Here is a 121896-nt window from a genome sequence, read left to right on the forward strand (position 1 = left end):
ACATACAAGATAGATACATAGATGATAGATAATTGATGATAGATACATAAATATATGTGATAGGTACATAGATACATACATGATAGGTATGATACATAGATGCTAGAAAGTTATAAACATGATAGATACATAGGCGATAGATATATAGATACATAGATGATAGAAAGATATATACATGATATATACACAGATACATGCATGATAGATAAATGATACATAGAGGATAGATAATTGATAGATGATAGATACATAGATGATAGAAAGGTGATAGATCACACAAATGATACATAGATACATACAAAATAGATAGCTACATAGATACATAGGTGAATAGATGATAGATAAATAATATATTTTATAATTGGTTTTGAGAGAATTGACAACTTCTGGTTGCTGTCCAGAGACCGCATTCTTTTATAGTTTTTAAAGCTGTTTGCTTCCTTGAGTGGCTATTTGTTGCATGCCTGTTCTTCTTGTATTTTCTCTGTATTTGTTGTTTCTTGTGGTTCATTCTTTCCACTGGCAAGGTCAGTGGTAGGGACAAGGGGTAAGGAAATATAACACTTCCTTCCATATACTCCCAAGCCCTCTGATATAGTCACAATGGTCTGCCTTTTCAAGATGTTCCTGAACTTGGAGGTTCCCCAGACTTGGCTGACTCTCTACTACCTGCACCTCAACTGGCTAACTTCATTAAATGAAGGCCCAGAAGTGAATCCAATTTTTTCAGCCAATCACAAAATATTCTCTGTATGGCATTATTTGCTTTCAACAAAAAAACAAAACAAAACAAGACAAAAACCTTGTATTCCACCACTTCTAAATGGATGAGCACTTGCCTGCTCCTACTTTATACCTTTGGGAAGTCTGGATTTTCTGTGCTTAATTGGTATGGGAAATATAAACCTAAGTATACATCATTTCCCCAGTAGAATGTAAGCTCCTTAAAAGAAGAATATTTCATTTTGTAACTCCATCTCATTGGATAACTTCTGGCAAATAGTAGGTGCTTAATTAATACTTATTGGTTGTGTGATTGATTTTGAATGTCTAATTAGCCTGATTTGGAGTTTGGGTGTTTTTTTTTAAATGTTAAGCCTTGAGAATACTGATGCTGTATCCATGGAATTCTCTTTGCCTGTTGTCCAGCATAGTATGTAATAACTCTTCATTCTTATCTGCCTGACAAAAACTTGTGGATGACTTAATAGCAAATATTTAAGTTCCAAAAATATGCAACAGTTCAAATAACTACAACACAAAATACACATGGCGATACAAAGCCTCTACATACAAAGTACCAGGCACAGAAAGATTCGAAAAATGAGAGTTTCTGCCCTCTAATAATCTACATTCCATTAGAGGAAATAAGATGTGTATATATACCAAACTCCTCCCCCCAAGAAAAAAAAAATCCAAAGTAGAATGTGATAGAGATAAAGAGAAATGCAGAATATTTGAGAAACTCAGGGAGAAAGATCACTTTCAGGTGGGAAGATGAGGGAGAATCAGAAAAGGCCTCATAGAGGAAGCATCTGAGCTGGGTCTGAAGGAGAAGTATTTTAAGAGTATAAATAAATGGGCCATGTGACTACACTTAAGGCCAAACAAACAACATACACCGAGAACTTGAAGCTGAAGAATCAGGAAGGAGGAAGCATCTGATCAACTATATGGTTATTTTCAGTTCCAGACCCTCCTCCACTCATTGAGAAGGCAAGAAATGCAATATCCATTATCCATATGAAGGCACACGAAGCATATTTCTGCATTAGCCGCGGAGAGGTAGCTTTTAAGCAAGACCCAGTGGGATGGTCAGTGTTCCAACAGTCATGGATGAGAGCAGGGCACCTGGGGGTGGGAGAAGTGCCAGACGTCTTCTTGGAGCTGCAAATAGGCCAGTTTGGCCGGAACATAATATAGAGAGGTTGGAGATTAGCTGACCGAGTCTGAGGGCCCTGAATGCCCTCTCATAACACTCGTAAGCAATGGGGAGCCACCAAACTGATCATTAGGAACAGGAGAGGGAATGAACCTGGAGCTTAATTGGTATGGGGAACTCCTGCTGAGGAAATTCCCTCTCTCCATGCAGGTGAGCACCTTTTCTGCAGGTTATAGCTTTAAACACCTCCAGTCCTGAAAGACAAGGGATTGTCTGAGGTTCCACAGCCACTAAGAAGCAGGGGCAGGGCCTGCATCCAGGTCTTACTGGCTTTGAGCTCAGCCCTCTCTCCACTGTGCATCATCATGAGGAATATTAATTTCGGAGAGTCATAAAGCAAGGATTGAGAGGAAAAGAGCAGAGATGGGAAGACCTGCTGGGAGACCCTGCTCATGGCTTATGTTGCCTCTTACACTGTGCTGCTTGATGAAATCATTACTGCTATAGAGACATCAACAAGCATCTCCATTCCAGCGAACAAAGGCTTGCTGGTTTCGAGAATAGACAGAGCAGAGAGTGTGATTTGACAAGCACAAGAAGGAGTATCTCCTTGCTCTCTGAAAGTTCCCGCCCTACAGTCTGTTTGAGTGTTTGGAACTCTACCAGAGGAGATCAATCCCTTTGAATCCTAAAAGCCCATGTCTCCCACTTAATAGACCAATGGGTCTGCAAGTGTGTTAAATGTGCCATTCAGGCAAAAACAAAAATAAAACAGCCTACAATGAAAAACTCAGACAAGAAGGGAAATTTAAAAAACCCACAAAAAAGCCCCCAGCAACTCTTGGATGTGGGTAACTGGTACAGGGGATTGTGTATTCAATCTGGAGTCAGGGAGACCTGAGGAACTCAGGAAGATTTCTATAAAATAAGAGTAGTAATATACGTCCTCCTAAAACTATTTTGAGGGAAGTACTGTGTCAGCCTTCGGATCATCAATTTCCAGTGGGAGAGAACTCGCAGGGCACCTTGTTTTACAGAGTAAATAACTGAGGGTTTAGAAGAGAAGAGGTTTGCTCAGACTTTACAGAGGTAGTCACTGACATAGCCAGGATATGAATCCAAGTCTTTGATTTCAGACTTGGTATCACACTGCTATGGAAAAATGAATTAGCATCTTGTTCGACCATTACTACCATCCTAGATGAGGAACCTGAAGCTCAAGAATATGGGAAAGTTACCCTTCCAAGGATATACCCATCCCTGCCAAAGATTACTTATAGCGCGATATAAGAGGCCTTTTCCCAAGACCATCTAGTTAGGAGGTAATCAAGCTAGAGGCAAGCTCTGTTGTGATCCTAAGTATTTGAACATCTGTGGAGGACACCTGTATTAAAGCTTGATAGTATTTATTTCTAATCTTACTCTTTTACTCCCAGACTCCTTCCCTACCCTCCGCCTCTTCCAAAAAGATGGGGTATAAAAGATACCATGGGAGGGGCAGCTAGGTGGCGCAGTGGATAGAGTACCAGCCCCAGTCAGGAGGACCAGAGTTCAAATTTGACCTCAGACACTTAACACTTCCCAGCTGTGTGAGCCTGGGCACTTAACCCTAATTGCCTCAGGAAAAAAAAAAAAAAAAAAAAGGGATGGGATGCACAGTGGAGCCTTTGAAGTCAGAGGGGATGGGAGGAAGAATTATACACCATTCTAAACAAGGCCTTGAGTTCACCTGCCCCTGAAAAGAGGCCATGACTCAGTTTGGAATGAATGAATGATTTTGTCAAGGGCTTATTAGGTGTCAAGCATTGTGCTAAGTGCCAGAGATACAAAGAGAAAAACTCTGCTCTCAACTTCACCCTCTAGCCAGGGAGATCCCAACTGTAAAAGGTGAAAGTTTGGCAATATTAGCAGCCTGTGAATCCACACCTTCCATCCTCATCCTTCAAGACTCCTGGGGCTTGGCCCCACATAAGCATCTGGGTCACACACCCAGACTCAGACACACACTCTGTTTGATGAATGGAAAAAGACACTTCGGCCATCCCTGCAGTCAGGCCCTTGTTCAGACTGTTTCTCAGGCTCGAACAAGCTGCTGAGTTCCTTCTGGGCCAGCCAGACTCACCTCCTCCAGCTTCCTGGTCCCCTCTTCTCGGGCCCTCTCCCAGCCTTGATTACCCCCTTCCCAATCAGCTTCAGCTAGCACCTTGTCTGTAACTCTCTCCTGGGCTCATTATGGGATGTTACACTGTAACTTCAGCATCTGATCCCTCTCTTAGACAATCAGGTGGGAACTGTGCCTTGTGCAAACTAGGGTTCCAACCCGGGGGAAGCTATGATGACCAAGCCCCAAAGAATCTGGGCTCTCACTGATGTCACTGTGCCCTCCAGAAGTGCAGCATACAGCCCCTCTGTTGTGATGCCAGGGAAACTGAGGCAAGACAGAGATTAGTTCTTGTAATCTTTTCAATGTGGAGAAGCTCCACGGTCAAATGGCTAGCGGTCAAATGGACTCAAGTTCAAAAATCCTTAGACCCTGAGTGACTGAAGCAGCAAAGAGCTTATAGGGGAAACAAAGGCACATAAGGGCAGCCAGGACTGGGCGAGCGGACAAGCCATAATTCCAGGAAAGGATCCTTACTTGGTCCTGGCTGGACAAGGGTCAAGATAAGAAGGGCAGGAGACAGCAAGGGGAGGGGCAATACACCGAAATGGAGGGGGAATTATCTTAGCAAGGATCTAGATAATGCACCAGAATTTTATAATACAATAGAATGTAAAGTGGCCAGAGCTCCAAGGATTTTCCTGATTCATTTCTCCCAGTCCTAATGATGAAGGAAAAAGGCGAGGGAGGCCATAATAATTTTATTCAGGGCATAGCAATTCAGGGCTTAACACTGTGACTGTTTACTAACCAATCAATCAATCAGTCATCAAGAAACATTTATCAAGAACCTCCCATGTGCCAGGAACTGAGGGATACAAAGGCATTGAGGGGAAAAAGAAGGCTCTAATGGTGGAAGATGACATATAAATAGAAGTTAAAAAGGGGGGGAAAGAGGGCCCTAGGTGGGCCCTGGGGAAGGTGTCAGAATGAATCTAGGAGTATAGCCAAGTAGGAAAACGATAAAAAGCTGCCTTAGGCCCCCTCTTTAAGGGGATGCTCTGGGAGGAGTTCTCCACTGTCCACTTGTACTCCATGGAAACAGAGAGAGGAAGGGGCTCTAGGAACAGGAAGTTCTGAGGGGATAGGAGTTTCAATTCGATTTTACAGGATAATGAGATTCTGATGAAGCCCAAGAGTACAGGTGGGTGGGAAATGCTGAGAAGTATTAATTAAAGCACACACTTGTCATTGTCCTAGGTACTGAAGATAGAAGTACAAAGAATGAAATGTTGCCTACTATAGGACACTGGACTGTAACCCAGAAAGACCCAGATCCTCAGACCTTTACTAGCTGTGTGACACGTGACTTAACTTCTCTGTTCCTCATCGTCCTCATTTGTAAAATGAGGGACTTGGACCAATTAAGATCTTTGACCCCAGGAAATCTGTCCAAAGTACCAGGGGCTGTCCTCCAGCTTGACATGGCCTGGGTGCCAGGGGAACAACCTGACTTCCTCAGTCTCTTTATGTGAGCAGCTCATTTTGTTTTCTGGCAAAGCATCTCTGTGCCATTTCTTTCATGCCCTTTTGCTTTGCCCTTCAACTTCAGTTTATTAGAGACAGGGATCTTCTACAACTCAGAAAAGAGCCCACATTCCTTCTCCTGTTCTAGTCCAGATCTAACTCCAACCAGTCCTTTAAATCATATCTAAGGATGATTGCTAGAGGTTTTCCACCCAACTGCATAGCAGAATCTGGACAGAGACAGTGTTCACTCTTAAGTTTTTCCATATGGATAGGTAGGTCAAATTCTTCTGAATGACTGTGAACTTCAATTAGGAGGCTCTGAAATGTTCTGGATCTTACCAAATGTTGTATTTGCCTTTGAGCATTGTAGTGAGTGTGTAATAACTTATTCTATATCAGGGTTTCTTAAACTTTCTGGGCTTGCAATCCCAGGTACATAAGTATGTAAATGGGTATACAAACCAATTGTGAGGAATGGATGGGCATTTATTTGGTTTCCACAGTTAGGAAAACTAAGTTGGAGAAATGAAACTTAAAGTAGAAAATTGGAACTCAGGAGGCTATCAAAGAATAATCAAGTTAGTAATCTTCCCCCAAAAGAATGTAAGCTTCTCGGAGGGCAGGGACTGACTTTGGTAATCAGGGGTGGTGACCTTGAGAGTTGAAAGGAATCTTTCGTTCTTTGCCCTTAGGCCTCCTCAGTTACCTTCCCCCTTCTAGAATGTGTGTTCCTTTGGGGCAGGGACTGGCTATGTAATGAGGGGTGGAGATTCATATCTTGTGATTTTTGTAACATCCAATTAATGGGGAATGGAGAGAGGGACTTGTGCTTCAGGATAGGACATAAAATGCTTCCTTTGAAGTTTCAAAGGTGTGTCTACTCACCTAGGCACCCATTCTTGCAAGAATGTAAAATAAATCTTTCCTGTATTCATCAGTGAGTTAGTAGAGTTCTCAGCAATATTTTGTTTCTTACAAAATATTTATTGATAATCATAAAGAAATTTATTTTAAAACAATTCTTCAGTGTGCATATGTATAATTTTTACCATTTATTAAAGATGAAAGAAAATTTGCATACTAATGAGATGAATATAGTTGTTCATTTTTATATAAAGAATTAATCTTGGTGGAATATCTTTCACCGTTGCCAAATTTTCCTCAACCCCCATATTTAATTGTGGGACCCTATATGGGGTCATGGTCCATAGTTTAAGAAGCTTTACTCTATATGACATGTGTATGTGTGTATATGTTTGTATGTACGTATGTATGAACAAAATGAATGCATCCCATTTCTGAAATGTTCTTAGGCAGCAAGATGCAGTGAAAAAACTGCTGGTTTAGAAATCAGAGCCTGGCTCTGTCCATTACTACCTTTGTAACCGTGGGCAAAGCTTCTCTGGACCTCAGTTTCCTCTGTAAAATGAGAATTCTGGAGCAGATGGCCTGTAAGGTCCCTGCCACCTTGAAATTTTCAGTCTTAAGGTGGACAAGGTACTTCCCTCATCACAGCCTTGGTTCAAAATTCCTGATTATGATTAATCACGAGACTTTCTCGGTTTTTTCAGAGTTTAGGTTTGCGTGGTACAAAGGAAGCTGGACTTGGAGTCAGGAGAATCAAAGTTCAAACCTGATCTTGGATAAATGACTTAATTTACTTCATCTGTAAAGTGGGGATGATACTCCATTTAGTACCTACCACACAAGGTAGTTGTGCTGGTCGGATGATGTAATTAGTGTAAAATGCTCTGGAAAACTGGAAGCTCTCTGTAAATGTCAACTCTGATTATTAATGTCATTATCATTCAAATGGCTGTGTTTCTTGTTCATGAATCATTCTGTTTCATAAATTGTTCCAACTTGGGAAAACGCTGAGTAGCCTTTGACTTGCAACATCGCCTTCCCATCTTTTGGCAGATGGGATTTTCCCTTTGTTAGTACTTAACTAGATGTTTCAAAGTCTCCGGGATTGAAACTTTTTTTCATGGCGAGTGGAGGAGGGACTGGATCTGTAATTTTGTTGTTGAGGGAAAGTCGATAAGGGGAATCTTTCTGCCCGTGCAGATACAGACCTTTGCCGCTGGGAGCTTGAGACATCTGGCCCCAGCGCTCAGAGGATAGATCACTTGGCCTGGGTCTGTTAGCCAGATCCATCAGAGAAAAGCCCGAGTCTAGGTTTCCCTAACTCCTAGCCTAGCTGTCTGGTCACCCTGTCGTGCTCCCTGTGACTAGGAAATGGGGGCCTCCTTCCTGGCAGGGTAGCCTTGGTTTCAGTATCATCCTGGGCCCAGAACATGTCTGTTAGGAATGGTTAATGTTTTCTCCCCCCCCCCCCGGGGTAACCTTGAAGCCAGTGAATATTAGCCTTTTTGTGTATGTTTACTTTTTATTAGCTGTAAAACCTTGCCAATTTTCTCTTGCTAATCTCTCAGTCCTATAATTATTACCAAAAAGTACTCTAGCAAATGAACCCCACTTCTCAATGAAGATTTAATAGGAAAGAGAGCGATTTGGAAGGCTCGAGGGATTGTTAGAACAGCTTTGCAAAACACACTGCAGAACACTGACAAATATGCTCTGTCAGAGTCAAAACAACTGCTATTGAAGTCATTAAGGATGGAAATCCCCTTCTCTCCACCATCCCTCCCTCCCCGAGCATCACCCATTCACTTCATAATTCCACACATCCTTTGCAGGAGTGGCTGGCTGTGGGATCTGACTGTCCCAATGCTGGGGAGTAAGAGATGCAGAGGGGCGAGCCCACCAGGACTCTGGATTTAACCAGAGGCCCCCAGCTTGACTTCTGGCTCTGCTTCTCTCTCCAGCACCCCAGGGTGGCTCCCTGAGCTGTGAAGAGGAGGAGGAGGGCCTTAGGGGTGTGAATGCCCTTTGCAGACCTACACCTCGGAGCCTCCCTGTCTCAGAAGGGCCCTCCTTACTCTGAGAAAGCCCGGCTCCTCTCCTGTCCAGCAGGGAGCAGAGACCGTCTCATCCACCCCTCCTTTTGTCGGATTGCCCAGTCAGGTGCAGTGAGTTACCCAGCATCCCCTGGGCAGAAGCGGAGAAGCCAGAATCTGAACTTTGTTCTGACTTGCAATCCAGGGCTTTCCCCGCCGTCCCGCCCTCTCTCCTCAACTTGGCTGTCTCAGGGCTCCCACTAACAGAGAGTCCCTGTATCAGAAGCAATTGATAATTGGGTAGTAGGATCTGAGAGGCCCGCCGCTCTACTTCTAACAAGGTAGAATCAAAAGGCACTTTTCAAATATTTTGATCACAGAATCTGGAATAATGGAGGAAACTGTGAAAGCTTATTTCTAAAAATAAGTGCTGCAATATCAATGAAAAGAGAGAATCAGGAAAGAAAAAAAAATTTAAGGTCCAACTTCCCCAAGATAGGTTCTCCAAGATGTGTTATCTCACAAGCAAAATATTAATCTGTGACTTGACATGAGATGGCCATCATAACACTAAGGCCCCACACCTTTCACCTGGATCTGTGGTTACCTCTTTGATCTCTGGGCTGGCTTACTTATCCCATTCTGCCTTAGGTCTCAAGAGAAAGACCGTAGCTACTCAAATACACTGAAATTCTATTAAAGGGGGCAGCTAGGTGGGGCAGTGGATAGAGCACCAGGCCTGAAGTCAGGAAGACCAGAGTTCAAATCTGGTCTCAGACACTTTAACACTTCCTGGCTGTGTGACTCTGGGCAAGTCACTGAACCCCAATTACCTCAGCCAAAAAACCCACAAACAAACAAAAACATTCTATTAGTGTCTTAAGCACTGTCTTATTTACCATGTTAGCTCTTGAACCCCCAACCGATTTATTTCTATTTACATAAACCCAGTCACTCAGAATAAGGATGCAAGTATCTCTTAAATATAACCATTTACCTAGCATAAAGCAAAATAAATTATAAATAAATAAGTACTCACATATAAAAGTAAATGCAGGAATACATTACAATCCACTCATAAACAGGGGTCACATTCCCATATTCAGAAACTGATGTATTCAGATGTATTCAGAAACTGTGGAGGAAAGGGGGCACATACACACACCCTCAGAGACACCTGGCAGAGAAAATATAAGTGAGGAAAACCCATGTGCTCAGGGTAATTCATAACTCTAAAACTACCAACTGGCATAGTGAATAGAGCAGTAGATTTAAAGTAAGGAGACCTGCCTTAGACACTGGCCAGCTGTGTGACCCTGTGAAAATTATTTAATCTCTCTTTACCTTGATTTCCTCATCTGTAAAATGAGAGAGTTGTACTAGGTGAACTCTAAAGTCCTTTCTGGCTCCAACACTAAGTTAGTATAATTCAGAGTCCTCTTTTTATCTAAGAAACTGTCCATAAAAAGATCGTTGATGAATATAGATTCTCTGTTCAATAGATGCTTCTGCTGCTAAGCTTAGTTGATTCATGCTGGGCTTTATCAACATTTCACTAGAAACATCATCTTAACCACACTAGTGGATTTACTGAGTGACCTTTTCAATTCTCTCCTTCAAAACTTTTATTCAGCTCTGCTGTGTCACTATGAACATACATTCTCAACAGCAACTGGAAAATCCATCCTTTCTAGCTTTAAGCTTACTTGATACAGTTTTGAATGGTTGTTTTTTGTGTTTTTTTACTTCTCTCTTCTCTTGTTTTGCTGGGTTTATATTCTGTATCCTCTTTGCAGAATGATCTCATCTTTGTTTATGGTTGCTGAACAAATTCTCATCTTCTATCTGTAATCATATAAATCACGTTTGTTCAACAATCATTAAGCAGTCTTGATTTTCCTGTCACTTCAGCATATGACAACTTGTCACATTCAAAATGAGCAAAGAACTATATCAGAACTCTGATTCAGAGACATTATTTCTCTCAGTTTTCTGAGCAGACTTATGCCCTCTCAAAAGTGAACTGTGAGGTCCTTAAAGGCTGGTTTCTTACACTGAAAAAGCCAGCCATTCCAACATCCTAGATTGAGAATTGCAAAAGATATTAGAGATCCCCTGTTCCAAGTTGAAGAATCTAAGATCCAAACCTAAGATACACAAAAAAGAAATAGATTTGAATTCACCATAAAATAATAGGATCATAGACTGAGAGCTATAAGAGACTTGAGAGGCCACCTTGTCCACCCAACCTCTCCTTTATGGATGAGAAAATTTGCCCAAGATCATTAAGAGGGTAAATATCAGAGGCAGGATTTGAACCCAGCTCTTTCCACCTTGTATTCTGCTCACTCTAAATCTGGGACACTTTACGCTGTGCCAGGCTGGCTCTCAATTTCAGGTCCTGAGCTATGGGATCAAGGGAGGAGAAAGAGTAACAAACACATTATCATTTGTCAGCGCTTTCTAAGTGATTTCTTCGTTCCATTCTCAATGCGACTTGCGGCTGTACTTTTGCTACAGAGCTCCAGATCAGTCTCTTGTAGATGAATTATGGACCAGAACCTTTAAAATAGAAACTCCCTCTCAAGCACATTAGCAGAAACTGGAAGGACTCTTTGTGTAGCCTGAATGTTTCCTGAGATCAACCCTAAAAAGAGACCGAGATAAGGAGAGTTGAGCATTAGGAGCCTCTTTTAACTCGCTCTCAGAAGTTGGCTGGCTTTGCCCTGTGTCTGGTGATTAATACTAAAGAGATAGTTCACCTCTTGTCGGATGGATGAAACTGAAAGCTTCCCTGCAGGGTCTGCTTCCTCTTTGAGAGCTTCAAATACAACTCTCCAGCACCAGGAGCCTTACCTTGGATACCGATGCTGAAGAAATAAGAAAGTGCCAGCTGAGGGTTCACTTCTTTCTGACCGACTCAGGCCTTGCAAGTCATCTCAAAGAGTAATTAAAGAACAAGAGATGCATCCCCTCAGTCATAGCTTGGATGGCTTTAAAAGCTTTCTGGTTCTCGTTGCTGTCAGATAGGACATCTTGGACTTTCTGGGAAAGGGACAACTTTGGTTTGCCTCTTTTAGGGGACTTGAGAACGGGAGAGACAATGTTAATGGAGGGCTGACCTCGGAATTCAAAAGAACTGGGTTCAAGTTCTGCCTACTTGGATAATCTTGCAGTTGACAGTTAACTTTTCAGTGTCCCCAGGCAGCCAAGATCATTCAGTTACAAGGAGTGAGACAGAAGAGATGGGAGCTCTATAAAGCACTGAAATTACAAATCTAAACCCCGAATTTGGGCCTTGAGCTAGAGTGCTACAAGAACTCTTCAGATGATCTCCCTTAGAAAAATAATGTATCTGTAAGTTGAGAAAGATGGAATAGGAATAGACCAAAAGGCTCATTTAAAGCCTTTCACAGTCTGGCTCCAACTTAACCTTTCCAGACATTTCACCTCAATCTCCTTCATGCACTGTACTTTCTAGTCAAACTGACTTACTTGTTGTTCCCCAAATACAACATTCAGTTTCCTGTCTCTATGCTTTTACCCATCTGAGAGACTCACCTCTGCCTCTTAGAGTATTTTGCTTGCTTTGGATTCACTTCGGATTCAGCCTCCTTCTGGAAGGCTTCCCTGATCCCCTTCTCAACAATTAGCTTGAATTTATGACCCTGTTTATATATCATAATTCCTTAGGAGATCATAAACTCCTTGAGGTAGGGACCGTTTATTATCCTTGTCTTCATATCTCTAGCATCTAGCTCAATGCCTTGTACATGGTGAGCATTTCGTAAATACTTGCTGGGTTAAATTGAGATGAATTCAAAAGGATTCCTAGACGTGAGGTCATCACTGATTGACTCCCCAATAAAAGATGCCATGGATAATAAGACACATGTGGGCTCATATCCCCTTCCGCCATTTACTGAGCGTGTTACCTTGATCACTTCTCTTGACCTTAGTTTCTTTATTTGTAAAATGTAGCAGTTGGACAAAATGATCATCACAGCTCCTTCCAGCTATAAATTATATGTGAATCACATAGGATAAGGAAACAAGCTATCTGCGAATGTACTTGCTGTTAATATATTTTATATTTTTATATCATTTTATACTTTTCCAAGAACTGTCACAAACATGAAAGGATTAGGTATCACTGTTCTGAGTGTACCAAATTACTATCAAACCTTTCAATCAATCCACAAGGATTTATTATCTGCCTGCTCTGTGTAAGGCTGTTAGTCATTCAAAAAACTTTATTACATGTTTGTTATATGCACAACACCTCGGATACAAAGAAAATCTAAAGCAGCCCCTGCCCTCAGGGAGCTTACATTCTAAGAAGCTGTGGATACAAAAAATTAAAGTTTAGTCTCTTTCTTCAAGGATCTCATAACCACGCTGCAGAATCAAACATGGATGCACTACGTAATAATGGTAACTGATATTTCTGTAGCACTGTTCATCTCTAATCTCATTTTAGCTTCAGGACAACCTTTTGTGGTAAATACTACAAGTGTTACTTATTAGTCCCATTTTATAATGAGGAAATGGAGCTCACTCAGTTTTTCATCAGTAAAATGAGGATAATACTTGCAGCATCTGCCTCACAGGGTTGTTAAAAAGAAATTATTTTGTAAACCTTATATCACTATAGAAATAGGTATTAGTATTAAAATGGAAGAAATACTCAAAAAACTTGTTTTCAATAAATTAATAAAACATATCTTCAAAAATGTAATAGTTCAAATGCACTAAATCTCTTTTAAGGTTTGCAGAATCACTTTACATCTTATTTAATTACCATCCTTTCTCTCCAGCTACTGGTGCCTTCTCCTCTAAGGTTACTTTGTATCTGTTATGTGTGTATTTTGTGTGTGTGCATCCGTGAATCCATGTGTGTATGTACTGTGTTGTCTCCCCCACCAGAATGTAAGCTCTTTAAAGGGTAATGCATTCCTCTATCCCTCTACAATAACACAGACTCACCACTTAGCAATACTCCCTGCTTGCTGATTAAGGTAGGCATTATTATTATCCCCATTTTAGAAATAGAACTGAGACTTTGAGCGGTAAAATGACTTCCTAAAAGTCGTACAGACGATAAATAACTAAAGGCAGTATTTCAGACTTCTTGATGTCAAGTCCAACCTTGTAGCCAGTACGTTACATGGCCTCTAAGGGCCAAATGAACAGGTTTTGATGAGCATATTACTACTGATTTATCATGAAATTAAAAGAGAATGAATAGACACTTATTATTTGGGGGAGAGGAGGAACACAATTCTGAATTCTAAGAAAAAATGATTTCAGAAGAGTTTATTATATATGTATATCTTTATACCCACATGTATGACATTTTGGGGAAATGTTTTTAGGACAACTTCCTTGATACTTAGACATGAATCAAATCTATCCCAGAGTACCAGAGAATAAAGCCATCTCCATGCTGTCTGTTTCTGATCCAGGTAATGACTATCCTCAGGGTGTCGAAAAAAGTGTTTGGTCTTAACAGCAAAAAATGAGATAAAGGTCCCTAGTGTGTCCAAAGTACCCCCTGGGGTATTTCATCCATAGGAGCATCATTTTACAAATTGCTTTAAAAACTCGCAGGCTGATATTGTCTCTACTCTGACAAAACACTCTCTTAGAATAGCAATCTCTAGAGATCTGTGAGAGTGCAGGGAGGGATTAAACCTTTTCTGGAATAAGATATGTAGAAATATAATCTCTTAAAGATGCTTCCTGAAAGATTGGCTCAACCTCCATAGCAGAGATAAGCTCTAAAATTGCAACGAGTCTGACAGGTTTGGGTATTTTGTTTTTAGTAAGGTTTTATTGAAGCATTTTTAGAAAAAAAAAATCACAGACATGACTTGAAAGAAAATAAGCTTGTGAGTGCATTCTGAAAGCCAAAGGCTTTATCTAAACAATCCAAAATACTGTATGAATGGGCCCCATAGCTGAATTTTTCTGGGCTTTATTTTATATACACAAACTGTAAAATAGAATAAGAGAGCCACAAAATGGTTTGTGTTGGTGTATCAGTTTATTCGTCTGTATGATGGGGGTAATGATAGCAGCTCTATGGGCTCTGACACAATTGTTGTAGGTGGGATGTACATAAAGCTTGTTGGAAGTCATGGAGGACGGTACAGGTATCATCCTGTGCTTTGTTGTTGTCAGTCTTTGTGTTAGTGTGGCTAGAAGTTTTGTGATGTTTGGCAGTGTCTTCTGGAACATACCTATTCAGTCCTCCAGGAGTTAACTCCAGGGTTTTTCCCTCAAGAATCTTTTGAAAACCGGGCTTAAATGATCCTTTTGAAAAATCCCATTGTCCCCAAACCATGTCTGTTTGAAATACAGGGTGTCCCGAAAATCTTGGGCAGTTTTAAGCAACTAAAGTCCTTTTGGGGAGGAGAGGGGAGAGCAGGACCAATGAGGAACAACTTCAGGGAGGCAGACGTTATCTCTTCAGAGCCATGGAAGTGACTGTTTTACCTTTGTAGAGTCCGAGGAGAGGTGTCCATCAGAAGTGCCTGAGAAGAGAATCAGATGATTAGACTGGGGAGAATATGGAGAGGGGTGGGGAAAACTGTAGCACAGTGAAGTGGATTTTAACCTGCTAGGATAACTAGATGAGGAATCATTAGTGGGCTGATGCCAGTGTAAGAGACAGCAAGGTGTGCAGTGGTTAGAGGTCTGGAGTGAGGAAGACCTGAACTAAATCAGGCCTCAGACACTTACTAGCTGGGTGATTTTGGACAAGTCATTTAATATCTGTCTGCCCATCATAATGTTATTATTATAATAATAACATTTCTGCCCAGGGTTGCTGCGAGGATCAAATCAAATAGTATCTGTAAAGCACTTAGTGTAATGCATATAGTAGGCACTGAATACATGCCTGTTTCCTTTCTTTAGGAGAGCATTCCAGGGATCTGTATCTGTGTTTGATCTAGTGTTACTTAACATTTTAATCTGTGACTTAAACAAAGGCATCGTGGGGGGGGGGGGGGGGGGGGGGGCAGAGAGAGGAGGGGGGAGCTTAAAACATCTGAAGACACAAAATTTGAGTTTTGTTATTGGATGACAGATTCCAGAACCAAAAAGGTTTTGATCTTCTTCCTTTTTTTTTTTCTTCCTCCCCCCTGCAAGGCAATGGGGGTTAAGTGACTTGCCCAAGGTTATACAGCTAGGGAGGGTTAAATATCTGTGGCTGGATTTGAATTCAGATCCTCCTGACTCCAGTCTGACCTATCTAGCTGTCCCCTAAAAAGGTTTTGACTGAACTTAACAATGGGCCAACTATCACAAAATGAAATTTTATGAGTAAAATACTACATTTGGGTTCAAAAATATTTATTCCACATTTATGACAGAAGTGCAGCTAGATAGCCAGAGGTGTGAGAGTCTGAGTTTAGTGGTCTTTGAGCACAATATGTGCTAGGACTTTGATGTAACTAAGAAGTTACATGTGATCCAAGATTAATAGCCAGCGTTCAGAGAGCACCTACTATGCTGATTGACCCCGCTAAGTACTTTATAAGTTGTCATTTGATCTTTGCAGCCATTCTGGGAGATAGCCACTGTTATTGCCCCATTTTACAGATGAGGAAACTGTCCAAGGACACAGATTTAACCTCATTTCCCTGACTTCAGGGTTCTCTCCCCTCTTCCACCTAGCTAACCACCAGTGACATCAGGGGCAGGTTTTTGTGGTTGAATGAAAAAGCCCCAGAACTTAGGGAGCCAATAGGGATGCCATTCTTGGTGCTTATGTCTAGTTGCAGGGGCTACATTTTAGTCAGAACAGTGGTCGTCTAGCCGGAGCGTTTTCAGAGGAACGTGTGCCGGGACAGCACCTCCACCCAAGGCTGTGCCATAGGAACATCTGTGGAAGCAACTGAGAGACCTGTTGTCAGAAAAGTCCTCTTTATGGATGAAATACAAATCCACCTCCCTGCAACTCCTTCCCACTGATCTTATTCCTGACCTTTTGCAGTAACTTGGACAAAGGAAATTCTCTAACTTTTCAGCACAGCAGCTCTTCAAGGACTGGGAAACCCTGACCAATAACCGTGTGCTGGCAAGAGCTCTGAGTTTGAGTATAAGAGGCTTATGTTCAAACCCTGGCTCTTCCATGAATCTCTCCTGCGATGTTGCACGAGGGACAATCTCTGTGGGCCTCAGTTTCCCTATTTGTCAGAAATGAGGGGATTTGCTATATGGCCTCTAAGAACTCTTCTCTCTTTCATTCTATAATCAGATAAATGATCTCATCTCCAGGATAAACATTCCTATTATTCCCCAGGCCTGCCTCCCCATACCCTATGTACATCACTCTGCCCATTCCCAGACTCACCAACCCCCCAGCGCCCCAAATTGAGCCCAGTGCCCCAGGGAGGACCTGAGAAGCCCAGAATGAACCTGGAACACTGCTTCCCAAGATCTGGGTGGCCCGCAGACCCGCTGCTGCAACTCCACATTGTTTTGGCTCTTCCATTGCTGTGCTCCTGCTGGCTCATGGGTCCTGGGGCCAGCAGCCATGCATCCCTCTCCTAGGGAGGGCAGAAGCTAACCAGTGCGGTTGGATGGGGCTCAAGTGGGAGCCAGGGCATCACTGTTGCATTCTCCCAAGGGCACGATCAGGCCAGGAACATGACTGGGAACCCCCGGAGACCCCCATGTATGGGCCCCTCCTCCTGGTCCACGTGGCCAGAACCCCAAGGGTTCCCACGGCTCTCCTTGTCTGACCTTCCCACCGGCCCCACATGCCGGGGGGCCAGGGAACGTGCCCACGCCATCTCTGGCACTTCTTCCGCTTGTCACAGTCTGGTGGGAGCACCAGCACCCAGGAGCGCTGGGCTGCTCAGACTCACTTGCCCTACTGCATTTCATGCTCTCTGCTGAGATTCCAGTAGATTCCCGCGAACTTCCGCCAGGGAGGGCTCTGCCATCCTGTCTGCGTAACTGGTTTTCTGAGTCTCAGTGTCAGACTTCCTTCCTTCCCGTTCAATCTCGTCTCGTTGGTTTGGGCCCAGCGTTCCAGTCAAGTGGGATGATTTTGAAATTTGATTCTGCCCTATATTCTATTAACTGTCTCTTGCAGCTATGCATCATACATGGAAATTTAACAAGCATGCCCTCTTGTCCCATCCAATAGATTACAATACATAGTTTAGCAGTTAAATCAGGACAGTCTATCCCACATAGAAGTGGGAAAGAAATCCGTGTTCCCCATAAACAGTAAGATTCTTCAGATACTCCTGTTTGCAGCAACACTGTGCTGATCATACCATGCCTGAGACAGCGAGGCGCGCTCCTTGGTGAGAGCCACAGCCACTGAGAGAGGTCGGCCTGGCTGTCCTCAGAGGGAGTCCCACGGCACGTAGAGTAGCAGCGGGGCGGGCCCCCTCCAAGGTCAGCCCCTGGCCCACAGATCCGGAGAAGCTCCTGCCAAGGGGGGATGCCCTGGGCCCAGAACTGAGCAGGAGAGCAGGTCGGCTTACAGGAAGAACGGCACCCATCATCTTTCAGCGATCCAAAGTGCTGACTTCAAAATACGTCTTAAAAAAGGATAAACAACAATAATGATGCGACACAGCTGTGAGTCTTGGTACATCAGACTGCATCAGGATTACTGATGGCCAAAGGGCAATGGGGTGCTATTTGGTAAGTGTATGGTATGCTACCAGTGATGAATTGTGAAGGAGGAGGAGAAGGAAAAGAAGAAGAAGAGAAGGAAGAGGAGAAAGAGGAGGAGGAAGAGGAGGAGAGAGGAGGAGGAGAAGAGAAGAAGGAGGAGGAAGAGGAAGGAAAAAGAGGAGGAGGAGGAAGGAGGAAGAAAAGGAGGAGGAGAAGGAAGAAGAAAAGAACAATAATAATAACAACAACAACAAAAGAAGAAAAGAAGAACAGTGCTAGGCCTAGAATCAGGATAGACCTGAGTTCAAATGTGACCTCAGACACTTACTACCTGTGTGATCTTGGGAAAAAAAAAAACACTTAAATTCTCTCTGCCTCAGTTTCTTCAACTGTAAAATGGGAGTAAAAGTATCACCTACCTTCCAGGGTCATTGTGAGGATCAAATGAGTTCTTTGTAAAATTCCTGTAGCATAAATGTTTGTTTGCTCCTTCCTGATGCGGACTATACTACTTCTCACCTGTGTTATTTGGGGGAAGCTGATTAAGCTCTGTGACCCTTAATTTCCTCACCTGTGAAATGAGGGAACTGTTACAAGTCTCTCACCACCGCTTTTTGTGTAATTATAAATATGACGCCTTATGTTCTGAGAAGATAGTCCTCGGTTCTCAGGGAGCAGCCGGTGGAGTCCAAGCTCTGGCAGGTATTGCCAAGCTGCAGAGACTTTGAGTCTGGAGCCCCGGGCAAGATGCTGGGCCCTTTTCCAAGGTCCAGCCTGGTCACGGTCAGAGAGAGGTTCATCAAGTTGGCTGGAGACTGATGAATTATTGTGACTGCCACAGCTCTTAAAGACCATCAGCTAAATAGTGGCAGAGTGGCAATCTGCAGAGCCATGACTAGGGCATAAGGTAAAGAATGCTTTTTTCCTAGGATGCTAACATTTGGGGGAGGAAGGTTATGCTCCTCTCTGTGGCGTTGCCTTTCCTTCCTCTATCACCCACTGCCCCCATATTTCTCACTTCTCTGCTGGTCCATAATCTGCTGAACTATTTTTGCCTCTGGCAAAAAAAAATTAAAGTCTTTATACTTGTGATGCTGTGTAACAGTAGACAGGGACCCATACCTAGGAATCACAGGTCTTTGAAGCATTAAAACAAAAATCTTGCTTAGAAGAAAATAGAAGCTAATCAATACTTGCAATATTTTCATGATAAAGAATCTTTTCTTTTCTTTCTTTCTTTCTTTTTTTTTTTTTTTTTTTGGTAGAAAAAACCCGGGTTAATGGATCATATCATTTGCCTGTTTTTTTCTCAATTCAATACTACAAATATCGTTTCAACTCCCACTCTGAGAACAGCGTGGGGGCAGAGAGAGAAGGAAAGAAGGAAAGACAGCAAGACAAATAAGACACAGTCCTTGCTCTCCAGAAGCTTACAATTTAACTTATTAGGGAGGATAAAACAAGTGCGCCAGTAGCTTAGATCTGACCAGAGTAGAGTGTGGCAAGGGAAGTGTCAGAGAGAGAAATGAAATGTGATGGGCACTCAGGGAAAGGAGAGGAAGCTGAAGAAGGAGCCATCTGTACTGGTTCTTGAAGATAATTAGCCCATTCTGGGCAAGAGGAGCCCGCTTACTCAGAGGTGGACAAATGCAGCTGTGTTGGGAGAGCCCTGAGTCACCGAGTTTGGCTGTGGTGTAAGGTATGTCTGGGGAGTGGAGGAAGATAAAGTTGTTAGGAAAGATTAGGGTTAAGGACATGGAGGCCTCCAAAGATTAGGCTGAAGAATACAGGTGATGAGGAGTCACTGGAAGAGATGACCATTTGGAGCAGAGACGTGATTTAGGAAGATTAATCTGGCGGGAGTATGTAGGTGGGTTGAAGGGTGAAGAGACTGGGGGTGGAGGGATCGGTTGGGGTTTTGTAATTATCCAAGGGAAAGGTGATAAGGAACTGAAGCCCGGTGGTGTGGTAGGAATGAAGTACCTAAACAAAGTCTACTTCCTGGCTATAGGAGTCAGCTCCCAGAAAAGTGGACTTAGTCTGGAAGAATCGCCCCCATGTAAAATCAGCAATCCTCCATCCAGCTATTGAAGCTCTTTTGTTCAGGAAATTGTTATTGAATACTTCCGTGGCCCGGTACTAACAAATGGAGAGTGGATCTGCCTGCTAAGAGCTTTTTAGCTTATTTACCTGCATCTCATTCTAAACGAGTCAGAATCTTTGTTCCTTCCAAGGTGACAGCAAGCTAACTGGAGAAATGAATCCTTGGTATTACATTTCTGGTAGGACTATGAGATTATCAGAGCTTTAGCTCTTCCCCTTCCTGGTCATATTTTTTAATGAGACAATGTCCCTCCCTTTGTTGTTTAATTATAAAGACTGACTTATGGGAGCTTTCATGGCACCATAGAAACGCGGCAAGATTTGGAGCTAGAAGATGTGGATTTGACTTCCAGCTCTTCCCCATTAGGATCTCTGTGAACTTTGTCAAGTTATTTAACTACTGGAAGCCTCAGTTCCCTCTGTAAAAACAGACCAGATGACCTCTAGGATCTTTTCCAGCCCTATTTTTTGGAGGGGAAAAGCATATTAACATGCTGGATAGGTGGGGAAGAATGAGGGGAGACAACCTGGTCCCTGAAACTCCAGTTAAATCCCATAGATGGGAGCCAGAGCACCTTGGAACAGCCCCCAGACTCATGCCTTTCTTGGCTACAAGAGGCTTTGCACAGGTCTAAAGGGAAGGGAGAGCGTTGGGAAGCCATGGGTTAGGCAGCATGGCTCCCTCCCACTCACCCGGTGGAGTGCCCTCTGGGTGCTATAACCCTATCAGTGCTACACCTGGTCTTAATCCCATTTCACAGCAGGAGCTTTAAGCTTTCCTAAGAAGCTTAACATGACCAGGACCAGGTTTTCCTGATTAACTTGCTCTTTAATTTTTTTCTAGAGACTTTTTGACTTAGCTTTTGGACTGATTGTGACTCTATTTCGGTAATACAAGAAAGTAAAACAGAAGTTCCCAGGCATAATATTTACCCACTGTGACACTTGAAAAAGTTTTAAAGTGTTGAATAGCATTGCTTTTCCTGTTTTGCCAGACTAGGGGAATTGAGAGGCAATAGGGTACGGGAAAGGAGTCACCACTTGGAAGTTATAGGATGATCAGGCAGAGCCCCGAGAGACCATCTAGTCCAACGCCTCTCATTTGACTTCAGAGCCAGTTATCCGATGAGGGCATTGGATCGGTTGATCAACTATGAGAGAATTTCGAGAGTTAACTTATAATAACCTTTAAAAATTCCCCCTTCACTTGAGGATGTTTCTGTAGCACAAACGGTCCTGAATGTGGCTTGATGAGGTTCTGTAGGGTTACCCCTCCAGGTCTCCACCTGTGAATGATTGATGTGATTCTGTGGGAGCTTGGTTGGGAAGGGCAGCACTGGGCTAAGTCAAGGCTTTTTGGGTCTGTTTTTTTTTTTGTTTTTTTTTTTTTAATCACTTTTTATTTAGATTACCAGTCAGACTCAGCAGTGCTATGCAGAATGAGACAGTGGTTAAGTACTAGAACACTGAACTGAGCATCATTTACATTCAAAGAGGGAAAGGAGCATCCTAGACATAACCTTTCTTAGATGAGAAGCTTGGGGCAAGTCTGTGAGTCTGTAACCTTTGTGTACAAGTCTGTGGCCTTTTGGGCCTACCTCTTACAGCTGTTGGGAGACTTGAAAAGGATAAAGCACATAGACATTTTGCAGACATTAGTGGAATAAAAGCTCTTTGAGGGTAGCAAGACATTTTCATTTTTGTCTTTGTGGATCTACAAAGTGAATGGGATACAGTAGGTACTTGATAAATGCTTGTTAAATTGAACTAGAGTTAATAGCTAAAGACATATTGGATTCAGGTTTTAATGCTTTCTGGCTGTATGACTCTGGGAAAGCCTCAGTTTCCCATCCATAAAAGGGGTGTGTTCCTCTTTCTGAATTAGCTACTTTAAGGTGGTTTGTTAACACAGTTTTCCATCCGTGGCCATGCTATTATCCTCTCCTACTTGTGGTGACAGGGAAAGAAGCAACTAGAAACGTCAGGGCTCAGGGGGCACCGGGTCTCTTTCCTACTTTAAAAGCCCCCACTTGAAGGTCTCCTGTTGTGCCGGGTCCTTCCCCAGGGCAGACTGCCACACTTCCACCGCCAGCAGTCTCTGCGAGCTTTCCACCTGGGCTGACCAGTCCCCCCTCAGCCAGCTGGGCCCTGAGCCTGTGGGGCACACCCACCCACACCCACGGACATGAGGCAAGGGTGGGCCTAGATCCAAAGGTCCTTCCCCAACAGGCACTCCAAGCCCTACCCGTTCACCAAAAGAGCCTTTAAGAACCCAGACTCACCTCCCTGCTGGGGAGACAGTGAAAGTCTTAAAAAGGGAGAACTTCAAACTCAGAATGGAGAGTTAGGAGGGGCTGAAATCCTGCCTGATACTTACTAATTATGTGAACTTGGGCAAGTCATTTGTAAATTGGAGGATTTAAAGGCCCTTCTAGTTTTTTTAAGCTTATGACCCTTTGAGCCCCATTCAACTTGGTTCAAACTTTAATTAAAATTGGTGATTGTTTCCTTTTTTAAAAAAGTTATTCTTACAGCATACTGTTAGAAATGAATTTTAAAGATCAACAAATATAGTAGAAGAAGGAAATTAAGGTTCAGGAAGGAGAGATCACTCGCCTAAAATCAGAACTCATTACGGCAGACTAGAGACTAGACTCAGGAGCTCCAAACGTCCTGTGCAGTGATTTTTCCACTACGTCATATTGCTGGCCTTTTTATTGTTTATATGTATACAGATGGCATTCAACAATGCCTGTGAAATGTTGACTATCTCCTAAAGAATCATTTATGCCTTCAGGAAGGTGGGACACTTTCTTTTTCCTTTGACTCTGACCATCTTGTACACAAGGTTCTGCCAAGATTGCATACTGGATTAATGATGTTGATTTTTGACCTAAAGAGAGATATTACCCACCCAGGGATCTAATGTGTAAGAAAGACGGCTTACAGACAAAGCACTGGCAATAGCTATTCCCATACCCCCCACATGCAACATACATCACTATTACCAGACTAGCTGTGTGACCTGCCTCTTCACCTGCAAAATGGGGATCAAATAGCCCCCACCTCACAGGTTGTTATGACAATCAAATGTAAAGCACTTGTAAACTTTAAGGCATTATATGAATTCTAGCTATTATTGTTATTGACCTGAACTGACCTGAAGCCCAAATGTGATAAGGTACCTAAAGCAATCTGTAAACTATAGCAAAATACACATAAATCAGTTATTGTTGTTGTTGTTGTTATCAGCATTAATTTGTCAGTTGGGAAAATAGGAAGACCTTAGCCCGTTCTCCCAAAGAGTGATAATAAAAGATAGAATTCTTGTTTGGGCAGTTTAGGCAATCAGGACACAAGTGATTTCATTAGTTTGGGAGGCTTCCTTCCCCTCTCCAGCTGTCAACCCATTTGAGCCTGGTTGATAAATCCTAGGGAGGTGCCTGAGTCACACAGCCTTCAAGGTTCCTCGGTGGCATTTGGAACCCAGCCTTCTGACTCTAATCTCAAAACTGTGTCCATTTGGCCATGATACAAAATAAATGGTCAGTAAAGAAAAAATGCTCTGAAACCGCATATAATACCTAGCAGACCACTTTGATTGCAGAATTCTCCCTCGTGCAAAGCTTTTTCTATAACGTCATTCATATTCTTGGCTTTGACTGCCAATTAAAGCTCTCAAGTCCCAAATTGCTTTGTTTGCTTTTAAAGAAATCTGCCCACCTTACAGACCAAGAAGTTAACTAACCTGTGTTTTTGTTCCCTAAAGGGCTTCTTTTTGTCGAGTTCCTGCCAGCTCTTACCTTTAAATTGAAATAGTTTGAATGTGTGTTTTCGGTTTCTGTGCTTCTAAAACTGAGAATTCATTACTTCTGCCTTTGTGCCAACAGTGTCCCTCTTGTGTTTTTAAAACGAAGACAAATGCTCAGAGCTATAACTAGCAATTTTGGCACCCAGGGCAAACAGTGTGCAACAGTATCCCCAGATCAATTTTTGTAGTCAAACTCAGGTAAAGGGAAGATGGAGATCAGAACATAGGCCCCATGGGAAGAGCCTGGGGGATCTCAAGGTCATTGGTGGAAGGGTCACCTTGGAGAGGGGGTCTGGGAGTGAGGTGGGATAGGGTCAGAGGCAAGTTCAATGGTGCTGAAAGAGCTGTGTAGAGAAGAGGAAAGTGTGCCAGCTGGGATCTTCCTATTTTATCTGATTATTCTTGCTAACTAGGTGCTAAACTCAGTTGCTTCTATGCTAATGAGGGAGTATAAGTGCCATAAACACTCTTTAAACTTTGGTGCCTTAAGGAAAAGTCCTGGTTATTTTATCCTCATTATGACTGTTTGTTTGGATGCTGTAGGGTGAACTAGAAGATCTGACTCATAATTAAAATCAATAAATCAATCAGCACTTATTAAGTGCTACTGTACCCCAGCACTGGACTACATGCCCAAACAGAAACCATAAAGTTTCCCTTCTACCAGATAGGAGTCGGGGAATGTCTGCAGCCGCGCCATATGCTGGACAGAAGGCCATCCCCAAGCCTCCTGATCTCTCTCTGGCCCCTGCTCCCCGGCTCTGGAGGGAAAATGAGGCTGGGGGCCTGGCACAGCCCCCTCCCTTCCGGCCTTAAAGTCAGAGGCGTCTTCAAAAAAAACCCAAAATCATATGGTAGCCATCCAGGAATCCCAGGACGTGCTGTCCCCAGCAGTCCCCATGGTAGGTCTCTTGGGTGAGTCACATTAAGCTGACGGAAGGCCTTGGTCAGCCTGCCTGATGGCTGGAGATGGGGCCCAATGGCTGGTAGCTTCTGGCGATTGTGCTGTCCTTCAAGGCCCCTCCGGGTGTCAGGCTCCTGCGTGACTTCCCAGCCTGGTCAGACCTGCCCTTTGGCCTTCCCCATAATCTGTCACTGCCCCGTTGGGAGGGCCTTCCCTCTCCAGCTCTCACTTCCTGGGATCCCTTGCCTTCTGAAGATATGAATGCTGCTTAAATGCTGCCTTCTGTGGAAGGCCCTTCCTTCCCCGCCATGACCTTGGATTTATTTTGGATATATTTGTGTTTTCCTTGGCTCCTCCAATAGAAAATAAGTTTCTGGAGGGCAGAAGCGGTTTCATTTTTCTTTCTGTATCCTAAGGGTCTTTTATAGAATATATAAAATATATATGTGTGTGTATATTACATATATATTTCTTTATATATAAAAGAAAAGTATTTGGATTTTTAACCTGTTGGGAGAGATTTCAAAAACTTCTGGCATCCTTCTGGCAATGTGATTAAAATGCTGTTATCATTACGGTATTTAACTCGGTGAAGCCCTTGTCCCAACAGAACCAATGATGCTGGCCGTTTAAAACAAAAACAGAACTGCCCTCCTCGGAAGGACAGAGCCGATGCCGGGCAGCTTTTGACCCAAGAGGCAAAGCTTTTGTTCTGTTGACGAGTCACTTTCTAATCTCATATCCAGGGTTGATAGAAACACTATTCAAAGCTGGGTTAGAAAATGGAAAAACTTTTGACCAGGACAAGGGCTGAATTTAATAGCAAAAGGGAGACAAAGAATCAAAGGTTATTTCCTTATAACTTGTGTCAGAGTTAAGATGAAAGAGTATAAGGCTCTTTTTAAAAATAGAAAAAAAATAATATGTTCTATTGAATTAGGATATAGACAAAACTGGAGTGACTAGGATTAGAAGTACCCAGGAAGAGGAAGCTTCCCAAAGAGAAGTATTTATTGTTCCTTCTGCCTACTGGTTACCAACATTAACAAAAAATTACTGTTGTAGGCACCCCCATAGGCCAATGTAAGAAAAAACACCAGACAGGTAGTCAAAGGACCTCAGTTTGAATTCCAGCTCAGTTATTTACTACCTGAGTGATCTTGGATACATTACTTCCTTTCTGCAGATCTTGGCTTTTTCATCTGTGAAATGGGTTGCAATTTAACAAACATATATTGACCACCGAGTTATGTGCCCAGCACTGTGCAAAGAATAGAGGCCAAATAAACAAAATGGTTTCTCAAAGGTCATACATTCAACAAGGACATATTACGTGGACACAGATATATAAAGAAAATGGTTAATTTGAAGGAAAAAGCTGCTAGCTACTAGGGGAATTAGAAAAGGCTACACAAAGGAAGGGGTATTTCAACTCAATTTTAAAGAAAGATAAGAATTGCAGACACTAGGGACAGCATGTGTGAAGGCAGGGAAGGAGACAGAATTTTGAATTTGGGGGATGGCTAGTAGTTCAAGTTAGACAGAAGAGTGAATGAATGGGAATATTACAAAACAATGCTGGAAAGGTAGGCCAGAGCCAGATTGTAGAAAGCTTAAAATTGCCAGACTGAGGAATTATTATTTAATCACAGAAGTAATAGGGAGTCACTAAAGATTTTTGAGCAGGAGAGTGACATGCGCAGACCTTAGCTAATGAAGATTATTTTGACAGCTGTGTAGACAATGGATTTGAGAGGAAGAAGGCTAGGAGCCAGGAGACCAATTAGGAAAAAATTAAAATAGTCCAAATGTATGATGAAAATTTGAACTGGGGTATTAGCGTAGGAATGGAGAGAAGGGGATAGATACAATGAAACATTGTACGTGTTGGATCAATGAGATTTGGCAAGTAATTGGATAGGGTGGGATTGAGAGCAAGGAGAGAATCATGGATAACTGTAAGGCTGGGAAACTGGGTAACTCAGAGCATGGTTTGGTGAGATTAAAAGAAATAGCAAAATATGGAAGAACAGGGTTGTTTTTTTTGTTTTTTTTTTTTTTTTTAGGGGGGGGGGTAGGAATAATTAGATCCATTTTGGACTTGTAGAATTTGAGCTGCCTATAGGACAAATGGGTTGAGATGTCCAGCTGTTGATGTTGTACTGATATTCAAGAGAGAGATTAAGGTGGACATAAAATTTTTTAAAAATCATCTGCATAAAGATAATTGAACCCCTGAGAACTGAAGAAATTAGCAGGAAAAGAAGCATAGAGAGAGGAGGGGCCAAGAAAGAGTCTTGGGGGACACCATGCTAAGGGGGTTAAAAACAAATCATTATACAAGAAAGCAAATCCAGATGGAGCAATCTTAATCTAAGACTGAAGGAGAAAGAATAGTAGAGAACTAGGAGGAAGTAGAATGGAGGAGAAAGAGAACCAAGAGAGAGGCAGTGTCATGGAAACCAAAGAAAGATTAATCAAGAGAAAAGGGTGGGTTTGCATCAAAAACTGGAGAGAAAATGTAAGGAGAATGAGGATAAAGAAAGAAAAACAAGACTTTTTTCATATCTATGGTAATCAATCAAAATAACTTCCTTTATCGTATATATGTGTGTGTGTGTGTGTATAGTTTAAAACCTCATTCTGCCACTTAAGTCAGGAGGTGGGTGGTATGCTTCATCACTGTAATCATGGCTAGTTATTGTGTTCATTAGAACTTTTTTTAATGCAGATAAAGCCCTTAGCAAATTTTATTTTTATATATTTTATTTTCCCCTCAATTCCATATTAAAACACATTTTAACTTTAATAAAAAGTTTTGCTTTAAATTCTATCCTTCCTTTCTTTCTCCTTTCTCCTTGAAATGTTAAGAAATCGTATATAATTTATACATGTGCAGTCATGTAAAACATTTCCTTATTAGTCATTTATACAAGACAAATAAAAAAAGGATGAAAGAAAGAAAGAAAGAAAATGACAAAATAACAACAAGCTTCAGAATGCATTCAGACAGTGTCAGTTCTTTCTCTGGAAGCAGATAGCACATTTCATCACGAGTCCTTTGGATTGTCTTAGATCACTGTATTGCTGAGAATAGCTGTCATTCACAAATCTTCATTGTACAAGATTGCTATTAGTGTGCACAATAGTCTCCTGGTTCTGCTCGCATCATTTGCATCAGTTCATGTCTTTCTAGGTTTTTCTGAAATCATTCCGCTTATCAATGCTTATACTACAATAATATTCCATCAGGACCATATGTTACAGCTTGTTTAGCCATTTCCCAATTAATGGACATCCTCTTAATTTCCAATTCTTCACCATCACAAAAATAGCTGCTATAAATATTTTTGTGCAAATAATGTTGTTTTCCCTTATTTTGATGGTTTTGGGATATAGACCTAGCAATGTATTGCTGGATCAAAGGGCATGCACAATTTTATAGCCCTTTGGATGCGGTTCCGAAAACTCTCCAAAATGATTGAATGAACTCACAACTCCACCAATAATGCATTAGTTGGTCAGAGTTCTTCAAGATTTCAAATTGTTTTTACATTGTTATTGTTCTCTGGCTTTTCAATTCATTCTGCATCAGTTTGTCAGTCTTTCTAAGTTTCTCTGAAACTGTCACCTTCTTGCCATTGCTTATGGTACAATAGTATTCTACCACATTTATATACCATAATTTGTAAAACTATTCCCCAAGTGATTAATCACCCCTTTAGTTTTCACTTCTTTACTCCTGTGAAAAGAGCTACTATAAATAAATAAATGTGTTTGTGTGTGTGTGTGTGTGTGTGTGTGTGTGTGTGTGTGTGTGTTTTACAAATGGGTTCTTTTTTTCTTTCTTTGTATTCTTTGTTGTATAAAGCTAATAGTGGTTTTGCTAAGTCAAAAGCCATGTGCAATGTAATACCTGTTGGAGCATAGTTCAAAATTGCTTTTGAGATGGCTAGACTAATTCACCTCCACTCTTTGTATATTATTGAGCCTATTTTCCATAGGCCCTCCAGCATGTGTCAACTTTACCAATAATATTTAAGTGAAATAGAGCCTCAGAGTTGCTTTGATGTGTCTATCTCTATTCATAATATTTTTTCACATTGCTTTGGAAAGCTGAGATTTCTTCTTTAGAAAATAGTCTGTTCATATTTTGTCTAATTATCAATTGTAGGAATAGATTTTATTTTTATAGATTAGAATCAGTTCCTTATATTCCTTTGATAGGGGCTCTTCATTAACAAAATTTGATACAAAGTTGGGTTTTCTCCCTCTGTCACTAGTTTCCTTTATAATTTTAGCTGCCTTGATATTTGAACAAAAACTTTTTAATGTGATATAATCAAAATTGTCCATTTTACTTTCTGTGATCCTCTTTATCCTTTGCTTGATAACGAACTATTCCCTGTAGAAAGTTAATTTCTTCCACGTTCCTTTGTTTATAATGCTATCCCTAACATCTCAATTATATATCCATCTGGAGTTTATCTTGGTAAATGATGTGAGATGTTGGTTTGTACATACCTAGTTTCTGCCAGACTATTTTTCAATTTACTCAGTAATTTTTGTTGAAACTAAGTTCTCGCCTTCAGGTAGCTTAAGTCTTTGTATTTATCAGACAGTAGGCTACTATGAATTCATTTGCTTCTGTATGTTGTAAAGCTACTCTGTCCCACGAATAGACCTCCATAATTCTTAGCTAAAATCAAATAATTTGAGTGATGTTTTGTAGAATAATTTAAAATCTGGTATTGCTAAGCCTCCGTTTCCCCAATTTTTTTTTCACATTTTCTCTTGAGATTCTTGACCTTTTATTTCTCCAGATGAATTTCCTTGTTTTTTCTAGCTCTATAAAGTAATCCTTTGGCAGTTTGATTGGTATGGAATTGAATAAGTAAATTAAAGGCCATCAGATTTAGCAGTAACCTTTAAAAGAGCAATTTCAGTGGTGGAGTTAGAATTCAGACTACAAAGGAATGTGTCCTTAAGAACTAGAAGCAATGAGTAAAGAAAAGTCTTTCTAGGAGGTTAGCAGTGAAAAGGGAAAGATATCAAATAATTGAAGAAATATCAGGGCAAAAGAAAGATGTTTTAAGGGTGGATGGAAATTATATATATTTGTAGACATTCCTAAAGAAAAATTGAAGACTACACTGAAAGTAGTAATGAGAAAGAAGGGATGGATCAAGGGCACAATGAAGCAATTTGACCATGGCAAGGAATTTTATGAGAGAATTGGTTGAAATTATGATCTCTACAGTTTCTTCTGTTTTGAAATGCTATATGAATATACCATTCATATATGGAAGTTTGCTCATAATGCAAGTGGGGGCCTCTTTGAAAAGTGATCAGGACTCTTTGAACAAAAAGTAATTATGTTTTTCTGACTTGATGGCAAGCTGTTGGTGGAAAAGTGAATGTATCAATATCTTTTTCCCCCTGTTAACTCCATTCTTCTTCCCAAAAGAAAAAAAAATCCATATATATATATATATATATATATATATATATATATATATAAATATATATATATATAATATTATATTATTCCCCATTTTCCTTATCTTTTACAGATTCCAGCTCAGCTCATTCAGCCCTTCAGTCTCTTTCTCACATTCACAAATACCTTCTTCAATTGTGCCTTTTTAGTAAAGGGAACTGCTGATAAAAAAGACAGATCATAACCGGATGTCAAAATTTGTATTTCCTTGCAAGGATATTCAGACTCATCCCTAAAATGTCATTGAAGATTATCATTTCTTCTTACAGACGAGGAAAACTAAATCTAAAGTGATTTGCCAAGATTATATCATAGCAGAGTCAGGACTAGAGTTCTGGTGTCCCAGAGACAAGGTTCATGACTTTCATGATGCACTAATTTTTTTTTTCTCCAAGAAAATCCCAGAGCTTCTGTTTGCTATTTCAGGAGCCCATGGTGGTCCCTGTTACCTTTGTGGTCTGCTAATGGGCAATGTCTTCTCTTATCTGGCTGTGAGTTGGCAGTCAAAAGAATTAATGTGATCTAAGGCTGCATAATAAGAGACAAAGTGTCCAGGACCAAATAGGTGACATACCCTCTGCACTCTGCCCTTTGCTCAGGCTACACTTAGAGAATAATGTTCATTTGGGGCATCACGTTTTAGAAAGGACATTGATAAGCTGGAGAATAACCAGAATAGTGAGCTATCCCTAGCTCCTGCCATCAAAAGATTGGTTCAAGGAACTGGGGATATTTAGCCAGGAAAAGAGAGGACTTGGGGAGAAAGGGAGATGGAGATGGGGCAGATTAGTTTAGAAGTTTGAAAAGCTGTCATGTTCAAAAGGGATTTTCATTTTTCTGCTTGGATCCAGAGGGTGGAACAAGGATCAGTAAGAACACACAAAGAGGTGAATTTGTGTTAGAAGTAAGGAAATATTTTTCAATCATAATAACTCTCCCACAGCTAAACAGAGAAGCCTTAGTAGGTTCCCCATCCCTAGAGGCCATTTAGCAAAAATTGGATCACTATTTATTGGGTGTGATTTAAAGGAGATTCTTATATAGATTTAGTTGGACTAAATATCCTCTAGGGTCCATTCTGATGCTGAGGTTCTGTGACTTAAATGAAGGCAACAGCATTATTAGTAAACAAAGCAGGTTAAGTTGCCAGGGCTAGGGGAGAAGTATAACTTTTAGTTCCCTCTTGTCTTTAGAGAGGGAACTTCCCTTCATGTCCAGCTCACCAAGAATGACTGGCTGAGGTTCAAAAATGAAAACAGCATTACATTTTCCCACACTTTGCTCCTTAAGGCCTGCCATTCTCACTTTCTTGGAGATTTATTTCTAGAAATAAATGATTTCCAAATTCTCATGCCAGGATTTTGAAGTCTAGTTCTAGCTTTTGTTTGTTAATCAAACTTTTCATCTCTCAAATAAGCAGTGTTCTCCTCTAAATCATTTCTTTATAAGGCTTAAATGATATACATAGAATTTAGCATTTTTTTCTGACCAGTGGGGTTTTGTTGTATTTAAATGGATATCTGAATGGAAAGCAACAAAGAAAAAAATAGCTGCCCACCCAAATAACAGCTAATAAACATTTATTAACTTCTAGTTAGTCAATAAACATTTATTAAGTGTTTGCTCTGTGCTAGATACTGTACTAAATACTAGGGTTACAAACAAAGACAAAAGATAACTTCTGCTCTTAGAGTTAACAGTCTAATGGGGACTAAATGTAGATCATAACATAGTATTTTCATCTTTTGTTGTTATTGTTTGCTTGCTTATGTTTTTTGTCTCTCATTCTTTCCCCTTTTTGATCTGATTTTTCTTGTGCAGCATGATAAATGTGGAAATACGTTTAGAAGAATTGCACATGTTTAACCTAAATTGGATTACATGCAGTCTATGGGAGAGAGGGAGAAAAATATGGAATACAAGTTTTGCAAGAGTAAATGTTGAAAATTATATTTACCTGTATTTTGAAAAATAAAAAGTTATTATTATTAAGAAAAACCCAAATATGAGGTACAAGGCAGAAAGCACATGTGAAGAATTCACAAGGGCTTTTCTCTTTGCCAAAAGGGATATTTATTTAAGAAAAGAGGTTACAGACAAAATGAAGAGGTAAAATTAGATTGTAGCTGAAACTTGAAGAGAGCCTGGAAATGGAAGAGAAAAGAGAGAATCTTTCAGACTTGGAGGATGGTCAGGGAACATGCTCCCAGCCATGGAGTTTCTTGTTTGAGGAACAGAGAGGAGGCTGGGGTCTGTGGGTCACAAAGTACATGAGGGGTAGGCTAAGCTTGTACGAATGCAAGTTGACAAGATTGTATGAATGCAATTAGAGGAGTTTATATCTGATCCAGGAGGAATGGGGAGGAAAGAGAGTGTACAGTGGGATCCAACCTGCATTGAGGAAGATCCCTTTGGCAGACTTGGGGCTGGGAGCCCAGTAGCAGGATGCTGCGGTGGCCAGTGGGAAGGGAAGGGACGATGGGTGCTTGTTCTGGGCAGTGTTGGAGAAGGGAACGGACACTAGAGAAAGTCCCAAATAATATCTATGGGCCTTGACAATAGGTTGGATAAAGGGGGTGAGAGAAAGTGAGAAGTTGGGCCAGATTTTAGGCTTGGGAGGATAGGGTACTGGGACAGCAATGTGGGGTGGCGGTCCGGCCCAGTTTCAGGGTAGGTTATTATTCCTAATCTCACAACATATTACTTGCTTCCATGGTTGGCTCTCCAGACCCCTCTTAATTTTTTTTCTACTCCCCAAATAAGGTGGGGCAAGCTGGAGTCGAGGTTGATCCCTCTGTCCCTCAACATTTTCATAGACCATATACCTCCCCAGAGCCATAAAAGTGCATTTGGCTGCCAAATCACCGCATTGTACTTGATCTTGGCAAAAACATAACCCAAGGGGCCAAGTGGCCCCTCAAAGCCTAAGGAAACTCCCCTGTACCAATGGAGAGTAATCATCTTGGACTGGTGCTCCCAGTCCGCATGTGGCAGCAGCTAAGCACACAGCAGAGTGCAAGCATCCCGGAGAATTGCCCTAACCGACAGGCCGAACATGCTGCCGGCGGGTACCGCAGTGGGCACACACATCTAGAGCCCAACCATCCAGTCATATATAGCACTGGAACAATTTAAACTGGCCCTGCACCATCAGTGAGCCCCTAAAAAGAGGCTGTGGTCAGCCATTTGCCTGGTCCCCACTGCAGTCACATGGGAATGGGTCATCGACAGGCAATGTGGGAACAGCAGGCAAGACTGCAGCCTCGTGGGGCATGGATGGCACAGGGTGATTGCCCCCTTGTCGTGGCCATCACCCTGCAGCGTTTCCATGATTTCACCTGTAACATTAGTTTATCTGGACCCAATTGGGGTAGGTGTAACCCTCTGCCAGTCTCTGGCCGTGACCCAGTGGGTGGTATGGACTTAGCGTAATTCACTTGATATATTCCCGAGATGACTTGTGAAAAGTCCAGGGGTCTGGGACCCTTCTGAGACTCCCGGAGTGTCTCTCTGCCCTCAGGTCCCAATGCTCAGATTCTGGGCAGACAAGCCGCCGCCTTTGTCATTCCCCTAGCTGGAACTGGGCCTTGGCGAGGCTGTTATGTTAGAAGGTACACGGTCTTCTCCCCTGGAAATGTCACTCTCTGAGTCAGCGGCTAGTTAGACAGTCTTTGTACAGCCAGTGGGCTGTCTCTCAGACTTAGATGTCAGTTGCAGATCTCCACCTACTCACAGGAGGCCTGCCCACAGCCTCTCTTATGGTCAGTAAGTGGTGATGGTGAATTGCTAAGTCGCTGAGGGTGCCCTATAAACAGGCAAGTTGCCCAGGCCTTTTAGTTAGGTGTGAAGTAGTTTCCCCCAGATCTGCTTACTTGTGTTTCCCTTGAATAGAACATTTCATAGCAGAATAGTGGCATTTTGTTGAAGGTCTTGAAAATGAACTTAGACATCATACTCCATTCTAGTAGAGCCCTTCTGAGCTTCAAACTCAACCCCTCCCAAAAACAAAAACAAACAAACAAACAAACAAAAAAACCAAAAAACATTTTTCAGCCTTTCTTGGGCAAGACACATACAGGTTTGGAAGAATTTGTCTCTTTCCCATTCTCTGAGACTCCAAAATCATTAGGTAGGTATAGTTCTATACTTTCTGTAACATCCAGAAATTTGATGTAAAGTTCATAGCATCATTCCTGATGGACGGTTATGCTTACAATAGAAAAGTCATGTATTGACTCCATTGAGATTTTTTATTTCAGTCTCACAATCAACAGGCTGTGGATTTCCTTGGGTCAGTCGGTCAAGTAGCATTTATTAAACATAGTGCCAAATATTGGGCTAAGCTCTGGGAATACAGATATTAGTAGAGAGACAAAGTCAGCTCTCAAGGAACTTCTTGAAATATAGCTCTGAAAAACCGGGCTTTGTTAAGCCCATTGTGATTCAAATAGAGCTATTTGACCATGCCTTTAAATCCAAATCGCTCTGGCTTCCACTGATTGGCCAGTAACAGGTTCCAGCCCAAGTCTCCCTTGTTCTTTGTTTGGGTTTTGAGGGCTCTGAGTGAGTGTAAATAGCAATTGTTTCTGTTCTGGCTGGAAACTGGGGGTCTTCCTATCCCAGACTGATTTTTTTTAATGAAAGGAACAGGCCATCTTTTGCCTCAATTCTTACCTAGCCTTTCTTTACTTAACGGGCATTGCCTTTTGCCTCAGACGGATCGAGAACTGGAAAAGACTGAGCTTTACAAAGTTAAGGTCTTCCACTGTATCTGGGGCCTTCTTTAATCTCCTAGACCTGTATCCTGCTTTGAGGCTGATAACTTTGCAATGCTCTGCCTTACTCAAATCCAATTCACTTGTAGCTCAAGATTCACACTCCTGAGGTCACTGGTCTTCTGTTAACGTGTTAATGGGGGATAAAAAGTATAGTTCTAAACCTCCAAAGTGCCGCTCAAAGCTTTCAGGCCCTTGAGTAGCTTGTTCTCAAGTCTCTCCCTTGTTAGCAGGTAATCCATGTACTTCGGGATACTCCTACCATACCAGTTTAGCAACCATGGATGTTTTCTTGCTTCTTGCTCTGGCAAGCATGTCCTACATTGGGAAACGGCCAGTTACCACCAATAAATGACTGGAGATCCTGAAATCTCCTTCCAGAGAGAAAAAGCCAAACAAACCTGTCGGAGGTTTGCTAGGTCTTCTCTTCTCCAATATGCTGAGTGTTAAACATACTGAAATCAAGGCATATTTAGTGAGTCTCTGCTGATGTGATCTGGGGGGTTTGTCACCAGAAGCTGGGCTTCGGCCATGTGGAGGTCACAATGGCCATTCTCGTTGGCAACAGGTGTTTATTTAGGAGAAGAGGTTACAGGCAAAATGAAGGGATATGATAGACACTGGGAGTGGTAAATATGAAGTAGAGTGGGAGAGCACAGGAAAGACAATTACCCAGTAGAAGAGGAGCCCCCCATGAGGTTGGGGCGTGTCCTTAGCTGGTGGGATAAATCCTGAAAGGGACTGAGGACCCCAAAAGAGTTAGTCAGCTGTAGGGAGGAGAAGTGGGGTGGGAAGCAGCATAGGGGGTTAGGGGAGAGATCACATGGCAAGGTAAGGGGAAGGACACCAGGAGGCAGAGTACCATGGAAGCTAGCAGCCATGGGATGGCCCACTAGTAGATTTAATAAGGAAAATTTAACCTCGGGACATGACTGGGAATTCTTCCAGAGGGAGGGTCTCAGGAGTTTGACATAGCTTGGGTTTCAGACTGGACCACCTCCCCAAAGAGAGGGACCATGGGGCTAAACGGCTCTCTGTCAGAGCCTTTTGCCTGCTTGCCTGCTTGCGTCAGGATCAGTTCTTCAGTTTCTCTCAGTCCAAAACACCATTCAGGACCTGGTCTTCTCCTGTGTACCAAGCACTGGGACAGGCCCTCAGCATACAGAAAAAATGGAATAGTTCCTGCCCTCACGGAGCTTCATTCTACCCGGCAGACCCTATATACACGTATTCCTGTACACGTCTGCTTTGTAACATCTGTTGCTGTCTTCAGTCAGGAAACTTGGTTCCTCATTAGCTGCAGGCTGTTCTGGCACAGACAGTGCTGAAGTATTTGAGGTTCAGCACCAGATAATGAGACTGAGGAGAGCAGTTGGCCCCAAATGCAGGGGTTCACTCTGCAAGAATTCACAGTGGCTTCTCTCTCTGGCAAAAGTAGAAATGTGTTGACTGACCTATTGATTGGTTAATAAATGCTTGTTGATTTGAATTGGCCCATCTCCAGAATTGCTAGAAGACTTCATGTTTCTCTATGGGACACAAAATCCCAGAGGGCTTTGTTTAATTTTATTCTTCATCTGCCATTTATGAGAAGAGGTTAGAGAACAAAATGAAGAGGTGCAGGAGACACCAGGAGGGGTAAATATAAAATAGATTTGGGAGAGCATAGAGTTAGCAAAGAAAGGGGTTTTAACAATTAATAATCAAGTTCCCTGGTGGAACTCACAGTTAAGCAGAAGAAAGGTAGTACACTTTTGACTGCAAGGCTAAATACTCAAAAGGATTCAGCACCCTAAAAGGGTTAGTTAGTTGGAATAAGGAAAAAGATACCTTGAGGCAGGGTGGGGGGGATGAGAGGAAAGAGCCTTGAGTTATGGGGGAGTGAGGAGGAGAAAGACACCGCAAGCAGGACGGCTTGGCCAGCTGGCCCCAAAGGACCTCCTCAGTACAACAGGGTTAATTAAGACCTGTGCCAAAATCACTGAAAAAGTCATTTAATTATTCTGAGCCTGTTATCCTATCTGTAAAATGGGGATGCTATTAGGCAGATTTCTCTGAATCTCTTCATTTTGTCATCTCTAATAGCATATTGACAATAGCTAAATGGTTTAGAGGATAAAATGCCAAGATTAGAGTCAGACTGAACTTACTGGTTTCAAATCAGGTCTCCCTGGATAAGTCACCTAATCCAGTTTCCTTCTCTGTAAAAATTAAGCTAGAAAATTAGGCCTTTGTCAAGAAAACCCCAAATGGGGTTATAAAGAGTCAGCCAGAACTGAATAATAAGAACCTTTTGGAATTGACAAATTTGCTTTCATATGTCCCATTTCTGGACAGTCTTGGTTACTTCATTGACCAAATCTTTCTTTTCCAAAGGAAAGCTTTGAAAGAAAAAATAAAACAACTAAAGAACTGTTATAGCTAGTCATTCAGTGACTGTCTATCTCTTTTTAGGGTACTATCTATCTATTCTCAGTTTCAAGGCACTCCTCTATCACTTTTTTTTTTTTTTTTTTTGTCACCCTCCATTTCTTTGAATTATAGCCATTACTAAGGTTTCCTTGGGCATTGAAATCCTGCCTCATCTCAATCCTCATTGCCTACCACAGGATTTAGTACTTAGTAGGTGTTTAAGAGAAAGCATGAGATTGATGTCTAATTAATGAGAGTTATTACTTGTCCCACAAATGACTTCCATCATTTATCCAGTTTGTAAAATACTTAGCACACTGGCTCAAATCTACCTTTCTAGCTTCATTATATTGTTCTCCACACACACTACAATCAAATCAAATTGGCTTTCTTGCTGATCCACATATATCATACTACTATTTATTTCTTTGCTGTCTTCCATGGCTGAAATGTTCCCTTTCCTCACTTCACTCTCTTACAAATCTCTCATTTCATTCAAAACTCAACTCTTTTATATGAGGCCCTTGATGAATTCTCCTAAATAATTGCATCCCCCTTACACTGAAATTACTTGGTAAATATTCTATATTCACTACAGGTATACATACTGTCTCTCCTAATAGAATGCAAGTTCTTTGAGGGCAGGGAATATTTCATTTTTATTTTTCTATCTCCTGTGCCCATCATACTTCCCAGTATGAAGTAAACAGCATATATTTGTTGACTGACCTATTGACTGATTAATAAATGTTCATTGAATTGAATTGGCCCATCCCCAGAAGGCTAGAAAACGTTCATGTTTATCCATAGGACACAGAATCCAGATGAATGTGAGGGCTTTGTTTGATTTTTATTCTTCATCTGCCATCTGTCAAACAGGAATAATGCTGTTTACTTTTCCAGGCTGATTGTAGAATTAATGGTCATTTGTTCTTTGCTTTTTTTCTTTCTTTGGAGTGTTTGTGTGGGTATGGGAACAGGGTGGGGTAAGGTAGAGGGAGGAGGTGTAAAAGTAGAACGGAAAGTTGCTCAGTGATAAAAGAGGAAGGAATCTTAGGAAAAAATGAGCCCAAAGGAGTTTTCTACTGGAATCAGATAAGGGATGGCCCCAGATATCCTACACTTGTACTTGGTTCTGCCAAAGTAGGAGACTTCCAGATTTCAGACTTATCTCTGGGACAAGAAGGGAACTAGAGATAATTAACTTGACCACCCAGGGAGGCAGTGGAAAGAGACTCAAAAGTCTCTGGTTTGAATTTAGCCGCTGCTGTTTTAGGATGGTAGATCTCTGACTGAAAAAGACCTGAGAGATCATTCAATCTGATCTCCTCATTTTAAAGCTCAAGCTGAAAGAGAAGAAGCAAGTGATAGAGTTAGGCAGTGAATTTAGGTCCTCCGACTTTAAATCCAGCATCTTTCTATTGCATTCCACTAACTTTGGGCAGATCACTTCTATGCTTTAGGCCTCATTTTCTCATCTGTAAAATGGACCAGATATCTTCTGAGATCCCTTGCAGGTGTAGATTTTAAGGAGTGTTTATGTAGGATTAAAAATGAAAAGAACAGATGTTGGAATAAGTGAATGGGTAAACTCAAGGAAGACTAGGAGTGACTTATCTATTTATTTATCATCACATTTATTTACATATTATTTATATTAATGTAAATAGCAGAGCCCTTTTCTGACTATAACTGAGAATTTCAGGGAGAAAACTTTTTATTTTTTATTTTTATTGAAAATTAGATTAAATTTGAGATTTTGCATCACTATTTTTAGCTTGTCACAAATAAGAAAACAGTTTTTGAACGTGAACAGGTGAGTCAATTTGCTTTCAAGCTATAGTTTGTGTCTTTAAATTTGATACATTCAGAACAATCCCTTCATCTCACAAAAGTCTGCTTTGGTGCACAACAGTACAATAATTCTTCACTGCAATGACTTTTATAAGTTCTTATTCTGCTGGCTTGGCTTTTCATTCCACCAATGTACTCACAGAAAGTCCCCTAGGGGACACAAGACTGTCATGAACTCTAATAACCCTTCCAGTTTAAATCCTATGTCCCTGTGTAGACAGAATCCTGGTTAAGAAGTTTTGAGGGACAGTCTTTTTTGTTTCCATGACCATGAGGGAACTTCTGAAAGCCTCAGTGGCCTCATCTATAAAATAGGAATAATAATACTTATTAGGCTTTTACTCATAGGATTGTTGGGAAGCAAGTACCATATATATCTATTTTATTATTCATTATAAAAATCTGGATTCATTATACTTAAAAATCATATTTTGATATAATTAATGGCTAAAAATGCAACCTTAACAAGAAGCCCAAGATCCCAACTCAACTAAAAAAAAAAATCATCAACTTATATCTATTAATATAAAGAATAATTAAAAAAAATCGAACAGACATTTATAATTATTTAATGAGAACTCCTTGAGGGAAAGGACCATGATTTTGCCTTTGCATAAGTACCAATTAACACAGTATGTGGCACATAGTAGGTACTTAATAAATGCTTGTTTGTTAACAGCTGGCAAGCTCACAGATTTTTTTTTTAGAATTTGGCTGGCTATATATGCATTTTTTGCTGGTTAAATGTCCCGCATTAAAATGTTAGCTCCCTGAGGATAGGTCTCTGCTTCTTTGGATCCCTGTGTGTCCGGAGCTGAAGCTTGAGGACATCATGAGAAGACTCTCACCCTCTGACATGAGATGAAGGATCTGCCCTTCACAGTGTGCTGTGGCCCATGGGTACCCTACATTTTTGCCCTGCCATGAAAGTTCCCAAGATGGTCCGCTGATGGCGTGCATATTTGTGGGAGAGCTGTATCCCAGATTTATGGGACGGACTGTTTTGTTGCTATTTTTCTGAATATTTCATTAAATGCCTTTGACGTGAATGGGAGCCCTGAATAGAGATTGTCTACTTTGAGGAGCTGGGTGTATATACTTCCCCCCCTCCCCATAACTACCAAACCCTGAGTGATGGGTGCTATATAATTGCCGCCATTTGAGAGATGAAATTAAGTATTGGGGTTAGAAAAGTCACATACCCAGGGTCACATAACTAGTAAGTGTCTGAGTCCGAATTCCAGCCAGTCTTCTGAGTCATCTAACTTTACCCACGGGGACATTGCTGTCTCTGACCACAGATAGATGACCCGCTTCCCCATTCATACAGACATACTTTTCAGGTGTTAATGAGGTTAGACTGGTATGGAGCAGGGTCACCTTAGAATCATATTTAGGGCCAGAAGAGTGCTTTGATTCAGTCTTTTCATTTTTTCCGAGGAGGGAACTGAGGCTCTGAGGGATTGTAATCTACACAAGTTCCCGAGGACCAGGACTCAAATCCAAGTCCTCTAACTTCAGATCCATTCTTGCTTGCACATGTATCATGGCGACTTGCACTCGTGGCAAGGTGTAACTATCAATGTCAAGCATGCATAAAACCCACGGACTGGTGGCAGAGGGATCTGTCTGTTGGGTCGAGTCTTGCACGTAGTGGGACTGGTGGAATGGAGCTGAGGGAGCTAAAAATAGACTGATCACCGATCCCGGAGGCGGCCCTCAGCATCAGAGTCCTACGAGGCAGTGTGACCTTGGAGCAATCGCTTCAGGTCTGTGAGGCTTCCCCATCGGAGAGGTGTCCTTCCCAGCTCCAAATCTGCGGTCCTAAGTAAACGCCCAGAAAACCGACCCTGGCCATCCCCGCTGGGCTTCCGCCTTCTCTTCTTCCCGCATCGCCCCCAGAGGCGCGCGCCAGCCGGGAGGTCTGGCCCCGGGTGCAGCCCGGACGCGCAAGGGTTAAGGGAGACAGACAGTTCCTGAGTGCGTCTCTCTCTCCCTCTCTTTCCTCTCCTTCCCCACCCTCCTAGTTTTGGCAAGGGATTAAAGTGCTCCCCCCTGTGGCAGCAGTGACCCAGAAATGAGTTTGATTCACGGAGTCCTTCCTCCATAACAAGTAAAACGTCAGTCAGAGAGTGCCTCCGTGTGCGAGTGTGAGAGTGCGTGTGTGTGTGTGTGTGCGCGCCGTGCGAATGTTGTGTGTGTGAGTGTGTGTGTGTGTGTGTGTGTGTGTGTGCACGGGTGCAAGTGCAGGAGCCGCGCTCGGCTCGCCTCCCCACCCCGCGGCACCCTGAACTCATGAGGCGCCGGCGGCCGCGCTCGCTCGCCGCCAAACTCCGAGCCCACTGGCGAGCAGCACCATTGCAGCAGCAGCAGGTACCGGGCGGGTGTGTGTGCGTGTGTGGGGGTGAGGGTGCGTGTGAGCGCGCGGGGGGAGGGGGCGCGGCGTGTGGGGAGGTGAGCGCGCGGGGGTGTGTGTGAGTGTGTGTGTGTGTGTGTGTGCTGCGTGTGGGTCCGGAGCCCGCGGCGGCGTTGGCGGCGGCTGCAGGACGAGCCCAGCCAGGGCCAGCCCAGCCCGGCAGAGCAGAGCAGAGCAGAGCAGAGCCGAGCAGGGCTGCACAGCCATATTTGATGGGTCTGTTGCTTTGCTCGGGAGTTCTCGGGAGTAATTTAATGCCGAAGGTCGCTGCCTAGTGGAAATAATCTAGTACGTCATTAATATGGCGCCAAAAGATTGGGTTCTGGATATGTAACCAGGAGGGAGGGAGGCAGGCAGCCAGGCGGGCGGGCGGGCGAGCAGGCAGCAGGCGGGCGGGCGGGCGGGCAGGCAGGCAGCGGCTCCGCGCTCCTATCCCACCACGAACTTGGCCATTCATGGCTGGGGCCCCGGGGAGCCCCGGGAGAAGCAGACAGCACTGTTTGGGGAGCTTGAGATATGATCTAGGGTGATCAGTAAGTTTTTAATTTAAGAAAAATTTAAAGACAAATTTTGGAGGGGGGGAGGGCTGCTGCGGACTTTAAGAAATCTCTCCCCCCCCCCCCCTTTTTCTTGCATTGGTCAAGACCATGCTGTCTTCAGGTGAATCCTCAACCGGTCTCAAAGCACCCTTGGGGTAGTTGGCCCTCGGGTGGAAGGTTTTCAAAACCCGTGTGCATTGGGCTGCATGGGAACAGAAAGAAGCCTAGTAACAACTTGGTAGACAGATGGTAATGGCAGAAGAGTGCAGGTCCTTGTCTATAGGAATATCCAGTCTGTTCGCGGCAGGGTGATGGGGAACATCTATCTGTACGGCCATGTGTATGTGTGTGTCTCTGTGTGCATAGGTACATATATATGTGAGGGGGAGCCACGAGCCAGCTCTTAGAACCGTGACACTAGCAGTCCAAAATATTCATTGCATCAATTCCAGAGTGTACTGGGGAAAGAATTGGGGGAGGGGGAAGATTCTTCGAATTGGGGTTCTCTATAGCGAAGCTCGTTACTTTTCGAGAGATTAGCGGAAAGTATAAACCCCTCATTCAAAGGTGGAATTAGGATGGAGTCGCTACGGTGTCGTGAGAGGGAGGGAAAGTACCGATTAATCACCAACTTAAGTGAATTGCAAATTGCAACCTTTGGCACCATTTGCAAATTGTGGAGGTGGGGCCCACTGACCGTCTCGATCTTGAAATTGGGTGTGTAGCGTACCCCACCGGGCTGCAAGTTGCCAAGACCTTAAATGCACGTGTTGTGTGTGTTGCGTTTAAGAGTGGGGGTGCTGTGGGGCTGTTCCCTCCCCATCAGCGTGCTCTTTGGAGCAGTTTTTCCCTGGGGTTGTTTGGTGCTTGCTTTGCAAATTCAGGGAATAGATGGAATTTGGAATGTTGACCTGGGATTCGAATCCTGTCGGAACGGTCCCATTTGCTGGAGAAATTCGATCCCCTCCACCTCCTTCCCGCCCCCCCTTCTCCCCGCCCGCCTCTGGGGTGGGGGGTGGTGGAGAAGAGGCGGGGCCGCCTCAGGCTCTGCTGCAACTGAAAGTGGTGGCGAGAGTAGCAGCAGCAGTAAAAGGCAGGTGCACTAGCTCCATCCTTCCGAGGTCTTCCTCAACTTCCCTAGCTGTTTGCCTTAGCAGCCTCTCCACCCTCCCAATGGCCGTGGGGTTACCTGGGAGGAAAGGAAATGGGCTGGGGGTGGAGTGAGGATGGAGAGAAATGGATGCTGATCTCCAGCGGCACGTGGGCAGGTGCAATGTGGCGGATAGAGGGTGTAACTTTTGCAAGCATCCTCTTTCCTGCCAGAGGGGAGCCGGTGGAGAAGCAGCGTCGGGGGTAGGGGGAACCTCGACTTACCTAACCTGACTGCAAGGTCCATTGAACAGGCCAAGTTTGGGTTTCCGCGGGGGACTTTGCATAAGCTGCATGGCGTTGCGGACAGAACCCCAGACCTAGTAACCTGGTTCTGCCCTTTAGGAACTGTAAAACCCGGGTCGGTGCCATATGCTTCCCCCTCCCCCCTGGGCCTCAGTTTCCTTATCTGTAAGTGGAGGGATTGCTGTCGATAATATCACGCACGCCAGGGTCCCTTTCAGCTCCCTGATCTTGGAGGGGGAGGGAGGGAAGGATGGAGGGGCTGCCTGGAGTAAGGAACGCACAGGGCCAGTGCCCAGGCCACTTGGCCTGGATAAAACGACAGAAAGCCCTCTGGGCGTGCACAGCTGCCGCCGCAGCCTCGGGAAGTCTGGTCCCGGGAGAGCCGGCGGATCCCCTCGGATCCCCTGGCCCAGATCAGGGCGCGGCGGCTGGAGCTCCAGAGAGCCTGGGAGGAGAGGGAGAGAGGCTGGCGTTTGTTTATTTGTTTTGCGCCGCCTTTTTGCTAGATGGTTTCCTGTGACAGAGGTGATACACAGTTTCCAGAACTGTCTGGGGAGGTGGGAGGAGAGGCTGGAGAGACGGGAGGTGAAGTCTCTTCCCTCGCCGCCACCGCCGCAACGGCAACCCCCCCCCTCCCCAAACCGCTTCTCTCGCGCCTCCCCGCCCCCCTCTCTCCCCCCCACCCCACCCCCCCGCATGAATGTGCACGCCGCTTCACCCGGTGCAAGCGAATCCGGGAAAGCTGGGGCGCCTCGCCGGGAGGTGGGGGTGGGGGCCGAGTTTGATTTGCTGCCGGGCCCAAGCGGATTGGAGAAGAGGGCCCGGGGGAGCCGGGGAGGGCGGAGCCGCGAGCCTGTGGGTGGGGGTTTGAGCTGCTGGTCACTTTGCAAATGCAGCAGGGCGGCGGCGGCGGCACCAGCTGGGGACGTTTCCTTGAGTGAAGGTGGCATCCTTGCGGGAAGGGCTTATTGGGGCGGCTGGGCCGCGAGTTACTTTCCGTCGCCCCTCCTTCCCCTTCCCCCTCCCTCGCCAGCCTCGTTGTTATTTCTGCCCTTTCCGGAAGGGGGGTGGGGATGGGAAGCCGCGGCGCACGGCTCTGCGGGCACCCTGGCAGCCTCGGCGCGGCGCGTTGGCTTGCAGTGCCTGCAGATGCAGGCACCCAACTAATGCCGCCAGGGGTGTGTGCGTGCCCCCGGGCGGCAGCTGGCCGGGCCCTGGAAGCGTGCCCGCACTTCCCGCCGCCGCTGCCGAGCGGCCGTGCATCCCCTGCTCAGCCCGGCCCCGCCTCGCCCTTCCTGCTGGAGCCGCCGCCGAGGGCGCCTCCCCGGGCCCGACCCGCCGAGGCGGCGGCTCACGTGTATTCCCGAGCCCCGGAGGGGCTCTGCCCTCCCCGGGGAGGCCCGTTGAAGGCAGCCTCCACTTGGAGCCCTAATCAGGAGGGAGGTTCCCGGCCTCGGATGCGTAGGGAGATTTGTAGCCCTCTAGCTGCCCAGGCGAATCCTGACTTCATTTAATTATCTCCTGCGCTTGTGGCAGCGGGGTGTTAGTGAAGACGCAAAGCTGCCTTCCGGGGGGAGAGCATTGGCAACTTCCTCCTGCAGGAATGGAATGCACCGAGGGCTTTGCTCCTCAGGTGGCAGCGGAAAGCCCGGCCGCCCTGGGGAGCTTGCTGGCTGCACGCCGCAAGTCCGGGGGCCTGGAGCGTCTGTTCTTCAGCTCCGGGCCGGGGCTCAGACACACTCAACAGTGATCACTTGCTAAGGGTGCCAGGGACTCCCTGCAAGAATTGCCATCCTCCAGGTCATGAGAGAAGTAGACTCCCCAACTTGAGGTTTGTTCACTCTCCTCCATCAAGTTTAGGCGAAGACACTAGACAGTTTCCTCTTAGATCCTAGTGGAGAAAAAAAAGCACAGACTTGGAGGCAGGGTACCAGACTTGCTCCTCAAAATACTGATGTTGCCCCTTAAACTACACGTGTGATTTTGGATAAGCTGCGCCTTCCTTCCGGGCCTCTTCCTTCTGTGAAGGGAAACCATTGGGCTAGCTGATCCCTGAGGTCCCTCCCACCTCCCCAGCTCCAAATCCTTTGATTTATGGTGTACTTTGAAGGTTAAGTCTATTTTTTCTTGAGGATGGGTGGGCAGAAGGTGAGACTATTAGGAATTCTGGGTGGGAAAACCTTTCCTTCCAGTAGTTGTAGATCAGCAAGCAAATTTATGTTACTCAGTATTCCCAGATAATCTCCAGTCTTCCCATGGATTACTCCTGGGGTGGGAATTTCTGCAGTTTGAGATAGTCCTTTCCTTAGTAAATAAGTCCTAAAGTTTCCTGGGAGATGCCCAGGGATTACACAGCTGGGGGAACTGTAGCTTTAGAGCTGGACCAGATTTCACAGACTATTCTAGAATATCCCCTTATTTTAGAGATGAAGATACCCACAGCCAGAGAAGGTCAGTAACTTAAGTTCATAAGGCAGTCCCAACTGCCTTATGTCCCAACTGAATTGGAATCCAGCCACTCCCAACTCTTAACTCTCTCCACCACTTAGTGTTTCTATCTGTAAACCATCCTTATTGTCTCTCTTAAACAGGGATTCCAGCCTTCTGAAAAATTCCCTGGGAGGGCAGATCAATCCGATCACTCCCTAGAGGATTCATAAGAAAACATCTCAGAATCTGTCTTTGAGCACATTCTAAGAATATCTACTTTAGTCCGATAACTGATTTTCTGGAAGGAAGCCCAATTAGGAGGCATCTTCCTTCCGCCTCTTAAGATGGTCCTTCTAGAGGCTTGTCAAAAAAAAGCTGTGTGTGTGCTTGGGAGGGAGGGGGGCCGTCAGGGAGGCCTGGGTTTCTGTCTAGCGTGTAGAAGGTTTTGTACCGAAGTGACGAGAGTCCTGGCCTTAGAAGCAAAGGACCTGGGAGTGGCGCCCGTGGGAGCCCGGGCCTCTGTCCTCATTTGTCAACTGTGGAAGGCTTTGGATTAGATTATCTCTAAATCCCTTTCAGTCATGTAGTCCTTCCATAGGCAGTTATCTAGAGGTTTTAGATTATCTCCTGTTCAGGGAATTCATTCTACATCTTTACTTTGATAGGGGGAGCTCAGTGTTGCTGAATGTGGAGGGGAAAGGGAGAGACAGGGGAGCAAGACCCACAGAAAGAGGGAAGGGAGAGGGATTTAATCTCAGAATTAGGAAGAGATGGCTTCAAGTTGTATCTCTGATACACACCAGCCCTGTGATGTTGGGTAAGTCCTGTAAGTTCTTCCTGCACTAAGAAGTTCTTTAAGACTAAAATAAAGGGACTTTGCTGGTCTCTTCTGCCTTTGTAAAAGGAGTTTACTCTGCAGGGTGTTCCTAAAGACAGTGAAATCACAGATCTCAGTCCCTATCTCTATTTAAACATTTAAAAGCCTTCCTGCTTCCATTATCTGGTAATTTATTTGCATAAAATTGGAGTTTTCTTCAGATCTACTTTAAATGGTTGCTGTAGAGCCTTGAGTTTGGAGTCAGAGGACAAAGTCTGAATTCTGGTTTTGCCATTTTCTGCGTGACATTAGGCGAATCACTTAATATCTAGAAGTCTCTTTCAATAGGAATGCCTTCCTTAATTTCCAAGATTACTTGCTTCTTTTCTCTGTCTCCCCCTGCCCCCTTGTCTGTCTCCCTCTCTGTCTCTATTTTGAGCAAGAACTATCCTTTGCCGTTCTTTGACTCCCCAGTGCTTAGCAGAAGTGCCTGGCACGTTACTACGTGCTAAAAAATTTAGGTGGCTAAAAAATGGCAGTTGGCTGACTGACTAGGAAATGTGAGAGCTGGGTTAGGTGTCCTCCCAGGTGAAGGGTTTGGGCATGTTACTAATAGCTGGTGGTTCACATCGTGCTTTATCAGTGTGATTTCACTTGATTCTCCCACAACCTTGTGAGCTGCTGCTATCTATCCCTCGGAGAGCTCAGGACCCGGTCTCCGGATCACACAGAGGCAATTGTGTGCTTATTTGAGGAGGGATTGTTCTGTCCACCTCCCCTAGCCGCTTGCCTTACCCTACCTGCCTTGTTATTGAGGTCACCTCTCAGGTCACTTTAAGCTTTCTGATCCTGTGTGTGTGTGAAAAGGCTTCACTGAGGTTGAATCACTTAAACAAGCCCAGTTCTGCAGAAAGGGGGAAAGCCATAGATTAACAAGACCTTTTTTAATTCTAATAGGAAAGGTTTTATTTTAACCATATTCTTTAATCCATGTGACATAGATTTTAGTGTTGTAGAGGAGTTAGTGGGTTTCCTTCAGGAAATCTCTTCCCTCCCATTAGTAATGACCTCTCTCAGATCTCACGTGACTTTTCTTTCTTTCTTTCTTTTTTTTTTTTTTTTAAACGAAGTAACTAATCATACTATTTTATATTTTTCTGTATAATGACCAAGTATTAGATAAACTTTTGTATACCCAGTGTCTAGCACATTCCTGGAGTTGATAGATCCTTCCTAAGTGATTGATGTCTCATTTTTTAAGAGTACTTAATTGGTGTAGAAATGACTTCTTAGAGTGCATTCGTGTACCTAGGTGATGCTCAGGAAATATGTCAGCCTGATTTCTAAAAATATGTTTTATTGCTTCTTTTTGTCTTTGATGATCATTTTTCACCTTCCACACTGAACCCCCTTTTATGAAAAAATCAGTCCCCTGATACTTTCTGACCAAATTATCTTTTGAATAAATCCTGAAATTGGCTTTAGCAGAAAACCTAACTAGAGGGGCAGAATCTGTAGAAATAAAATTCCACTTGGGTAAAATGAGAGAACATTATTTTCCACATTACATAAAAACACACAAACAGCCTACTCACATAAAAAAATAACATTTTAATGTAACTTCAAGATCTTGAGTTTGGAGAGCATGTGTTTATTTTTTAAAATAAATTCAAGAAATTGCTTTCCTAATAGACTTACTTATTTGAAAAGGAACTACCAGATGATCTCTTTGTAATGCTAAAGTTTTGGTGCATTGGACTGTTCAAATTTAGTCTTGTTACTTTGTGCCTTTAATCCTCAATTTCCTCATCTATAAAGTGAGGGAGCTTAGATTAGATCAGGGGTTCCAAAACTTTTGTGTCGTGGATCCCCTTGGCATTCTAGAGAAGCCTGTAGACCCGATAGAAGAATGTTTATTGTCACCTATCATGATTGAAGGAAATGCTAAGTTTCACTTAGAGATTAGTGAAAATAAAGTTGTATTTTTTTCCCCTTCCAAGTTCATGGAGACATTGAAATATCTCTATAGGCCACAGGTTAAGAATCCTTGGAGAAATTGTTAAAGTTTCTAACAACTCAAAGTTTGTAATCTTGTTGAAGTATTTTCCCCATATTTATTATTATCCCATACTATATTACTATTAGGTATCTTACCCATTTCTTTCCTATTTATCCAATTCTTTTTTATGACTGTGCCAAATGGAGTGAACTGCTTCTTCCATGGGAAGAAATGGATTCTTCCTCACTCAAGGTCTTTAGACAGAATCTAAATGATAACTTGTGGAAAATGTATTAAATGTTCCTTCCAATACTGATAATTTTATAATTCTTAGTTTGATGGTTTCTAGAGGCCTTTTACAGCCTGAAAGGAATTAGGAGCAATACCTAGAGATTATAAAGAGGCAAATTAGGTTAGATGTTAGGAACTTTTCTAACAGCTATCCAAAAGAGGAATGGGCAACTTTGGGACAAAGTAGCTTCATTTTCATTGGAAAGTCTTCAAGCATGGCCTGTTGATCACTCGTGTCGGTAATATAAGTAGCTGACGTATATATTTGCCAATCCCAGTTTGTGCATATGTTGCTGAAGGAGTTCCTGTATGCTAGGAGACCCCTGAGCTAACTGTGACTTAAGATTCAGTAGTTTCCAGGAGTCGACCTCTAAAGCCAAGAAGGGGAGTCTGGAGACCAGGAATGGCTAGACATTGGATTAGAGGCAAAGGGAGAGTCCATATAAGGGAGAGAAAATCAGCACTTTGAAAGCTTTAAGTGGAATGACCTGCCTTAAGAGGGAGTAAGTTCCTTCTCATTGGAGGCTTTGAACAAAGGCTTTGTGACCCACTTAGGGGGATGCTGGAGAGGGAGGCACTTGGGAGTTAGACCGAATGGCCTGTGAGGTCCCTCTGGCTCTGAAAATTCTGTCATCCCATGTCCTGGCTTCTGGAAGAGCACACCCCCCCCCCCCACCAAAACCAGTGTTTGGTGCTCCTTGAAGTTGAGTCAGGATGCGGGGAGATGAGGGGATTTGTGCCTCAGCTGGAATTCTATTCCTTTCTCTTATTATCTCTGTAGGTGCTCAGGGGTCTTTAATATTACAGTGGCCCCTGTTGACAAGCATTATAGTTAATGGCCCATCAGAGTTTGCATTAAAAGCCCTAGAGCTGATAGAGCTGCCTTGTGATTGGTGAAGGGATTGACATTAGGAAAACCTGACTGTGTGCCTCTTGCTCTTGAGGCAGCTTCCTTCTTGAGAGGCAACAAGAGCACTGACAGGGTCTTTGATCTGGACACCGGGGCTCTGGGCTCTGCTCTGATAGCGCCAGCTCTAGTGTACTTGTTACTGTGCTGGGGTGGGGAAGACGGATAAAAATGTAACAGTTTCTCCTGTGTTTTTAGGAGTTTACATCCTTTGGGGAGAGACATTCTCTGTACATGAGCATGTAGGGAATAAATGCAAAATATAAATGTAATGTTGTTAGGGAGAGAAGTTGAAGGGATCAGGAAAGGCTGCCCTTAGATTATAGGTGTCATATGTGCAAGCCTGCAACAAAATCCCCCTGGAGCCAGATTAAAATGTAATTTGGAAACATTTAACAAAATAAAAAAAATACAGTAGAACAGAGGTCACGCTCATATGTGATTTTCAAGGTCGCCATGTGGCGAAAGCAATCGATATGTATAGTTTAGTGGCCTCTATTTGTATTTGAGTTTGATGCTAAAGCATCTTGAAGGAAGACTAGCTGAGGGACCATGGACAAGGCTACTCTGTGTGACTGTGATGGCTCCCACAGGGATGTGAATCTGGGCGAAATGCAGGAACTGTTACTTCTGAGTGGTAAGATCACGCACTTAGATCTGGGAAGTGACCTTAGGGAAGGAAGGAAAATGGACAAGACACATTTTATGCAAGAAGGAATCTGAACCCAAGAGAGGCAAAAATGACCAGTCCAAGCTCATACAGGGATTTGGATAGAAGATCTCTTGAGTCCAGATTCAGTTGCACCATGCTGCTGTGTTTGGCAGGAAGAAATCATTATGACATCAAGTTAACTCTGGTTTTAAAGCCCTCAAGTTAGAATCACTTTCAAACCTTCCTGGGTAGCCTGTCCATTGTGGGTCATATTAATTGTAAGAGATTCAACAGTTTCAGCTTTTTAAAGAACCTATTTCCACAGGAGGGAACCTCGCTAAAATTCCAGCAGACTATCATTCTTTACTTGACCTGTCAGGAATTCCATTTCTGTTTGCCCATTTGAAATACTGTTCTCCTTTTTCAAGCTTGCCTCCCTAGTTAAGGCCTATAGTGTTCAAAGGAAAGACATGAAAAATCTAAAAGTCTTTTTTTACAGTTAGTAGATCAGTTGATAACAATGGCTGTTCCTCGTAGCTTTTAGAGTATTTAGAAAATACAGTCTTGAAGAAAACACTTCAGATTTAACTGAGCAAGCCATTGCCCGTTTGCCTGCTGGTGCTGACATGAGCTAAGTAAGAGGTAGCTATGGACCTTCTGTCTCTAGGGTATTTTTGGAGGAGTTTTTTTTTTTTTTTTTTTTTTTTTTTTACAGTGTTGGTGACCCGGGAGGCAGCTATTGTATAGTGAAAAGAGTGCTGGACTTGGAGGGAGAATCAAATCCAGCTTTGTGGCTTCCTGCTGTTGTGTTGTGGAGCAGGCTCTGGGCCCTTCTGTAAGGGGTGCTGACTCGGTGGTCTTTGGGTTAGGGACCAGCCAAAATCCTGTGATCACAACGATGCACTGTTGCAAAAGAGGACTTAAGACCGGCTGTGGCTGGGACCCTTCCCTTGGCTTCTTTACCAGCCAGAGGCACTCTGTGATTTCTGAGAGTTGAGTGGAATCGTCCTCTCTAACTCAACCTGTCACCCACTAATGCTTTGGAGCCGCAACTCCCCCGCCCCCTTCCTCCAAAAAGAAATAAACCAGACCATATAATCAAGCTGGGCTTGAAAATAGGGTTTAAATCCGGGGGGTAGGTAACCGGTGAGATGATAAATTTCTTGCAGGCAACAGGATTTTGAGTTTGAAAGAAGCCACCCCCTTCCTTTTCCTCATGTAGAAACTGAGGCCTCAAGAGTCTTATAGTCCCTTATTAAGCCTCATTAATTCTCTGTGCTTGGCATTTCAAGTGACCTCCAGATTATCCTCAAAACTGTTGGGTCTGGCCAAATCCCAAAGAAGGGGCTCAGAAGCCACAGTTCTAGTTTTAACTCGCAGTGCTGTCTTTAAAAGGGTTATGGAATCCATTCTAGGTCGAAGCATCTTTCTTTGAAATACCACCAGTATTTGCCTTTTAAACATGGTTCATATGAAATCTGAATAGAAGGAGTGCTGTTCAGTCGAGAATTCCTAAAAAAGTTGCTAATTTTTGCAGCAAGATTATATTTATCTGAGTTTGTGGCTCCACAATCCCTGCCAGAGAATTAGGAAAGTGCAATATTACCCTTCACTTAGAGTTCTGTTAACTAATGGGAGGTCAGGACTGAGGCTGTTTTCATGCTGAGCTTTGTGGAATACTAAATCTCAGCTATCCAGAATACTCTAGGAATGAGTTGGTTTGAATAGGAGACAGTGGAAAGAAAGGACACTGGATTTGAGAGATAGGAGATATATTTTAAATCTTGCTTTTGGCACTGATTAGCTGGATCACCTCATTTGAGGTTCAGTTTCCACATCTATAAAACAGGGATGAGGTGATCAGTATCTTGGGGATCCCTTCAAGCTCCCCAAACCCACTCAGTTCACAAGGGAGTTGCCCCTTTAGGGTGCTACATTTTAAAAATGTATTTTCATTGGGCTAATTCTTTTTGTGTCTTCTTACAGCGTATATTTGAGGGTAGTTTAACTTTCCTTGTTGATTTAAGGTTGCACTGGCTGTCAGTTCTTCCTGATGTCTGTTTACTTTCCTCCGTTCCCCCATCTTCTAATTTGTTCTGTCTTTGATTAGAGACCAGATTATCCAATCTTTTAGAATTTTATTGTGAATTAAGAATAAATAGGCTCCTAGTGAAGATTTTAACTGCTTACCTGGGAGAAAAACATATGGACTTTGTTACATCTCTTATGGTCCCTCTCTTTTTTTTGTTCATTTAAGATGATTCAGATAGCTACGTTCCAGATAAGTGTGTTATTCTACTTTGGAGGGTTCCTCTAAGATGGGGATCTACTATTCAGGTTCAGGAATTTTATAATAATAGGAAGAGATAAGTTCTATGTTGCACTTTAGGGTTTGCAAAATCCTCATTAGTCCTATTAACACTCACAATAGCCCTACAATGTAGGTTATTTAAAATTTCCATTTTGTAGATGAGGAAATTGAAACTGAAATAGGTTAAATTATTGACCCAGGGTAACACAGGTAATGTGTGCCCAAGGAGGGATTTGAAGTCATGTCCTCCTGCGTCTATGTACTTTTAGCTTTTAGCTGCGTTTGTGTTATCAGTTCATTTAGAGTTGATAAAAGTCAAGTTATTTTCCCATTAGCCAAACTAATTGGAGACTGATTGGAAAATCAGAATATTGATTTATTAATTTATGGCGAGCAATAAAATTGCAAGTTACACTGAATATTTGTAACTGTTGATCAGTGCATTTTCCATCATACAGGGAACTATACTTGAGAAACAGAAATAAGGTCAGAATGCTGCTTGGTAAATATGAAAACATGTTAAGGGGAATTAGATGAGCTTAGAGGAAATTTACATTAATACATGCTGTAGAAGCTTGTTTGGGGTAGGAAGGAAGGAGACTGACATCAATCATCTTATGGTGTAGAAACTAGATTTAGATTTAGTAGATCTGGCCTCCGGTTTTGGCTCTTCTATTTTCTAGAAGTGTGACCTCAGGATCTGAGTTTTTCCATCTGTAAAATGATTATGTTGAAATGGATGTCCTCTCAAGGCATTTCTAGGTATATAGACCTGGGATGTTACAATCCTCCATTATAAGGATGCAATATCTTCAAAGTGGGTTGGACATTGATTTATAATCACAGAATCCCCATAGATCCCGAGAAGTCTGGGCCATAGTTCAGCATGAATCCTCTCTGTGACGCTAAAGATTGCTGTATGTCCTAGCTACTTCTGGAGTTTTTTGTTCTTTCAAACCTAAATTTCTTTCCTTGGAGTCGGGGAAGGGAGAGAAGAGGGCACCAAACCAAACTAAACACTCCTAGCTAGTCTCTTCAAAGCAGCCGGCCTGCAAGCGCTGGAATCCAGACGGCCCCGGCTCCCTCCCCCTTCCCCAGCCCAGCTTTCCCTTCTCTGGCGCTGGCCCCTGCCCTGTACCCTGGACAGCAACCCTTCCAGGTTTCAGCTTGGAGGCTTGGTACTATTTCACTTGTCCCCGATACGCTCTACTCCTACGTTACAGTTTCCAAGTTCACACGGTACTTTTCATTGATTGCATTTAGCTATTTCCCAAGGAATTTGGGGATAAAAAGCACCTTGATCTGTTTAGTTGCACTCTCTAAATCACCTTGGAGGGTGATTAGTTTCTGGGAAGGCTTCCTTTGGATTATCTCGTTAGCTTTAATCTCAGAGGGTGACTCCTCATGACCCAGGATCTGGGGTTCATTGGCTGTGGCCATCTATTCACTCCAGAGGTGGTGCAGTGTACTGAAGGTGGAAAGTGTACTGAATTTGGTGATTTAGCTCTGTCCTATTGCTCTGGTCTGAAGTTTCCTGCTCTGTAAAATGAAAGAATTGGCTTCAGATCATTTTTTACCTGATAGTTGCTTAAACAGATGTTTTCTTCATAATAGCCGAATATAGTTGATTTAGAATCATTCAACAGGCATTTATTAAGTGCTTATTAGTTGCTAGGAACTGTGGTAAATACTAGTTACACAAAGACAAAAGCCAGAGTCTCTGCCCAGCCAGAGCTTAGGGTCTAAGGGGGGAATCAGTTTGTATATTGCCAGATTCACAGCTATAGAGTAGCCACATTGTAAGTTTACTGGAAATGGCATTAGGAAAACCAAAAGAAAGTGCCTTGATCAGAGTCTTAAAAGAACTCAGGAATTCCAAGGAGTTGAGGTGAGGAGGGAGAATATTCAGGCCTGGGAGACATCTCCTAGTCAGGGAGATAGATGACAGAATGTGACAAATGGGACCATGCAGTGCAGGAATGAGTGGGTAAGATACTCGGTGAAGACCTTTGAAAACAAACAAAAGTATTTGTTTTTGATCTTAGAGATAAAGGAGAGCCGCTGGAGTTTGAAGATTTTTTATCTATTCAGATCTCAGTTTTGTCATTTTTTAAATGAAGGATTAAGATGATGTCTGAGCTCTCTTCCACCTCCTAATCGGTCTCCCATCTCCCTTCCTACCTGTTATCAGTTTGGGTTCCATGCAGACAGCGGCTCCCTTTGAGGCAGAATGCTTGTCTGTGTAATACTGGAGCTGGACTCGGCCCCTGAGTGGTTTTGGGGGGTCGGTTCTCTCTGGGCCTCAGTTTCCTGCCCTGCACAATCGCAGTTGGTGGGGTTGATGGGCCCTTTTGAGCTCTGGATCCCTGTGCCTAGTGATGCTTTAGGCCAGGATTCACCTCTAAGTATCCATGTCTCCTAGAGGACATGAGATTTGGAGTGGTCGCCATTTAGGACTGAACAAGTGTTTGCTGGCTGGCTGGTCATTGTCCTGAGGCAGCAGGGCCCCAGTCTCTGCTTCCTTCACCCCGTCGGGCCCGAGACGCTTGCACTTACCAATCGAGTCTCAACAAGTTGTGTGACCGTGGGCACATGATAGGATCTCAGAACCAGAAAAGGACTCAGAGCTCCTAGGTCCAACTTGCTGAATAATGGGAGGAAACTGAGTTCCAAGACTTGGACACAGGGAGCCAGCAGGGAAACTGGGTTTTGAATTCAGGGCCCCTCACTTCACATAGAGCCTATTTCTGGGGGAACTAGATTCAATTGGACATAACCCTTGCATTTCTGCTTCATTTGAAGTTAGATTAAAAAAGGGGTGGGGGGGGGGGGAATTTAGATAAAGCTCTAGTTTCAAAATACATTTCATTAGATTGGAGAACTGATGTCAAGGTGAATTTTTACCAGAGGTGAATAAACTTAAAACCAAGATCTTCATCTCTGTCCCATCTGTAAAAATTCCCTTTCTTCCAGCATTCTTGTGCTTTGCAGACCTTCAAGTGCTCATAATAATAATAATAATGGACATTATTATTACTTACATTTTTATAGACAAAATGTGAAAGTTGGAAAGGGCCTCGGAGGCCATCTCCTACAGCAGTGGTTCTCAAAGTGTGGTGCAGTGAATCCTGGAGGGTCTCTGAAATCCTTTCAGAGGGTCTACAAATTCAAAATTAGTTTTTTTTTTTCTATTTATGATAAATATCTATTATGTAACCCATATAAACAAAATATCTTTGGACATATTCTCAATAGTTGTTAATATCGGAAAGATACTGAGAAAAGGAGTTTGAGAACCACTGTCCTATAGGATCTCACTAGCACATACTGGTCATCCAGCCTCCACTTGAAAACTTCCGAGAAGGGGAAACCCCCCTCTCCCCACACAAAGCATTTCTCTTCTGGGGAGCTCAGTAAAAAGAAGCTTTTCCTATTGTCAAGCCTGACTTTGCCCCTTTACAACTTCTACCCATTGCTCCTAGTTCTCCCCTCCAGGGCCTCAGAAAACAAATCTAATTAATCTCTCCAGCACATGGCAGCCAGCCCTTCAGATACTTGGAGACATCTATCACATTCCCCTGTAATCATTTCTTCTCCAGCTAAATATGCCTCCTTCCTTCAGCGGATCCTCGTACGTCTACATGTTATTACGACCACTAATTAGGTTATGTAAACGACAGCTGGACAATAATAAATGCTTATTAAGCGTCTACTGTGTATCGGACATAGTCACTGTTTTTGTTATGATTATAATTATGAAGTTTGAATGCAACAGGCATTTATTATATATCTACTGTGTGCCAGGTGTAGTTATCGTACATGAAATATTATATAAATATCACCTATTTTATTTATTGCACTCATTTTGCAAAATACTTTCTTGGGTTTTTGGGGGGGCCAGAGGGAGTTCCCCCACCTTTCAGCAGTTATTCTTCTTATATATCCTTTCGTCTGGGTCTTATTATCTACATTTGTAAAATGAGATTTGGATGGTAAGATTCTTTTTAGTTTTAAGATTTCACATTAAAAAAAAGTGAGTTGGTTTGGCTTATCGTTCTCTCCCCTTTTTTCTGGGTCAAAAACTGGACGGGGATGGTGAAAAACTTTAAAGTATTAACATCAGTGTAATTATGTAGTGCTTGTTCCTTTTGCCCATGGCCATACCACTGACCTTGGTTTTTATGGTTTAGCCAACTAAAAGTGAATTCATTTGTTCTCAGAGCTGTTCAATAGGGAAAACATATAGACATATAAGTATAGAAGAAATTAATTATTGAATATAGGATGAATGTAATGAATATAAGAAATATATCAATATATGTGCAAGACTAGTAGCTGAAGGAATCAGAAAATGTTTTAGGCCCTTGATCTGTCTTAGTTTGGAGGAAATGAGGAATTTCAGCAATTGTTTTCCTGTAAAGCCAGGGCAAAAAAAGCTTAGAGGTTTGAAGAGAGCCAGCTATGTGGCTGACCTACAATAAGGAAGAACTCAACTCCATCTTCCTGAGTTTAAATCTGCAAGTCACTTGGCTCCGTTTGCCTCAGTTTCGTTATCTGTAAAATGAGCTGGAGAGGGAAAAAAAAGCAAACACTAGTTTGTTACAGTAGTGTCTTTGCCAAGAGAAGTCCAAGTGGGGACACGATGAGTCTTTACACAAGTGAAATATGACTAAATGACAACAGCAACAAATCTTAGGAAGTCCAGTTGGGCTGGATTGGGTAGAGTGAAGTAAAGACTCTAGGTTGACGACAGTCAAGGTGTGTAGGGCTTTAATGCTTTAAAAGGCTTCAAGCCTTGGGTTATTTGTACGAAAGCAGCCTGAATGATTGCGAGCTGACCAAGGAAACCCACGCTGACCGAAGCCCTTCGTGGACTTCAGAACAGGAAGGAAATTTAAAGACTGTCTATCCCACCAGGTGCCTTGAGCTGGGCTGCATGCAAGCAGGTTGGGAGATAGGACCTTTCTGTATCCCAAGGTGGTAGAAATTAAGGTGTCTTGCTCGTAATTGAAATTTGACAACTAGATCAGGTTTTTGGATTGAAACAAATGAGCTTTGAAAAGAAGACATTTAAACCACATGAGTTCATTTCCTCAGGGCATATTTTGATAAGATCCCCGGCAGGGGGAGAGATCATGAAGATATTGAGTGCCCTGAATGGATGAGTGGGGTGAGTCTGTATGAGTTAGCTGGAGAGAGAATAGTGCTTTAGAAAGAAAGCTAGAAGGAAGTGACTTTGCTACTAATTTTCTTTGTGACCTAGAGGCTGTACTTTCTGTGACTTTTTTGGACCTCAGTTTACTTATCTGTAAAATGAGGAATTAGGACAAAGTGACCTTGAAGAACTTTTCTAGTTCTAGATCCAAATTATGGTTATATTCAAATAAAACCAATAAATATGTAGTGAGTTTTTTAAAAAGTTAAAAAATAATTTTTAAACTGAAGTAACAGCCATTCAAAAGGTAATAGATCAAAAATCCTGATGATTAAAAAAAAAAGCAAATCTATTCTTCACTGAATTGTTTTTGACCTCTTGGTTTCTGAATTTGAGATGAGTTTTTAATTAACTTCCTTGTCTAAATCCCTGAATCAAGTTTTTCTTTGTGTGGGAGTGGCTCTATTTATGCACATGTTTGTAGGCTGATACTGATCTTTCAGCATTCCTTGTTAGCTCTTCTTTTGCTCAGTCTGTGGCTGAAATAATCACTTTTCCTTTTCATCTGGGAAGGTTCACTTTTGACCTTTTTCAGAAGTGAATAGTTTAGGAAAATCAGTGGGAAAGTTCCTTCAGCCATTTTTCTGATGGACAGTAAGAACAAAATACTTGTTTTGTTTTTGTTTTTATGTCTATTTTCTTGCTTTTGTAAACTGTTGACAAGATTGAAGTACTGAATATTGGAAGGGATTTTGGAGATAATTTCATTTAGTTTTTCCTCATCATGAAAGAACGTGGTTAAAGGTAGGTACTTGGTATCAGTAAGGCAGTTAAGTGGCCAGAGTGCCGGACCTGTAGTCAAACTCTTCCTGAGTTTAAATCTGACCTCAGACACTTAGCTGAGTGGCCCTGGCTAGGCCACTTTAACTTGTTTGTTAACCTCAATTTACTCATCTGTAAAATGAGTTGGAAAGAAATGGCTTACCCCTCCAGGATCTTGGCCAAGAAAACCCAGGTGAGGTCACAGAGTCCGACATGACTGAGAAGTGATTACACAAACCTGGCATTGGGAAGTCCTGTGTTCCTCTTCTGCCTGAGACCCAGGGTCAGGTCTTGGGACAAATGTTTTGGCTTCCATATCTGTAAAAATGAGCTGGAGAAGGAACAAGGAAACACTTGGCTTTGCCTCACCCAATTGTTGTAAGACTCCAGTGAAGTCATACATAGGCTGAGAGCTAGAAGGAATCGCAGGGGTCATCTACAACCTAAAGAGATTAACTGAAGTCTTTGGGACTCAGTTTCACCTTCTGTAGAATGAAGTGGGGTCAGTGACACTAAATAACTGCTTTTGACTGAAGCTGAATCCTGCCAGTGCAATTTCTTTTGTTGAGAGACAAGCCCCTCAGTGCAGTGGGTAATGCTGGGTGTGGAGTTGGGAAGGCCTGAATTCAGATCTCACACTTACCAGCTCTGTGACTCCCTTTGCTCCAGTTTTTTCAACTTTAAAATGGGGCTGCTAAGAGCAGGGTTGTTGTGAAGATCACACAAGTGCAGATTAAAGCATAGATGGATGCCGTTACCGTGTTAGGCTTTCCAATCAACGGACACTTAGCACCCTGTGGCCCTGAAGCCCTATCCTGGCATCAGTTTTTATTCTTTTCCTAATGTGGAAACTAAACGTTTCAGGCACAAGACTCAGGGAGAGCCCCTTTGGTCGGGGGCAGCCTCATGGGACAGATGGTTTGGGGAGAATTGGATTTGACGCAGTCCCTGAGTGGGACTTCCCCCAGGGGGCTGTCACTTCTCCCTGGAACGGTTTTCTCTTGCTTACAGTGAGGAGTTAGAACTAGATGACTTTGAGGATGACATCTGGCTCCAATCCCTGACCTCATAAATTAAGAAAGTCTTTTAGAACAGCCCTTGAAACAAGCCTTTGAAAGCGCTGCTCGATGGAAGGGGCGTGGGCACTCAGAGCATGGCTGCAGCCCCCAGAGCCTTCCTGGTTCTTTTCCTGGCCCTGCAACGAAGCAGAATGGGTCCTGTGTGCAGCAGGGAGGTTATTCACCATGGGCCAAAAGTGCTGGGAAAGGCCGGCTGTCTGGTCCAGCACCTGAGGGACATGTCCAACGTCCCATCCTGAGTCCTGTGGCCCTCCCTGGGCATTCTGTACCTGGGCTGCTGTTTGTGGGTGAGATTGGACGGAGCGCTGCTGGAGCTTCTGCCGATAACGGTCAGCAAGACTGGTAGAGAGGAGAAAGTATTGAAGAGGACCGTTATTTTTGGTTTGGATCCAGAGGCAGAGGGGTGGACGCCAGTGTGCGTTTTCTCAGTGCAGGATGGCCATGGGCAGAGGAGAGCGTGCTCATTGGAGGCCCTCAGTGGAGTGTGATGGAGGCGCCTAGAATTCCTTCCTTTTCCAAAGCCCGTTGGGTCTGTGCAAATGGGATTTCATTTGTAGAAAATCAGTCTCTGAGCACCAAGTACCATGGTAAATAGCCTATTGTGATAGCACATCTAGAAGGGACCGTATACATCATCTAACTCATTCCCCTTATTTTATGGAGGGGGAAATTCTGGAAGAGGGAGTGACTCCAGCACTGGGGCCTCTCTTGAGTGTTTTGCCCGGTCCCTGAGCTGGAGAAGTAGGGTCGGGGAGCCGAGATGGGAGACTGAGGTACAGGGTCCAGGTAAGGTCCAACAGAAGCTAGAGGTTGTCCCTGAAGGGAGAGAATTTTAAATTAAGTGGCTTAGGGAGCTTTGAGATAGTCTAGTCCAAGTCCCACATTTTACAGATGAGTAAAGTGAATTTAAGAGAGGTAAATTGATTTGCCCAGATACAGGAGGAGTAAGTGTGATAGATGGAGAACTGGGCCTCAGGAAGACTCATTTAAATCTGGCCTCAGACACTTTCACTACCTCTGTAACACTGGGCAAATCACTTACCTGTCTCAGAGACCATTCCCCCTGGATAACAGCCTAGTAACAGTTTTTCCAACAGCCTCAGTTTCTTCATTTGTAAAATGGGGATCACTAACAGCACTTCCTCCACAGGGCTGTGGTAAGGCTCAGATGAGATGATTTTGGGGAAGCACTTCCATGCGACCTAATGCAGAGTAGACACTACATAAATGCCTATTCCCTTTCTTTCCCTGCCAGATGGAGCTGGATTTGAATGCAGTACATTCTGGTCCCACATCCACCCTTCTGAGTCCTCAGTGATGGGTTCAAGGGACTGGGAGTCAGGAAATCCTGGGCCTGGACTAGGCTTGGCTGTGACCCCTGGACTAGGTGAAGGATGCTAAGGGCTCTTTCAGCTCTTTTCTTCCTGTATTTTGTGGAAGGACAGAAATGGGGAGAGGTTTGAAGTTGGGATGCCGGCTTGAGGAGCTTGGACCCTCTCCTGTTGGCCCTGGGATTCCCTTCACTTTGTTTTTATTTCATTTGTTCAGCAAGTGAATGTCTCCTTTGTGCTAGGTACTGAGGACGCAGTAAAGCAACTCATCCAATTCTACTGCTCAAGGGGAATAGGGAGTTATTAAAGGCTTTTGCATGGAGGAGTAACTTAGATGAAGTATTTTAGCGCTCTCTATTTGGCAAAGGAATTAGAAGAAAGAGATTGAATTTAGGGAGGTAAGTTAGTTGGGCTGTTACCAGACAGTCAGACAGCGGGAATAGAAAATAAGTGATTTCAGGCAGCCTTCCAACAAATTCAGTGAACACTTATTAAGTGCCTGCTGTATGCAAGGCAGAGGAAGTGTGGGGGAGAGAGGTGGATGACAAATAGACAAAAAAGGTTCCTGCCCATAATCAGATTATCATTCTACTGAAGGAATCATTTCTCAGTTCTTCTTAATTCTAGTGCTTTCCCTCTTTAAATGATTTCCTCTTTATCCTGACTTATATGTGTGTGTGTGTGTGTGTGTATATATATATATATATATATATATATATATATATATATATATATATACATATGTACCAGTAGATGTACCTGTAGATCTAGATATATACATGTATGTGTATGTGCACATATGTGTACATACATGTGCATATGTTTGAAGTGCTTTAATAAACTTTAAAGCTCTAGATAAGAATTAGGTACTTATTATTAGCCCCATTTTATGGATGAGGAGCTCAAAGAGTGTATTTGTGACTTCCAGATGGGGACTTAGTGTTGGAGGCAGGATTCAAAGCCTTCTTTTCCTAAGTTTGTTCTGTACATTTCATAATTGAAGTCAGAATTACCAAGCGAGCTTGTATAACCGGGACAGATGAACATTATATCAGAGAGCCCTAACTTTTCAGGTCGTCTTATTCCAGCAAGGTACACTGGGTGACCCCTCTCCCCCCAGGACCCAGCTCCTAAGGACCTCTGCCTTTTGTGGGACCCTTATTGACGATGATCCCTTAAGCTCTCATGTGGTAGAGGATGGTTACTTAGCTCTTGAACTGAAGTAATTAGGGGGGAGAATTGGACTACAATTTCTCACTAACTCCTAATGGCCAGATGTTTACAGCCTGAAACCCTAGGACTATCCATCTGGGAGGCAGTAACATCTGATCTGATTCCTTGATATAGTAAAGAAACTTGGAGGGAGATAAACCAGCCTTTTGTCGAGGCTTAAGTACATCAGAGCTGCAGAGGGGGAAATTCAGTACTGTACAACCCCCATTACAGCCCTGGGGTCCCTGGAGAAATCTTCTCAACCTTCATTACTCGTGAGCTTTCAGTGTGGCTAAAAATGGAATTCATTAGAAGGGGGAAAACTATTTTCATCTCCTTTCACTTGCATAATTTTGCTTAAGAGAGTATTCGAATGCTTTCTGGAGTGTCCTGCTGTGTTGGCCACCATTTGCATTTTCTTTTCCAGTCTATGCATTCTCTTCAGCCTGGAGCTTTGTTGGAAAGCTAGAAGGGCAGTTTGCTTTATGAGGAATTGGAAGAGGTGAAGTTGTCTGGACCCGTGAAGATGCAGTAATTGTGTTTCCCTGTTGCTAGACCTGTATGCGGCACATAGTAGGTGCTTAATATATGCTTATGGGATTGGGTTATGGGATGATAGCAGATTGACCATGACAAATTTAGGAGAGGATACTCTGATTCCATGGGGTGAGGCAAACAGCAAACAAGCTGGTTTCTGGGCTAATCTTTTCCCATAGAAGGTTGTGTCACGCTGTCACTAGTGGAAAGAAGGCTGGGTTTTGGGGTCAGAGGACCTGGGTTCCACTCCCTTTGTGATTGTCTCCGTGGGCCTCAGATTCCTTATTTGTAAAGTAAAGGAGTCGGAATAATTGGCCTGAGGGTCCTTTCTAAATCTGTTGTGTCCTAGGATTGTCACCTTTCTTTCTGCATTGTCCTACATATATTTATCCTCCTTCTGCTTTTTGAAAAAAGCGCATTGTCTTAGACATTCTGCAGCACCAGAGACAGATATTGAAACCTCTGTGAGGATGGATGGTGGGTGGTATTTCCCCTTTTTCAAAAAATAGGCCGTTCTCCTCCTTCCACTGTAGTCACAGTCTGTTCCCTTTTCTGAGTAGAGAGGTGAGTTGTTCTGCCCTTTCCTTCTCACCTTTTCTCAGCCAATTAGTCCATAAGCAGTTATTAACAATTCCTATTTATATGCCAGGCACTTAGTGATTAGGCCAGAAGCAGACTGTCCCCTCAAAAGAGCAGGATTTGGTGGAAAGAATGCCAGATTTGGTATCAGAATCTGCTCCAACTCTGTGACCTTTGAGGGTTATTACCCCTTGTGCCTCAGTTTCCTCATGTGTTCAATGAGCGAGTTGGTTCAGAACAAGGGTCCCTGACCCGTTCTTGTCCCATGGATCTCTGGGGGCAGTCGTAGTGAAGCCCCTGTGGATCCCTCTCAGAACAGTGTTTTTAAATGCATGAAATAAAAATGCAGGATTTAAAAGGAAACCAATTGTAACATAGGATCATCAGCATATATAATTTGTAAAATGTTCATGGGTTCCAAGTGAAGAAGAGGGTATAGATGCTTCCTGAGGTCCCTTTCGGTTCTAAGTCCTGCGATGTCTGTGCTTGTTTGTAACATCCCAAGATGAACCTGTGGTAGGAGACCCCCAGGGATGTCTCGGCGAGCATAAAACCCCGGTGGCCTGTGTGGGAGTGGGCCGGAGAGGAGCCTTTAGGTGGGCACAGAGTTTTGGGGCAAGGGGTGGGGGCTGTGAGGGGGACACACCTGCAGGACTTTGCAGTGTCTGGGTAAGTACAGCCGGTTGGGGGGAGAAGGGGCCCCTCTTTGGGGGATGGATGGTGCCCCTTTGTCCTCTTGGTCTGGAGCTCTGCTGCCCTCCTGGGCCCTGTTCCTGGTCCTAGCACCTTAAGGGGCTGTTTTTCTACAAGAGCTCCATGTGGCCAAGAAGTCAGATATGTGTGAATGCCCATTTTATAGGGGATGTGAGCTTGCGGTTTAAGGGGCTGCCTTTTCCCCAGGACGGCCCTCTCTGTGTGTTTTGCTGGGAAGAATGAAGTCCATTGGCCTTAACCATTTGGCAAAATGTACTTCTAATAAGTGATAAATAAAATTAGGAGGGAGCAGCAGGAAAGGGAAATGGGAGATACACCAAGCTGGAAGGCCTTTCCTAGCTCTGAACCCAGGCCCTCTCTGCCTTTCTGCTGCCTCATTTGTCTGTGTCTGTGTAACGTTATCAGTTTCTGAAGCAAAGGAGCCGGTTTTGTTGACACTGTTGCTGGGACATTAGTAGGGCTTGGGAGCACGGCACTTTGTGCGTAGTAGGTACTTAAGGGAGCCTGATTGGATGGAAAGCACTTGGGTTTAATAAATGGTAGCTGTTGACGGTTGACATTGGGTACCTCTTTCCTCAGCATCTGCTGATGTACAAGAGCATTCTTGCCAGCTCCTGAGGACCAGCTGCTACATTTTCACCATTAGCATTTAGCCCTCAGAAATCAGCAAACGCTACAAATCACAACTTGGTCTTTTGTTCTGTTGATTGCCTAGAGTTATGGGGAAGCTGTTAATAAAACGGATTCAGCTCTGACGGTGGGACATGGAGAGGGGTTGTGGGGAAAACCACCTGGGAAGCATTTTTGGTTCGTCCCTGTGTGGACGGTGAGGGGCCGGCCCTGACTGCGGCCTTCCCTACGGTGAAAGGCTGGCGTAGGGCAGTGGGACGCCCCCCAGGTTTGAAGAGCTGGCTGGGCTCACTGAGGCTCTCCCCCCAGGGCTCTATGTGGAAAATGAGCCGCAGATGGCTCTCCCCGCTCTAGCCCTGTGGTGTAGGGCCTCCTGGCCTTGAATCCCAGGCTTCTTGAGGGAGGAAACGCTCTTAAAAAGGGCCTTCGCTGATAAGGAAGGCTGGGCCCACCATCCTTCTTCTGCCTGCCAGGGGGAAAAAGGGGCCCCCACACTGACTCTTACCTCGGGATGCTGCTGCTGTCTCCCCGATGCGCCTCCCCCCGGACCGACAAGGATGCTCTGCTCTGGGCAGCTGAGGGGTGGGGATGCCAAGAGCAGAGATTTGCATCCCTGTTGCCCAGGCCCTGCCTTTCCTGACATCCCAGTGGTGGGGGCCCTCGGGCCGCTGGAGCAGGCCGCTTTCCAAGCACAAAATTTGCCTAAAGAGCTTCATTATCTCTCCTCCTGTACCCAGACCTCCTCTGAGCAGTGCCAGCACGCACAGGCCTTCCTGATTCAGGTGTGGGCAGAGTCTGAATGGGCCTGCAGGTAAGACGCTGGCCTTGCTCTTCTGGTCTCTGAAAGGCTTTCCACACAGGCCCGAGAGGGTCTGGGGCCGGGCAGGGGCCCTTCTGAGTGTCCGGGGCCAGGCAGGGGCCCTCACGGGCCCCCCTCCCAGGCCTTCCTCCCGGCAGCTGTGCGTGTGCGTGTGTCTGCCTGCAGTCCACCGGGCTTTGTTGTTACCCAGGGTGAAGGGCTGTCTCCTTGCCTTGCAGGCCGCCTGCTGTTTCCCGGGGAGATCATGAAACGAGGCCGGCTCCCTAGCAGCAGCGAAGACTCTGATGACAACGGCAGTAAGTGGGGTTTGGTGGTGCTTGGGTCCATGTGAAAGCGTGCTTCTGCTGGGGGCCTCTGAGGACCTGGGAGGGTGGTTCCAGGGCGGGGGTCCTCCCAGGGCCCTCTGAGAGACTGACAGACGGCCCCAGGGGGCCTTCTGAGGGCCTGGTGGGTGGCTCCAAGGGGTCTTCCCAGGGCTCTTTGAGGGTCTGGCAGGCAGCTTCAGGGGGAGGGGTGTCCTCCTGGGGCCCTCTGAGGGCTTGGTGGGCATCCCTGGGGGGCTCTCTGAGGGCCTGGTGGGTAGCATGGGGGGGGTCCTCCGAGGGCGTGGCAGATGGCTCCAGGGGGTCCTCTGGAGAGGGGCTCTTTAAGGACGTGGCATAGGGCCCTCTGATGGCCTGGTGAGTGGCTCCAAGGGGTCCTACTAGGCCCTCTGAGGGCCTGGTGGGCAGTTCGGGGGAGGGGTCCTCCCGGGATCCTCTGAAGGCTTGGTGGGCGGCCCCGGGAGCTCTCTGAGGGCCTGGCAGGTGGCTTGGAGGAGTCCTCCTGGGGCCCTCTGAGGGCCTGTTGGGCAGCTCCGGGGACCGAGGCACAGTGTCCCATAGAGAGTGTGGCCCGGGCAGGAGACAAGGCCTGTGCACATGGGAAAGGCTGGTTGGGAGAGCAGGGAGGTTGGGCTGTGCATTTTCAGTCAGAGACAGCTTGTGCTTTGCTCGGTGCCTTGTTGGATGGGAGCGAGGAGGCCCTCTGCCCTCATCTGTTCTCTGATTCTGAACAAGTCGGCGACCCTCAGTTTCCCCCTCTTACCATAATGATACTGCGGGCCCCGGAGCGTTGTGGCCCAGTTTTGAGCCCTCTTGTTCCCCGAGAACCTTGGGTGGGTGCTCATTGGTCCCTCCCAGTAACTGCCTCCTTTGTAACCCGTCCTGTGGGTGCTGGGAAGGGCTCCCACCCTGCCGGCCGTCCTCGGCGGGACCCTTTCTCCTGCTGCGGCCCGGTCATGTCCCGGCTCTTTGGAAGGCAGCCAGGGGCCAGGGGCCAGCGAGGTCTGGGCGGGGGTGCGCTAGTCTCCGGAGCCGTGTCCTGAGCTCTCTCACAGGCAAACCCCAGATTCACTCTCAGAGGCTACTTATACTTTACAGACAGCTCTAAAGACTCCATCAGGTCATTTGTAGAGTGTTAAGTCAATGTGTTTTTCATCCTTTTAGTGGGATTTCAGGCTCTTGGTGGATAAGAAGCAGCAGCTTAAATGGGGGGTGGCAGAAGGTTGGATTGCCTTGAGAAGTAAAACTGGCTGGTCCATCTTCAAGGGAGGAGATAAGAAAAGTATAAAAAGCAGACACAGAAACTTAAAGAAAATGAAAACAAAACAAAACAGCAGTCCACGGACATTGGAGGTAGGGGGGAACCTCTCTGGGTACCTCTGGCGGCCTCTGCGCCAGTAACGGCCAACATTCACACGGCACGTTGGAGCTTACAGAATGTGTATTATTTGGGAGGAGCCTCCCAGGAAGTGACGCAGGTAATGTAGGTGTCCCTGGAATTTGAAGGCGAACCACGTTCGCTTGCATCTTCTGAAATTTTCACTGGCTCCTAAGTCCTCAAGCTCAAACCCATCTGGCAGACATGGCCAGCCACTGCCTCTCTCCACCCTCCTCTCGGATTGCTCCCTAGCAGCCCCTCTGACTGTGTCTCCTCTGGGAACTTAGGGAAATTCTGGGGGTTTTCTGTCTCCTCTCCGCTGATGCTCGGACCTGCCCGTCCTCTAGGCCTGAGCTTCAGGAAGCCTCTCCTCCCCGGAAGTCTCCCAGAACCGTGTCTTTAACTTTGTCCGCCGTTTGGCTTGAGCGCGGCTGCAAGGGCCGGGCACTGAAGTGCAGCCGTTTTCCCTGTCCTTTATGTCCTGCTCTGGAGTCAGTGAGGGACGCACCATCATGGCCTGGAGTGGGGAGACTCCCAGAAAGGACCCGCTAGAAAGTCTGCCACAGACTGTGGGCCTTTGGACGTGATGGCTGCCAAAGAGAAGCCTCTGCGGCCCCGCCGGATGGGAAGGCTTTGAATCCAGGCCTAGAGATCGTAAGCTGAGAATTAGAAGGTCAGGTGTGACCCTCTGAGGCTCGCAGAGGGCACTAACTTTCCCCCTGTGCACAGATAGTAATAACCAGCACCTCAGTCACATCTTAAGGTTTCAAAGCTTTCCATGATGTTATCTCACAGAATCTTGTCCAAGGGAGGACTGCCTCTCAGCCCAAGCCCTGAGCTGTCTGGGGCCTGGGTGTGTGCTCTGAGCTGAACAGCTCTTGGCGGGAGAGCAGCGGTGGAGTCCGTGGGCCGGCCTGAATGTGCCCGGGAAAGCAGAAGGCGGCCAGAGGGGATCAGCACCTAGTGGGCAGCTTCGGCCTCAGCAGCCCTGGAGTAGAAGCGGGGCCCGGAGTGTGCTGGGGGCAGGGAGCCACGCTGGCCACTGCTGTTTGCTAGAATTGCGCCCAGCTCTCTCTCGTGCTGATGTCACTCAGAGCCCCTCCAGGGCAGCCAATAAGAGTCTCCTCTATACGTACCCAACAACTAGAGCTTCCGCCTTTCTTGGAGATCTCCCATGAAGGGGAGCCTATCACCTCCTGACATTGCCCCTTTCATTCTGAGTTTATTACTATTATTGTTGTTAATTACTGCTATTGATGATTAGGGGTTTTCCCCTATGCTTAGCTCCTGGTTTATTGTCCAGGTTCCAGCAGGGCCCATTTAATCCTTCACGTATTGGAAGACAACTCTTCTGTGGCACCTCCATTCATCTGTAGCTTAATATTAAGTTCCCACTTTTTCCAACTGGTTCTTGATGCCGTGTTCCTGAAAATTTCCCAGCCATCTTTCTTTGTAAACTCTGGCTTCTCTGACTTGGCGGAGCCTTCCTGAGATGTGATGGCCAGAACTGAGCGGGATACTGTTCTGAGTACAGTCTGGCATGGGCTCTCCCATGGAGGCAGCATTCAAATGGAGCTGGCCATCTAAACCTTAGGGAATGTTGCAATGTTCATCTTAGTTTAGCCCCTTAAATTCTTTGAATTCATACTATCAGAGCAAAGTTTTTCATTCCCAAACAGCTTCCTACATGGTACTCAGCACATACCAAACTGATGGGTCTCTGGAGGGTTTACTTATATTGCACAGTACAGGTGGGACAGAGAGTATCAGACAGAGGGATCCTTTTTCACATCTTTAAGGGGCAATTTTTAAAAATGCGTATTTAAGTCAGACTTGTTACCCTGATGTATTTAGCTATTGCCCAACCAGTGGGCATCTAGCTACATTATTCCTTACATGTGCCTGGATATTATCTAAATTTTTATAATCAGCAAAATAAGTATCTTCAGCTCTTTGGCACCTCTTAGAAAACAAGTCCAACATATTTTCTTAGGAAACTACAGAAAAATAAAAGTGAGGGGACAGCCTGTGCTCTCCATTGATATCCTGGAAATTTAGGGGAAGGCCCTCAGTGTGCCAAACAGATTCCCTGTGGAGGGCTTACAGGAGCAGTGAGTCCAGGGGAGGAAGCCCACCCAGATGGATGTTCAGCTCAGCGATGGGCCACAGAATCAGAAAAGTGACTTGTAAACCGCTGCACTCCGGCTTCCGGCCTCACTCCAAATGTTTGCTTCTGTGTGGGGCGCGCAAACACATGTATATGGCAGCACATGGAAAATCCGCCCTGGGAGCATCGCTCTGAGTAGACTCCAAGTGCCGCAGCCATTCTGGGACATAGAGTCCATTGAGTTAAGTCCTCCAGAGTGGTTAGTTCTAGCTCACTTAGCTCTCCCTTCAGCTGCTCCTCAAGTCACCCAGAGGATTTGCATGTTTCATTCTGAAACTGCCGCTTAGCAGTCGGTACCCTCGTTCTGTTCCTTCAGTTAGGGAAACAAGCCCTTTGTGGTTTATTTTCTTAGAAAACAACATTTGGCTGTTCTCAAATTTCCTAGGGGAGAGCTTGGTAGGGATGTTGCTTTAAAGGGAGGGATGAATTTTTTTTTTTTTTTTCAGCTATTGCATATAGTTTGTTTATAACTTTATTATTTTTTAAACATTGAGATGATATTCACTATGATTTTCACATATAGCTATATCTCTTATGAATCCTACATTGGAAAAGAAAAAAATGAGCAACACTCGTAGCATAATGATGGAAGACATGATCCAAACCAACATTGCACACCTGTGGTCCTTCTCGAAGGAGGAGTTGGGTCTGTGCCTTCTGGTTCCTGTTCTGGGACGCAAAACAGGAGAAACAATGCAGAGAGACGCCCTTGGGTTGGGGAATGGCTAAATTCATTGTGGTAGCAAGTCTGATTTAAATGTACATTTTAAAATATGCCCCTAAAAGATATGAAAAAGAATCCCTCTGTGTTAGGCTGGTATCAGGTCGGAGCAATAGGGTTGTGCTGCCTTTGGAGGGGTGGCCATTTCTACACCTAAAGCTCCTTGTTTGTTTGCTGGAGAATTTGAGCTTTCTCAGAAGCTCTACTTAATTAAATTTAAATTAATTAAAATGGTTTACTTTGGTGAACTGCTGGCTGTGAAAGGGAGAGGAGAAGCCTCTCCAGCCAGTCGGTTTGTGACTCCAGGTGGTTGGAAGGGAGAAAGGGGAAGGGGGAACCATAGGGCTAGCTGGGGAATTTGGGGATTACCCATGCTGCCTCTTGTGTGGGGACCTTTGGGTCTAGGAAGATTTTAGGGCAGCTAGCATTCTTTTTTTTCCCCCTGCCTAGGATCTTACTTAAAGCTAACATTTAGATTTCTTGTAAGCAATTTTAACTCTTTTATGGACTTCTTTGTCATTGGAATAGTTCTAGGTACCATCTGGTCTGGCCCCTTTAGGCTATTAATCCTTAAACCCCTGCAATGGGAGTGTCTAATTCTTAGGATTTTCTTCCCTCTCTTTTACTCTTCCTCCCTCGGATAAACAGATATCTCCTAAGATTCTGGGCTCAAAGATTTTGAATTGAGGGCCTTTAATCCCAACCCCCTCCTTTTGTGGAAGAGGAAATAGATGTTTAGAATGACTTAATGCAAAGCCTTGTGGGCAAGCAGGTAGTAGGATTGGGATTCCTACCAGTTGCTATTCTTGTATAAAATAAATCCACTCCCAGTTTGCCTTTCAGAATAAAGCCATTGTGGTCGATTAAAAAGAATTTTGGCATTGTTGAGGTTTTTGATTCATTTCTCTCCCCCCCTTTTGCATTGATCCACAGATGGTACAGTTACTCGACTAGAATCTCTTTGAAGGCAGGTTCCTTTTCCCCTTCTCCCCTTCTCCCATTCTTGGATTTCCCCGAGTCCTCAGCCTAGTGTTTGTTCTTAAAGGTGCCTAATACATGTGGGCAGAATTAAATTTCACACATACAAATGTGACTTGTAAGCTGCCAGTTTCGTATCTGTTAGTAGAACTCCTTGCCCTGTGCTGTCTCCCTGTAAGGAGTCAGTGCCTTCCACAAGCAGGAATCCTCTTTGCTTTGGGCTCTCAAACCTGGGTTCACATCCTGTTGACTCCAGGCAAGTTATTCTTCCTTTTCTCTGGGGCTTCTCCCTACTTAGATCTTTTATCTTCAGAGGCAGAAACATTCATCCCTTCTGTTTATGTCCCCTTGCCCCAAGGCCAGGGTAGGGAACCTTCTTCACTTCAATACTTGGGGTTTGGGCAGCCACAGTAACTCTACCTTTGGTTTTTCCCTCCCGTTGTACCCTCTCTGCCCTCAGCTGTTGGCATCAATTCCCTTGCCTCCACTTGCCCCCAGGAGCCAGCCAGGAAGCCCCCACTGTGGGCTAGGCACTGGGAACTCAAAGACAAAAACCAGGAAATGGTCCCTGCCCTCAAAGAGAGCCTGCTGGCCGTCTGTGGCTCTGTACTCTGGGCATATATAAAATGAGTCCAGGGATGGTGCAAGCAGATGATCAGGCATTGTCTCATGTAGAAACTGGCAGTGGAGGTGAACTTTGGAGGGAAATTGCAGGGCTGGGGTGGGGGTGGCTGCTCATCCTGAACCTCGGGAGTCTCTGCTGTTGGTGAGGAAGAGGAAGGAGAAGGTGGTCTGAGAAGTGGAGCGTTCTTCGAAGTCATTTACTTCAGTCTGCTTAATTTATAGATCACATTTGTCTCAGTTTCCTCATCCGTAAAGTGACTGGAGAAGAAAATAACAAACCACTTCAGTGTCTGCCAAGAAAACCCCAAATGGGGCGATATAGAGTGAGACAAGACTGAAATAACTGAACAACAGCACTTATAAACTGAGGGAATTGCCGTGACTTATTACAGGTCACGGGGAACTGAGGTCCTGTGACTGAAGGATTCTGTGGTAACCTCCCTGATACTCTTCCCCTGAGAATGCTGGGTGAAGGAAATCCAAGGCAGCCACTTTCCTGGAGTCTTGGCTCCTGTGAGGGATTTGTTCTGAAGGCTTGTGCGGGCTCAGGAAGGCCTACAGTACATGGCTGCTCGGGGCCCGTGGAGCCACGGAGGGCCCAGCCCTGAGATTGTTTGCCACCAGACCAGTTGGGCAGCTTCAGTTTGGCCGTGGAAGCTTGTGCCTTCCTGTGCTCTCGCTGTTTCTGGCACAGACATGACAGAGTCCATGAACTCATTTCCCAAGAAGAAAAGCCTATGGTGTTAATTGCCACGAACTAGGGTCTCTGCACCTGAGGAATGGAGGCTGAGCTGTTCCGGATTTTAAAACATTCCCACTTCTTGTCCATTTTCTTGGAATCCATCTTTTTTTTTTCTTTTTTCTTTTTTTTGCTTTAGTTATTAGGTTTTTAAATTTTATTTTTAGGGTTTTTTTTTTTATAGCTTTTTATTTTCAAAATATATACATAAGGAAGATAATTGTATAAATATATATACACATATTGGCTTTAACATGTATTAACATATTTAACATGTCTTGCACTACCTGCCATTTAGGTGAGGGAGTGGGAGGAAGGAGGGGGTAATTTGCAAAGGCCAATGTTGAAAAATTACCCATGAATGTGTTTTGTAAATAAAAAGATCTTTATGCATATAGATTTTCCAACATTCACACCTGTAAAACTTTGTGTTCTAATTTTTTTTCCTTCCTCCCTTTCCCCTACCCCTTCACTTAGATGGCAAGAAATCTGATCTATATTAAACATGTGCCACTCTTCTATATATATTTCCACAATTATGCTTCATAAGAAAAATCAGATCAAAAAGGAAAAAGAAAGAAAAAACAAAAAGCAAACATCAACAGAGAGTGAAAAGGCTATATTGTGGTCCACACTCAGTTCCCACAGTCCTTTCTTTGGGTGTAGATGGCTCTTTATTACAAGATCATTGGAACTGGCCTGAATCATCTCATTGTTGAGAAGAGTCACATCCATCAGAATTGATCATCATATAATCTCACTGTTGCCTGTACAATGATCTCCTGGTTCTGCTCACTTCACTCAGCCTCTGTTCATGGAAGTCTCTCCAGGCCTTTCTGAAATCATCCTGCTGGTCATTTCTTACAGAACAATAGTATTTAGAATCCATTTCTTATTTAAGATTCCGTGGATCTGTGAGCCCCTCAGTAGGGTCTGCCCTCCTCTCACACAGTCTCAACGCATCCTTGTCTGCCCATTCTTAGGCATCTCACCTTTTTCTTAAGCCTTTGTTTAAAAAAAAAAAAAAAAAGAAGTATTGGAAAGTAGAAGTGAATTGACACTATTGAACTAAAATATCTGAGCTTTTCCCATATGGGGAGTGACACGGGTGCTAGAGTAAGGAGAGAGGGGTTCACATCTCTCCTCCAGTGCTTGCTCATTAGCTTTGCAGTTTTAATTCCAGTTACTTAGTCTCCCTGATGCTTAGTGCCCTTGTGTTATGCATGAGGAGAACTGGGCTCGATGGCCCCTATGGTCACTTCCAGTGCCAGATCTCTGATGCTTGAACATTGCACATCCCGGCCAACAGTGGGTGTGGACTGCATTGTGTTACTGTGGGCGTCAATAATAATAATGACGATAATTTTAGTTTTCTATGTCTTTTCCTTGGAGTAGCTCTTAAAAGTGGGCTGAGGGAGAGGGAATCTGGAGAGTACTATGTAGTTATATGACATTTAGAAAGGAACAGCCTCTCTGGGTCTATATCTTCATATGAAAAAATAAAATGGTTGGCTCAGAGGATCTTTCGGGTCCCTTTTGGCTCTCACCTTGTAGTCAGTAGGCATTTATTAAAGTACATATACACAAAGATCACACCAAGAAGCTTATCTTCAAGAAGCTTATATTCTGCCCTAATAGAATGGTCTATGGGGCTGTAAGTAGGAAATAACTAGAACGGTAATGAAGACTGTTTATATCGAACTTTAATTTGAAAGCACTTACTTGATTGTGACATCCAGCCTTAGGGGGGTAGATATTACAGAGTGATGGTTATTGATTTTACAGGCTTGTGGGCCATTGAGGTCACATAGCCAGAAATTGTCAAGGATTGGATTTGAATTTGGGCTTCCCTTGATTCCAAGTGTAGCACTCTCTCCCCTAGGTCACCCACAGGCTACATTCTGCCAGCCAAAGTCAACCCTGGCCCGGACCAGATTAAAATGTAATTGGGAAAGGGTTAGCAAAATAAATAAAAATACCTTGCAGCAGCGACAATGCTAATTTGTAGTTATCTGTGAGCCATGGGGCCCTTTCTGTTTGCTTTTGACACCATGGCCATAATTATGCTGCCTAAGTTTTCCTTCTTTCCGAATGGAATCTTGTTGCATTGCCCCATTCACATGGGAGAGATTACAAATTGCATAGACCACTTGCAGGCTCTCCTCTGGTCTGAACACTCACCCACGCTGTCGCGCTGGGCTGGATTGTTCCTGATCCCAAACTCATTCGGTTGGGGATGGGGTGGGCAGAAGGGAGAACAGTCCTTGCCAGTACTAGTTGGTGTGATCTCCCTCGGGTTCATTAGTCACTTCCTTTCTCGGGGCTGCTCAGGTTTTTCCTCTGTCGGCGGAAGGGATTACATTGGGTGATCTCTGAGGGGCCCTTCCAGCTTGAAATCTTACAGTTCTGTGAACGTGACTCCTTACTGGTTACTTGTGCTGTCATTGACTGAATAGACAAATTTCCCCTGAGTTGTAGTTTCCCACAAGAGCATCCCAAACAGCTCCAGGGAAATGCATGTAGAGGAGCTCCCGGGCTGGGGGCTTTTCAGTGTCGTGACTAAAGCAGGAAAGCGTGGGGCTTCCGGACTCGGGACTAGCCTGCGTGGGGGCTCTGAGGTGCAGACGCCTGATAGCTGAGTCTTGTCTCAGGGTTTCTCCCAGGGGGCACATCCCTGCCACGCCTCCCACAGCGGTGCCCATGGAGGTGAAGGGGAGGAAGACCTGACTTTTCTGCAGACGCCTCCCGGGCCCTTGAGCCTGAACAGAAGTCGGGATCTCTCTTGCAAGAGCTGGCTCAGGAAGCTGCTGTCAGTGCCACGTGCCTTTGGAAGCTGCCAGGCCCCGAATATGTTTAAATTTGTCCCTGGAACTTAGAGCGAGACCAGCCCCTCACCAGCTTTGCCACAAACAGTGGATAACACACTTTCAGACATCTGTACTCAACTTTCCGAGTCTTGCTGCATTCCTGGCAGCAGATTGAAAGCAAGACAAGACCCTGTTTCTTGTGTTCTAATTCACTTTGTCACCGCGGAGTGTCAGTTCTCCAAGGCAGAGCCAGGACGGGGAGCCAGCCCTGCGTCGCCATTTTGTCCTGGGATTTAGGAGGAGAGAGTGCCCACGAAGGGTCCTGAGACCTTGGAGAGATGGGGCACCCCAGGTCCGTCCGATCTCCTGACGGGGCCATGACGGGTGCTCCAGGGCCCGTGGTGGAGCTTTTGGTGGCCGTGTTGTGATTGTGTGTTTTTAGTTCCAGCACATCAGAATGAATTTTGTGTTGGAAATGTTGTGAGAATTTGATGACAGCCTGTAAGGTAATTAGAGGTGCTGCCGCTGGAGCGGCGCAGAGAAGCCCGTTTAGTTGGAGTAGGATGTCTGCAGCCGCAAGCGTGTGTGTCTGTGTGTACACGGCTGGTTTGTGGGTTTTCCCATACCCCTCCGGTGTGCCTGAATGCGTCCCTTTTGACTCTCTTGGTTCCCCAGCCTCACTCAGGCTGCAGGGGTCCCGAGGGACAGAAGGTAGCTTGCCCTCTCTTCTCAGACTTTTTCAGGCAAAGCTGGTGACCATGGCCTGGGAGGGTAGTGCCAGTTATCTTTTGCAGACTCCTGTGCTTCTCCAGCGGCCTCTGGCCCCAACATCCGCCTCCATTCAGCTCCCTCGTGTTATTTCTTGTCCTTTTCTATGTACCTGCGGCCAGACTCACAGAGGGTACTTGCTTTCACACGTGCGAGCTCTGAATTGTCTGCCTGTGGCTTTGGCCCTGACCGTACATTATGTGCTTTAGATATCGCCCGGGCTCCTCATTTTATCCAGGAGGAAACTGAGGCCCTGAAAATGACTTGTCCCCTTCCACAAATAATAGTAGTGGGGAGGAGAGTGCAACAGAGGTAACTTAATTCTATCTTGGTTTACAACGTTCTTTCCCCCATGCTAGTTTCTATCTCTTTCAAAGAAGGAACACAAATAGACTTTTCTGAGAACTTTGGAAGACCGTGATCTGGCAAGGAATGATTTGAGAAATCAAACAGTAATTGCTTCTCAGTCATTCTAGAGGAAATCTTACCTTCTCAGTAGACAGAAGAGGCCTCTGAAATGGCCACCAAATGTTCAATGATCGCCTCTAGGTGGATGGAACAAAGGAGGGATAGGACAATCTACCCACTGAATGCTGGTGTGGGACACGGAGGCCTTTGAAATTCTCCTGTGTGGCTCCACCTGGCAGGAGGAAGAGAATCTCTAAACTTTTCATCATTTTTTCCCAAGTTCCTTAGATTCTTTGTTCTTCCATATCCGATCCCTGGATTCCAAGTGGTAAAAGTGATTTTTTGTTTTGGGCGTCTTATTGGCAGAGTGGTTTTATCATTTTGTTTTGTGTTGGGTTAAAGCCACTGAAGATTTCTGTCCCCTTATTTACATGCATCTTTTTTTGGGAAAACACAGATGACTGCTATGTCAGTGATCAAGGAAACTGGGGTAGTCAGTTATGGGGAAGGTTGCTGTGTGAACAGGCTGGTCATGCCTTACTTTCCCCCTAGGTAGAGGGGTCTCAGGATAGGCAAAAAGATTACTTAATCCCAACTTTCTCACCACCACCTCTCCAAAAAATTGTAAGCTTCTAAAGTGATCTATTAGAAGGGGACACTCATTTAATGTCACACATACTATTAGCTGACATTTATATAGTTTGTTAAGGTTTGCAGAGCACTTTACAAATGTTATCTCATTTAATCTCTACTGGAACCCTATAAATTAGGTGCTATTATTATCCCCATTTTACAGATGCAGAGACTAAGGCAGAGACAGACCAGTAATTTGGCCAGAATTATATAGTTCTGAATTTAGGTCAGGTCCTGTTCTCAATCCATTGCACCGCTCTGTTGACAGAAACCTTTTTCTGCAAGACTTTGTGTCTTTCCTGGCCTCCCTGGCTTTGCAGAGGCTAATGCTCAGACCCTTTGGAGCCGTTATATCATTCCTGAGTGTCATCATTTCATTCATGATTCCTCTCACAACCCCCCTGCTTCTGTCTGCCCCAGCTTCCAAACCTTCCTTCCCCTCACCCTGGGGGCTTCTTGGCCAGGCCTTCACACAGAGGGCTTCGTGCAGCCTCTGAGGCTCAGGGCTTGCCTCTCATCATCTTGGTTGGGGAACTGCCGGGGAGGTGGACTCGAATCTGTGAACCTGCCGTTATTAGAAGGCGGCCCCCCTAGAATAGAGAAAGGGGAGGGGAAAAGGGGCACCGGGCCTGAAGGCCAGGTGGGGTCCTAGTGGGGGAAAGCCAAGGAAAGGCTTTAGCAGGCCGCGGTCCAAAAGGTTGGCTGCTTGTTATCTCCAAAGCTTCCAGAGGCTCCTGGAATGGCTTTGTGGTGGCCTGCTCTAGCCAAAGCCGGTGTTTATTTTTATTCTGTTTAGATTTTATATTTTAAGGATAGGTTGGGGATAATAATTCTTGGTACAACCGCTCATAGTGATATAATGCACTTAAAAAGCATTCCTCCAAGCCGAATAAAATGTTTTTTCCCTTCTCACTAAGTGAAACGGAGGCATTAACTGACGAGTAGCACAGAACGGAGTGGGAGGGGCGCTGGGGCTGACCCGGAGTCCCAGGCCTGGGATTTAAACTCTCCCCTTGCAATTTGCCAGCCAGTGCCGAGGCTTGGGCCCTTCAGGGATGCCTTCCGTCCCGGGGAGGCCCGCTCCCGGAGGTGGGACTCCCCTCTCTGCCCCTGCCCCCTGTGGCGCATTGCCCAAGCCCTTCATTTGGCCTTTGGTAAGTGACTCGGTTGGATTTCCCACCATTTAACGCTCCGCCAGCTCTTTGCTTGGAGAAAGGCAACATCTGTACGGAGGGAGGAGAGCCACCTGGTGGGAAGTGCAGGGGTAATAAATGCACTGGCAGCTGCACCTTCCCTGGTCTGCCTCAGGGGAGTGGGCACCAGGCAGAACAGCCAGCCCGCCGGTTGAGAGCCGTGGCTGGGAGAAGGGTAAGTCACCAGGGAGTCACTGGGCCCCCTGGGAGGGAGGGAAGGGCAGCTTGCCTTCTGCCCCTGGCCAGGGCAGGGCCCGCGCGGGGACCTTGCTGTGTTGGGGCTTGGGGCTCCCCTCGTCCCGAGAGTCTCAGGGCCTTGTGGCTTGGCTGCTCTGACCCTGGGATCCCCCGGTGCAGTGCTCAGCAGCTGGGCAGGCTTGTGCCCCACAGAGACAGATGCATCCAGGTGTATGCTCCTGGTCCCCGATCCAGCTGTCTCCTAGGACACCTCTCCTATAACTAAGATGTGTATGTGGATACATGCAGACGGACATGTATGTAGTGTCTGCTTGTAACCTATACTGGATCTTATACTATATACGCTGTATGTATGTGCATATAGTATATACACACACACAAGTTGGGCAGATTAAAACTTTGAATCTTAAGACTTTGGGGTATCCTGCATATACTTGTCGGATTGAACTGTGTCCTAAGGAGACCTCTCTCTTATAAATATGTATATATGTATATGTGTATATCTATACACACACAGAACTATATACAGATATTCACATATAATTATACTGTATAGAGTATACTTTCTAACATACTAGATCTTATATACACACATACTATATATATATTATATGTATATTCTGTATTCTCTATTGTGTATGTGGTTACATAGTATGTAGATATATAAACACACAAGTTGGACAGATTAAAGCTTTAAATTACATTAAGACTTTGGGGCATCCTGCATATACTTGTCGGATTGAACTGTGTCCTAAGAGACCTCTCTCATATATGTATGTCTGTGTTTATGTCTATACACACATGTAGATATTACATACCTATATAATTAGACTATATAGTATATACTTTGTAACATACTAGATCTTATATACACACACTATATATATATATATACTCTGTATATTTATATATGTGTACATAGTATGTAACACAATTTGGCCAGATTAAAGCTTTAAACTACATTAAGACTTGGGGCCTCCTGATACACTTGTTGAATTGAACTGTATCCTAAGAGCCCCCTCTCTCATAAATATGAGATATACCTATATAATTGTACTGTATAGTGTATACTTTGTAACATACTAGATCTTATTATATACATACACACACTAGATATATAGTATGTATAGATGTGTACGTAGTATGTAGATGTACAGACACAAGTGGGACAGATTAAGGCTTTAAACTACGTTAAGACTTGGGGCGTTGAATTGAACTGTATCCTAGGAGACCTGCTTTGGAAGTGTAAACGAGAGTTCACTTCTGAAGGTCCTGATCTCTAGGACGTCCTACGCCCTCATCTCTGAGTTACTTACATGAGGAAAACTCCAGCTTGCGGCTGATTGTTGGCAGAAGGAGATTCTTGGTCGGCCTGATGGAGGGGCGTGTTGGAGGACGGGGCCGGCGGGGATGGGAGGGAGTGGAGTGGGCCGGAAGGGCACCGGGCATTTCAGGCCAGAAAAGGTGACTTGATGATCCTGCAGAGGGGCTCTGTGTCTGTTGAGCAGTTGGTACTGTTTTTCATTGCTCCCATTTGGATTTTTATACCTTCAGGCCTATCTACGACCTGGTCCCAGCAGTCCAGATCACGACACAGGAGAAACTCATGTTCCAGACATGAAGACCGAAAGCCCTCTGAGGTATTTGCTGAATTGCATCAGATTTTGCAGGCTCTGGGAAGTAAACACACGTCTGTGCAAACACACATACACACACGTTGGTTGATGAGTGCATTTCTTCCTAATTCTATTCTCTTTCCTTTCCTGCTCCGTCTCAGCTGGCACCCACCAACTTTCCCTCTGGCCAGGAGATCAGGGATTTCAGCAGCTGCTACAGTCACTGCCAGCCTCAAGTTAGTTTTAGCCCTGACTTTTTGGCTTCTTTGGCACCAACCCAATGTCATTTTGAACAGTTTTTGTTTGGGAATTGTTTTCGAGGTTCTCTCCCCTTCCCATCCTCATCCCCCCATTTCCCCCCCATGTCCTCTCTTCCTGGATCCCTATTCCTCCTTCCTTCCCTTTTGGTAAATACTGGTTTGTAGGCGCATCCCATAGCCCCTCACTGCTGCTGGCCTTGATGTTTGCTCAGGACTTACCTGCCCATCTAGCAATCTGCTCCTTTGCAGTGCTTTGAGGAATGTGAATCAAGGAAGGAAACGGGCCTTGATCTTTGGCATTTTTCACAGTGAGCCTCTCTGTGCCAGGGGGACGTAGGGGCCAAATCCTTGAGAAGTCTTTCAGTTTTCTCTGAACAGAACAGACTCAAAGGCAACAGTAATCGTTGTGGGGAGGGGAAGGCAGGGTTCTCAGAGGGATGTTTACTTTTATTCCAGCTTGCCCTCTCGCTCCAGGGACTTGCATGGGAAATTCCAGGGAAACTTGGTGGGTTGGTTTGTTGAGATGATGACAAGTTCAGTGAGTTCTCCTAGAGAACGATAATCTCCTGCCTTTAGAATTATGGGAAATCATGGGAGCAACTGGGCCCTCAGCAGGGCAATCTGAGGAGTATTAAGCCTTCCTTTATTGATATTGGCCCCTTGGTTCTGGGGTGGCCCTCTGGGGTCCCTTTCCTTCCTCTTGTTCTGAACCCTTTTGAGTGCTTATGTTTGTGTTTCTTTCCCCCACTCCCTTCTTTCCTTCCTTCTCCTTTTCCTTAACTGTTGCACCAGACCTCACTCCTCCTGTCTGTTTTATTTCACTGGAAAATAAGGGGGAATGAATGAGTTAGCTTTTGATGGATTGAAGCTCCACTGCCCCAGGGACCACAACTTTAGGAAATGGCACTGCTCCTCTGCTAGAGGGCCCGGAAGAATGTGGTGGGGGGCTCCTGGGTCAAGCAGCGTGGCAGTGGGCCTAAGGCACTTGGGCAGAAACCTTCTCCATGGGCAACTTCTTAGGCAAAATCCAGTATTTAATGCTCCTGGTTCCTTCCTAGCTGAGTCCTTATCTTAAATCATTGCCCAACAAAGATATTTGTGCCGACCCCTCATGAGTGTGGGGAACAGGAATCTTTCCTGATTGCCACCTTCCCATCCTACCCCTTTGGGGGTAAGGGGAGCGTATGGATAGAAGCGGTCTCCTTCATCCTTCTCTCCTTCATTATCTCATTTGGTTTCCTTCCTCCCTTTAGCCAAACTCCTCCATAGTTTTCTCTCCTTCAATTTGGTTGGGGGATCTGTAATGAGGCCACAGAACTTGCCTGCCCTGTAATTTCTGCCTGTGGATGGATGGAGACGGGAATTGGGAAACGGTCCAGGAGCTGCTGGGTGGGGGCGAGGGCGCTGTTTCCCTTCCCCGTTATCCCCGTGATGCTTGTGTAGACAGCTGCTGGCTGCTCCCCACTTTGATGTTGGCGTCCGGGAAAGAGTGCTAGCCCCGGGCTAGGGCTGGGGGAGACGGCGGGAAGGGAGTGGGCTTGCTCTGTGGAATGCTGCCTTAAACGTTTATTCTGGGAGTCCTGGGAAGGGCCGACTCTGGGGCCGTTAGCATGGGCCTGCTGGGCGCTTCGTGTCCCAGCAGGGCCCGGTCCTGGCCTCGGGACCTGCGGACACTGGGCTTACGGATGCATGGCTGCCTTGGGAGCCAGACCTGGCTTCTGGCCAGTCTCGTTGCCAAGGTCAGAGCTTCTGCACAGGCCCTTGGCAGCCCAGCACCCACAGGGGTCGTTGGGGGGAAGCAGCTTTTGCCCTCCTGCTGTGCTGCGGCCCTTTGCTGGGGCAGGGGACCTCCCCAGGTGGATGGGCCTGCCCGGGAGCCGTGGCTCCCTAATGTTGGCAGGAAGGGCAGGAGCTCTCCCGGCAGGGGGGCACCCTCATTGCTTCTTGTGCTTGTGTTTTGCTTCGGCCAAATATTTAATTCCCGGGGCTTGGGAGGTGCATTCCCAGCCTCCCAGAGAGGAGGTCGGCAAGGGAAAGGTGGCGGGCCCAGCAGGTGCCCGTGCTGTCCCTGCGGGATGGGCTCTGGCTCTGGGTGCTGCAGAGACACCGCCTCCCTCCTGCCTTCGGACAGAATTTCCAGAGCTAGAGCCCTTCCTAGTCTCAGCCGGCACTCACTTTTGTCTGACCGCTCACCCTGGGATAGCTGGGATAGTCAGGTCTGCAGAGCACCCTGCAGATGGGCTGTCATTTGATCCTGACAAGTATTTTGTGAATGAGGTGCTATTATTATATCCCCATTGTACAGGTAGGGAAACTCTCAGAAAGGAGGGAGGACATTAATTGTCCATGTTTACAGTGCTGTTAAGTGTCTGAGGCTAGATGGATGGATGAGTAGGTAGTGGATGGAAACAGACAGGTAAGATGGATGGTCAGGTTGGTAGGTGAGCAGAGGAATGGAGAGGTAGACAGATAAAATAGCTGCTTTGGTAGGAAGGTAGGTAGGTGGAGACAGATGGGAAGTGGGTGGTTGGATAGAAACAAGCGGGTGGACAGTTGGAGAGGTAGGTGGGTAGCTATGTAGGTAGCTAGATGGATGGGCAAGTAGACGGGTAGATGGACTGATGGAGGTAGACAGACGAGCAGATGACGGGCAGAAGGCAGACCAATGGGCAGGCCCCAGCTCCTTGGCAGGCAGGCGGAGGCTGGAGTCACACCACAGAAGCCGAGGTTCTGGGAGGCACTTGGGGCGCACGGGCTTTGGAAAGGTGTTACTCTGAGCTCGGCAGTGAATTTTAGGTTTGAAACCGTTGGCCCAGAGAATGTCCGTGACGTAGGGGTTCCCAGTGGCATGATTTCCCCGCCTCCCTCCAGGCAGTGTGGGGCTGCTGTGGGGTCTGGCTGCTGGGGTATGTGCGCGGGGGAGGCGAGGGCAGAAGGGGAGCCCAGGCGGGGTCAGCGAGCTCTGAGCATGGGCGCCAGGCTTCCCCCTTCCCTCCCGGCCAGCCCGAGCAGAGGTACCCGGGCGTCCGGCTCAGTCTCCCTCAGAAGAGCTCAGGTGGTTTTCAGCTTTGTCACTTGCATGGTCTCCTGGGAGCAGCAGGTATCACTATCGGGTGTCAGCGTCCCTTTCTCTCCCTTTGCAGGTGTTCAGGACAGACCTGATCACAGCCATGAAGCTTCATGACTCCTATCAGCTGAACCCGGATGAATACTACGTGCTGGCAGATCCTTGGAGGCAGGAATGGGAGAAGGGGGTCCAGGTGCCCGTGAGCCCGGGTACCATCCCAGAGCCGGTGGCCAGGTAGAAACACACACCTTCCCCCAGCCTCGCTCCCTCCCCGACTTATCCACGGGAGAGCTCCGGGTCCGAGAAACTGTGGAGCAGAGAGATGAAAGAGGGCCTCAGCAGGCACAGGCTCAGGGACAGGGAGCCTCCTTCCTCAGTTCTGCCCGGCCAGGGTTTCAGTCTTCTAAGAAGCTTTTTTTTTGTCAGGAACTTTTTGCAAAGGTTTTTTTCCTTCATTTATCTGCTTTGAGGATCTAAAAGTTCCTTAGGCTCCAAGAGGGAAATATGGAGACTACCAGGTGCTTCTTCATCTTCACTTTGATGAAATAAAAACCCTTTATGTGCCAGACAGGAGGTGTAGCAGCCAGTGAAGTGGTCTCAGACCCAAGAAGAACTGAAGTCGGGTCTGTGACACATACTGGCTTTGGGATCCTGAACAAGGCGATCCCTCAGCTCCCCCCAGGCAGATCTCTGAGACCTTACCGGGTGACCCTGATGGATGGGGGGAGTCCCCTACCAATCCCTGCCCTCAGGGAAAATGCATTCTTTCTGTTGTTTTTACAAAGTAACCACATCACAGATAATAATCCTAGTAGAGAAACCCAGGCCCTCACAGCTGAAGGACAGTGATACTAAGGAGGGAAACGTGCACTTGCATTCAAAGGACCTGAGTTGTACAGTACAAGATCCCTCAATCTGGAGACAGGACCTGGTTTTGAGTCTGTGCTCTGCCTGCTTCCTACCTGTGAGACTTGGGGCAAACCACGTGGGACTTAGTCCATTATTAAATGAAGGGACTGTCCTCTCCAGCTCTACCTCCAGTTTTGTTCCTATATTCCATTGCCGATTCTCAGTCTAGGGTGGGACTATGAAGGTCCTTGGCAGGGAGGAAATTTCAGGGATGGAGGGCATTCTGGTTTGGATCTGTGATGTGGGAGATCCCTTTGGTTGGTGGTTTGCCCTTACCTTTTGAGGTAGGCTGGTGTGAGGGAGCCTGAGGGATTGGCGTGGGAGGAGAGAACCTGGCTGTGAAAGAGAAGTTATTTGTTAAGTTCAACTATTAATGATAATAACAGGGTAAAATCTTAGCACACTGGTTCCTTCTCCTGGCTTACTTATTCATATCCGACCAACCATTTAAGTGGAGATTCAAACTCTCTCTGACTCATTCTCCAATGAGTCATAATACCAATTTACTCATTGGTTTGGTCTCACATTTTTTCGTCTGGGAGAAGATAAGTCATAGATTGAAGGGTGAAAAGAGCCCCTAGAGTCCATGGAACCAACCCTCTCCTCAGTGTGGGGAGCCGGCAATAATCTACAGGTGATAAGGCCACATTCCAAAAGACTGCCCTAACCTTGAATAGGAATCTCCTAATCACATCATGGAGTTTCCTACATGACCAAAGACTGCCCTAACCTTGAATAGAATCATAGAGGGGCCTAAGGTGATGGGAAAATTAGACATTGTTTGGAAACCCTCCCCTTGCCTTGTTGGTTCCAGGACCTGTTGTTTCCATATTCATTCTTAATTATCCCTTCCTGCCCCAGCCCATTGATGGGTAGGAACTTGATAATAAAATTGGGAGCCCAATTCTCTCTGGTGAGGCCTCCAGATAATCTCTGTGCACTCCTCTCCAGACCCCCCCCCCACATTCCCTGTGAAATCTGGGGGGGAAATAGACTCTTCCATGTGGGACCAGGGCATCCCTGGGAGAGCCACACATGCTACTCCAGCCCTTATCAGATTAAGGGATCCTAGTGTATTTCCTCACGCCAATACCCAATTAAGTGGGAAGATAGGATAGGGCTGCAGCCTTTGATTGATAAGTTCTTTAAATTCAGACTCCTGATTCCCTGCCACTCCCCTTGTAATACTCCTTTCTGTCAGAAAGCCCAATGGAGATTACCGGCTAGTGCAGGATCTTAGGGCGATTAATAAAGCAGTTGTCCCAGTCCATCCCATAGTGGCCAACCCGTATACAATTCTCGCACAAATTCCAGGGAATGCACAATGGTTTTCTACCCTGGACCTTAAAGATGCCTTTTCTAGAGTCCTCTACCTGAGGACTCTAGATTCCTTTTTGCCTTTGAATGGACTAAGCCAGGGGAACTTCCCCATCTACTAACTTGGACTGTGTTGCCCCAGGGCTTTCGGGACAGCCCACAGTTATTCGGCCAAGCCCTAGCTAAAGATCTGCAGGACCTTAATCTGTCCAGCAGTAGTCTTGTACAATACGTGGATGATATATTACTTCGCAGCCTGACCAGAGAGGAGTCTCCGATAGCGGCCACAAAGACCTTAAACTTTCTAGCCTCGAGGGGGTACAGGGTCTCCCTACCAAAGGCCCACATTGCCCGCCAGTTAGTCAGATATTTGGGTCACAATCTCACCCCCACCTCTCGATCTCTAACTGAGGAGAGGAAACAGGTTATTTTTAGCCTCCCAAATCCTGCCTCAAAAAAGCAACTGAGAACCTTTCTTGGAATGACTGGTTTCTGCAGGATCTGGATTCCTAATTTTGGGATTATTGCCAGACCCAGTCTTTTGGTCTTGTAGGAAACTCCATGATGTGATTAGGAAATTCCTATTCAAGGTTAGGGCAGTCTTTTGGAATGTGGCCTTATCACCTGTAGATTAGTGCCGGCTCCCCACACCCTAGGAAATTCATTCGGAGGTGAAGTGACTCCTTCAAAGTGGCAGAGCTGACCTTTGTCCCTGGGTCCTTTGAATGCGAGTCCAGGGTTCTTTCCTTAGTTCCACACTGTCCCTGGTGAGGGAAGGATCTCTCTCCCCTTTTAGTGCTCGGTCTCCCTCCTGACTTGTGATGTGGAGACTTCATTCTGCCTTAACCTCAGTGCTCCCACTGCCTTCCCGGGACCTTCTCCTCAACAACAGTGGTCCTCGGATGCACACCTGGGACTGGCCTGTCCTAAGGGATGGCTCTGGAGACTTTCCTTCTCCCTTGCACCATGCTTTTTTATGTAGTCTCTTAAATTCCCCTTGAGTTCGTAAAATCTTGAGAAGAACGACTCGTGTGTATAACATCAGGGCCTGGCGGGTAGTGGGCACTTAAGGAATATTTCTTAACCACCCTTCCAGGTTCTCTCTCCACGGCCCCTCACATCCCACCCCTCCTGCTAACACAATATTTCTGCCACCTGGAGAGAAGGGTTATGATCTTGGATTACTTGGGCTCAACATGGTTAGAGTTGAATGGGTTGCAATTAACCCCCCTTGAGGTTATGTGCACATCTCTAAGGCCACAGAGATGCCAGAGCAGATCTCATTACCCTCTGTTAGTGGAAAGCCATTTAAATGGCTGGCCAGGAAGAGTGGGGTCCTTTCTGAGGGGTTTATGGTATAGGATCCTAAGAAAGCAAAGCCTTTGATGATCACTCATTATTCTGGTGTATGCGTCATAAAGCTGTCACCTGAACAGGTGCCTAGCTAGGTGTTCTGTGCTGAATCAGTGACCAAGGCCTTTTACCATTTAATTTAATTTAACAAACTATTTGTTTGTTCATAACAATTTTGAGTGGGGGTCTGCAAAAAGAGCATCATGGCAGGTAGAAATGCTAGACTGTTTATCTACAGTTTTAGTTGTAAAGTTTTTCCCTGGCTCCAGAGGACAGAACCAAGAGCAGTGAATGGCAGCTGAAAAAGGAATAAATATCAGCTCTGTATCAGGTAAAATATTGCAATGATTAGTTAATGCTGTTTGAAGAAAGAATGAGTTTCTTTACTGGAAATGCACAGGCAGAGGCTGAATGACCACTGGGTAGATAGCTTGTGGCAGGGATTCTTTTTCTTGTGGAGGTTGGGCTACTGATCTCTGAGGTCCATTTCAGCAGCAAATTTCTGTTATTCTGTGTTTTTGAAATATGTTTTGAGATGGCTTTAGTTTAGCCATCTCAGAGTATGATGTAGATAGAGCCTCCAGCTCCATGAACTTTGGGTATCTAGAAATACTTTTGTGGATGCTTTGGGCAACTTGGAGGCATGTGTCCAAACTGCTAAAAATGGATCGGCTTAGCATCATCTATCTGGAGCTTCAAGAGAGGGTCCGGGCCCCCTTCCCCGACCTCCGGCCCCCCATGCCCTTGGAACAGAGGATAATATTGAGGGCATGGAGGAAAGTGGAAAGATAGACTGGCCTTCCACTCCTGCTTCCCGCTGATGAAAGGTCTCCTGAGTTTTCCAGTTTATTTATCTGTAAAATGATAATCTCTTCTAGCTTTCAGTCTGGGATCTCCGGTCTTGGCCAGCACAGGCCGGGCACATTTGGCGATCTCTCAGAGACTTGGACTTTTGTCTGGACTCCAGTCGGAGCTAGTCCCTCCCTTCCCTGACTCCGGTCAGGAAGGCTCGGGAGTCCTTTGTGCCCACTGACGAGATCCGTCCTCCTTTCCAGCAGGCTTATTGGGAATCGGGGCAATGCAGGAAGATGAGCTCGCCGCTGGCTTCTGGGCTTCCCAGATGAGATCTTGCCATCTCTGGTAGATGATGAAGCTCACCTGTGTCACGTGGCGAGCACGGAGGACCAGCGGTGTCCGCTTTGTTTCCTTTTCCCCCTCAGAGATGCTGGTCTCTCGTCATGTTCCCAGCTTCTCCTACGTCTTTGTAGCTTTTGTTCTTGGGACTCCTTGCTTGTGCCCGGCTGCTGCAGCTTTTTGCACTGTCCCCCCAAATCTGGGGCCCTACTTAGCAAGGCAGACCTGTTCCAGTGGGTCCTGACAGGGACAGGCAGAATTAATAAGAATTCGTTTAGAGGTTCCCTCTGATCTCTGGAAACTCAGGTTTCAGTGTTTCTCCAAAGCTGTGGAGGAGTCCGAGCTGTGGGGGGCGGGCTAAAAAGAGGGAGGGGGAGGGCAGGTGCAGGGGGGGCACTGCAGGCCCTGGGGATGTGGTGGGGAAGCAGAGACCTAGCCCGTGCTTCTGCGAGCCCCCTTAACTGCCTCTGATCTTGGCTTTAAACTAGGATGATGGTTCCTTTTGGCCAGACTGGTGGTGTCCTTGTTAACTTTATTTGTAGTAGGAGTAGGAGTAGTGGGATGGGCCAGGTGGTGAAGGTAGTAGTAGTGGTAGTGAGAGTGGTATTTCTAGTAATAATGGTGGTAGTAGTACTAGGAGTTGCAGCAGCATTAGGAATAGCAACAAGCGTTCACATTGTCTTTAAAAAATCACCAGCGGTCTTTAAAAAAAAGCTTGTTAACATTTTAGGTCCATTTTCTGATTTGAACTTAGCTTTTCTTTGGAGGAATGCTATATTATTTTATCCACCCAATAAAAGGGGACACAGAGACTCAGAAGCCAAAAGACTTGGCCAGCATCACCTAGCTAATAAGGTTTTGAGGAGGGGTTCACAACCAGTTTTCCCTCCTTTCAGTTCTGTTCCATCCACCACTCTGCTTCTGCTGTGGAAACGCCCTCATTTGGTGAAGATCAGCAATCACCTATGATTACAGTGTTAACAGAATGAATTGCTGGGGTTACTTAGAGGTTCGGTCACTTTTCTGAACACTGTTTTACTCAGTTCTGAGCTTAGCCTTCTAGCACCTATAGTACGTTACAACTCCTTTGTGCTGTTAGGTGTTGGAGACTAGCATGAGAAAGGGAGACAGAGACAAAGAGAGTTTTGGCAACGATTGTGGTACTGGTCTGTAGGCTTCAATGACTTGAGGAGGAGTCTTTAATGTCATAGAATTCAGCTTTTTTTTTTTTTTTTAAGTTATTTGTTTTTATATATTTTCCAAATATATGCAGAGTTTTCAACATTCACCCTTGCAAAACCCTATAGAACCTGTCTTTTTAAACTATGGTTTATGACCCCATATGAGGATCTTGTAACTGAATGTGAATGTCATGAAATTATAATATGTTATTAATAAATTCTTGGGTTTTTTATACTTATTTTATATGCCTGTATACCTGGAGTCATGCAAAAATTTCTCAGGCAAGAAAGGGTTGTGAATGGAAATAGAAAAGAAGCCCTGTCCGTCGGGAGTAACTCCTTTGTTTTCCAGACTGGATCGTGAAGGAGCAGCAGAATTGCTTCCTTAGCCACTAGTTAATGTTCTCTCTGTTTCTCAGGGTCATGTCTGAGGAAAAAGCCCTCATGTTCATCAGGCCAAGGAAATACATCCTGTCCTCGGGCTCGGAGCCGCCAGAGCTGGGCTACGTAGACATCCGCACGTTGGCCGACAGCGTATGTCGCTATGACCTCAATGACATGGACACTGCATGGCTGGAACTGACCAATGAGGAGTTCAAGGAGATGGGTGAGAAGATAGAGGGCACTGCCCCCCATTCCCCCACTCACCCCCACAGGTTTTCTCTTGACTGAAGACAATGGGGGAACCCTTACTCTTAAGAGGGGAAAGGAGAGAAAGAATTCTCATTGCCCATCAAATGAAGTTCAACGTCTTTAACTCGGCAGTTGAAACACAGGATAATCTGGTTCCGATCTTTCTTTGGCCTTATTGTTTATGCTTCTATTTGAGATAATAGGATCAGAGAATTATAGCTGGACTAATGATAAAACCTTATTCATGTAGGGCTTGAGGCTTGGCTAAGCATTTCACCTACCCTAGCTCTGTGAGATAGGCAATACAGCTGTTCTGTCCAGTTTGCAGATGGGGAAAACTGAGGCTCAGAGAGCTTGCCCATGCTTACTAGAAAGTGTCAAAGGTCATATTCGAAACCAGGTCTTCCTAGCTCCAGGTTTCAAGACATGTTAGAGACTTTCTCTTCTAAAGTCTTCATCTTATAGATGAGGAAAACTGGAACCCAGGGTCACAAGGTTGCTGGGTAATAAGGCGGAGCTAAGATTTCAAATTGACTGCTCTTATCCAATGAAAATCCCACCAGGATAGGAATAGGCTGGACTTGAAACATATACAAATTATCAATAGCTACATGAAAAATCTATGACAATCAGAGAAATACTAATTAAAAACCACTGTGAGGTTTTCCCTTGATACCCATCAAATTGGCAAAGATAATGAAAGACAACAGAAAACTGCAGTACAACAGAACTGCTCGCGGGTCCCGGCTGTCAGGGAACCCTCGGTCCCCGAAAGTTTGTCTTTTGCCCGCTGTGCCCTCTCTACTTCTGCTCCTCCTCTGGGGACTCAAACTGTTAGTCTCTCTAGTCACCCCAAGCCTTCAGCCCCCAGGGCAGGCTCCAGGGCCAGTGACCCGGGCTTTGAGTGGTGGTAGTAGTCACCACCTGTGGACCTGTGGACACTGACTGTGAGCAAGGTCGGCCCTGGGGTCCCTCCCAGTCACAAATTTTGAGATCCTTTAATTCTCGCCATCCCAGACAGGGACATGCAGGTCTCAAGTGGTCTGAGGGACCCGGGGCACGCTCTGTGCCCTGTGATGGGCCAGTTTTGGCGGAGATCTGCTGAAGGTGCCCAGAGGTCTCCCAGTATCTCTGGGGGGCCTGTAGAACACAGAAGGCGGCTCTTTGTGCGTCTGTGAATGACTTTAAAATGACTATGTGAGCTCATGGGCCTTAAGCATATTGCTGAGTGTTCTGGCAGCCACCCCCTGCGCACTGACCACACATGCCTGAGAGACTTCATCTTCACTGTATTATTAGTCTGGGTTGTAAATATTAATTATAGGGAGGAGGTTTGTGCTTTCAAAGCCAAATGCCTTGAGAACTCCGAGGCAAAACTTGGTCTGAATGCCCTTCCCATGCGGAAGCGGGGCGTGAGAAGATGGACGGGGCCAGAGGCTTTGTGACCACGGGCTCCCGGAGAGTCTGAGGCTCAGGGGGCTTCTCACTCCCTCCCACCTCCGAGCCACGGAGGCAGGTGGGCCTTGGAGGTCCCCGGGATGGCAATAGCCCTGACTTGGACACAGAGGTTGGTGTACATGTCTGGGGAGGCTCTGCCGTCACATTTCCTGCTGAGACTAACCCTGGGCTTTTTGCTTTTCAAAGCGCTAAAGTATCAATAATCTAGTGTCCGAGCCTAGTGGGGTATTTGCTTCTGGAGCTGTTTTTTGTTTGTGGATTTGCTCAGGGATTTGCAAGCTTATATTACAGACTAATTAGAGTCCTCCTTGTCTAAAAAGTAGTTGTGATTCACATTGCGACAGCACTTTGAGGGGTATACTTCAGCGTACCTGTGAGATAGGTATTTGTAAGTGTAATTATACCCATCTTGGAGATAAAGGAACAGGGTGCCTTTAGGATTCCTTCCGAGAGGGAATGGGGTTGACTGTAAGATGGTGGGTATGAACTCGGGCCAATTCAAGCACCTACTATATGGCAGGGCATTTTGCTAATATGTCCTGATGATAATAATAATAATGCTGAACATACCAAGTAAAGCCAAACAAAACTGTGCCCGTTTTCAAAGAGCTCACCGGGAGGACAGTGTTCAAACAACTATGTACAAACAAACTATGTAGCACAGACTGGAGGTAACAAGCAGAGGGAAGGGGAAGGGAAAGTCCCTGTTAAGGGTGGGATTTTGAGAGAACTTTTGAGTTTTCTCTTAGGAGCCAGATGGCATTTTCCATCCCATGTCTGCTGGAATTGTCTTGGATCACTGCATTGTTGAGAAGAGCTGTCTATCATCGTTGATCTGTGATGGACTTTCTTTTCTTTTTTTAAAGAATAGTTTTTTATTTTCAAAATACATGCAGAGATGGTTTTTGAACCTTCACCTTGCAAAATCTTGTGTTCACATTTTTCTAGATAGCAGGTGATCCATTACAGTAAATCTTCTACACGCATTTCCACATTGACGGGATGGACTTTAAAAGCCAAACAGCATTCAATATTTGATCCTGGAGGTGACAGAGAGCCATAGCCTTCGAGTGACTGTCAGGATGACACATCTAGCACCCTTTCAGCTCCCCCATGAGACCCGCTGTAAGGGCCCCTACCGGGAACTGTGTTCCAGGCCTGCCTGGGGGACATGAGACGGCCTTGGGCCCGTGGCAGCCTTGGAGTGCTCTGTGACTGCTGGCGGTTCTTGGTCATGAGCAGGCCGCCTGGCCTCCGACCGCAGTTCCCTCATCTTTGCAGGGGGTTATTTCCCCACACGGTGCCCACCCGAAGGGCTGTTAGCCGGCCAGGCTTGTTTTGCCAGAGCTGAAGCGTTTGATAACATCAAACCCGGCCTCAGGCACTTAGAGGTGACATCCGGGCTGCCGGCTGTCTGTCCCCGACAGAGGAGCCGCAGCAGGGCCCAGGGCTGGGGGGTCTCCAGGACTTCTTGCTTCAGGGGACTTAGTTTCTGGGCCTGTAAAGTGGAGCTAGCCGCCTTTGCGGGGTGGCTGTGAGGCTTAGGAGTTCTCAGCCCGCTGCCTGGTGCACAGGAGGGGCTCTAGGGACTCTAGCCGTCCCCTCCTAGTCACTGCAACCCGCCATCGGCATTAGGAGGTGCCAGGAGCGGCCGACCCCGGAAGCAGCGCTGGGCAGGGCTCTGAGGCCCCGGGCACAGAGGGACCGAGCGCGGCTGAGGACTGGAGCCCCCCACCAGGGCTGCCGGTCACGCAGGGCAGAGCCCGTGGCGAGGGTGCAGAGAGGAGGCCCCGGAGGCCGGCGGGGCGGGACGGGACCCATCGCTGGGGGCCGGTCCGCCCCGCGCGCTCCCGGCGCGGCCCGGCATCCCCCCCGGCGCGGCCCGGCATCCCCCCCGGCGCGGCCCAGAGGCGCGCCGAGCCGGCCCGGGCAGGGGCTCACGCCGGCTCTCCCGTTTCTCCCCAAGGCATGCCCGAGCTGGACGAGTACACCATGGAGAGGGTCCTGGAGGAGTTCGAGCAGCGCTGCTACGACAACATGAACCACGCCATCGAGACCGAGGAAGGGCTGGGCATCGAGTACGACGAGGACGTGGTCTGCGACGTCTGCCAGTCTCCGGACGGGGAAGACGGCAACGAAATGGTTTTCTGCGATAAATGCAACATCTGCGTGCACCAGGTGCGGGGCGGGGCTCGGGAGCGGCGGGGGTGGGGGGTGGAATGCTGCTCCTTGGGGTGGGGGAGGGGGTGAGGTACTGCTTCTGCCCCGCGGGGGCGCACTGCTTTGGTCAGCTTCCCTTCTGCCCGTGCCCCCCAGGGCCTTGCTGTTTCCGCCCTGCAGGGGGCGCTGTTTCCGCCCCGCGGGGGCGCACTGCTTTGGTCAGCTTCCTGTCGGCCTCTGCCCTGTGGGGGACACCCCCCTCCCCCATTGGGGCACAGCATCTGACCTCACATTAGCACCAGGTTTCACAGAGCGAAACCCGGGGCGCGGCGACCTCCCTGAGCTGGGCGCCGCCAGAGCCCTGAAAGGAAGTTCTTTTGGTTGGCTGTGGGGCCTCTTGCCGCCTGCGCCCCAGCCCCTCAGCCCCCGTGGCGCTAGCATCGGCGCCGGGTACGCTCGGCCTGTGCCGAGTTACAGCTCCCGCTGCGCGCGGCGGCCTTGTCCCCCGGCCACTAGGCGGCGCCTGCTGCAGGGCACCGCCTGCTGCAGGGCACCGCGAGAAGCTGCTGGCCGCGCCGTAGGGCGGGGCTCGCAGGGAGCCTTCCTGGCTGCGGGCGCCGAGCCCACAGGGCCGAGGGCCCGGGACTGCGCCTCCCTCCGCGGGCTGGTCTGCCTGCCTTCTGCGGGCGGGCGCTGCCTTGTGCTGATGGGGGGTGAAGCTGCGGACAGGAGCCGAGGTGTCCCGGGGCTTGGAGGGAGGAAGCGCTTACTCGCGGCTCTGCCCCCGGGGACAGATGAGAGGCCCCAGGTTGCTCACCCGAGGGATAGGAAGGGCACTTCTTATAAAGGCCAGGGAGGAGACAGCCTGTGCCAGAAGGGGCTGCCCGGGCCTTGGGCCTCCAAGCGCCACTGCGGCCTCCTAAGAGAAGGCGGCCCGGGCACTTGGTGGCTTCCAGTGATCCTCAGGTTCTGGGGCTGCTGACTCGGTGCTCAAGCACTACGGCGGGCATCCCTGCTTCCCCCCTCTGTCTCCCTCCCTCCCTTTCTCTCTGCCCCTCCCCCCTCCTTTCTTTTTCCCCTCTCCCCTCCCCACCCCCCTCCCCCCCCCCCCCCCCCCCCCCCCCCCCCATTTTATCTCCCTTGAAAACTGGTTTTTCTTTTCTTACTCTTTCTGAACATACCAATGGGGAGAGAGCGGAGTTGCCTAATTCGGATGGATGTAGAAACGTGCGCCGGGAATACTCCTCGCCCGCTGATGGCGGAACCTCGCAGTAGGAAGTCTGAGTTTAGAGTGGCCCTCCTGATATTATCTTAACGCATCTCACACGGCAAAAAGGCGAGCCCAACCTTCGGATCCTTGCTGGGATGAGAATCCCAGGGAAGAAAAATAAGCTCCAGCCCCTGCGCCTCAGAGCTTTTCTTTCAAGCTTGGGGGAAGCAGGGTAATTCCATCCATGTGGGGATCTCTTGCCCTGGAGACTTTCCCCTTTGATTCAAACCCACAGAGCTGTCTCCTTATCAGGGATATTTATTGCTTTAACTTAACCTCTCACCTTGACCCTTTAACTAATTACCATCTGCCTTTTGATCTTGACCAAAAGCCCAGGACTCCGAGCTTTTCTTTCTGTGCTACTGCCTGTTCAAGCCGGGAGGGGCCAGATCATTTTGCAAAGGAAGAAGCAGGTTCCCAGAGGGGGCCAGGCTGGCCCCTGGTCCAAGTCTAGGGGTGCTCACTGCTTCACCTCCTACTCTACAGTGAGAAGGCCCTGGCCAGGTCCCACCAGGTGCCAAGTGCTCCGAGAGGGAACGGAGTTCAGAAGGGCCATTACTGGTCTTGGGACCACATCCTTGCCCACGATTCTGGGCCCAGCCGGCCTCCACTTTTGTAAAATGAGGAGTGGACTCTGCTTTCTGGGGCACCTGCAGCCCCAGGCTCCGGTGCTTCTTCCTCGGAGTTCCTGCCCACCCTATTGCTCTTCTTGAGGCTCAAGACGTCCTTTCTCCGTCTCATCTGGCTTCTGGCCTTTCAGAGTCAGTTCCTTCAAACTGGATGAGATCACAAGAGAGCGTCTTGCCTGGCTCTTCTTAATAGCGGAGGGAAGTGGGGTCCACGGGGGATCTTAGCGCCTCAAAGTGGCCAGTGGGAACCCCCCCAGTGAGTGAGGCCGTGCGGCAGAGGGGAGGCCTGGCTCTGGGACACGGAATCATCACTTGCTGAGATTCCTCCCAGCTCCGGTCCAGCCAACAGGTCTTTCCGGAGGTTTGGCCAAGCCCCCAGGCGCTTACCCATGGGAGAGCCGTATTTCAAACCCAAGGCCTCCGACCTTCCCCGCTGTTCTTGGCCAGCGTTCTGCACGTAGCACTCGGCTCCGCCTGACATGGTTTCCGGGTACAATTCCAATCAAACTGTTAAGACCCCCAAGAGTCTCCCACTCTCTTCTCCCCTGGGCCGTATGATTTTCTTGGGCTTGGCCTTTATCCTTTCACCACATCTTTATTAATTTAACCTTTAACATCTGTAGTTTCTGTGATTTTTTTTTTTTTAACCCCTTGTCCATCTCTTGTTTTTGAATCCCAGAAAAAGAGCTCACATTTTCTCTGTCTGTAGGTTCTCCCGTTTTGGGTTCTTTCTGCCCCCACAGTAGTTTAGGATTGGCATCATAAGGTTTATGTAGACACATTTTAGAACTTTTCCATCATTTCCTATAGCACAATAACATTCTATTTTATTTCTTTACTATGGTCTGTTAAGCCATTCCCCAGCTGACAGGCGCTCAACTTTGCTTCCAGCTCTGTGCTACAACAAAAAATGCTCTTTGAGCAGCAAGTATTTGAGTGCCTCCTGTGTGCCAGGTGTCTTGTTAAGCTGTAGGTATAGAAACTTTAAACTGTGTGTGTGTGTGTGTCTCCTGTCCTTGAGGAACACACATTCTTTTGTGGGTCTAGGACACAGGTACGTGTATATCTGGGTTACAAACACACACACACTGAGGAGAAAGAAGAGATCATGTGAATTCTCCTGGAAGTGGAGAGGAAGCTGAAGATTCCTGGGGGCCACTGAGGAAGAAGGGCCGCCAGCCTGTAGAAGGAGGCCTAGGGAGGGAGTTCTGGGGCTCCACAAGCGGGCTGTCTGTGTGACGGGAGCGTGCTAGTTAATGTTTAACAAGCAGCTCTCCCCCAGATCCTCCAGGGAAGTTTTTCTTTTCTGTCCTGAGCTTAGGGAATACCATGAATTTCTGTTGCCAACAGTGACGTCAGTGGGGGCGGGGTTGTCTAAGCCCAGGGGTGGCCCAGCCTAATCCTGGTCCTTACTAGCTCTCGTTCCCATCTTGGATCTTGACATGCAATGTTCAGGAAAGGTGTCTTATAAGTATCCAGAGGCAGGCTCTCCTGGCATTCAAAGGGAAAATTTCTTTTCTTTCTTTCTTTTTTTTTTATCCTGAACTTAACTAATATCAAGAAAAATGAACAAAATTCCCTTTGCAAAAAAGGAATGCACATGAAACCACATACCTAATAGCTGCAGCTTGGTTTTGTAAAAAATAATATGTTGAAAAGTATAAATTCTATTTTAAAGTACACATTAAACATTAACAAAAACATGTGAAACGTTTAAGTTAGTAGTAGCACCATTGGCCTGCTTGTCTGAGCTCCCTTCTGGTTTATACTCCGGTGTCTGTCTTTTTCAGAGGGTGTCACCAGTGCCGTGCCTCCCTGCCCACCCATAACTAGTCTGTAAAAGCCCCCTTGGCTTTGCTTGCAGATGTGCCCCTCTAGTCTGTCAGCCATCAGGAAGTGGATTGATTGCTTCCTCATTGACCTTCTGCATTTGTAACTGGTCATTGCATTGATCATTGCTCTTAAGTCTTTCAAAGAAATGGTTTTTCTTTCCAATAATGTTGTCATTGTAACCATAGGCGTTGTAACCACTGCTCTGCCCAGAATACAGATGTTGTAGGTATCTCTGAGTTTGTCTTTTCCCTTATTTTCTGGGGAACAATAATATTCTATTTTTTTTTTTTTTTCTTACAACCTTGGTTTCCAGGTCTTTGCTATGACCAAAAACATTCTTCTCTAAATATTTCTGCATGGATTATTCTTTTCCCTCTGTCGTTCACTCCTTGGGATGAGCAGATGCTGAGCAGTAGCATTGCTAATATTCTTGTGATACTCATTTTCATGAGAGGATGGAAGGGAGGGTCTCTCCCCCTTCCCGGGCCACCTCCCACTCTGATTAAGGGAGTTTGCTCAAGTTCTCTTTTCTGATCACTTCCACTGGAAACACATTCATTGTTCTAAATACTTGAGGTGCCACATTGTGAGGTTCCCTCTGAAGATGGGGGAGTCCATAACAGGGGGAAGGGTGGAGGTTGGAGGCTATTTGTGGGGATTACTCTCAAACCCATCCCAGGGGCAGGAGTAGACAGAAGGCTCACGCTCGCCCTTTGTTTGTCTCGTTGGGGAACCCAGGCGTGTTATGGGATCCTGAAGGTGCCTGAGGGGAGCTGGCTCTGCAGAACCTGCGCTCTGGGGGTGCAGCCAAAATGCCTGCTCTGTCCGAAGAAGGGCGGTGCCATGAAGCCCACCCGCAGCGGAACCAAGTGGGTCCACGTCAGCTGCGCGCTCTGGATACCGGAGGTAGGCAGGGCCTGTGGAAATCCTCCCACGAAGGCCATGATGGTGAGCTGCCCTGGTGCAGCCTGAGAGGCTGCAGATAGGTACAGAGATAGCTCATTTCCTGTCCTTTTTTCTTTCCCTTCCTTCCTTCCTTCCTCCCTTCCCTCCCTCCCTTCCTTCCTTCTTCTTCCTCATTTTCCACATCTTATCTTGTCATAATCTCTGACTCTTCTGAGTAACAGCAGCCTAGAAATACTACGTCAGGGTTGAACAGAACCTGCTTTATGATTTTATTTACATTTTTATAACTAATCTTTTTTCTCAGATCTGGTATAATTGATTTCAGGTATTGAACTTGGGACAACTTAATATACTGACTTTTAACTGGTCTCTATGATTTAGGATATTTTGGGGGATTTTATTGAAGGAAGGTTTAGGGGCATGACAGAGAGATGTTGAAAAACCAAAGTGAGTTTTTTATTCTCATTAGCACTAGAGACAGATCAGACTGGCTTAAATGGAGATACTGTTTGACCCACACAGAGGACGATGACTGTTCCATGCATGGATTTTTTTTCTTTTTAGAAAAACATTCTTATAAGTCTGTTTCATTAGTTTGTAACTGGTTTCACCTAAGGGCAAGTATAATTGGTTTCCTTTGTAAATTTGTGTATTTTGTTTTTATGCATTTATAAATAAGAATCTAAAAAGGAATTTGTAGGCTTTAGCCAGTCAGTTCAAGGTGTTCCATGACACAACAAGAATTTCAAAGCGTCTCTTCCTCAGAGTTTTCTGTACTCCTCAGTGTTTGACACGATACTTCATACCTAGCAGGTGATTGATACATGTTTGTTGAGTAAAATAATGGAAATTAATTTAATCGGTGAAACAGATATTAGATTAAACAATACAATTTCATCATAGATCTCATTCCTAGAAAAGTTTTAGAAACAGTCATAGATGACAGTTATTTAGTGTGAAGTCAGGGGGTGATGGGGAGCATGGTCCCCATTTTATTTGGATCATAAGCCGCTCAGTGCTGTCGTATCGGGGTGAATACAGGGAAAATACAGCTGGGTATTTCCAAATATCTGGATGTTTGTCATAACATTGACAGAATGTTTCAGTGTTTTGAATATTCAACTTTTATTGGATGTTTGGGCCAGTGGGCATGAAGTTGCTTTGGTGTTCCTGAGGGCTGGTCATTCTCTGGGCATGAGACGGGGAGGCCCTGGGGGCTGCGCACTCCCTGGGGGCAGGTCACTTCCTGGGGCCCTGTTAGTCCCTGAGTGCTGGTCATTCCTTGGGGGTTGGTCACTCCCTGGGCGTGGGGCAGGGAGGCCCTGGGGATGCTGGGCTCCCTCCTGCCCACCCTCAGGAGCAGGGCCTTCACTCTGTGCACTCGCGGCTGTGAAAGGCCGGAGGGCGCAGAGGAGGACTTGGTGATTTCTCACGCGTCTGTCCTCTCCCCTCTGGCCCTTAGGTGAGCATCGGCAGCCCAGAGAAGATGGAGCCCATCACCAAGGTGTCTCACATCCCCAGCAGTCGATGGGCGCTGATCTGCAGTCTCTGCAATGAGAAGATCGGGGCCTCCATCCAGGTAGTCAGCCCTTGGTAGCCGCCTGCACATGGTAGAGGAAAGGCCGGTGGGCAGGGGCGGGCCTTCGGGCAGGGGCGGGCCTTCGGGCAGGGGCTGAGACACCCTCCCCCAGGGCTAACTGCAGGGTACCAGCCACAGACTTAACCACTGCCCCCAGTGAGGGGCTGGGGCCATACACCTTCCCTGGGCAGACCATCAGCAGTTATAAAGTCTTCATGGTAAAACAGAAAGGGATTGGCCTAGGACCGGCTCCAGGTCAGCCTCCAGCCTCTTTGACTTTGTCACCAGGGCTGATCATGAACTAGAGCTGCGGAGGCCATTAGAGGCCCAGGCCTTTCCTTTGTAGAGGAGGAGTCAGGACCCAAGAGAGCAGAGGCAGACCCGGAGGCTCCGGCTGCCCCAGGTTACAGCAGCCGGACATTGCTTGGGGTCTGGGCAAGGGCGGTGGGCACGGAGTGCTCAGAGGCTGGAAGAGGGAGGACGGTATGGGGGCTTCTCTGCACAGGCCTGACCCGGGTAACCCTGGGCACCCCCGGCCTCCCCCCCTTACAAGGAGGTTGGCCTCCATTCTTTGAGAGTCTGTTGGCTGCTCGTGGCAATCCTCCACTGTCTCTGTGGAGGGAAGGAGTCAGAGCACCTGAAAAGCAGATCTATTGAACTCCGCGGTGTTTGGCTCTGGAGTCAATGGAGCCCTGAAACGTGATTGAGATCTGGGAAACGGCCGATAGCGTCAGCCACTCCAGGGCTCTCCAGGGACGGTGATAAGCTGGCGTGCTTTGGGTAGGGCCATCTAGTGTGATCCAGTGAGAGCCTCTCTAGTGCCCAGAATCAACAGCATCTCCCAGGACAAGAGCCCGGGCGGCCTTAGCTCTGTCCTCTCAAGGGCACTTAGGGTCATTGGCCCCATCAGGGCCGGAACTTAAGGCAGCTCAGTTAATATCTGGATGAGAGCAATACTTTCTAAGCTTATCTGGCAAAAAGGCACTTCCTTGCAGGCTTCTTTGCCTTACGATATATCGGAGTTAGATAAATTCCCATTATTATCATGTCCTTGTTTTATAAATGTGAAAGAGCATCCAAATTCTGCAGCCCTGAGAGATTCACAGTATTTTGGAATTTGGAAACTGAAGCCATAAGTTCAGTTGGAGCAAGAAATTTCTAATCCAGTTAAAGCCAACAAATATTCATTGGGTGCCTACCATTCACAAGGCGCTCTACTTGTGGCTGGGGATATAAAAGCAAAATAAAAACGGTTTTGCCTATAAGAAATTTATATTCTATCCCTGTCGTGAGCACAGTGTGATCACAGCCAGTGACGGAGCTGTCACTTGAGGGTAATTTCTAAGTCAGCCCAGTACATGATTTTCTGTAGCCAGTTCCCACCAGAACTGGTCCTGGTCAATGTGTCTCCTCACCCTTTGGCTGCTGCTGTCCGGCTGTACCTGCCCACCTCAGAGCTGGGGCCTTCTCAGGGCTGTGAAGAGGAGGTGTGTCTGCTTCTTTGGAACTCGCCTGTAAAAGCATGGCTTTTTATTTCTGGTGTCAGGGAAATGCACAGGTCTAGGTGGTTTATGAGTTGCTCGGGTTGGTGCTGGAGTCTAGTTCTAAATTTCTCTCTCCTGATGGTTCTGTGAAAATTAGCATAGCAACAACCACCATGAGAAGGAAATTCTGCCATTAGTATATATAAATACCATTTCTTCTTCAGTTTGTCCCAAATCATTCTAGGGAATTAATAGATTTCTAATAGTAATTATTCTTTCCAGGAAACCTCACTGTCATGATTTAATAATCGATTGTTTGATAAAAGAATTAGCCATTTATTTAAAGTCTCTCAATGGCTGATTTTGTTGTGGGAGATAAATGGTTGGCTTGCAGTTTGGATAAATTAGACGGAATCCAGGTTTAGATCTGGGAAGGATCTTAGAAAGGAGCTTGTCTGCCCATTTTGTGGAGGAAGAAATGGAGACTCATTTAGGTGAAAGACGACTAGGTCATGCAGTGCTGGAGTTTGAGTCCAGGTGCTCTGAAAAGACAGAGAATCAGATATATGATCTTGAAAGACTGATGCTGCCTCCTTACAGATAGACTTTCTGATGTTAATGTTCTGTCACAGGAGGAGAGGCCATAGGGCACAAGGGAGTCGGGAGGGACTTCGGACACTGACCCTTGCTGTGGGACCACAAGCAAAGTGCTGAGTCTCTGTGCTCCCTGAGATGGTGGAGCGGGCTCCCCCACTGTTGGAATGGGGCACACTGACATATGCTGCCCATTGGTCGGAGGGTGACAGCTCGTGTCATTATTTCTCTGTCACCGTAATTCTAACTTCGTTAACAATGGGAACATTAACAAGCTGTAAGAACAGCCTGGACTCCTCACCTCACAAACATGCAAATTGATTACAGATTTTTAAGAAAGTGATTCCAAGCAATAAAGTCACTTTTTTTTGGTCTACTAAATATTTCTCTCAACAGATCTCCTCCATTGATTGGGCCTCTATCCATGGTCAGATGACAGATCTATAACATTGAGGCTTGATTGAAAGAACTGAGGAGATTAGCTTGGATTGGGACGGTAGGCAGAAAGAAAGGAGAAGGTTGGAAAGCTCATTTCAGCTACTTGAAGGGGCTGGCTTGTGAAGAAGGATTAGTCTTAGTGTGTTCTGGTCCTTGAAGGAGGAACTAGCAGCAGGAGAAAATTTCAGAGAGATAAATTTAGATTTAATATAAGAACAAACTCGGTTAATAATTGGGACCATCCAAGTTTGATGGGCTGCCTCAACAGGTATTCCCTGTCACTGTTCTTCAAGGGAAGACTGGGTGTCCGTTTGTTGGCTGGTTGTGGAGGAGTTGGTTAAGGCAAGTCTTCAAGAAAGAAAGATTGAGTGTAACGTAGACAGCGATCTAGGTAAAGGTAGAAGGAGAAAAGAGACACCATCCAGAAGTGGTTGTTAGGTATTCGCCATATTTAAACCTGTACTGTGTATATATATATCAGTTAAGTTTGCATGCGTGTATGTGAGTAAACATCTGTGTATATGCACCTCTGCATCTGAGAATGTATTTAATTTTGCAAGGGGGGAAAGGGGAGAAGCACTGGAAAATAAGGAAAAGAAAGGATATTTTCTTATAGAGATCAGCAAATTTCTTTCTGAGAGGTCTTTTTTTTTTTTTTTTTTTTTTTTTTTGGGACTCTCAGCAAATCACTCTCTAGTCTATAACTTTAACTTAGGGGAGATAGTTTTGTGAATTTTTTCCCTCACAGTTTCTCTTCCCTTATAAAGAAGATCTGATGCTTTTTTTGGGGGGTGGGGGAGGATGGGATTGTTGTTGATGTTGATTTCTTTTCTTTCTCTTCCTGTTTCCTCCTGGGGGTTGGGCTGGGATGGGGAGCACATTAATTTGGAGAAGAGAGAGAAAGAAGTTTTAATGGTTTTCCACATCCTTTCACATTAGATTGATTTTATTTAAAAAAAAAAAAAAAAAAAAGATTTGTCTCTGAAACACTTGCAGCTGGAAAAGCTGTACTGTACGTTTATGTGACATCTGGATGCTGAGTCAACCTGAACAGGAAAACCCCAAGGAAAGCTCTTTGGTTTCTTTACAGCGTTTTGTATAAATATCCTGGTGCAATTCATTTTTTTTTTTTTTTTTTTTTGAAGGTTAGAGCACTTCAGTGCATAGTTTAAATCAGATATAGATAAATGCCAAATCCATTTATTTCCACTTTTATTTCTTGTTTGGCTGAGCCGAGCCCTAAATAGGGTAGGGGGAGTCTTTTTTTTTTTTTTTTTTTTCTTTCTTTCTAATTATTATTAACTTCTTAAATGGTGCTGGCTTGGCTAGGTGTGTGAATGCTTCCATTGAAGCTGATTCAGCCCATTTCTTGGAACTGAGATTAATTGTACAGAAAGTTAGATTTATTTTAGGACACCTGCTTCAGCTTCTTGTGAACTGGGGGTAGCCAAGTATGGATTTTTGCTTCCTTTCTCCTGGGAAAAAGGAAAAAACATAATCACTAAAGGAATCATGGCTGGGTTTGAATCATTTCCTAAACTTTAAAATGTTGGGGCGGGCGGGTGATGGGGGTGGTGCTGGAGGAAGTACCCAACTCTGAGCGCTGCTGTGTGCCGTGATGCAATTCAGGATCTCTGAATGAGTTTAATTAAAGGCTTTCTTCTGGCACAGGGCCATTGGATCCCGTTCTCTTCCCTATGGGCCTGGCAGGCTCCAGGGATAACGTGGCCTCCCATAATACAGTGCTGCTTGTAAGGGCCCGGCTTCAGTCACCACAAGCTGCCTTCTTTCAGGGACTTTTCTCTTTATTGAGTAGCAGGGATTTTCCCTCCATCGGGACTGGGCTGGGAAGAAAGTAATCATTTCTCTTCTGCTAATTGTTTCTCTTGTTGATTATTGCCTGTACTAAAAAGCCTCGCGTAGGCCTGCCTGGGCTCCCCAGGTGGGGATGGAGGAAGGGAGAGGAGGCCGGCTCTGGTTTGTTTTTTGTCTCAGTGGGGTGCCAAGAGCTGGCCTCCTTGCCCTTGGCAGCCGGGAGTGCCCAGAGGGGGGTCCAGTGCGGAGTGCTGCTGCCCAGACGGACGGGCTGGCGGCTCCGGCCTCCTGCAGGCCCTCTGAGCCGTTCGCCCCTTATCTGATTACCTCTTTCCTCCTCTGCCTTCAGTGGGTGCGGGGCTGTGGCGGCCTTGGAGGCAGCGTGATCCTGGCCCAGCCACATCATCTTTCTGAGAATTCATTTTCCTTATTTGCAGAATGGGGACAATAATAGCACTTGGGTCATCTCATTGTTCTATCAGGTGGGACTAAGGTGCTTTATAGCTCATGAAAAGCCCTCTATTAACATCAGTTACTTTGCTAGGTGGGCAGCCTTTCACCGTCCCCTCACTCTCCCAGCTTCTGACCCAATCTCTGTCTGCTTTCTTCCTGTCTGCAAGGACATGTCTTGAATGTTGCCAGCTTTAGACTTGACCCTAGTGCGTTACTTAGGGAGCTGTAGGAAGCGCTTCCTGTTCCCTTCAGAGCCCAGGGCCTTGTCCTTCCTTGGGGTAAATGTGCAGCACACCTACAGGGGCCGCGGCCAAGGAGCTGCCTGGGGCTGCCCAGTGGGGGGCCAGCCTCAGGCCTTGCGCCCTGATGAGCTGGGGCTGGGAATAGCCCCAGCCTCATCTGCCTGAGTGTGGCTCTGGGGTGGCTGGGAGGAGAGGAGCCTTAGGCACGGCCCGGAGCGCAGGAGCTGCTTCGGAGTTCTCAGCAGCAGCAGCAGCAGTCAGACCCTGCAGGGTTTGGTCACGTCCGCTTTGGGAGGCTCATTTAGGGAGGCCCGAGCCCCAAGGTAGGAAGGGAAGCTTCAGCTTCTGGAGGCCCAAATCCCACGGTAGGAGAAGCCCCTCTGAGAAATGGAGGTTTTGTCCTTATAGAGTCCCCAGCCGGGTCACAGCTCCCTCAGGCAGACCCTCGGCAAGCTCCCCTCATTTCTGCTCCCCACAGTGTCCCGTGCAGTGTCCAGCTGCTCAGTAACCCTTTGTTGTTCCCTTCCTCCCCACTCAGTGCTCCGTGAAGAATTGCCGCACGGCCTTCCACGTGACCTGCGCTTTCGACCGTGGCCTGGAGATGAAGACGATCCTGGCGGAGAATGACGAAGTCAAGTTCAAGTCATACTGCCCCAAGCACAGCTCCGGCAAGAAGCCGGAGGAGGAGGGGGCCGCTGAGGGCGCTGCGGCCGCCGGCTCACCCCTGGGCCACCTGCAGCCCTTCGAGGGGCTGGCGCAAAACCAGGCCGAGGCGCATCGCGTCAGCCTGCGCAAGCAGAAGCTGCAGCAGCTGGAGGACGAGTTCTACACCTTCGTCAACCTGCTGGACGTGGCGCGGGCCGTGCGGCTGCCCGAGGAGGTGGTGGACTTCCTGTACCAGTACTGGAAGCTGAAGAGGAAGGTGAACTTCAACAAGCCACTCATCACCCCGAAGAGGGACGAGGAGGACAATCTGGCCAAGCGGGAGCAGGACGTCTTGTTTCGGAGGCTGCAGCTTTTCACCCACCTCCGGCAGGACTTGGAGAGGGTAATAATTGACACCGACACCCTGTAGGGAGCAGCCTAGCCAGCCTGCTGTCGTCCCTCGCACAGAGCGAGCGATTTCATTTCTTTTCACACCTGCATCCATTTTGTGGCGGGGGTTTCGGGATGAGCTGGGACTCTGAGGGTGTGTCCACGATTGCCCTAGAGTGAGAATAGGAGTCCCTGCGCCCCTCGGGCCTTTCCCGGCCCCTCCCCTCCCTCTGTGCGGTCCCTGGAGCCCGGGGGATGACCAGGGGTCTCCTCAGAGCTTTTCCTTACACTACAGTGGTAGCCGAGGCGCCTGTCCGGCTGGGAAGTCTGACGGACACAGCCATGGGGCTGCGCAGGGGCGCGCTCGTGTTCTTTCCCCTGCTGTGGCCGGCTCTGCTTCTCGGCTGCCTGGATGCGGAAGGAGGGAGAGGGTCCCGGGCAGGGAGGGAGGCAAGGACGGATGGCCCGGGGCTGCTGAGGAGTTGGGAACCCCCTTAATGCTTAGTGTCATTATAAACAGGATTCTCCCACTGCATGCGTGGATGTTTGAATGCTACACATAGCGGCTAGCCCCTCACCTGCGACAGGCGTCCCTCCTAGGGCCGAGGGCGGCCGGGCCCGGTGGGCGCTCTCCCCGCTGCTTTCCCTGGGCTCTGAGAGAGGCGGGGAGAGCTGGGCCGGACGGGTTGCATGAAGAGGCTGAGCCAGGCCGGGGAGGCAGGCCCACCCCCTCGGTGCCAGAGCGGCCAGCCCCCTGCTTTCCGGGCCAGCTGGGGTCCTTGGGAGGCTCAGGCAGCAGGAAGGACTGCGCTCGAGGGAAAAGTGACTGGAGAGTGAGAGTGAGTCGCAGGGGCGGTGAGCCCTGGCCGTGGCCCCCATGCCATCTGGGATGGCCCCTGAGGCTGGGCCAGCTCCTGTCGGCTTGGGGGCCCTGTCCCTGAGTCAGCCCAGGTGAGGCTGGAAGGGAGCCGGTGTTTGGTCCCCTGCGCCCCCGGGAGCAGCGCCCGGACCTCCCCGGCATGATCCCGAGAGGCAAGGAGGGATGTTAGCGTGAGACGCGGGAAGCCGCCAGGCCAGGACCCGGACCCCCGGGCTGTAGGCTGGGAGCATGAGCACTCGCTGTCAGCTAGTCCTTGGGAGGAGAAGGAGGTGAGAACCCCAATGTTTGGCTTGTATCTGTCTTACAATCACCACAAAATAAAATTACAGAAAATGCTTGTGGTGTATTGCCTTCTTCCTGTTCCTGAGTTACTCAGCAGGTGAACACTCATATGTGATTAAATTCTAAACACCCTCTTTTGGAATCTTCAGTGTTACTTTTAAAGTGGAATGACACCAAGGGTAACCGGCCAATCAGGCCCACCATGAGGTCAGGGCTCATCTTGAATTTCTGGCGGCTTGCTTATTTACGGGATTAAAGATCCTGAGAGACTTGAGGAACTTTGAGGCTGACAGTTGTACATCAGTTGATCAGAATGAAAAACAAAAAACAGCTTTTTCAGATATCAGTCCTGGGGCAAACTAGAATGGAGGCTTTTCAGAATCCAAAAATCAAGCACTAACAGCCCCAGCCACATCTGTCCCTAGTTATTACAAACAGTAGAGCTGTCACCTGTCTTCTAGAAACGGGGAAGCAGTCCGATTATCTCCTAAGGATGCAGTTTTGTTAGGCAAATCTTGGTGGTGTTTTTTCAGTTAGGAGCTCTATGTTTAATGGCAGCCCAAGTTAAATGTGTTTAAATTCCCGGAGTCCATTTGAACATGACACGTAGCGTTTCACGCCGGCTCGGGCGAGGGCTGCGCCTGTGGGCATCCGCGTAGGGTGTGGGCCGCCATAGCCCATGGCCACCTCCCGCACCCCAGTGGGAGCAGGCCGGGGCTCCCCTTGTGGTCGCCCTTGCTGCAGCTCACACTCGCACAGCCACGCGCAGGCCCTTTTGACTAGTAGTTTCGTGGTGGTTGCCTCATGGAAGAGTCTGGTTCTGTGAGACGCAGACACGAAGTAGGAGGCCACGGTGGTGTTTTCTCAGAGTGAGCGGCAAGTGAGCGACTGGAAGGAGGCTTTATCTGGCTCTGTCACTTACCAAGTAGACGCTCTCACCGTTCGATGATTCTTTTTTCCGGCTCAGAGACATCTTCTTGTAGACAGAGGGCTTGCTCCGCCAGCATGGGACGCCTTCACCCTGCGCTCGCTCGGAGCTCGGGCTCCAGGCTGGCTGAGCGAGGGCCGAGCCGGAGCTCCCCTACACAGTCTCCCCTGTCCCTTCCTCCATACTCTTCTTGTTTGCTGGGACACATGTGCATGAGAATGGAGAGAGGGAGGAGAAGAGGAGAAGTCAGGGAGAGACTTGGGGCAAGTCGGGAAAAGCGAGAGGGGCCCGGCGAGCCAGGTCTTGTGGGAAGGATGGAGAGCAAAGGCCCTCCCCACCAGCACACAGACAGATCTACTCTCCTGCCCTGTGCACGGCCCTGTCCCAGGTGCTCCTAGGGACGAGCAGAGAGAAAAGGTCAGGATGAAGACGCGGTTTCTGCCCGAGAAGTTTGTAATTTAGAACAGGATGGAATGTTGACAGTTAGCAATACTCCATCACACAGATGACGATGGAGCACGTGATGAATGCGTTCGAGTGAGAGACTAAGTTTGGTGACATGGGAAGGTTATTGGAGGCTTCCTGGAGCAGGCAGCATCCGAAAGGATGAGGAGGGAAATTCCAAACACGGGGATCAGAGTTGTGAGGGCCCAGCTTATGTTTGGAAATGGAGAGGATTTCTTGCTGAGGTTCTGAAGATTGTGATGGATTATGGTAGTAAAGCTCAGAGCAAATGTTAGGTTGAGGCACATTAAACTCTTTTAGAGGTTCATTGTTATTCTTGAAAATTAGATAGGCCCTTCTCTTCTGGCCACTTTCTGTAGTCTGGTTTATCACAGGGTAATAAGTATGGGAATAAAGGAGAGGGAAGATTTATAGCAACTTCAAATTTAGCCCCTGAGTTCTTCACGTTTGGTGGGGGCTGGGGGCTAGAGAGAAGAGGAGCCTGGCTATTGTAAAGATTAACAAAAAGGAAGAATTCTGGCTAAGAGGACTGTGGCCATCTGCATTCTCCATAGCTACCATTTTCTATGGTAATTTCCAGAAATACAGCTACTTATATAAGATCTCACTAACTACACACAGAATTTAAATGTGATAACCTTTACAGATCATCCCAAGTCAGTGAACTTGTGTATATAGCCGCTCTCTTAAGCAAAAGATGTCTTCTCCTGATCCCATTTACATTTATGCTTCTCTTCCCCAAAGGGCTTTGATTCCTACTTCTTCTTAAGCTTCATTCCCAAATCTCACATATATTTTTATAGGGCTTATAAACCTTTTACATTTATCTTCTGAGACTCTTAATATTTACTAAGATTTTTTTTTTTTTTTTTACAAAGAACTTTAAATTATTAACTTTACCTAGAATTATGATTGTGATAGAAGAAGCATACTTCTAATCAAGGCTAGTTATACTTAAGGGATATAACTCATTTTTTACTGGTGAGACTGATTCTTCTTGCTCTTTGTATACACACATTCTCAACAGATATGTATGTGTATGTCTATACACACATACATAACGCATACACACATATTTGTACATATGTACAAACATACACAGTTGTGTGTATAAATTTAATTAAGAGGATTCCTTAAAAGAAACTTGAGGCAGGGTCAGGGGAAAAGCCATTATTTATTTATTTGATTTGATACTAAGAAGTCCTTGGCTCAAGTTCAGAGAATTCTAAGTAGAATAACAAAGGGGCAGAATGATCTGATTATTGGTCATGGGCCATGACATAATGATTCAACATTATCACTTCAGATGAGCTTTAGGAGACGTGCCTACATAATACAGAGCGTCCCAGATGAATATTTTTATGCAGTTTACATTAGCATCGTAGGACCGAATGGCAAGGTCTGTAACCTTTGAGTTACTCTGGCCATTTAAATTGAGTAGTTTGAGGAAGTCGTTTCCAGAGTCAGATGAGCAGCCTTGTGGGAGCGTGAGTGAGTCAAATGATGAGGATGGACACAGGATTGCCTTGTCTTGTGCCCGCTGCTGGGCAGGCTTACTGAGGGGCCAGGGCTGGTGTGACGGAGATTGCAGCGGAGGAGGGCCTTTGAGATTTTTCCCCCTGAAAGGTTTAATGTCAGTGACTATGCTGTGGGTTTTTACAGAACTTAGGGAGCAGTATGTTAAACATGGAATGGTTTTAAAATAAATCAGTTCTCCCAGTCACAAAGTGAGCGTCGCTAGCCAAGGTCTGCTCCTTTTCCGCTTGTAGCTCTAAAGTGCCATTAGAGGTGAGGGTTTAAAAGCTGGGGGACCAATCCCAGGGTGTGCAGTGCTGCAAGGCTGAGGAAGTCCAGTGAGGTGTGATTTGGAACCAGACATCGGTAGGGGGTATTTGATTTGTAGCTGAGCCCAGTAATTGAGGGGGAGGGGAGGGTTCTCCTAATAAGACTCTTGGCACTTGGATGTGCTTCTCAGTGGCTAACAAAGGAATCCGGAGGAGAACAAGATAGCATTATCTCCTCCATTGCCCAAGCTGAAGTGCTTGGACACACAGAGCTGGACTGTCTCATGTGGCAAATTGCTGGCAAAGCTGGAGGTAAGACCCCCTGTGTTCTGACCTGTAATGGTGCGCGAGCATGCCGGCAGTCTCACACCTGTAAGCATTGCTTAGATCCCTGGCACTTAATGGAGAATCCAGCAGGCGATGCACAGGGGCATCTTGTTTGTGGGTTCCTTCTCAGCCACCCCCAACCCCATAACTGTCTCAGTCTCGTTGGGTCTCAGCGTGCTGGCCAAGCAGACATCGGGTGTCTCGGTGCTAGATTTTTAGCTTTGAAACTTTTAGAGAGCTCTGAAAATGGAGATAGCAGGAAAGGGAAAAGAGTCCTTTGGCAATTGGAGGGCAGTCCCGGTGTACTAACCTTCAAGGTTCCATGATCCTGTATCTGAAGTCTTTCCGAGTGTGGTGATGGGGGACGGTAGGAGGCAGGACATGTACTCATTAGTGCTCTGAGGGCCCTTTCCACAATCTAGCTCCCCTCCCCAGCCGTGTTCTGCTGCAGAGAGAAATGAGGGGGAACCAGGGCCAGCAACCCAGGAGGGCTTTTCCAGAGTGATTAGAGCGCCTTTTAAAAATGTAAAGCCTTTAGTGTCACCCCTTTGTTCTGGCAGGCAATCTTGCAATCCTCGTTAGTGCTGCAGGAAAGCGTTCCTGATAGTCTGTTCTGTCTGCATTCTAGGTTCGGAATCTCACGTACATGGTGACTCGCAGGGAAAAGATTAAACGGTCTGTGTGCAAGGTCCAAGAGCAGATATTCAATCTTTACACTAAGCTTTTGGAACAAGAAAGAGTTTCAGGTATGTATGAAAGCCCTCAGAGTTCCAGAAGCCTGCCTGATAGAAATTGCCCCTTTCATTGGGTTTTCTCTATCCTGTGGTAAGAATCTGTCTTAGAACTGAGACTTTTTATATTTAAAGTAAAGATTTTGCTATGGGAAGGTGATCCAACTTGGTAGAAAATTGACAAAATTTAAAAAAAAATTAACCTTTGGGGTTTTAATCTTTAATGGATATATAGTCCATATATTTCTTTTTGTTCTTATCTAGATTTCAGGAATCCCATAAACTTTGATGGGAAAGTTTATTTCAGTATAATTGGGTTGTTTGGTAATCTTATGTTTTATTTTATGCATTGAAAACACTATATGTAGGACTCCATAGATTTTGCTAGATTGTCAGAGGGGTTCATAACATGAAAAGAATTGAGAACCCCTGTTCTAAAGGTTTCTGTTCTTTTCTTCATTCTGCTTAAGACAAATCAGAGGTAATTTTACACGGGCATTTGAGTAAGCCTGGCTTGTAGCACATGGCCATCTTACACATTTTAAAACTGAAGTCCAAACTGTGACGCATGCCAACATTATCGAGTACTGTGCAGCAAAATGTGCCTAATGGTAATCTAAGTATTTCTCTTCTACCCCGCTCCCTGGGGGGAAAAGAGACATATTAATTGGACTAATGGTGTTGTCACCCACACCCTCAAAGTATTGGCCTTCAGTAGTATTAATTCAATAGCAAATTTTGACTTTCCTTCCCCAAAACTAACACCTCGTAGATATTTCTGGCTATTGTTAACATTCACAAAGGATGCATTTTAGCTGTAAAACTTAAAAGTGATGTTCCTTTAACTAGGGTAGCTTATATAAAAGGGGGTCTGTCTGGCTGTATAAACTTATGCTCCATTGCCGTATACAGAATATCATGCCAGGTTCTGAGGGAAAGGGAGGTCCAGAGAAGATATTGTCCCTGTCTTCTAGTAGGTGATAAGTAACGGATAATTTTAATACATGTTTTAGGATGCTCATATTAGAAAGTTGCAAAATAAAGTGATGATTCGGATACTAGAAGAGTTTTAATGAGGGGAGCTAAACGGTGGGGGGTGTTAAGTATTTGAATTTAGCTTTAAAGGGTGAATAGAAATTAACTGGCAAAGAAGGAAAGGAAAAGACTTCAGGCATAGGGAAGAGCATCCACGGAATCACAGAGGCAGGAAAACTCAAGTATATCTGGGGAATGAGATCAGTTGTTTGATTGGAGTATAAAATTCAGGTTCTACGTGACACAGAGCTCGACAAGTAGCATGGTGCCAGACTGTGAAAGGCCAAGCAATAAGCAAAGATATTTGGATTTTAGGGAGCTGGCAATCAGTGGGAAGCCACTAAATATTTCTGAAAAGAATGAGTGACCTGACCAGATCTGAGCCCAAGAAAAATGATGTCTTTGACATATGAAGAATATACAGCCATTCCTTTCACATTGGGGGGCTTAGGGTTGTAGTGCCTCTGTGATCTGGAAAACCTACATCAAATTTTGTGTGTGGCCTTCTCTCTGGACCAGAGAAGAAATCTGAATTTTCTTTTTCTTTTGTGGGATGTTTACAGTATTTTACTGTAAATTTGGGGTTGATTACACAATCCTATATATTTTGGGCATCTCTGAATTTCTAAACAATTTCTGCTGGCCTTTGTGTGCTGTCTGTGGCCTCTGCAAAACTCCTTCCAAATTTCCTATTCATTTTCTTATGCCAACTCACTATTTATCAAAACTGTGATGGGGAAAGTCATGCTGTGGAAGGAATAACTGTATCGGAAGAGAGAAAGTAGAGGTAGAGAAGACGTAGAATGTCCCTTAGAGAGTATCTAATCCATCTCCTTCATTTGACTGATGAGAAAACAAGTCCAGAAAGGTTAAATTATTTTCACGAGATCAATAGCAAGTTAATGATAGATTCTGAAGTAGATCCCAGATTATAAACTCCCAGGCCACAGGTACTTTTCATCGTATCACACTTCTCCCATTGGGTTAAAAAGACTCCTTCTTTAGGACAAAGCAAACGATTAACAGCTAGATTGTAGATAACACAAATGGATCCACTGACATATACCAAAAATATGGCATATTTGATTTTTTTGATTTGGGAGAAATTAATTTTAATAGCTTGGATTGTGTCTTATGTTAGGAAGAGGATGGAAAGTCAGAAAGTGGAGGTATTAGGTATAGCTGACAAAAAGTTTAATGAAAATGATAGGAAAGAAGGAATAGATGGGTAAAAAGAAAGCTCTTTTAAGACTGAAAAGACTTGATCAGAGTTGGAGGATAATGATTAGGAACCATTGGAGATTGGGATCAAAGAACTGATAGGAAGGAAAGGGATTCACCTGAGTGAATGTAGATCTGTCTTGTGACCAGAGGAAAGGAAAAGAGATGGGTGATGATATTGAAGAGTTTTAAGTAGAATAGAATTTGAGCTGAGTTGGTAAGAGAATGGCCTCAATCATGAGTGAAACTAGAGATGAAGGATGAGGATTCACAAGTTGGAAATGGCTCGTCAAAAGGGCAAAGGATCCTAGAGTAAGTAATAAATAACAAGTGAAACGTTGGATTTAAGGATGAGTATGGAGGTAAGTGAGACTAGAGTTAGGAGAGAGTCTTTGGGAGAAGAGAGACAAGACAGATCCTAGAAATCCAGTTAGGATAAAAACTAGGTTTATAGTGAATAAGAACAATTAAGTGTAGAAATTGGAGATTGTGGTCAAAGTGGAATTTAAAAACTTTGGATCTTGGAGGTAGTATTGTTCTAAAATAAGTTGAGGTCTAAAGTATTTCCATACTAGTAGTATGGAAAGGTTGTTGGAAATAAGATTCTTAGAGGAGTTGTTAACATGAATGTTGAAGGTCCACAGGGATGTTGACTGGAAAAGGATAGAGAAGAAAATTGCAAAATATGCTTTAAAACTACTTATAAAACACTGAATATTGGTGAGGTAAAGGCCACTAGTGTAGGGAATGAGATCATATCAGAAATTATATCAAACATTGGTTATTGGTAAAAGAGTGACATTGGGGCACCATTGGGAAGCAAGAAATACGCCAATCCCTTCTCTTGGCTGAGAGTTGGAAAGAGGAGGTAGGTGGATGGCCTCCAGTAGAGAAAATTGTAAGGAAAGTGGTGTTCTGAAGATAGTCTTGTTTTGGTTGAAGCTAAAAGGGGAATATAAGTTGAAAAATCTAAGGTGGTTTTTTGATATTAAAGCAAAAATTTCCAAGGACAGAATGGAATGGGCTATGCAGTAGATAAAGTGAACTAGAATGGGTTTTGTTGAAATATTAAATATAATTTTATTTTATATTTTGCTCTTGTATGCCTATGTAAATAATCCTCATATAAGAGTCTGATTTAGAGACTACTCCTTTTACTGCAGCAGATACTTAGCTGCCCCAATTGTCTCTCAGCATTTGTATTACTAGAGGGCTTTTTGTCACTATTGTTAAGTATTAAAAGAGTGAGTGATTGCCTATAAAAAAAACACTTGTAAAATACATTTTCATCTGATTTCACTTAAGAGTCATTTTTCATGGCTATTGTAGGCAGCTTTTCACATTTCATAGCTTGGGTTATTAATAGGGCAAGGGAGGCTTATAACTAGGTTAGTATGTGTTTTCAAGCAGTCTTGCAATATATGTCTGTATTCAGGAGTGCTTCAATATATTACACATTGAAGAAGAGGAAAACACATTTTTACTTCACTATGAGGTAAAAACCCATGCTGGTTATGTTTGAAAAATAGATTACCTCTAGTCTAGGATGCTGCAGAGAGTGAAGTATAAATGCTTCTGGACACTTTTTTTTTTTTTTTTTTCCCATTTTACTTTCACATCTTCAGTCTTCTAGGCATATAATTAAAGGAAAACAAAAGAAAAAGTACCCAGACTCCCAAGAAAATCAAGAACCAGCACTTCTTAGTGCAGAGATTTCTTAACCTTTTTTGTGTGATGGAACCCTTTGACAGTTTTGTAAAACCTGCAAAACTATTCTGGAAATGTTTCAAAATTCCTATGGGAATTCAAAGAAAGTCAATTATAGGAAAACAGAGGTATAAACCTCCTCTCCCCAAAAAACCCCCTCAAAACTCAAAACAACCATCTAAGTTCGTTGACCTCAGGTTAAAACTTAGAGACCAAAAACAAAGCAGCTGGGCCACACTACTTGGGCTTCACTCAGGGAGCTTGATGAAAGCTGGGACTGTGTTAGGCAGAATTAGTCTGCTGAATGGGCAGGGGACCTTCAAAGCAGACCACGGTGCTTCATTAGCAGGGTGAGGAGATAGAGAGGCCGTGGAAGGTAGTCCCTAGAACCAGCTGCCCTTGCCTTCCGGGTCATCATGTCTGAACACTCCCAGAAGGCTAGAGCCAGGAGTCCCTCTGCACTTGCCTTCTGGGTCCTTGGGTCCCAACACTCCCAGAAGACTAGAGCTGGGGTCCCCCCAACACTCCCAGAAGGCTAGAGCCAGGGTTCCTCTGCACTGATCACATTAGTAGAGGGAGCTTCCTGAGGAAGAGACAGTTTGTTGCACCAGTGAAATCCATCCAGCCAAAATAGATGGGACTTCTCCTAAAAGACCCAGGGGCTGGGACGTCTGATTTAAGATGTTTCTCTTTTCCCTGATGATATTTCAATTAAGGAAACGTCTGGCAGGGTTCAGCTGGTTGGTGGTAGTTACAGTCCAGTTATCACCAAGATTTGGTCCTGGGGGGGAGCAGACATGTCCAGAATGAGCAGCTCTGACCCAGCGCTGTGAGTTGGGTCCTACCTGCAGAATCAGCCAGGGTGCTGGTCTTAATCAAGCGAGCCTCTCCCCTGAGTAAGGCAGCCCTTGGAGCAGGTGGGGGGAGCGGCAGGGGCGTCTTGGACACGGAGACGGGGGATGGGGAACGCCAAGGGCTCTGTGGCTAGGAGAGGATGGACTTTATCCCATTTAGGGGAGAACAGAAGGACAACCAGAGGCGAGCAATTGAGTATTGTTGAGGACTCTGTGATTAGTTCTGTTCTGCTTTGTTCAGTTTCCCCTCGGCCCCCCCAATACCCTCATTTTTCCTATTTGTTCACATGCCGTATGAAGATGGGTTTGTGTCAAAGTCTGCAAGATTGATGCAGAGACAAATCTTACAGTCTTAATAACATAACCCAAGTGGAGCAGTTAGGATTGAATACATCTTCAAAGTCTGTCGCTTGGATCCCCTATGAGTGTCTAAAAGGATGCTCCTTACTTTACAAAATCAAGTTAAATTACTATTATGGGTGAGGGGAAAAAATGACGGTGTTTATCCTTGAGAAGGGTAGTTGTTGCCAGTGAGCTTGTCTGAGTTGCAGCTATTATAGAAAATAGGGTAGAGCCATGCTTTTATGCAAATTAAACTTGAGGAGAATCGGAAGGTAGGTCAGCTTCTCTCTTTTGATATGAAAATTTATTATTTTCTTTACTTTAAAAAATAGTCAGGGGCTTTCCATCTGCTCGACAAAAGTGGGTGGGAGAGTTGTAATATAGGCATTTGTTGCCAAGTCTGGGGTTTTTTTCTTCTGGACCAGCTTCTGATTTAATCTTTTGTCATTTCTTGTTTTTAGGTGTGCCTTCTTCCTCTTGCTCCTCCTCCTCCTCACTGGAAAACATGCTTTTATTTAATAGTCCTTCGGTGGGTCCCGATGCCCCCAAGATCGAGGACCTCAAATGGCACTCGGCTTTTTTCAGGAAGCAGATGGGCCCCTCCTTGGTCCGCTCCCTGAAGAAGCCGCCCAAGCGCCCTCCGGGGGGCCCCGAGAGCGAGGGCCGGTCCCTGATACAGGAGGCCGACCTCAGCTGCAGACAGGAAGGGGCCGACATCCCCGAGGCCTTCTTGGACTTTGAAAAGACCCTTGCCGAAGCCCAGCAGAAGAACGGCCTGGTGCTGTCGGACCACCAGAAGAGGAGGGACAATCGCTCCCCGTGCGAGCTCATCAAAGGGGACCTCAAACCTCCCAGACAGACCCCCAAGCCTCTGAGGCCCGCGGACCCGACTCAGAGGCCGGCCGAGAACAAGAGGGCCGCGAACCCCCCCGGGATGGGGCCCTCGGCCCCGGGCACGCGGAAGGACTTAGTGCCTAAATGCAACGGGTCTCTGGTCAGAATTAGCTGTAACCGGACCGCAGCCAAAGTGCCTACCACGCCTGCCAGCCCAGGGAAGAACTGGGGGGGGTTCCGAATTCCAAAGAAGGGGGAGAAGCAGCAGCAGGGGGAGGCCCCCGAGGAGGCCTGCCGCCCGCGCCCCACCTGCCCCTACTTGGGGGTGGCCAGGGCTGCGCCCAAGGAAAGGGCCCGCAGCAAGCTAAAACCGGACAGTGAGAACGACGGGTACCTCCCCGACGCGGAGATGAGCGACTCGGAGAGCGAGGCCTCGGACAAGTGCCGGCAGCAGCGGCTCGGCGCCAACGGCACCATCCCCCGCAGGACGGACATCATCAGGAGGAGCATCCTCGCCTCCTGATGCGGGGACGGCCCGAGACACGGGGGCAACAGGGTCGCCGCCGCCCGCCGAGGACGCCCGCGGGCTGGCGGCCGGTGTGGGAGAGGGGGCGTCCTCCCGGCCCATGCGCGGGGTCGGGGGCGTCCGGAGCTGTACAAACATGTTTACTTGCACTGGGGACAACAGGTTTTGTTTTGTTTTTTCTTCAAAGTCATTTATAACTCATTGTTGTGAGAAGTTTAAATGTTCTTTTTTCCAACTCGTTGAGGAAACACGAGAGCAGATTTTGTCCGAGACGCTGCTAGAGCCGGAACCCTGAGTCAAACACTAAGAATGAAATAGGTGAGAGAAGGGCCAGGTTCTTGGCGGTCCCGCTCAGCCCCGCTCGCCCGCCCCGATTCACCCAAAGCACAAACTCTTGATTCCCTGTGTGTACAAAGTCAGAACGTAGTCCTTGAAAAACTGTCGCGCCGCGGCGTCGCCCATTAAACTACTTTGCCTGGATGACGGTGGCCCTCGCGGTCCTGTTTGTGCTCTGGCCCAGAGCCGCGCGGCGGGACCGGCCTCGCCGGGGGGGCGCCCGCGCCCTGGGCTCCGGACGGCCGCCCTCAGGGGCGTGCACCCCCGCCCGGGCAGTTTCGTGTAGGGGCAGAAGGGCACCCGGGGCCCCGTTTGCTCATCGTCCTCCCGACATTCCACCTTCCCTACCATTACCCCCCAGCCGGGCCGGAGCTCCCGTGGCAGGTGAGCTTCCTGCAGGACTGTGCTAAGATCTGGCAGGAGTGGTGAACTCTGAAAGGCCTGGCAATCAGGTTTGCACTAATGGTTTGTGTTGGGGAATCCAGGCTTCCAACACTAAAGGATTCCTTTGAAAATAATAATTATAATAATAAAAGGACCTAGCTAAATAGGTTAAATATACATATCTATATTTTTGAAAACAAAAAAATAAAATAAAAATAAAAAGGCAATAAGTTGCAGTTAGCTCTTTATTCAGACCTATGCAGGAAAGAGACTGCATTCTGTCCTGAAATAGATTTTGTAGCTGACGAGAGCTGATACTAATTCATAAGTTGGACTTTGTAATTGCAAATGGCAATAACTAGTAAGTAAATTATCAGCAATAATAATAAATTTAGCATTTCATTTGAGTAATGTTTTCTTTTTTGCACTCGGTACAGTGCATATGTAACAAGACAGTGGGTAGTGTTAGGGTCATGTAAATTTTCTTTGGAATTCAGTGTACTCGTAAGTCAAATTCAGAGAAGGAAAGTTTAAATAGCAACAAGGCTTAGAAATTATGGGCATTTGGAACAAGCCTTGCTTTCTCCCCGCCCCCAATCCCAGCCACTTACCCCAAGACTGCTCCTAACAATATCAATCTCAGTATTCACATTTTTAATTCATGTACACATCTGCCTCCATTGGGCAGGATGCAAAACTCTGATATTTTAAATGATTAAATTCTGCAGTTAACTTCTAAGTCTTCCAGATGGTTGTCAACAAAAAAGGCATATTGAATTACATCTTGCTATGCAAGTTATCAAATGCATCCCCATTGTGTTACATTTTCAGACTGTCTTAACTTTCCAAGTATATTTTAATAGATAATTGGGGAAGGGGGGGGAGCTGGATAACCTAAATTTAGATTGACTTGAATTGTTCTTGAAATACAAGGGGTGAGGGGGGTGGGGGTGGGAGGAGCTTCCTTTTAACAAACTCATGTATTGATAAGCATGTTGTTGCAGATTTCAGAGGGTTTTGGTGAATTGGGATTTTCTGTTCACTCTTAGGGTGAGTGACTTAAAGCAGGTTGTTTTCTTTTGCATATGAACATAAACCCTTTCCTGGAAAAAGGAGAAGGTAGATTCTATAGTTGACTTAACTTTTGACTACAGCAACATCTCTGGGTGAAGGCTGAATATGTAGAGGGATAATTTGAAAAGCCATAGAAAGAAAACCTAAATTTGATGCTAGTAATGACCTCTCACCATTTTAAGAGGTACCAGATTCATTTGCACTATTATGAATGCTAGTTTTGTGCAGAAATAATGCCTTATCTGTTTTATTCCCCATGTTTAGGTTGAAAAGCTTTCAAATGTTCCCAAGTTATGCTGAACCAAAAAACTAAAAAAAAAACAAAAAACAAAAAACACACAAAAAAAAAAAAACAAAAAAAGGAAAAAAAAAAGGAAAGAAAAAGAAAAACCACAAAAAGCTACCCCACGCTTTAAAAAAAAAATTCCTGCCCCAAACTGCAAAATGGTATAGAGCACGAATTCATAGCAGTATAAGCTGTGCAAGTTAGTTTCATGTCATGCTGGGTGTACTCTGTTGAGGAAGAATCCCCAAATATGGCAGTGGCTAACCCAAATCACCCTTCATGCATTCTGTTGGTATAAAAACCATTTAACAAGGCCCCATCCTTCCCCTCAGTTTTACCTTTCCTCGTGCATACTGACCAAGAAATATCTTTCATTATGATCAGTGTATTACGTCAAATGTAGGCTAGTTAAACTTTTGTAAAGTTGCCTGGAATGTCATTTGTTAGGTTATAAACAAAAACAGAAATCTAAATGAAGGGTTATATATGTCATGTACAAAACTTATTTTAAAATGGACAAATCTGTCATTACATTTGTAATCCTTGTACAGAAAATTTTTCACTATGTGCCTAGCTTGGTGTCCATTCAGCTAAAATTTACAAAAAAAAAAAAAGGTGCATGAAGAGAAAATCAGAAATTAAAGTATATGTAGAGATGACTATTTTATATTACATGGCCCAATCCTGTATTTATTATTTCTCTTCCCCTCCTCCCTCCTCCTTTCCCTTTTGGAAGTATTTATAAAACTAGTTGAAAACAGCTGTATTTTTTTTGTTGTTGTTGTTGTTGTTGAAATATTTAGTAGAATTGTGCCTTTTTGTCTGTATGTGAATAAATGCTGTACATTTTGCAATACATTTGAAGTGTTCCACTTGGAAATTTGCCTTTGTTGTATCTTGATGGGGGTTTATTGCTTAGCAACCTTGAATCAGAATTACATTGTCTGTGGCCTTTAATAATCGGCACAATGACTATCTATCTCCCAAGTAAAATTGGGTAAGATATGGAAATAAATGCTTGAAATATTTCAGGGAATTTTCTTATTATCATAGTTGGGTAATACCTTCCACAGCCGGAATTTCTGGCTCTTGTCTCAGAACAAGGACCGAGATTTACCTTGTATCCTTTCGTTTGGAGTTGTTGAGGCTTCCGGGTTTCTGAGTCAGAACAGGAACCTGAAAATGATTTTGCTGGATTCTGACACGGGGCAAAAACCGCAAGGAGATTTTGGCCATTCATTGGACTGCTGTTGTGAATCGGTGGCTTTCCTCTGAATGGTGACACTTGCTGAAAATTAATTATTTCCTGGAATTATTAATTAATTTATTAATGCCTTATCTGTTTTATAATAGTATAATTATATTAATTATAATTATAATTAATATTAATTAATTCCTGGAAGAGCTAGGACTAAGATTCAACCTTAGGACTCCTGGGCCAGGGGGCTTCTTCTCCGCCATAGTACTTTGTCGACCATAGCACACGAGATGGATCTGCAATAAAAACATATCCATTCTCTGTCTTTTGTTGTGAGAGCAGCAAA

General features: G+C 45.8%; 1 protein-coding gene across 5 annotated transcripts; it reads left to right on the forward strand.

The window, feature by feature from the left end:
* Positions 1 to 41456: 41456 nt before the first annotated feature.
* On the forward strand, positions 41457 to 121210 carry JADE1 (jade family PHD finger 1). Of its 5 annotated transcripts, XM_031944085.1 has the most exons (13): positions 41457 to 41790; positions 63201 to 63346; positions 66272 to 66349; positions 80545 to 80630; positions 80768 to 80842; positions 84010 to 84167; positions 90247 to 90434; positions 93885 to 94096; positions 98549 to 98716; positions 100179 to 100295; positions 105860 to 106369; positions 111651 to 111768; positions 117374 to 121210. In XM_031944085.1, exons 3-13 carry the CDS (start codon positions 66298 to 66300, stop codon positions 118267 to 118269), a joined length of 2580 nt encoding a protein of 859 aa, XP_031799945.1. In that variant the 5' UTR covers positions 41457 to 41790; positions 63201 to 63346; positions 66272 to 66297; the 3' UTR covers positions 118270 to 121210. The 5 variants fall into 5 exon arrangements, with proteins under 5 accessions (XP_031799945.1, XP_031799948.1, XP_031799944.1 ...); XM_031944088.1 differs by lacking the exon at positions 63201 to 63346 and having other exon boundaries at positions 41457 to 41797; XM_031944084.1 differs by lacking the exon at positions 63201 to 63346.
* The last annotated feature ends 686 nt before the right edge of the window (positions 121211 to 121896 follow it).

Source organism: Sarcophilus harrisii, chromosome 6 (genome assembly GCF_902635505.1).
Source record: "Sarcophilus harrisii chromosome 6, mSarHar1.11, whole genome shotgun sequence".
Taxonomy (NCBI): domain Eukaryota; kingdom Metazoa; phylum Chordata; class Mammalia; order Dasyuromorphia; family Dasyuridae; genus Sarcophilus; species Sarcophilus harrisii.

What these genes read in the sequence shown, in the direction of transcription:
- JADE1 (XM_031944088.1), top strand. Translation starts at nt 41,713, where the DNA reads ATGAGGCGCCGGCGGCCGCGCTCGCTCGCCGCCAAACTCCGAGCCCAC. An exon ending in GCAGCAGCAGCAGGTACCGG is followed by an intron (nt 41,798 to 66,271) that starts GCGGGTGTGTGT and finishes CTTGCCTTGCAG; the next exon opens with GCCGCCTGCTGTTTCCCGGG. An exon ending in AGATCGGGGCCTCCATCCAG is followed by an intron (nt 100,296 to 105,859) that starts GTAGTCAGCCCT and finishes CTCCCCACTCAG; the next exon opens with TGCTCCGTGAAGAATTGCCG.